This window comes from Coptis chinensis, chromosome 5 (assembly GCF_015680905.1).
Source record: "Coptis chinensis isolate HL-2020 chromosome 5, ASM1568090v1, whole genome shotgun sequence".
NCBI lineage: Eukaryota > Viridiplantae > Streptophyta > Magnoliopsida > Ranunculales > Ranunculaceae > Coptis > Coptis chinensis.
This window is the reverse complement of record NC_141460.1, coordinates 90890051-91034229: the sequence shown is the minus strand read 5'-3', so window position 1 is coordinate 91034229 and position 144179 is coordinate 90890051. Positions and strand designations below refer to the sequence as shown.

The window sequence follows — 144179 nt, the reverse complement described above, 5'->3', positions numbered from 1 at the left end:
ATCCAACTACATACATTGAACTAGCCTCAAAGAATAATTAACGTAAAATTAGAAACTTGTTGCAAATGCATTAAACTAACCTCGAAACATAGTTGTATTATATATAGGGAGAATATAATATTTCGACAAGTATAGTTTTGCATTTTAAGTAGTGCTTATTATAATTATTTTATTATGATTGAGAATGTCTTGCTATTTAAGTAGCTTCAATATCATCTTAAGCCATATTGAGCATTCTCACAAAATTTCAATCAAACTTCTATTATTAAACATAACAACCAAAATAAATCGACGGGTTTTACTAAGATTTGGTGCTTTCGCTTGATAGAGAGTGGTGCAAAAATTTAAACAAGTGATTAATATAATTTTCATATCTCATAACTATGAATAGTTGCTAATATTTTTTAGAATAATTTAATATAACGACACCCGTTCGTAGGACGGGTTCGAAAGCTAGTTAGAAATCAGAAACTAGATGCAACTGTATTAAACTAACGCTAGAGAATAACTAATAGGAAATTAAAAATTGGATGCAAATACTTGAAAAATATTTAACAGTAAATCGGAAACGGTATGCAAAAATTCATCAAACAAACCTCAAATAATAATTAACGATGAATCAGAAGCTGGATGCAAATGCATTGAACTAACCTCAAAATATAATTAACAGGAAATCAAAAACCAAATACAACTGCATTGAACTAACCTCATAGAATAATTCACGGAAAATCAGAAACTACATGAAAATGCATTAAAATAACCTCAAAGAATAGTTAACGGGAAATTAGAAACCGGATGAAATTGCATCAAACTAATTAAAACCTCAAAGCATAAATAATCATAAATCATAAACTAGATGCAGATGCATTGAACTAACCTCAAAGTGTTATTAATGAAAAATCGAAAAATGTATGCAAATGTAATGAACTAATCTAAAGACTAATTAACGAATATAGAAACATAAAAAAATGGATGCAAATGCACTGAACTAATCTCAATGAATAATTAACGGGAAATCATAAATTTGATGCAACTGCATTGAACAAACCTCAAAAAATAATTAACGGGAAATCGAAAATTTGCTACAAATGCATTAAACTAACCTCAAAAAATAATTAATGGAAAATCAGAAATTGGATGCAACTGCATTGAACTAACCTCAAAGAATAATTAACAGAAAATCGAAAACTGGATGTAACTGTATTAAATTAAAATCATATATTAACTAACAGGCCGGGAAATCAGAAATTTGATGCAATATCCTTGATGAATATTTAACAGAAAATTAGAAACTAGATGCAAATGCATTAAAATAACCTTAAAGAATAGTTAACTAAAAATCGAAAACCGGATGTAACTACATTGAACTACCCTCAAAACATAAATAACCGAAAATTGATTGGAAGCTAGATGCGAACTAACTTCGAAAAATAATTAACGGAAAATCAGAAACTAGATGCATATGTATTAAACTAACCTTAAAGAGTAATTAATGGAAAATTGGAACCTTAATGCAAATGCAATTAACTAATCTCAAAGAGTAATTAACGAAATATTGAAAACTAGATGGAACTGCACTAAATTAATTTTAATGAATAACTAACGGGAAATCGTAAATTTGGTGCAATTGCACTAAACTAACCTCAAATAATAATTAACGGGAAATCAAAAACTTGATACAACTATATTGAATTAACCTCAAAGAATAATTAATGGGAAATCGGAAACTAGATCCAACTACATACATTGAACTAGCCTCAAAGAATAATTAACGTAAAATTAGAAACTTGTTGCAAATGCATTAAACTAACCTCGAAACATAGTTGTATTATATATAGGGAGAATATAATATCTCGACAAGTATAGTTTTGCATTTTAAGTAGTGCTTATTATAATTATTTTATTATGATTGAGAATGTCTTGCTATTTAAGTAGCTTCAATATCATCTTCGCCACATTGAGCATTCTCACAAAATTTCAATCAAACTTCTATTATTAAACATAACAACCAAAATAAATCGACGGGTTTTACTAAGATTTGGTGCTTTCGTTTGATAGAGAGTGGTGCAAAAAATTTAAACAAGTGATTAATATAATTTTAATATCTCATAACTATGAATAGTTGCTAATATTTTTTAGAATAATTTAATATAACGACACCCGTTCGTAGGACGGGTTCGAAAGCTAGTTAGAAATCAGAAACTAGATGCAACTGTATTAAACTAACGCCAGAGAATAACTAATAGGAAATTAAAAATTGGATGCAAATACTTGAAAAATATTTAATAGTAAATCGGAAACGGTATGCAAAAATTCATCAAACAAACCTCAAATAATAATTAACGATGAATCAGAAGCTGGATGCAAATGCATTGAACTAACCTCAAAATATAATTAACAGGAAATCAAAAACCAAATACAACTGCATTGAACTAACCTCATAGAATAATTGACAGAAAATCAGAAACTACATGCAAATGCATTAAAATAACCTCAAAGAATAGTTAACGGGAAATTAGAAACCGGATGAAATTGCATCAAACTAATTAAAACCTCAAAGCATAAATAATCATAAATCATAAACTAGATGCATATGTATTGAACTAACCTCAAAGAGTTATTAATGAAAAACCGAAAAATGTATGCAAATGTAATGAACTAATCTAAAGACTAATTAACGAATATAGAAACATAAAAAAATGGATGCAAATGCACTGAACTAACCTCAATGAATAATTAACGGGAAATCATAAATTTGATGCAACTGCATTGAACAAACCTCAAAAAATAATTAACGGGAAATCGAAAATTTGCTACAAATGCATTAAACTAACCTCAAAAAATAATTAATGGAAAATCAGAAATTGGATGCAACTGCATTGAACTAACCTCAAAAAATAATTAACAGAAAATCAAAAACTGGATGTAACTGTATTAAACTAAAATCATATATTAACTAACAGGACGGGAAATCAGAAATTTGATGCAATATCCTTGATGAATATTTAATGTAAAAATTAGAAACTAGATGCAAATGCATTGAAATAACCTTAAAGAATAGTTAACTAGAAATCGAAAAACCGGATGTAACTACATTGAACTACCCTCAAAGCATAAATAACCGAAAATTGATTGGAAGCTAGATGCGAACTAACTTCGAAAAATAATTAACGGAAATCAAAACTAGATGCATATGTATTAAACTAACCTTAAAAGAGTAATTAACGGAAAATTGGAACCTTAATGCAAATGCAATTAACTAATCTCAAAGAGTAATTAATCTAAATATTGAAAACTAGATGGAACCTGACTGAATTAATTTTAATGAATAACTAACGGGAAATCGTAAATTTGGTGCAATTGCACTAAACTAACCTCAAATAATAATTAACTGGAAATCAAAAACTTGATACAACTATATTGAATTAACCTCAAAGAATAATTAATGGGAAATCGGAAACTAGATCCAACTACATACATTGAACTAGCCTCAAAGAATAATTAACGTAAAATTAGAAACTTGTTGCAAATGCATTAAACTAACCTCGAAACATAGTTGTATTATATATAGGGAGAATATAATATTTCGACAAGTATAGTTTTGCATTTTAAGTAGTGCTTATTATAATTATTTTATTATGATTGAGAATGTCTTGCTATTTAAGTAGCTTCAATATCATCTTCGCCACATTGAGCATTCTCACAAAATTTCAATCAAACTTCTATTATTAAACATAACAACCAAAATAAATCGACGGGTTTTACTAAGATTTGGTGCTTTCGTTTGATAGAGAGTGGTGCAAAAAATTTAAACAAGTGATTAATATAATTTTCATATCTCATAACTATGAATAGTTGCTAATATTTTTTAGAATAATTTAATATAACGACACCCGCTTAAGTAGGGCCGGGGTTCGAAGCTAGTTAGAAATCGAAACTAGATGCAACCGTATTAAACTAACGAGAATAACTAAATAGGAAATTAAAAATTGGATGCAAATACTTGAAAAATATTTAACAATAATCGAAAACGGTATGCAAAATGCATCAAACAAACCTCAAATAATAATTAACGATGAATCGTTTTTGGATGCAAATGTATTGAACTAACCTCAAAATATAATTAACAGGAAATCAAAAACCAAATACAACTGCATTGAACTAACCTCATAGAATAATTGACGGAAAATCAGAAACTACATGCAAATGCATTAAAATAACCTCAAAGAATAGTTAACGGGAAATTAGAAACCGGATGAAATTGCATCAAACTAATTAAAACCTCAAAGCATAAATAATCATAATCATAAACTAGATGCAGATGTATTGAACTAACCTCAAAGAGTTATTAATGAAAAATCGAAAAATGTATGCAAATGTAATGAACTAATCTAAAGACTAATTAACTAAATATAGAAACATAAAAAATGGATGCAAATGCAATCAACTAACCTCAATGAATAATTAACGGAAATCATAAATTTGATGCAACTGCATTGAACAAACCTCAAAAAATAATTAACGGGAAATCGAAAATTTGCTACAAATGCATTAAACTAACCTCAAAAAATAATTAATGGAAAATCAGAAATTGGATGCAACTGCATTGAACTAACCTCAAAAAATAATTAACAAAAAATCAAAAACTGGATGTAACTGTATTAAACTAAAATCATATATTAACTAACAGGCCGAGAAATCAGAAATTTGATGCAATATCCTTGATGAATATTTAACAGAAAATTAGAAACTAGATGCAAATGCATTGAAATAACCTTAAAGAATAGTTAACTAGAAATCGAAAACCGGATGTAACTACATTGAACTACCCTCAAAGCATAAATAACCGAAAATTGATTGGAAGCTAGATGCGAATTAACTTCGAAAAATAATTAACGGGAAATCAAAAACTAGATGCAGATGTATTAAACTAACCTTAAAGAGTAATTAACGGAAAATTGGAACCTTAATGCAAATGCAATTAACTAATCTCAAAGAGTAATTAACGAAATATTGAAAACTAGATGGAACTACACTGAATTAATTTTAATGAATAACTAACGGGAAATCGTAAATTTGGTGCAATTGCACTAAACTAACCTCAAATAATAATTAACGGAAAATCAAAAATTTGATACAACTATATTGAATTAACCTCAAAGAATAATTAATGGGAAATCGGAAACTAGATCCAACTACATACATTGAACTAGCCTCAAAGAATAATTAACGTAAAATTAGAAACTTGTTGCAAATGTATTAAACTAACCTCGAAACATAGTTGTATTATATATAGGGAGAATATAATATCTCGACAAGTATAGTTTTGCATTTTAAGTAGTGCTTATTATAATTATTTTATTATGATTGGAAATATCTTGCTATTTAAGTAGTTTCAATATCATTTTCGCCACATTGATCATTCTCACAAAATTTCAATCAAATTTCAATTATTAAACATAACAACCAAAATAAATCGATGAGTTTTATCAAGATTTGGTGCTTTCGTTTGATAGAGAGTGGTGCAAGAAATTTAAACAAGTGATTAATATAATTTTCATATCTCATAGCTATGAATAGTTGTTAATATTTTTTAGAATAATTTAATATAACGACACCCGTTCGTAGGATGGGTTCGAAAGCTAGTAATATATTAATATATTTACTATCTACTATCTATATACTAAAGCAGAGACCTCTCATGGAGGATTTTCTCTCTCCTATATGGCACTATAATATGAGAGTTAGTTTTTTCTCTCAGCTATATGGCACTATAAGAAACCTCTTTGGAGAGAACCTCTTTGGAGAGTTTGAGTGTATTTTCAATTCTTACTAGCCATTTGGCCCGGCCTATGGCCGGACTTGCTACATAGATAGCTAATGACTCAAAAGCCTAAAGTCTACTTGAATAAATAATATATGTATATTAATAGCTAATGATTCATTGCTTATAATATATGTATACTTTGTTTGAAGGGTTATGTTTTTCTAATTTTTTTAAGGGGTTTTATTTCTAGTTTTGGGTTATTATTGTTCATGTTGCAATAAGTTGTCAGGTTGCCGATGAAAGAGTATGGGACCTAGTAGCACCTTTTAACGAATGCTTGCGTCACGGGTTTTCTCTAGACCTAAAGATTGGGAGTTGCACTGATCCCATCAATTATTGTTCAAATATTGCTAGTTCTAGCAACATGACATTCTGAATAAAGCCTATTCCAGAGGATTCAACGATAGATACATTTACCAAGTCCACAGATTCACCAAGTTTTAAAGCATTAAGCTCAAAATCAGATGACGATCAAACAATATGCAACATTGGATAAAAGGTTGAGCTTCAACAACCAAGTAAAGCAAGCTACTCAGTAATCAGTAAATCATACTGAAAGAAAGCCTGTAGTAGAATATGAGACAATGAGCTGAACACAATTAATTCAAAGAATATAGGTACAACAATACCACTGTAAGAATGTTTCTATAACCACCATGGAAATATAGCCAACATAGAATATGATATGTTCGTTGAACAGCCGACTAAAAGACTCCAGTGAAATTGACTACTAACATATGTTGCATATTGGAAAGACAATTGACAAAGTATGTTTGTTGCAGTAAGCTTTATCACAAATAGTTTAAATGAACGACAATGACCGAAGGGTGAGTTTAATGTAGGTATATTATCCCTTGGAATAACAAAAATATCTAATAAAAATAACTTTCAACATATAACTTGAGCATTTTTCTGTCTGCAACGTAAATTTTTTGGCGCACTTCGTTGTATATGTTAGGAGTCCATTAATGAGTCAATCGCAATCTGTCCTGCAATAAGAATAATTTTAAACATCAGTTATTTATTATTTCAATATTTTATTTATGACTATTATTGAATGAGTAAATTACCTGAAATCCTAGACATTATTTCTTGGCATTTGGTTCTTCATCCTCTTGTTTGATTTTAATGCGTTGTTTTTCAAGATAGTATCTGAAATTCTTAATGTGATGACGTTCTTTTGCATAATGGAGTTATGATGGTTAAAACAAAAGCACATTCTTGTGTGACTGCTGAAGCACTTCCCATGAGATATCTTTTGGTGAGAACCATGCATGTTCTTTTCCATTGTACGGTGTCGCTTGCGTTATTAGGGAAAAAAGAACATGCATTGAGCTATTTTGAGCTATTTTGACCATCAAACAAATAAACGTATTCAGATAGACCTGAGGACACAAGACCATCGAAACAAAGAAACGTATTCAGATAGACCTTCGCAGAAAAGGTGTCAATCCACAAAAGTTCTTCATTATATATATAAAGTCACTTGGTAGAGTGAGTAAATAGAAGTTTAACAATAAAAAAAATAATAGAAAAGGAATAAGCAGTTTATAGAATCCCCCGTGAACCAATTTGCAATATAATCACTCAAAAAGTTTAGCTAACATACCCTCATCACCAAAACAGATAGGAACTTTGGATGTTAAATGTGCCAAAATATAGGTAGAGAGGAACACCTTGTCAGCTACATTCAATGACTTGTATCATAAATACCCCAGAGAGTTTTTTCCACTATACATTCAGTGGAGGGGCAAAGTTCAAAATAGCATCATCAACCACACTCAAAAACATTGTTAGCAAGTCTAGCTACTGCTTGATTCGTTACCCCCTAACCCATGATGAATCATGTAACTGCTACCTTCCTACTTATATATTTTACCATATTAAGACAATACCAAGGTGCATGTCATCTACCATCAACTATGTCATGCCCCAAATTTTATAATATATGACTGATTACCAAAGACACATGACATCTATAGTCATTATGAAACTCGGGATGTGATCAAACCAACTAAGCAAAACCCAAACTAAACAAAGACATAATAATCTTACAAAAATTTCGGCAGAGTCTCCTCTATATTTTCAACATTTCATAAACTTAAAACCTGTCATAACCTGAAAATCATAACAATATAGATATCTCATTGTTTAATCCAGTTACTTAACCGTCTCGACGAATACCAAAACAGTTAAATAACCCTTACGCCTCGAGACAATTTAGTTCCTTCCCTAAGAAGGCATTAGTTTGTCTAGCGCGTCTAAAATGTACTAAAAACATTGTATAATTTACATCATGACTGTTAGTTCCTCTATACATTGTGAGGCGTCCTTTTATCAAAGTTATTCAACAAATAAAATAGATTTACCTTGTCCAAAAATCTTTATATGGTAATCCATCCCAACAAAAAGCAGGTTAGTATACTTACCATCATGCAAAGCATATTTATATTGAGTCTGAGCTAACCTCCACATTAGTGCAAATTACCTTCAAACAACCATTAGTGCCTGCTTCCCTTGCTTATAGTTTTCCAAGTGAAAGCATGAATTTCATGAATCCTTGTCAATCTAAAGAAGCCTATATACTTAAGGTCATAAGATCAAAATCACAGCCATCTACATGTATGCAATTTCAAATTGGAACCAAAATAAATGTAAATGATCGAAATAGCAAATGAAAATAGTGAAGGAAAATTATCACAGAAAAATATTTAGAAAGGTAACATTCAAGCGAAGAGCAAAGTACTTAAACATTTAAGTTAAAGAAATTAAAGTTGGTGTGAAGAATTCAACCCCAATGACAATTAAACAGAACTCAAAGTCTATAAAAGTTCCGAGTATCCAAAATTCTTAACTTAACCAAGTATCAAAAGCTTTGTAGACAGTGTACGAATGTAAGTGTCCAAATTTTTAAACCATGTATAGACAGTGCAAAGAAAACAAACTTGAAAGGAAATTCACAATAAAAGCCAATGCCCATTCAACTTGTACTGGTCAAGCAACAATATCGTGTAGGCCACCCAGACCCTCTTTGATTTTGCTTAAGATTGTTTGATTTCATAAAATACCAAGTCTGAATTCTTTTGCGCTAGGCCTCCAAGCTCCCAATTAAAAGGTAATTAATACTACTAACAACGTCTTTGCTTTAGTTGGAATGCCATGCTCGTGGTACCTATACATCAAGCTTTGTGATGGGCTACCAAAGTAACTTTCCCATGCCCTCTCAAGAATAAATGGTCAGGAAGAATTCATCACATATTGAGATTTCTCTGTATACTGGGCGGCTTTCATCTGATATCAACTCCTTGATCGGTCCAAAAGGCTTTGTTGGCATCTGAAAACGCGGAGTCAGAAAGCATGCAATCGATAGCCTAAATGGTCTACCAGTTAATTTCGCATATTCGGTCAACGCAACATCCTCAGCTCCACTGCATTAATTAAAAGCCAACACCATATCAACAATACCAACTCATGATTGAAATGCAAATACACATATAATTCAAATAAATCAAATTGGACTAATACCTAAAAGCAATGGCAATATCTTCCATTTTTCATGCAGACGGATTTTGTCTCAACTCTCCACATGGACCGTGAATCATATGTCTCATGACAATGTTGTACAAATTAGGCTCACTATCTGGATTAGGAATTTCAGCTCTAACAAACTTTGTCATAATCATCTGGGTTGCTAAGCTTGTCATTTTCATCCAAGATTAAGAGCATATGAACGTGTGGCAAACCACATTTTTGAAACTCGATCACATGTACGTGGGCAATAACTTTTCCAAGGACACCCTTATTGAACAAATCTTTCTTTAACTCCTCACATTTTTCATGAAAGACTCTTGTAGTAAGATCGGGCCTGTCTTGTGAGGTTTGACCTTCCTTTAACCTTTTTGTAATTTCTGACCAATTTGGATTGCATGTCATGGTGAGGAATACATCCAGTTTTCCAAATTTTTGGACCAAAGCCATTGTGTCGTGATATCTTTCATGCATATCTCGTGGGCTTCCTATATAGGATGGCGGAAAGATAGTTCGTCTCCCGCGCCGACATTAGCTGTACACATACATACAACATGAGATATTGAATTATTTAATCAATGAATAAGCGAATAAATTTTCTTTCATTTTCTTAAGAAAAAAAAAAAAAAAAAAAAAATGTCTACTGTTGTACCAATTGATATTACATCACAGTTTTGTATCATGTTATTTCACAATAAATGTTGGTGACCTAAAATCATAGCAAAAGTTGGAATGTCTTCTAGCTTCAATAACATATTGTGTTTGTGTTCACGAATAATAGAGGAGATAAATCTCAATAAAGAGAAACTTAAAAGTCCAAAGTTCTCAAATAATTATCAGAGATACATAGATTGAAAACCCAAAAGCAAATGTTTCATCAAATGAGGACAGGAATATTATCCTCGATAAGAAAATGAATTGAACAAATCACAGTAAAATAGTTTTAAAATCTTAACTATGTAAAGAAAACTCTAAATGCATAAAACATGATAGTTCCATAGAGGCTGGATACTGTCCAGCATTACTTTTAGGTCACTTCCATAATATTGGTCTCAATTTCCAACATAAAATCAATAAATAATGGACAATACTATTTTTTTTTAATCTCCTTTTCAAAAGAAAAAGAATAATTATAATTAAAAAAAAAATCAAAATCAAAATAAAACAATAAATAAAAATAAAAAGTCACGGGCATCTAAACAATGTATAATGCAAATCGGACATGTGTAAACGCGTCTATTATGTCTTACCTGATTTGTTTCACCCATCTGTCGAGTCATGCAACCCTTGGTATAACTCGGCTCTTAAAGTATCTTGGTTGTCACGGATAAATCTCAATTGTTGAGTCGAAATCTTGACATACATATCGACTACATATTGTTGTAGAAGCCAACCGCCACGAAGCAATATTGAGTCGTGGTTATCCCGGATCTAGTGAAAAGTAATATGTATTTTTGTCAAACAGAAAGATAAATGAATTAACTACATGTAATACAAATAAACAATTAATTAACATCGGAATGTATAATTTACCTGGAGCAGGTAACAATAAAACTCATGACAACTGATTCTTTGAGCATCATCACTGAATATATGCAAATCCCATCCAAAGTTTCCATAAAGGTGAAGTAGTGGATATTGAAGGGGGGTCATAGAAGCCAGCAGTGTTGGGCACATTTAATAAATCACCAGCCATACTTTCTACGATTATATCCCTTTCTTTACGTTCAGCAGGATTCTCACCCCCAACTAAAATGGCAACTACTTGGGAAGATATTGGCAGAGTATAATGATGTTTGTCAGATGGCACTTCCTTGATATGTAATCGAACATCCATTAAATTTTCAGATCTAGCAACGCGGCGAAGAGCAAGCACGAAAGAACTTTCTGCAAAATTGATAGAACTTGAGGATTCAGCAACTTATTTTCAGATAGTCTATTCATCATTTCATGATCGGTGTCATATACATACATTTGTAGAAATCACGGTCGTTGGCCATGTGAAGGTATAAGACCACCAATTTTATGGTAGATGGATCCCTGAGCTCGATAAGTGTATACTCAGTCTTTACCGCTAGCTAGTTTTTCATCGAAGTGCACTCCTATTGAGGTGAAGGCAAAGACATGGTTGTAAGCACGGATGTTTGTCCTGAAATGCGCACCTTGTTCTGACTGTGCTTTGTATAAATACATCAATTCTGGAGGAGGATCTAAAAGGGGTAGTTTAATTTTACCTCTAAGACAACAAAATTGATGGGATTCAGATGGAAATAACTTTGCATGACAGTGAGTGCAGACACGCATGTTGCTTATTTCATGTCGCTGAAATTCTGGAGTGTCAACGAAGCCTCTTGCACAGTTGTGATAAGATTTATATAATGAGGGAACTTTTATAGAGCGAAGAGTGCTGAACCCTTTGCCTTTAATCTCATCCTCTTTCCCTAGCAATAGTATACATAGTTATTGAACATTATAAAATATATGTTACAAACCAATACATATGGTAATATCGGAAAAAACATTCATAATAAAAAAATCAAACCTTGAATGTCATTTATGAAGTTAATATTATCTACATCAATGTCATTATGATAGCCATCAATGTCGTCTCTGATTGGTGCACTTAAAATGGTACTCGGGTTATTTGATAGCAATGTAAAGATTGAGTAAAAAGAATAACAAATAATAATAGTTAAAAAAAATAAAAAAAAAAAAATAATTAAACAACGTACCAATGACAAAATCTAGATTCATTCGATCTAGGAACAATGTCGTAGACAAAAGGTAGTTACTCAACCTGTTAACTTCTGATTGTACGTGAGTCTGGATGATATTAAAGACTTGATTTGAATCAACAATAGGATTAGAATGTGGCGGTATACTTTTGTCGTGCAACTATTCACTATCTAAATGTGGAGGTACATTAAATTCGTGCAAATGTTCAGTGTGTTGGACTGTATGGCTTGCAGATTTAGTCTGTGCCACATTTGGTTGAGAAAGCAGTCTCTCTCTTCGGAGTCTATAGCTTAGGTATTTTTGTTCTCGCAGTTGGGACCTCTGTTCATCAGTCATCTCGGTCATTCGCTGTCTATAATGGATACGACGACGTTCTCTATCAGAAGCCAATTATTCCTCACTCTTATTAAGAACCTGTCTTCATTCATAAAGACGTCTTCGTTATCACATTGCTCATTAGTTGATACAATCCTATTAGATCGAGGACATTGGCTTCGTTCATAAAGACGTCTTCGTTCACGTTGCTTATTAGTTAATACAATCCTATTAGACCGAGGACATTGGTTTTGGTAATTTGCAACATCGGTTGTCATGATGACACATGCTTGAGAACGTAGACATAAATACATCAATGAAATATTAAACAACACTGACAATAAATACTTTATATATCACAGCATTTAGCACGTACATTCTTTAAACCAATGAAATATTAAACAGACACGATGATTTTCAGAAAAAAGAGGAAGAAAATAACCAAAATGCAAAGAGCTGTTTTATGAACCTTATTTAAACCAAAAGAAAACACATTGAATTCAAATATTCAACAGCCTGGATTCTTCCAAATATATAAAATGAATTGAGAAGCTTACCATAAAAAATCTCACATCAATACCAAGATAATCACCAATCAAGATCCGAACATATTTGATTGGTTGAATGTAGTGATTCCTCAGATTAGTCGTATTCGTTCTGATACAAAAAGTTCAGTAATTGATTGCAAGTCATCAAGCGAAATGAGAGGTGGGAAGATGGAGCAGGAAGAGTCTAGAAAAGTGGGTATCCATTAGAGACGGGAAAATTGGAGAAGGAAGAGTCTGGAATAGTGGGAGGGATGGATTGATTGGACTGGGGTTTTGACGGAAGAGTTTTGGTTATAAGGTTTGGTGAGAAGAAGTCTGGGTTTTGTTTATTTTTCATTTTTTTTGGAATTGGTTTTGGTAAAGGTCGGGGTGGGCGGGTGGGGTTTTGAGTTTTGAGGAAAGGTTTTTTTATCCTCTTTTTTCTCATGTTCTTACGCGAATAGTTTCCAAAACTGGACGTGAGTTTGGTTTTTTTGGTGCCGAATTATTATAAAAGCTGAGGTGTCCATCTCAGAGAAAAAAGAGGCCTGAGGTGGCTTCCTGGGAGCATTCAACTATTCAGTATTTATGGTCTTTGATATATTTGATCAAATAAAAAAAATTGCTAAAAAAATAGGTGATTTGTAAAAGGTAATTTCCTATTACGAATCAAACACTTTTAGAGTTCCAATTCTTATATGTTTGACCAAATAAAAAAAATTACTAAAAAATAGGTTATTTGTAGAAACTAATTCCCTATTACAAATCATACAATTTTAGTATCTATGATAAAGCACCAACTTATTTCGAATATATCCTTAACACGGCCTCAAAACATAGTTAGAAACAATTATACAAAAAATAACATCACAAAATATATAATAGAAAATGAAAAAATAATAATAACGGCAAAACAATAATGACAAATATTTAAAAAAATATATAATACTGAATGAAACTAACGTCAAAAAACAATTAATGGGGAATCGAAAACTGGATGCAAATGCATCGAACTAACTTCAAATAATATTTAACGGGAAATCAGAAACTGGATGCAAATGCAAGCATTAAACTAATCTTAAAAAGTAATTAATAGAAAATTGGAATATAGATACAACTGCATTAAACTAACCTCAAAGAATAATTAACGGAAAATCAAAACTTGGATGCAAATAAATACATCAAACTAACATAAAAAAAATAATTGTCAGAAAATCAGAAACTGGATGCAAATGCATTGAGCTAACCCTCAACGATTAAATTAACGAGAAATCGGAAACTGGATGCAATTGCATTGAACTAACCTCAAAGAAAAATTAATTATAAATTGGAAACATGATGCAAATGCGTGGAACTAATCTTAAAAAATAATTAATGGGAAATCAGAAACCGGATGCAACTGCACTAAACTAATCTCAAAAAATAAACTGGATGCAAATGCATTGGACTAACCTCAAGAAATAATTAACGAGAAATCAGAAACTGGATGCAAATTCATTGAACTAGTCTCAAATAATAATTAACGGGAAATCAGAAACTAGATGCAAATGCAACTTTATCAAATAATAAATGAGAAATTGGAAACTGGATGCAAATGCATAAAACTAATCTCACAGAATAATTAATGGGATATCAAAAACTGGATGCAAATACATTGAACTGACCTCAAAAAACAATTAACAGAAAATTGAAAATTTGATGCAAATGTATTGAACTAACTGAAAAGAATAATTAACGAGAAATAATAAACTGGATGCAACTGCATTGAATTGATCTCAAAAAATAAATAACGGGAATTGGAAATCTGATGCAATTGCATTGAACTAACCTTAAAATATAACGGAAAATCATAAACTGGATGCAAATGCATTGAACTAATCTCAAAACATAATTGGGTTATATGTTGTGGGAATGTCTCGATAAGTATAGTTTTGCATTTAAAATGGTGTTTATCTTATCTCTTTCCGTATGATTGGGAACTCCTTGCTATTCAAGTAGCTTCAATATATATGAAATTCACCTTATTAGACAATCTCACAAAACTTCAATTAAACTTTTTTTATTAAACAACAAAATGAAGTTGAAGGGTTTTATCAAAGGTGAATTCTTTTTTTTAATGGAAAGTGAGGTTTTCACATTATAAGAAATTTGGTTGAGTGATCAATATAATATTAATATATAATAGTTATGCATATTTGCAAATATTTTTCAGAATAATTAATATAACAGCACTCGTTCGTAGATAATCTTTGAAGATTTCACATAGTGAGTCATGCATAATTTAAAGAATAATTAATGGGAAATCGAACTGGATAATCTTCGATGATCCCACATAGTAAATCAAGCATAATTTACTTTTTATGTCATATTTGCAAGGACACTATAGATAGATCAGTAGAAATTAGTATTACACACCACATTGGATAATTAAAAGGAAGTCGGAAACTGGATTCAAATACATAATTGAGCTCAAAGAGTAATTAACGGGAAATTGGAAACTTTATGCAAATGCAATAAACTAAACTCAAAAAGTAATTAACTAGAAATTGGAAACTAGATGTGATTGCATTAAACTAACACCTGATAATAGCTAATGGGAAATTAGAAATTGGATGCAAACCCTTGAAAAATATCTAACGGGAAATCGGAAATAGTATGCAAATACATCAAACAAACCTCATATAATCATTAATGGAAAACCGGAAACTGGATGCAAATGCATTGAACTAAACTTAAAAAATAATTAACAAAAAATCAAAAACCGAATGCAACTGCATTAAACAAACCTTATAGAATAATTGGTGGGAAATCGGAAACTAAATGCAAATGCATTGAAATAATCTCAAATAATAATTAATGGGAAATCAGAAACCGGATATAATTGCATCGAACTAACCTCAAAGCATAAATAATCAGAAATTATATGCATATGTATTGAACTAACCTTAAAGAGTTATTCACGGGAAATCGGAAACTGGATCCAAATGCAATGAACTAATCTCAAAGACTAATTAACGAAACATTGAAAAATGGATGAAACTGCACTGAACTAACCTAAATGAATAATTAATAGAAAATTATAAATTTGATGTAACTGTATTGAACTAACCTAAAAAAATAATTAATGGGAAATCGAAAACTTGATGCAAATGCATTAAACTAACCTCAAAGAACAATTAACATAAAATTGGAAATTGGATGCCACTGCATTGAACAAACCTCAAAGAATAATTAACGGAAAACCAAAAACTGGATGCAACTACATTAAACTAAAATCAGAGATTAACTAACGAGAAATCAGAAATTGGATGCAAATGCATTATAAGTCGGATGTAACTGCATCGCACTGATCTCAAAGCATAAATGTCCGCTTTTTTAGCCTTCTCATATGAGTAATTACGAGTAATTAGGAATCCAAAATGAAAGTGAGTTTATAAAAATGGACTCTTACATGTATGCAAACTGTATAGAAATTTTATACTATCAAACTAACCTAGAAAAACAATTAACGGGAAATCAGAAACTGGATGCAGATGTATTGAACTAACTTCAAAGAGTAATTAACAAGAGATTAGAACCTGAATACAAATGCAATGAACTAATCTCAAATACTAATTAACGAAACATCGAAAACTGGCCGGATGCAACTGTACTGAATTAACCTTAATAAATAACTAACAGAAAAATCATAAAGTAGATGCAATTGCACTGAACTAACCTCAAATAATAATTAACAGGAAATCGGAAACTTGATGCAACTGTATTGAACTAACCTCAAAGAATAATTAATGAGAAATTGGAAACTAGATGCAATGTACTACATTAAACTAACCTAAAAAATAATTAATAGAAAATTAGAAACTTGATGTAAATGCATTGAACTAATAACCCTAAAATATATTTGTATTATATATAAAGGGAATAAATGTCTCGATAAATATAGTTTTGCATTTTAAGTAGTGCTAGTCATAATTCATTTATTGTTGATTGGGAATGTTTTGCTATTCAAGTAGCTTCAATATTATCTTCGCCACATTGGGCATTCTCACAAAACTTCAATCAAACTTTTATTGTTAAACCTAATAATAAAAAGAAGTCGATGAGTTTTATCAAGATTTGATGCTTCCTTTTTATAGAGAGTGGTGAAAGAAATTTAAATGAGTAATTAATATAATTTTTATATCTCATAGCTATGCATAGTTGCTAATATTTTTTAGAATAATTTAATATAACGGCACCCGTTCGTAGGACACGTTCATGTGATAAATATTTTCAAGTGGGAGTAGTTTATTATTTGAGGATATGGAAACAATCAATCTGTTTTAGTGATTTATACACATTAGTACGTAAGCCGAACGGTGATGATTTACCGCTAAATCACCATAAATCTAATAAAACTATTATACAAACTAGATCGAGTTTAAGATAATTCCATTTGAAAATTACGGATTAATATCCAAAACCACAAAGTGAATAGGCTATCTCAATTTGATCCCTTAGTTTCCAAGTACTTATGCACCATAATCGCTGCTCGTTAACGTATTTCGGTTTATTTTCAATAAAAATATATTCTGATTCGAAAATTTACCGCTAAATCACCATAAATATAAGAAAACTATTATACAAGCTAGATCGAGTTTAAGATAATTCTATTTGAAAATTACAAATTAATATCATAAACCACAAAGTGAATAGGCTATCTTAATTTGATTTCTTAGTTTCCAAGTACTTATGCACCATAATCGCTGCTCATTAACATATTTCGGTTTATTTTCAATAAAAATATATTCTGATTCGAAAATTTACAGCTAAATCACTATAAATCTAAGAAAACTATTATACAAGCTAGATCGAGTTTAAAATAATTCTATTTGAAAATTATAGATTAATATCCTAAACCACAAAGTGAAGAGGCTATATCAATTTGATCCCTTATTAGTTCCCAAGTACTTATGCACCATAATCATTGCTCATTAACGTACTTCGGTTTATTTTCAATAAAAATATATTATGATTCAAAAATTTGTGTGAGACATTTTATAAAGCCTTTTTAGCACACAAAATATTTAATAGATCCCGGGTGTATGCCCAGGTTCAAAATCTAGTATATACTAATAATAAACGGTATCTATGATTTTGTTTTGGAGATAACAAGGATACTGAGTCACAACCCAGCCAAAACATGCCACGCAACATTGGTTACAAAGAAAACATGAAAAACAAAATCTAGTATCATATCAGTACATCCAGGCATGCGGCAACCCCTTCCCAAGTTCTGAAAACTGTCATCAAACTTCAAACCCCTAGTTACAACACTCGACTCTCCTTAATTGGTTATGATTAAAAATATAAAATAAAATCCGAGTTTTCGTTCTAGATCCAAGCACATACATGTGTTTTATCATTGGATTAGAGAAGTACTCGAAGACAAGCATTTGTGTATCGAGAAGATCCATACCGACAATAACGGGTCAGATATATATGATGACCAACGTCTTATCGAAAGGTAAGTTTGATGTTTGTTGTGCTACCGCCGGAATGATAGCAGACTCCTCCTGTTGATTTGGAAATTGCATGGAGGTATCCCCCCTCACTATTTGGGAGGGGGAGATTGTTAGAGTTATCCCTCACATGAGGAGAAAAAGGAATTCAGCTTGCATGGAGAAGCCTAAGCGTGCATGCGCTCATATTAGTCTTGCTCAAGGCGCGCACGCGCCCATGCCATGGACAACTTACAGTGTTTTTAGGGCGCGCGCCCTCGACATTGGCATTGCCCAAGGCGCGCCCGCGCCATGCCTATTTTCGGTAGGATTCTATTTTTTGTGAAACCCCGAGTTTGCAATATAAGTTGGGGTTTTTGGCAAAACCTAACACACAGAACACAGAGAGAAAACCCAATCTTGAAAGTTATCAAGATTGAGAGATAACATTTACAGAGAGACAAGCCTGTAAAGAGAGAGGAGTGATCTAGTAAGGTGAGAGACTGAAAGGAGAGATTGTAATCTTCCTTCCCACTTTATAAATGACTAGCTCTTGTGGAAGTAGGCACTATTATTGGCCGAACCACGGTATATCTTTGTGTTGTGGTATGCTTGTTCTTCTCTTTACATTATTATATATTGTTAATAGTTGTTTAAAGAGTTGGGCACGTTTGTTAGGTTGGAGTTGATATTTAGAATTTGTCTGGAGTTGAAGTGAGTTCATATTACAAGTTATCTGTGTAGTGGGGATCAATTGATATTGTTATTAACCCAACAACAGTCACAAATGATTTTGAAAATGGGGGGTTTTCACAAAAGTGGGTACAAACTTTGGGGGATTAAGTAAATAAAACCCAACAAACAAACAAATTTCCTAATTCTGCCAAGTAATATTTTTCCAATTTACAACATAAAGAAACAAAAATGAAATCAATCAATGAAAAAATAAACAAAAATGAAAAACTATAACTTGAACCCAAAACCAAATGTGAAAATTTGAAACTTATTTCTCGTAATTTACCATTTGTCAATTGATTATCTTTCATAGCATGACAAAATTAAATGAAGATGAGTGAGTCTATGGTACAAAACGATAAAATATAAATTAAAAGAATTTGAAATTAATACAAGGATGAATGGTTCATCTTCTTCAAAATTCGAAAGTTAAATTTGAAATTTTGATATTTGCCCAAAGTTCAAACTTGAGCATTTAGAATTGATGTTGAACTCATAAGTTTGTGTTCATATCTCCCAAATTCCTACAAAAGTTAAAAGAAATATAAACAAAATACAAAAATAATGGAGATAGAGTCTGGAAACGGTGCGGGTCAACGACTTTTGGAACAGTGTGGGTCGGGTAGCTTGACGGGTCGGATTTGAGCATAGAACCTACACCCATAGCCCGACCGCATAGAAACGATGGTGGGGCGGGTCTGTTTTCGGGTCGGTGCGGGTTTGGGTGGCGGGTGAAGACCGAGTGCCCTATCGAATGATGGGTCAACGGTTTTTTTTTACGCTAGCTCCTAGTGCCCCTTCAAGCCCAATGGATAGAACTATCATTCCATGCTTCAATTTTCGGAATAGGCCTAACTTATTTTTCTTTTCTGTTAGCCACCATTGCACCAAACCCATTTATATCCTTCGTCTAAACTGTTACAGCACAGTGATTAGTGAAGCACAAGCTAGATTCTAGAAGCAATCCCGTTTATGGGCCTTGGCGATGGTAAAGTTTCTACTGGGTCGGGCCTTGCACCCACTAGTGTTTTGAAAGACGTGACTTACGCACTAATGTACAAGGTTTTCATTTTGCCGCACGTTGCATACACTAGCAGTAGCAATGAAATGCTTGTAAATTATAATGCATGTTAATTGAATGCTAAACTCAATTAACATGCAGAGATACTTTAAGAAACTGGATAGCAGTTAGGGCCGTTAGGGATGTATTTGTACTCTGCTTAGAATCCAAAATAACCCATGCCAAATGTGACAGTGTAATGGCTATGCACCACGATACCAATATAATTGTCACACCCCAAACTTTAAATAAATCCACATTTCCAACTAATATCTAATCACTCAAGACATAGGGTGTGAACAGGGAACGACACATATGTGTCCACGTCTGAATAAACAGAATTAAATAAAGCATTTTAAACTACAAATGTAATCTCATAACCAACTCAAACATGTAAACTTCAAATAAATAAACAACCAACTTCCAATAAATATCCATTAAAACTCCACCTCCATTATCCAAATAGTCTATTACATAATTTTGACCAACGTAAACTAGTATTCTAAATTACAATCCTTCCAAAGGTAATAATAAAGAAAAACTAAAAACAAATATGACTCAAAGCCTTAGTGAATCCAAGTCCAATGTCTCACTTCATTGCTCTCCACTAACTACGCTCCCAAGAACACATCCACGTTGTAAAACAAAAGTAAATATGGGGTCAGCAAATTGAATCTGTTGGTGTGAGTGTCCTAAATGCAATGTTGGTTTGAGTGTCCTAAATGCAATGCTCGTGATAGTTTATAACAATATAACACACATTATCACCATGAATATACGTATACCATGTCTATAGCATTCAGCTACGTTAGAGACATCGATCCCTTGTCACCAACCGACAAGAGAAATTTAGTTTCTTTTAACGTGCAATCTTTGTAATACATAACAATATATTACAAAAATTAATATAACATTGTAACCAATTATCTAAATAATAAATAAAATAAATATATACAATACCTTAGTATTTCGCTGCCTAGAGTGAGTTTCATCCCTGTAATAAGAATTAGATAACCCACCCTCCTACAAAAACATGGTTAATTCAATTATAACAATAAACATACCAATATCACATGAATCCATATAACCAAGGTTTACGTCACATCTCTTAGTGGCAAAAGACATTTAGTTCCTCCCCTAAAAGATGGAGCCTAGCTGTAAATTCTAGCTAATCCCAAATTTACATCACATCTCTTAGAGATGAAATACGTTATCGTCATGAGTATATGAAATGTCCATCTTAGTCTAGTAAAGTCATAGTTATTCTAATGATTTCACATCCATATAATATATTAATTACAACAAACAAAATAAATTTCCAAGATCAAAAGTCTTCATGTGCAATATTTCTTATTTCACTCCAAAGAGCTACATTTTTCGCAAACTAACTCAATTGTCATGCCAACATACCAATATTATCACAATCACACTTGAGATAGATACATAACAAATTCCAGGTTGTATAAAATCATACACAATAACTAAAAACAAAAATAAACTCATAAAATAAACCATTTTCCATTTACTACTTAACCAATACCAAGAGGCTCGTCTTTCCATGCCTCAACTTACATCCCACCGTAGGATAGACCTGAAATTGTACTGGGTATGACTACTATATGTGGTGAATATAAAGATCAAATTTGAGCAAAATCCATTATTGGATCATCCTTCATCTATGCCTAAACCTATAACTGCGTAGTGCAGTTTTTTGGCGTAGTTTATACTACGACCACTCACGTTTATGCGTGCCTTAATAGAAATCCAACCGTTGGATCTACCTATACTTTTAGTATGTCATCCTATAGTGTTTTGGAAAGCTATAAATCAAATTGGAGATAATTACAAGTTTGGGAAGGTCTTCATCCAAACAGTACTAAAAGACTGCATTGTGCAAATTTTAAGTGTACTATCACTGTTCATCTTCCTCATATAAACTCCTACATTCTAATATGGCTTCCTACTTCTACATTCATATAAACAATAAATATAAGAGCAACATATCATGTTTCTATGAAAAACCAAAAACCTAACTCATATTGTTGAAGAAATACGAAATAAAGACAATAAAAATAATTTTTTTTATCTTCCTTCTTTCTTCTTGGAGGCTAGGGTTTCAACTTTTTGAAACAAAAATAATAAAATCTATTTCCAAATTTAATTAAAACCTAAATATTAAAACATATTTTCTTGTCATTATGGACCTCCAAATGGTCCAAAAATGGCCCACGGTCCATATACCAACATTGTTTGGGTTTTCTTAGGGCTATCAATGGGCCGGACCTGAACAGGGCTCACCTAGGTTTTGGCCCGACCCAAATCATATTTGATATTTTGAGTCCAAGCCCGGCCTAGGTTCTATTGGGCAAGTTCGGATTCGGGTCAGGCCTAGGTTCGTTAACAATACATGGAAATTGTTATTTTTGTCTAAAATTTAATCAAATTTGTAAGTGGCAAGAATCAAACCCAAATCTCCTGTGTGGCAGACACAATACTAACCAATATTACTTTCAATTTTCTATGTGAACTTTCAATAAATATAATAGATATATTAATAATATTAAATATAAAACACATAAAACTATTATAGATTTGTCATTATCGGATCGGACATAGGTATGTCCAGACCTAGCCCAATAATCTTATCGGTTCGGATTCAATTGGGTTTTGGGCTTGTCTCGACCCATTGATAGCCCTAGGTTTTCTCACTAATGTGGGCTAAAAATACTGATTTTTAAACATATTACAACAATATATATTTTATTTAAATAATTATATCAATATGAAAAATGTGGGTGTTACAATATAATTTACAGAGGAAGTTGAATTTATATGTTTGGGAACCTTCTCCAATTATGCCCATTGATCATATTTTGTATAATGTTAAGCCTCTTTAGAGCATCTCTAGGTGGTGGTAGTATACTCTTCAAATTTGAAGACGAAATTTGGAGAATCTAGATGCAAATTTTGACCAACTCTAAGTGGTCGCAAATATTGACCGCAAAATTGATTGTAGACCCCACCACGACGCGCTAGTAATGTCGCGTGCTATTGGTACTGTCGCACGCCATTACTAATGTCGAGTGCTACCGAGTAGAAAGTTGGAAATTTCACAAATTGCTTCATTCTCACCCAACACTCCAAAACTATCTCCACAACCATTTCATTTTACCATGGCTTCTTCTTCATCATTGCAAAAAACTAGCCAACACACCGACGTTGGCGAATCAACTCAACAATCATGTTATTTTGATACACTCGATCAAGAGAGGTGCCAAATTTGCACCTCAAGAAAACACCTTGCGTTATCATGCAAGTATCTGAATGCAAGGTGTCCTAAAGCACCACATTGTCAAGGTTATATGCTCATACATAAAAGTTGTAATGAAGATGGTGAAGAAGTAAGATTTTTGAAATGCATGTATGATATATATTATGGTATGGAATATATATATAATAAAAAAAAATAGAAATTGATTAACATTGTTTATTGATGATTAAAAATAAATATGCATCTACGAAATTAAATTAAATTAAATTACAACAATCAACGTCGGTCACTCCTAATACTCCATAAATGAGGTCATTTTTAAGTTTACCATGCATAGTTTTTAATTGAACTCATAGAGTCCCCTCAATGTAGTGTTCCCGAGTAGGTGGGATCTGTGGTTGCTCTTCTGGATCAGGAATGTACCTCCTCATTTCATAATTTTTATTCTTAGGTCCGATTATCATATTGTGCAATATGATACATGCTCTCATAACAGTACTCATTGTCTCCACATGCCATAATTTGCAAGGTTTTGCCAAAACCCCAAAAGCTCTTTCAATATCTTTCATTGTAGCTTCTTGTATCGTTGCGAACCACTTCGTCTTTAGAGTATTAGGGTTTGAAATTGTTTGTATAAATGCCGCATAGTCAGGATAGATACCATCAGCTAAATAATAACCCATATTATAGCTATGCTGATTTACATCAACATAAACAGGTGGAGAAGTACCATTGATCATGTGCTCAAATACCGGCGAGTTGTCCAACACATTGATGTCGTTGTGTGACCTTGGCATCCCAAAGAAAGAATGTCATATCCACAGGTCTTCGGTTGCAACACCTTCGAGAATAACAGATGGTTTCCAAAATGACCACTGTAAGTACCTTGCCATCCAGTTGGACAATTATGCCATTCCCAATGCATACAATCAATGCTTCCCAACATACCCGACCATCCACGTATGGCAGAATGTGCAAGCAAGCATTCTGTATCTGCAATATTTAGCCATCGCAAGTAGACTGAACTGTACAATTTGATAATTGCATCACAGAAATGCCTCAACGCCTAGTTTCCACTTTGCTCGAAAATGTATAATTGATCGTCAATTTGATCAACCACCGTACCATAACCAAAAATACGCAAAGCTGCTATAACACCCCGTCTTTTATTTTGCTTTTCCTGTAATAATAGTAGTATTATTAATAATAATAATAATAATAATAATAATAGGTTAAACTAAATATAGATAACTATCAGATAAGGATAAAAGCCCCGTAGGTAAATAGATAAGTGTTGTCCTTATTTTTCGGTGGGTTTTCTCACATAAAGTTTTTGGCGAAAAACACAACGAGAGTTTTTATACTGAAAAAAGCGGGATTTTTCTTGAAAAGAAAGGGGAAGGTTTTCTTGTAGGCGATAATCGAGAGCTTCTGGTGAGTAGATTTTATGTCTCACGGACTACTATAACGATGTTTTTTTTTTATCAATTTCAAATCTACGGATTTATTATCAAAATATATCGGTTTATGTTTATTCTTCCTCGCTCATTCTATTATTCTGCGTAATTTTTGAATTTGGCCATTGAAACTCTTTAGTCGCGATCTTTGTCCCTCCATACTATATTATGGAAGCGCGAGCCCCAAACACCGTCACCTCCTTAATACTTTTGATCTTTGTGATCTTGTGGTTGTGTAGATTTTGTTTTTTTTTATCTGTTAATTTGTGTATTTGTTGGATGATGTTGGAAATCGAATTTGTTGGTATAGTATAGTGTTGGTTTGAATTGAGGGTGATTGTTGGTGTCATGAGAGGCGGTTTGTCCGAAGCTTTGAAGAAACCGCTTAATGGAGTCGCCCGGTCTTGTTTGGGTTGGTTTAACTCTTGTTGTTTTAAATGTGTTGATTGTTGGTTGGTTATGGGTTAGGAGGATTGATGGAGGTTGGAATGAAATTGATTGGGTGGAGTGGGTATTTAAAGCTTGAAGCTTTGAACAAGCTTTAATGGAGGCGAACCCATCTATTTGGAGGAGGATAATTGATCTAATGATTTGAAGTTTTTGCTTGCATTAAATGTTGTTGGTTTTGATGGGGAGTATTTTTGGTTAGGTTTGGAGGATGGTGGTGGTCGGAAACCGAACTGGTGTGGTGGAAGGGATGACCGAGATTTGGATCCGGTGCTCCCAGTCTCACCAGTCCTAACTCTGTTTCGGTTGGGTTTGGGCTTGGGCCTTAGACTGTTTGTTTGGGCCAGCTCATTTCTTTAGTTCTTTGGGCCGATTTTTGATTGTGTGGGTTGGTTTCATAAATCCAAGTGGGTCAGGTTATAATTTATGAACAGTAAGTTTAGATTGGGCTTGGGCCGAATCAGGATTTTTTTTATATTCACTCATGGGCTTAAGTTTAGACTTTGGGCTTTTGGGTTAGAGGAGTTTGAGGTTGGTTGACTGCTGTTCCATTGGCAGGTCGACTTTGACTTTGACCAGAGTTGACTTTGACCAGAGTTGACTTTTGACCAGGGTTGACTTTGACCAGTTGACCCAATTTGACTTTTTAACTCGGATTATGATTTGGGTTATTAGGATAGGTCTAGAGCTATTAGCATGCTTGGCTTTAGGCTAAGACCGTTATATATACGTGTGTATGTGTATTAACTACTATGTGATATTTTCGTATTTTATGATATGCAACGTTATGACACTTAGACATTAATCAAATTAATAACGCGTAAACCAAAAACTACATGAATCAAGATACTCCTCCGTTCTCTAAATAATATATGCAATAAAATCCAATAATGCGTAAATAATTTACCGCACTCTTTTAGAACTCTCCACGCCTCAAGTTTTGGAATTTGAGTTTTATGACTGTTGATGTCATATGTTAGGTGGGCATTTATTTAATGTGCCATAAATGGCCCGTTAGCATTATATATGGGTATTTATTGAATGTGCCATGAATGACCCGGGTATTCATTGAATGTGCCATGAATGACCAGATTCTTTGGACTGCCCTAGAGGAACTAAGGTATTAAGCCTTAATGTTAGTTGTATTCTTTGATTATCGCGAGTGTTTGGGTTTAATGTCACACCGAATTTCTAAATGATTTAGAAAAACATTATTTGTCCCCGACTCTTTTGATCTCAGAGGTGTGGCCACTCTCCACCTCCAAAACCCATAAACAGCTTTAAAATATCTCTGGATAATTAAAAACCAATAAAAATTTCAATTATACATAAGTCATCTTCATTACAAAATTCCCAATTAAGATTAGGTTACAAATCTCTTTTCAATAACTCTTTAATTAAAATATATAAATGAGAATACAAAACATTGTCTAGACTGAAAAACTATATCACCTCAAGGGAAAAACAAAAGCGTGTCCCAGGAGATGTAACGCTAATGCAAACCACAAGCAAAGAACCACTCTTCTTCAACACTAAACTGTCAAAAAACTTATCAACTATGTTCATTTAATGAACACCCGATAAACAAACATGCAAATCGGTTGACATTATAAACAATGCTGGTGTGAGTAGTCCTAAAATACAACATATAATATACATATACATACACAATCCATACGGGCGTTAGTTCCTCCATCGAGGCCTTTAACTTTTAACGACTAATACAACATCCTTAAGTTCAATAATCTAGGCGGTGTAGTTCCTCCATTGAGGCGCCTTAACTTCCCACCCAACCACCACAACAAACTATACACATCATAAATAAGGCATGTAGTTCCTCCATCGAGGTAGGTTTAACTAAACAAATAACCAACCAAACATATTACCATAATTAGATTATTTTTGGGCTTTCTTTGTGTGTCCTAAAATCCGCGTCATTATCTATGTCTTACCTAGTTTCCACTGGCTACCACAATCACAACCCAACTTAACATGTACATCCACATGCCTCCCTTACATAATGAGCCACTCCATGCGTAACCACCACCGAAGCGGGATGCCTAGACCGGGTAAATCCTCACCGCGGAGGTTCGCAAATCTATGTAAGATTTTTTATTCGGCATAAAAATATTAAGCATCATCGTTCTATTTTTTGAATGAATAATCAAGCCACTATTTCGAAGGGCCATTCAACTTAAAACGAAAACGCCGGAGGGCCGCCCGAAGGCCATTCAAATTTAAGCGAAGCGCCCGGAAGGGCGAATCACATGAGTTGTGGTAGTCGGTTCTAGGATTTTCGTTCGTAATTTATTCGGTGTCATACATTAATGACTTCATAAACATTTCTACTATATCACGTGGGTCAATTACCTTATTGCACTAAGCCATAATATTTAGAAACATCTCAATTATATCTCATAACCACTTTCATTCTTTTTCACGCCAATATATATTATTACACTACACCACACTCCCGTAGATAAATATTCACCAATACTATATTAGCATCTCACATATAAAATAATAGAGTGTATATACATTTCTCCAAGATATTGCATTAATATAAATATCCCAAAGATATTATCTCATGTCACAATGCTTCAACGTATCACATACATTTTTATTATAACGTATTAGGAATATAATATCTCCTAATATCTCAATATCGTCGCGTCAAAAATACACAACATCAAGGTCAAATCTTTCTTAGATAATGACCACCAAATTATACAAGCTTCCACAAAGACATTTTATTACTATATGTGTCCATATAATATACACATAAAACGTAAAGCACAAATAAAGCGGTCCACGATCAAATCAAAGCCCAATATATATATGTTTTTTTACCCAATTACTCACGCCAAATCTAAATTAGATAATGACCGACCAAGTTATACAATCTCAACAATATTTTATTACTATATTTATCCATATAATCAAATAGGTGAAAAAGCGGAAAAGTCAACACTCCAATCCATTCAGCGGTCAAAGCCAACGGTCAAAGGTCAACCCATCATAGTCAAGGTCAAACTCAACATGTCATGGTCAAAGTCAAAGTCAACTTGTCCTGGTCAAAGTCAAACTGTCTGGTCAAAGTCAAACCGTCGTTTCCGTTTCGACGGTTCAGGTCATAGCCATGGTTCATGGCTAAGGTCAAAGGTCAACACGTTCGGCTCATGGGCTCATGACCCAGGGTAATGGTTCGGACCCAATCATATCCAAGCCCAAACCTTAGAACCCTAAGTCTAAACATTGAAAGACCCAAATTGATCTATTTTAAGTCGATGGGTTTAAAGCAATATTAAACGGCCCAAAATAGTTAAGTGATCGGCCCCAAAGAAACTAATTAAAGGACCACACAAATGGTTCGCCCATCAATTTAACCGCCGGCGGTCCACAAATTAAAACCAAACCGGGCCAATCAAAACTTAATTAAACCGATCCAAAAAATAACTTAAAATCGGGCCCAACCAAATCAATAGAACCGCCCACATAAAATTAGAGCTTTTGGCCCAACCAAACGGCTAAAGGCCCAAGCCCAAGAAAAAGTTTTGTTCATCATCTCCTCCACCAACAAGACCACCAAAATCCGCCACCACTCCTCCACACACCACCCAATCCAACTAGCGATTTTTATGTGGGTGAAAAACCCACGACTTTAACTTCACTGAAGCAACCCCGATTTCCGAAAACAAATCACTTCCAAATTCTTAGATCTAAAATCGCACCGCCATTAATGGCTTCTCTCCGAGCTCGATCAGACCCCACCATCCCCACTACCACCATACATCAAACACCAACCCACAATACCACAAAACAGTTCAAACACGTAAAATAAATACACAAAAATCAAAGTCCTCGGTTTCCGCGATGAACGCCATGGTTGAACCGGTTTCACAAACACCCCCAAGCTCTCCACACACACCACGACCCCATCATCAAACCCAAACCAAATAAAGCCAAACCCAAGAAACAACCCAACCACCTGTTCGGCCACATTTCTCGGCGTCGCGAAGTTTCAAACAACGCAAACTCCCACTACCACCACCGACAGTTCAACATACATCCACAACCCATTAAACTCTAACATCACGGTATATAACAAAAAGCGAGTTTAAACAAGACCATCGGGGCGATTTGTCCTTTTGGCGGCGCCGATTGGCGTCTGTCGAGGTTCAACAGTTCCAAATACAAACTCTAAACATATCGACATAACTAAAAATTATATAAACACCGGTCGGAAACACTCAACGGTAAAAAATACCTAAAATACTAAACCGACGAAAATCATAGTTTTAGTAGGTGAGAGATAAAATCTACTCACGGTATGAGCGAATCTCCTACAATTTCTCGAAGTCCGTCATTCGCTTACACCCTCTCGGAAATTTTCATCTACGCCTCCATTTTCATTCTTTTATTATTTCTTTGAACCCTATTTTCTAGAAAAATGTGTTTATATACTTGGGTCCAAACCCAAAGCCCAACCACTGAACTTCGGGCCCAAAACCGGGCCCACGTTATCCCGAGTCCAATCCGGCCATTTTGAAAATAAATAATTTAATAATTTAATTAATAAATAGAAAAATAATTGTTTAAAAATCTGAACATTTAATATCTACATATGTTATATAGAAGTTATAACTTTCTTTTGCAGGAGGGTAGGACTTAATAACATTTTGTGCAGGGACGCGGTCCTACCCTTATACAGCAGTGGATATCGATAAGTTTTAATTCAATGATTTAGATATTAAAACGAGTTATTATAATGAGTTATACAATGGAAGTCTTGCTTGGGAAGAAATTATGCCGATTAAAATGACGGAACTACCTGTCTTCCAAGCTGCGAATGATTAAGTTATGGGATAATATAAAGTGAGTGTTTGAATAATTAAAGTATGATAATGGTTTTATGTGGTTAGTCTACTCATACCAGCAAATTCCATTTTGCTGACCCATGTTTGCTTTGTTTTGGCAACGTGGGTGTGTTCTTGGGAACATAGGTGGAATGCAATGGAACCGCGGCGTTTGATTTGGATTTGATCTGGAGCAGTCCGTTAGTTTTATTAGGTCTGATCTTTTTGGAAGAAGGTAATAACGTAGTTTCATATTCATCATGGAATGAGAATACAATGTTGATGACCTATTATTCTTAGTATGTTATATTGATGATTTTTTATGGAAGATAGACTTGCATAAAGTAATAAAGAGAATTTTTGGAGATTATTTTTGTTGTTAAGATTATTTATGATGTGGGTTTTAGGTTTTGACATGTGTTGTATCCACCCCGTCATAGCCTGGGTTTTTAGACAATTGAACCAAGTGATGTTTGAGATATTTATATTTCAAATATTCATTTTTTTTAATTGTTTAGAAATTCGGGCTGTGACAGCTGCAGTCACCTTGATCAAAGGATCTATACCAAGTTTACCAGTATTGTTAAATTTAGGCTGAAAGTACTTAAAATGAGTCTGAATATCGTTGAAGATGTGAATGAATAAAGATTTTTTCATACGAAAGTGCCGTTTGAAATCCTCTTTCGGAAAAACAGGATAATCGACGAAGTAGTTGGCCTTTAAGATTTCCAAAGTCAAAGCATAGTTTCTATGTTTCATTTTCCGACCCTTCTTTGAAGCACCATGTGGTACCTTCGGAGCATGTACTTGTGTTTGTGCAAGTATAGTCAAATTGTGCTTCATAAAGGGAATGACGTTAACAAATTTTTCATCAAAACTATCTGCCGAGTCTTCTGCTGGAGAAGATGAAGAAGAAGACGACGATGAAGATTGAAGGGAAAAAATCTCATTCACTTCATGATCCATTTTTTGGCAATGTGTGTGTGTGTGTTATTTGTTAAGGATTGATGTGAAATGGTTGAGTTTTTTTATAAGAATGTTTGAGTTGAGTGTATGTAAAATGAAGAAGGAGATTAGTATAGGTATATGGATGTAGAATTCCGCCCGTTTTTTTCCCGTTGGAGCACTCGACATTAGGAGTGGCCCGTGACAGTACCACTGGTGCGTGGTGTTGGTCAAGTCAAAAAAAAAAATCGATGATATTTGCAATGGCGCGCGACATTACCATACCACACCCCTTATGAAAGAGGTGCCAATCCCATAAGGTGGGGGTACCAATACCATACCGCACCCCTTATAAAGTGTAGGGCTGGTTTATTGTTGGTCAACTATTGCGGCTGAAATAAAAGGAATCAAAAGATGTGCATATGAAACATGCACGAGGAATCTTTCTAGTGTTTGTAATGCATAGGTAATTAAGCATTGAGAATTAGTCAAGTGATTTTGACTTTTAAACTCAATAAACATTTAGAGATACTTTATGATAATGAATAGCTATTAGGTGTAGTGGCGCTACCACATTACCGTTAGGGATGTATTATGTATCATTACTCTTAAAATCCAAAATAACCTAGGCCAAATAACAAGAAATCTATATAGTTTCCAGAGGAAGCTGAATTTTTACTTGAATATCGAAAAAATAACAAATGTTACATTTAGACGACGTATGAGGTATTGGGTCAAGGAAATTGACCGGCATCATTTTCAATCCTGTAAAAGGAGAGACAGGTAACTTTTAGACGGTGAAGAACGAAGTAAAAGTTACAATTTGTAATCGAATTATGCTACGTTCTTCAGTGCACCTTTCGAAGTTCAGAATTTGAGAGATTCCACAGAGTTGGATGCAATGTCTTCCAGACCAACTCCCCTCCACATGTCTTGTCCACTTTATACCATGGTAATTGGCTCCTAATAATCAGGCAACACAGCTGAGGGTTTGTAGCTTGTAACAATGCCACCATCTTTAGTCATGTCCTCTCTCTCTCTCTCTCTCCCCCCCCAACCCAAAAAAAAAGAGAGCAAATTCATCATTCCCTATTGAAATTCTCTAGTCATCCTAGTTTGTGTTCATGTACTGTAACTACTTGGGTCTTCAAGCTTCCTCCTGAAGATGGGAATGTCAAGCTTGATGCAGATGCTTCTTTCTTGTACTAGTGGATAGTTTGTCTCGTAACTTGCAGCCCAGTATTGAGAGTCAGTACTCAAATACAAGCTTCAAGTAATCCTCACAGAGATTTAAGCTTTAACAACAAATGAATTTTAAGAGAGTAGTCTAGTGGATTTTCTAAAAGCTGTAGACATCATCCCGAGAAAGGAGCAAGTCCAGTCGAGGCATGTAACAGTTACTGCTAAAGAATTAAACTAATAATTTTGTCATTTGAAACCAATCAGTATTACATATCACATATGGGATGGTAAGAATATAATTCTCGGCAGCTGGAATGTTTGGCTGTTGCTTTATGTTAAATTGCATGTTAGTGGTGATGCTAGGACATGATATATTGAGAGTTGTGACATTGATATATTGAGAAATCAAGAAGAAGTTTAATGGAGAAGACTAGAGATTGATTAGGGTTAGAGTTATTGTGGTTATTGTTCTCTACCCAGAGTTACATATTTATACTAACCTAAAACATGATAATATAAACTACTAGATATGGATGTCTACACTTATAAAAACATAGGACTTTCCATATTCAAATATTGACATATTCAAATATTGACATATTCTAATACTCCCCCTCAAGCTGGAATGCCGCATACTTGCAAATAACAGCTTGAATGGCAGAAAGAAAATATAAGAATACAGCTCTCCCTTTTGCATAGAACTGTTTTTAATTGAAGAACTCAAACAACTGTTGAGATGAGACGTTTTGGAAAGTGAAACTGTCGGTGTAGACAATGGCCTAACCTGAAAACTGAATTTGAATAGTGCAGTGATGATGTGACTGCAACCTAAGATATGAATCTGAATAGGGCAGTAATAATATTACTGCAATCTGAAAGATGAATAGAAAGCTCGTGCTTTTTAACCAAAGAGCTCAATAATAGATAGTGAGAGTCAATGAAACACCTGAGTATCGGGCACCATTGCGGCATAAAAGAAATCAAAACCTGAAAAGTTGAACTATCAACGACAGCAGCATATGAGAAGCTCCTCAAATAAGAAGGCGAAAATAGAAAGCGGTGAAACACCATAGAACTTCGAACCATCACTACACCATAACAGGCTATTTGCAACGGCAAAAAACCGTTGCTAATAATTTTTTGCAACGCTTTTTAAACGTTGCAAATATGGTGTGTTGGAAATATTTGCAACGGTTAATAAGCGTTGCAAACAGAAATTTGCAACGGTTATTAACCATTGCAATAATTATTTGTAACGTTTTTTATAACTATTTTGTATACAAATTTAAAACCTTTGCAACGCTTTTTAAGCGTTAGTAATTTGTTAAAAATATTACCAATGTTTCTTAACCATTGCAAATTTGTTAGTTAATTTTTTTTTAAATTAATTTAAAATTCGTTTGTAACAGTTATAAACCGTTGGTAATGTGTTGCTGATGATAAAAAAAAAATCTCATTTTGTAGCGAGACCCACTAAACCTACAAAAAATGAATGGCATCCACAATTTTGTGTCACTGAATACCCATAAAAATGAAAAATTAAATAACCTACAAAGAATTGAATTTCAATAACATTTGAAATAACAAGAAAGAACATAAATCAAGGTGAGGTTTGACCAGTCTTTCACTCTAGTAAAATAGGGTAGATTTACATGCCATGACAGTCTAATGGTCAAGACAAAAATATGTATTCTCCTGCTTATACTTCCTTTAAGAAGAGCAGCAACTAGTCTCTTCTGTCCAACAGGTTGTCCTGGGATCTGAATAGTAGGAGGCCTAGCATTGTTCAACCCTGGTTAAACATCCACAAAAGCATCGTATCTAGTAGTGCAACCCAAAACTCTGAGAATGAGTAATGTAGATTAGCCCTTCAGTTAAACATTCATCCTCAAATATAAAATTGCAAAGGAAAATAAGTACCTGTTCTTGATCAAAGCAATGAATACGGCTACATGAGTCTTCAAACTCAGATTTCTTCTTTTCTAGATCATCAAATACTTTGTCATAGTCAGCCTTGAGCATTCTCACCTCATCTTTCAAAGTACCATTCACCTCTTCAATGGAGCAAACCTCCAAAGACTTTATCTTCTTTTCTCTCGTCCAACTCATGCGAAGTTTGCAGATTGAAGCTTTTAGAGAAATTTCCTTCGTAACTTTATCTTCGATATCATGTTCAAGGGCATTTTTCTCCTGCTCCACCTCTAATAGTCTCACAGTACATTGCTTTAATTTCTCTGATAGGTCATTCCTACGAGTATCTGTTTCTTGAACCGCTTTCTTCAAAAGAGAAACCTCGATGAAAATGTGTCGCATTAGAATAAATATTATTTAGTACCACAAACTTGTATGGCTAGTTCAGCAAACATATAAGTCTCAATCCTCAAAGACATTGTAATAGCAAGTCTGATTTCTAAAATGCAAGTAGTTATGATAGAACCTATTTTAAGCTATTGGAAGCAACATGTAAGCACACACCCAAAATTCAATACGTAATATGTGACTTTAGCAAGAATATAATGCATGCGAGTACCCGAAATCTTATATTAAAAGAAAATGGAACAAACCTGGGCACTAACCTAGAAACCATTTACCTAAACTGAAGCCACTAACCTTTTAAACTCCCATCTCAAACTTGAAGTAATTGGGCATGAAAGAAATCAGGAAAGTAAAGCCAGTAACAGTGATGCTCCACACGACCTCCACAAATCCAACTTAAATATATAGTCCAACCAAAAGCTTTACTTGCAAATATTTAGCAAATAAGAAATTAATTGGAAAACTAAACAAGTGATGAAGGTGTATCAAGGAAATGATTTGAGGAGCAATTGTGGAGAAGTGAAGTCTTGGTTGCTGCCATGGACGCCTCTAGCCAAAAGGGTGGGAGATATTGATTAGGAGTTTTGTGGCACATGTCCCATACTTGTCACCAATTTCAAAACTTCACATGGGAACCAAATAAATGGCTTAGGCAAATAGAAGTTATTCAACAAAGTAAATCTGACTTCACTTTCTTCTATTTAATGAATCATTCAACTCATCGCACTCTCAGATCAGTAAATTGTTAGAGGGTACTTATTAGTGCTAGTGCTAATGTATAGGATTGCATTCTTATTAAACTCATAAAGATAACTGACAATCTTCTATTAAAAGGCTTGAGAACTAAACCCCAAAACAACCTATAGCTAAAAAAAATTTGCCCAAACATAGGACATAAATGACTATCCTAAACCTATATCTCTAACAATTAGAACCTCCATAAGGGCATCTCCAATGGAGGGTGTAAAATTACACCTCCACATAGGCGCCACCTAGGTGCCATTAGGATTTTACACCTCTAATTGTATACTATTGTAGAGTTCATAAATATCCACTCTCTATACTCCCCAATGGAGAAGTGTAAAAAAAAATAGATTTTAAAAAGTGACGTCCGAGTTAAAAAATTACTTTAGAATTAGAAAGGGACGTTACTCTAAATGACGTCCGAAAATTATTTCACTCAGATATCAGTTCGAGTGTCACCCGGGCTTTTTTATTAACTAATAGCGAGAGGGGAAATTCCCCACCCTCTCTATTAGCTAATACACTATTACCTACGGTATAACACCTCTATTGGAGAGAGTTTTTTTATATTTTGGGTGTAAAATTTTCACTCTATACGGTTTACACCCCCCATTGGAGATGCCCTAAGGCCATATATTCATAGATTATTACACATGTCAAGGTAATTATATGTTCAAACAGCAAGTGTAGCTTTCTTCGCATATCAACATATGGCGAAATCACACTAAATTATTTAATTATACAATTTGATTATATAAGGTTTATTCCATTGTGACTTGGTTTCTGTCAGATGAGTTTCAACATGGACTTTTTTAGGCCAAATATGTATTAAAATTCAAGTTCAACTTTCTTCCATAAACATGTAATTAAATGTGTAATTTTGGAAGTAGGCTTACCCCCAAAAGGTAACACGCTCCCCAATTTTGGCCCCTTCCGGAGGAAGCAAAGGTTCCATAACATGCATCTCCAATTTGAAGCACGAGCACCACAAAATTAAAGTTGGTCAGTATGACATGTACAAGCTTAACCGTGTTTGTTCATCATGTTGGTATTACTTTATATAAAATAGTACACTCAATTAGAAAGGATCAACTAATCATTTTTGGTTGAGAATATAGATGTGCCGAAAATCTATGAAAGGGTTATTAAGGATTTAGAAAGAACTTATACAGGAGTATCTACGGCTTAAGAAGGGAAAAGTTTTGCTCTATCATATCACACATACAAAAGGCTCCTCACATTGCAAATTTGAGACAGGCTGTGATAAAAAGACATACCAATTCGGAAGATGCCACATCACGTAGCTTTCCAGGCTTCACGTTTCTAACCAAGCAACTTGACGGTTCTGCAAGATAGATCATTCTTAAATGAACTTTGGAATGTAACTTGATCAATTAACAAACCAAAAGCCGAAAGTCTAGTGAAGTTTCTAAATCAACTAAAAGTCTGATAGAGCCAAACAAATGATTTAATGGCTAACTACAGCAGGATTATTTATATTCTTACCATCAATGCATCTGGACTGCAATGCTTTGCAAGACCACTGACCACTTGACAAATGCCACCGTCTCCCAAGTCTATCTCCTCAACAAGTAAACCGTGTAATATTCAGGTGGTTACAAGATAATACTATGAACGCTTACTTGATATGTAGTTATGTACACAAATTGCCATAATGACATGACTTCATGCCTCCATTGTAATATCAAAATGTAAAACAAGTTTTAAATCAAGAAAAACAAGAGGAAAGCTATTGGGTATACCTGCTGCCTGATGGATGCTTCCGGGCTTTGCGAATAAGGCCAACTTGTATATTAAGCAAACTAACGCTAACTTCAACATCCTTCGCGAGTTGATTCTTTTTACGGTGCCTTTTTCTTCTCCTTGGTAACTTTACCATCCTCGACCCACCATTTTTCGGAAGACCCAAACAAACACAAAGAAGATCGATGTCATAGTGTGGACATTACAACGACCATACCAAAGAGCTTAACACAGCTACAATTGACATCATGCATCTAAAGGATGGAACGTAAAGAACTGCAACAACACAACATAACAAGCAGGCTACCTTAGGAGCACTCTTCTTTGAACTTGTGTCTGTTTCTAGCTTATCATTCGTCTCTTCATTTGAGATGCAAGATATCCCCAACTAGCTAGCTGCTTGGCTTTGCTAGCTACTGTTATGGGTTGATGTAATTGGTGCTAGTTGATTATATAAATAAAATTAATCGTTTCCTAAAACAGAAAAAAGAAGATATTAATTTGATCATCGCCAAAACAAAAGGAGATTAAAATGATTAGTTTGTGGGAAAAGGGGTGTGGGTTAGTATTTGCTCTCTTGAAGACATTATAATAAGCAATATTGCTTGTATCCAGCATAGCCACAAGTATAAAACATGTAAATCCCTAGGCTCAATGAAATGGACCGGGAAGTGCAGCTCTATAAGCAATAGAGGGAGTGTTAAAGTAGTTACTTAAAACAAAGTTGAGCAGAGGGATGAGCTCAACTCTAGCAGAGGGATCAAACCAGACCAGACCAGACATTATTAACTTCTTATTCTTCACCATTAGCTAAGGGTTTAAAATTCCATTAAGATAACAGTTACTTACAGAAAGCAATAAAACTATGAGTACAGAGTAGAAGTTATTATGACTATATGCAGTTCGCAACGTGAAGCTCAAACACACAGTAGCATATTACAGAAAAAAATATATGCTTCTTAAGTTAGAGAGATCAAGAAACCTAACACAAATAGCTGCAAAAACAAGAAGATGGGTCTCAAACTGTAACAAACTAACATCTCAAACACCTCCGATGTGCTTAAATGCTACAATATAGTAAGTAATGATCATCCATTATTTATATATTGCTGAAAGAACTTATCCACTCAGAATGAGTAAGCTCCTAGTCCTAAATAATTCATTTTTAATGCCTTTTATAAATAGCCATCCAAATGATGAGTTGGAGTCCAGTACTATGAGTTGCACATTTATAAGCTTAGGACAAAGATATGCAAATCCTATCGGTTATATTGTTGATTTAGTATCCACATGAGACAATTTGGAGTTAAACATATTAATTTGGTGACTGAATAGCAAAGTGATCATCCTTTTTTCTCTTCAAATTTCAAACACATTTTAATGTCAACAGAGAATCTCTAACTCTAATTGTGAATCGAGACAGAGCATTGCAAAAGTTATAAATAGCTCTTACAGATAAAGTCTAAAGCACATTCAAATTATAAATAACAAACAAAATGTTTTTCCAATGCTGGCTATGTGCATTCAGGTCTTTCTCAGGGTGTAAATTCACAAATAGCCAAAGCAAGACAAAGTACAATACATGCACTATATAAGTAGTTAACAATCCAAGTAACAAACACTTATAGTAGTTGGCAATGTGCTATCAAAAATCCTAGATATAGCTTTAGGAGTAGACAAATCAACACCTCCCCAAACCAGTGAACCAATTCCTTCTTCATTAACTAATTGTTCTCCTAGCAAGTACACCATATTAGGCTTTAATGATTCCATAACTTGCCTGAACTCATCAATTGTCGGATTAATCAATGTCTGAACCTGTAACCACACATTACAATACTTAATCAAAAATAAGAAACTAAAACTAAAACAAAAGCAAAATTAGTACCTCTAAATGACCTGAAGAAGTCAGCTCGGGAAAAGGGTATCTCTTTACATCCTCTTGTTTGTCTTTAAGTTTTCCAGAGTACTGCAAGGAGACTACATGCATACTTTGAAGGTGGTCCTTGTACACTAGACATGCTTAATGCATTGAACCACTCGTATATATATTATAAATAAACAATCAACACAACCAAATCTGAAACAGTAACAAGGCCAAGAACAAAGAGGATGAAATCAGCGAAAAGTAGATAAAGCATGGAGCTTGAAATGCAAAGAAGGAATTAGTAAAGTAGAGAAGGGAAAAAAGTTAACCCTAGAATTTAGAAATCCACGAAAGAAAAAAAGAACTGTCTTTGATTCTATTCACTAATAATATATCTTTGGCATGCCCCCTTTAAATTAATTTATATTAATTAATTAGTGTAAAAACGAGTTTTTTCTTCAGAAATGAGGATAAACAAACAAACTCGCCAAGTCAAAAACCGTTTCTTTATTTAAAATTGCTTACCGGAACATTGAGTTTGATTTCTAGAATGGAACCAAACTCATTCTTTATAGAAGGACCATCAGAACAAGTTTTCAAGTCGTGTTCTTAAGAAGAAACAGAAGAATACCCTTCTTCTTCTTCGTCATCATCTTCAACAACAAAGTCTTTCTCTTTCTCTTGAACATCTTCATTTGAAAAGTTTAGAAGACTTGCTGGGTCGTTGTTGTTTTCAAAGCAGACATCTCAAGCCAAAAACTGGTTTTCAAAGCTTTGGTTTCAACACAATCCATTTGTTGGGAATTAGAAAAGGAAAAATAATGTAGGAAGTGATTGTTTTGGGGAAGAGGAGGAGGGGTTGAGGGAGAGAAAGAGGAACAAGGGTCACCAGCGCAAAGATAAGAAAACCCTAACCTAGCGGCTATGAGAGAGAAAGAGATCGAGGTTTTCTAGTTTGACATACCGAGCGCGATTTCTTTTTTGTTTCCTCTTTTCGAAATTTCGATGTTGTTTTGGTTTTTTGGATTTGTAGCATTTTTCAAACGATTTTCAAGCGTTAGTAATTAATTTCGGAAATTCACTGAAATAAAGTAACGCTTATTTACAACATTGCTAACGCTTATATAGCGTTGACAACTTACTAACGCTTATATAGCGTTGACAACCGTTGCAAAGCAAAAAAGGTGTGTGTTGCAAACATCCTATTATGGTGTAGTGCATGACATGAAGGTGTCACGCCCCGAGACCCAACACACATCCCGAGGACGTGGAATGAATCTCGAGGTCGACACCTATCCCGATTTCTACCGAAATTTCGGCAGAGTTTCCTTTGTTTGATCGACATTAAGTAAACCCTAAAACCTGTCATAAACCTGTCATAACCTGTCATAAACCTGGAAATCCTAACTACAACCTTCCAACAACATCAAATCCCATCCACCAACTATGTAAGTGTAACTGCTACTTAAATACATCAAATATTACATCAAAATGGCCTAGCTCACCATATATACAACCAAATGAACTAGCCTCTTACTATACAACCAAAAGAAAAGAGCTATGCTCATTATATACAAAGAAAAAGAATAACCTAGCTTATCTCTATACACGACCCAAAATATAAACTTGACTCTCCTCTCGTTAAGCGTGGGGAATCCTCCCAAATCCCCATAACCCTCATCGCTAGGGTTAGGAAAAAGCCTCCTCTGCAACTGGCTCGTCTGAAATGTTAAGTAGGATGAGCAAACAACTATGCCCAGTAGAAACGCACATAGCCAATAAATAGTCTACTTATAGAAAACATTTAAAACATGCAGGGTTTCTATAATAGTATTCAAATATTGTGACTATGTATATATACATCACTAACTAGCAGAAATCATCTCGACATGCTTCATTGATATTCAAAATAGAGTTTTCACAATCATCATACAACTATTGTGACCGGCCGTGCATCCTATTAGAATGGTGAGGGTATGCGGTACTTTCACCCGATCCGCATGCAATCTCGGTTCAGTACTTCCCAGTGTGAACCATGCACCGTTGTTTTCCTGATTTTACCGGCAGGGAGCTGAAATGTCGTTGTTGTGTTCGTACACACAAAATCCCCAAAGCTTTTAGGGCTCAGGTGGGCCCTGTGACCACGACCCCCATACGGGCTGTCACCTAACTTACGGTGGTCAACCGTTCGACGACTGCAGACTGCTTAGGATCCTGACACACATCCAGGAGTGGACTAAACTCTCACTCCTCGCGTCTAAACCTCATCGAGGTAGCATGTAACCCCACTCAAGCTAATCACCATACAGCGTGACACGTACAAGCATGGTTATCTAGAAAAGTAGAAAAGGAATTCCCGGACTACATCCAGTGATGCATCCTTTTAAAGGTGGCCCACCACCTCGAAAGGTGTACACCACAGTTGGAATCCTAGAGCGAACTGCCGTCTCCGGAAATGCGACAACAGTTCCTTCTTTATAGAAATTCACAATTCCTTTTCTAAATCCCCTCGTGATAAACATAGTAATATCTATATATATACTCATATTCCCGATTATTTTCAAATACTCTAGTTACCTATGTAGTTTTTTCTTTTAAAACTGTTGATTATGTAGGTGTGAGTTCCTGGATTTCCCATCCTCGAGTAGAACAACCTATGACTCCCAAATGGGCCAGTCATAGTAAATAACAACCGATGATTCCCAAACGGCGAATCATCGTAAATAACACGACCATCCCGGGAACAATCCAGAACCTCGCACCTAGTTACAAACAACCGGGTAATCCTTACCCGCATTACAAAATCCATCTCTCTGTCTCCTTACTGAGACAAGAGACGCGAACCTTTCCCAAAACCAGTTTTTCACTTTTAACAAAGAAACAATCCCTCGCTACCCCCGATTTTACAGAAAACCCATTTCACGCGAAAGCTATCTATATATATATAGTTTATAGCGAGAAAATACAATGCAAAACGTGAATATCATATATACATGCATGGTTGATACACAACTATCTATTTCCTATTTAAACGATTCAAATCATGCATGAAAATAAGCAGGCTATATACTGGTATGTAGGTTCCTACCTTAGCAAGCTCCTTCTCCTCAAGCCCACTTAACCAAATCGAACCAGCTTAACCGAATCCAACTCCTATAAATCATATAAGCCCAATCGTAAATCTATTAGAACCCGAAGAAGACAATTAATATTTCCTTTCAACATAAGTCGAGAGAAATAATTACTCGTTGATCATATTAACCACTAAAGTAATTATTAACGTACTACCCTTCTAGTTACCAAAAGTTTTGTTCTAGACTGCTATAGGCCACCACAAACCGTTCTGAGAATCACCGACAGTCACCGTCCGAGGCGGTCGACTACAACCATTTCCAGTTCTTACATATATTTTCTCAGTAACTTAACCCCTTTAGATGCTTCGTATTCACTCTCCTCCCATCCCACACAATTTCCATTTGTAATAAGATCCCAATCCAATTCCAAATTTCCACTACAACCCATTCCACCCTCTTCGGTTCATATCAAATCTAATTACAATTACTGTCGTGTTTCTTATCAATCGTGCATTACTGAATCAAATCCTAACCAAGTTTAGACTAACATAACTTCTTTAAATTAAAGTGAATATAGCAATTCTTACCGAGTCAGCAAGCGAAAATCGCTCCTAGCTTGCTGCTCCACCAAAATCGCCCACTTTGTCTCCTTCCACAGCTGCTGTCGACCTAACAACCACCCAATTTCAATCATCCTTCATCAATACAACCCAATAGAACGAAATCGAGTTCAAATTATTTGATTGAGGCGAAACTAACTCACCTTCCGCTGTGTTACGGCAAAATCCGAATTTTTTGCGAGTCTCCACATTTGAATTCACTGTTGTTAGTGATTGGTTGTTCGAATTCGTGGGTTTGAATTGATTGGAGAGGAATTCACTCACTGTCGCCGCGATTCCACTTCGGTTTCGCTTGGGTACGCTCGAATTTCCAGTAGATTACTTTAGTGTAGTGTTTCTAGGTTGGAGTGTGAAGGATTGTGGTAGAATCGATGGGAATTGAGAGGATTAGGTCTCTCTCTCTCCTAGGGTTTTGAAAAGTAGCGAAATTGGAGAAGAAGATGAAGTTGGGTGCGATTTTTTTTTGTTTGGGCCGATTTTTTTTTCATGTTTCGCGATTTTCGTTTTTTTCTATTTGGGCCGCGATATATTTAGGCCCAAGCCCAATATATCCTAATTAGACTTTACGTCCTACTTAGACTCCTAACCACTAACGAATTTGACGTCGCGTCGTAATTATTTCTCCGGCTCATCCCGCTAAATTTAATCTTCCATATTCTATCTCTCCAGCTAGGGCTATAATAATAGCTCACTCCAGCGTAAGTTGTTAACTCGTTAACTTTCGCGCGGAAAAAAACCGCTAATCGGCCTTTTGTCAAATTTTCATATATGGATCGCTTACCTAACGTGACTTATGAGTCGGAGTTAAGTTTCAGTAAGTTACGTACGGTTGAAAAATAAACCCGACGACCAATTTACAGAACGGCCCTAGAGTTGATATGAAATTTACAAAAATACCCTTAATAATAATTCAGGACTTTACAGAAGGAGAGTCAAACTCTTATAAAGGAAAGAACTTATCAACCAACCAATAATCAGGAATTCTACCAAATCATATTAGTTGAGACGAGAAGAAACTTCTGAAGAATTCGAAAAATTGGACCTGATATGTTTAGGCAAGGGCGCGGGCGTGCCTTGAGCAAGACTAAATTGAGCGCGTGCATGTGCCCCATGCACCAAAACTGAACAGCTAATGCAAGATACATAGAGGAGGGCGCGGGCGCGCCTTGACAAAGGCTCATCTTGAGCGCGAGCGCGCTTTGATTTCGAAACAAAAAGATTACGAAGTTAGAGAGATTGCAGAACTTGAATACTAACTTCGAACCATAGAGAATAATGAGATGAGAGATTGTGGAACCTTGAAAATTGCATTGAACAGTACCGGTGAACAGTATCCATGAACAGTGCTCGTGAACAATACCCGTGAATAGTGCCGGTGAACAGTAAATCCATCCAGAGAAAGATTGAACTTGAATCGAGATTGAAAAACTTCTTCTTGTGAGAAAGAATGAAACTTGAGTTGAATTGAATATTGAAAATTGAAAAAAAAAATTGATTTTTTTTTTATAGATATTGATTTTGAGATATTCCTCTCCTAACATTTCACTAAACTTTGATTTGGTTTGAACCCCGACGCCTCGATACCGCAGTTAAATTGCATGTTAGTGGTGATGCTAGAAGAGTTGTGACATTGATATATTGAGAAACCAAGAAGAAGAACAATGGAGAAGACTAGAGATTGATTAGGGTTAGAGTGATTGTGGTTATTGTTCTCTACCCAGAGTTACATATTTATACTAACCTAAAATATGATAATATAAACTACTAGATATAGATGTCCACACTTATAGAAAACATGAAACTTTCCATATAAGACATATTCTAATACTTTCTTATAGTGCCATTTTATTTCTGTATTGGTAAGAATTGTACTATAGAATGTGCAATTGTAAATACCTTTCCAATTTACTTAATGCCTCAGCGTGTTGCTTGCCTATTCCCTATGGAGGTCTTAAGCATTAGTGCATAACTTCGGGTTAAGCCTATTCTTTTGGTGCAACCGAGTTGTGTGGTCTTTTCATATATGAACTATTTAGAATCGATCTCGAAAGAAATTGCCTTGCCATTATGCAAAACGTCCTTTGGGATCAAATAAATAAAAAAGTTTAAAAGTTCTAGAGAGTTTGAGACTATAGAGATACAGAATATAGCTAGACAAATATCAAAAGTAATTAGCGGAAACAAAAATGAAAGAAATAAACAAATATACCTCTAAGGCACAATGAATTTATGGAGGTTCACAACATCAAGAAGGGAATGAAAAAAAAAACTAAAAAGTTCAATACAATCGACATTGAATACACAACGACATTAAATACACATAAAGAAACTCCTCTAAAAACTATTGCAAGGATTAAAACGCATCCACTGAAAGAGTGCATCAGGCTTTCTCATGTCTATTTAAGAGAAAGCCTGAAGAGTGCACGGACATATGTGATCCTCACTCTATAGCGACTAGACTCTCTGTGTAGATAGTTGCTTCAAAACAAAAACTTTTGAATCCATCTTTTGTTGAGACGTCCTGCCATCTCTTCAAAAAATTTCTTTCCAATTCAAACAATCTTAGATCGTATATGTTGTCTAGCACTAGACTTGCACCGTCTTTTATAAAACACAATGGTACTAGACCGAGGGACGTGTTCTGCAACTCAAGGTCAAGTCTTATAATAAACTTCTTGGTCCATGACTCTCTTGCACCATACTCTTCCATCACCCACAATTCATAAGGGCCTTTATCACACCACATCATACAAAGATTACCATCCAATATTGCGGCGTTAATCTTGCCTGAATAGCTAATCAGATGGTCCGAATATGGCACCACACGGAAACGGTCATCCCCAATGTCGTATGAAATTATGACTTCGTTCAAAGACCTTAATGTATGCACTGCTGACTGTTGATGTTGTATTTCCTTTATCATTTATCTGAAATTATGGAGAACAAGGTGTACTGTTGAACCATCAACAAATCCAAGAAGGCCATGGCTTTTAAGAATTGGAATAAAGAGAGATTTCCATAGTATATAGTTGTTTCTGTTTAGCTTTATTCAAATAAAATTTGTAATTGAAAGGTATTCGAAGGTGAAGAAGATGAATTTGAGGTTGTGGAAATCATATTTGATGCTTGTTCCATTAATTGTTGTTGAAGATAAGTTGTGCTTAAAGATCAAATTGAGAAAAAGAGTAATTTAAACAGAGAAAGTGATGAATTTCATGAAAACGTGATGATTAACGAAGTTTTGAGTATGAAAATGATGAAAGTGAGAGAGAAAATGAAGTTTTGAGTCTCAAGTAGAGGCTTCAAATGTTTAGCAATGGTGGATTAGTTGTCGCTAGACATTTTTCTGCTCTGATACCATGAACAAATATTGAAAATGAGGAATAATCGGAAAGATTGATTTCATTGAGTTGAATTTGACTACAACACTTGTATCTATTTATATACTATGTATTCACTCTCAGTTATGATGTACGTATTGAAAATTAAATCATAATTGATGTTGTGCCCTAATTTTTCTAAGATATGAACCCTGTTATTTTATTAAGTAAATCTTTATGCCCACTTTAATCTTGAAAGTTGTGACCAGACTGAAAGAATTAACTTTTTGTTCTATGAAAAACCAAGAAAAGGGTACAATTTTGTATCCTGTCAGTCTTCACATTTCAAGTAGGACACTCTAGTGATCCGTTCTTGTCATATGTCCCAGGTAGATTATCGAGGTTATGAGGTCACGGTTGAAAATTTCTTGCAGGTTTTAACGGGGCGCCATGAGAATGTTGTGCCAAGATCCAAGCGTCTTTTAAGCGACGAAAGAAGCCACATACTCCTGTACATGACAGGGCATGGTGGAGATGAATTTTTGAAATTCCAGGACTCTAAAGAGCTTCAGAGTCATGATTTAGCTGATGCAGTGAAACAAATGAAAGAAAAGTATAGGTCAGCAATTATAGATTCTCTTTTTTTTTTTTTTTTTTTTCTATACACTCGTATATTTTAAACAAAGGTTCCAAAAATTCTCGTGTGATGTCTATTTTAATTTGTGTCTTTTCTTGGAACTATGCAATGACTTCATGATTTATTTGCTTGTGTTTTCAAACTAATCAGGTAGGCATGATTTATTTAATTTCTGTGACATAAAAGTAATGTTATCTTTTCGTTCACACACATCATCATTTTGATATACGGAGCTAATTTTTCACAGCACTCTTTCGTTCAGATTTAAGGAACTGCTGATAATGGTAGATACTTGCCAGGCTGCTACATTGCTGTAGATTAATCTGGATCCTTCTTATTAAAGTAAAACAATAATAATATCGTAAAAGAAAAAGCCTAAACTGTGGGTGCGGAAAGATGAAATGAGGATTGGAGGCCATAGGAGTTGAGGGTGCTTGACACACCAGATTGCTAACTCACTCAAATGTCATACCGGCATGTGCACCAATCAATTTGGTAGGGAAAAACAATCACATGGTGTGTCAGGTTCCTTACATCTCTAACACACTCTAATCAACGTCTATTGCGGCAGGTATCCAAACCACCTCAATCAGACAAGTACAGTAAATAGTGACCCAACCAAGTAAATAAATAATAAAGAGAGCATGCATATCACACCCCTAAGCTTATATGAATAATGCACATTGAGTTTGTCGTTGCAAGATAACTGGAAGCTGATGTCCCTATCAACTCTTGTTATGACATCCTATACTTAAAATTGAAGCTAGATGGGATGGCCTGTGTTCTGTATTTAACTTGTTGTTGGCATTTGTCACAAAGAAACATGTCATTTCGTACACTTTAGTTATTATATATTTTGTGTATTTCCAGCTCTTTTTATTTTTCTTTGGAAATGTCATTAGAGTGGACATTGGGAATCTCCTAATTACATTGACACGGATAGGTGTGTCTGTATCTGACACTGATTCAAAATGTCTGACACGGTGAAATATAAAAAATTGAGGTAAATCACATACAATATATGTCCGATATGGACACGTGGATACGTATCCGACACGGAATTTTTTTCAAAATATGGCGTGTCCATGTAACATAGGAAAATCTCAAAAGAAACATACCATTTGGTACACTTTAGTCATTATTCTATATGTCAGTGAAGCAAAATCAATATTTGCATTCCCTCATAATTCCGTAGAAAGCAAATGCTAGTGCTTTTGTTATATCCAGAGTTTCTATTATGTTAACTTTTAGTGTCACGTTGCTATACGGCTATACCTAATGTAAAACGCTGTGGGTCGAAAATATGTAAAACTGTTTCTTGTTATTTAATTATCTCTTAACTTATACATGAGGTTTTAAAAAGTGCATAACAGGTTCGAGGCGCTAAGCCTCCCAAGGAGGCGTGCCTCAAAGGCTGATTGAGGCCTCGATGCCAAAAAATACTTTATTTTTATTTTTATCTTTGAAATTCAACAATTGTCCATATGTTCAGTCATATATTAGGGCCATGGATTATTCTGCTAGCGAGGCTATATATATCCTCATAGCTATTTTCTGCCTGGAGGCACACCTCAAGGCAAATGCCTTTAGTGCTTTTTTCAAAACACTGCTTATACAGATCGCTTTATCTCCAGTACTTTTATTTTCTCAATTAGGCACATGTTCTTCACTTCATGTGCTGCAGGCTCAATTGTAGTAAAACATGTAAAACGATTTCTATAATTAGTGTAAAAGAGTTCCATCAATCTACTGAAGTTGAGAACTGAATATGTTGTGTGCTCAAATGTTTTAACTTTAATTGTAAAATTTCCTGTAGCTTCATTCACCTGGTGTTTTGGCTATTGGGAGCAGCATGAAAGGAGAAAATTCTTATTCACATCACCTGTACTCTGATGTAAGTGAAAGTTGCTGGCAATTTATACCTTAAACTGATATGTTTGATAGATTGCAAAAACCATTTATTCTCTCTATATTAATCCTCGCTATCAAAATGTTTATTTCTTGTATTTGCATTTCTGCCCTGGGATGTTGTTAGGCACTACCCATGTTAGATCCACATCCCCTCTGATGTAAATGTTGTAGTTTTTTACTAAATTGGTAGCTAATATGATATCAGAGTACCAGGTCTCGAGTCAAGTCCTGTCTCACCAGAGAAGAGCACCCCACTCCACCGCATCAAAGCAAAACAAAAAGAAAATACAATACAATACAAGAATTACAGAGACCCAAAAACACCCAAGTTAACAGCACCAGTACCCTATTACCGCACCAACATCCTAATCGTACAATTGTGCAAATCATCGAAGTCTTCCTCAGACTCTTGGTAGTCCACCACCCTCATGTTCTCTAGCTCCACTTCCTCTCTCCTGTTGTAATTAGTTTTTGAATCTTTCCTCTCCTTTCGGTAACTCCCACACCACAGTGAATAAAAAAAAAACACCGCACCTTCTGCCTCAGTCTAAAAATTGCTCATCCTCTTCATTAGCATCCACTGTTTTCATACCTTCCTTGGTGCCTCCTTTCTTCCCAGTCTTTCATTTTCGAGGTCGCTTCAGACCTTCTAGTTGTTGTTCCTCCTCTTTCCTGTACGCTGATAGGTCTTGATGTATGGGTCAAAGCAAGAATACCCTGCCTTCTCAAATCTCGACCTTAATGTATTGGTGGCCCTTAGATTTTTATTTTTACTACTTTGTCAATAAGCTGTGGATTTTGCAGTGGAGTGGTCGTTAACACTATTTGGGTTTTTTTTTGGTGATGCAGGTTGGTGTATCTGTTGTGGATCGATTTACTTTCTATACCCTTGCATTCTTTGAGAGGCTAAATACGTACATTAATGCCTCGTTAAGCAGGTATGTGTTACATTTAAGTGGAAGTATGTCTTTTAACTAGTAGTCGGTATTATGGTTAAATAGGTGATGGATGTTGATCACAGCTTGCTCATTCTGATGCCATTTTTCTTAAATGGAAATATGTCATGGCTGTGCAAAGCGACTTTGTTTCTCATTTGAAATTTTCGTTTGATACTCGCAAACGATATTTGGTTCTATGGAGTTCTATCAACCTCTTATTTCTTGTATTTTATACACATTTTCCTGAAATTTCTCTAATTGTGTGTGCATTTATCTGGAGTACAAGAATGTAACTGCGTACTCCAGTCTAAAGTATGGATGCTGTGTCCATCTATTTGTACAAAGATATTGACTTTTCAAATTAGCAAACGGATCATGCAACTGTAATACGACAATGTATGTAGAGACGGCTAAATTACTTTCTAGTAGTTTTGCCTAGTGCCTACTGAGTAGTGAAAATTGGTGTAGCTTCTCTTGTATTGTTAGACTATATAACTTAGTAGAGGAAGATAGTTCTGGACTCTGGAATAGTGTGCCATAAACAACATAAGGGAGTTGTGCATACTAAAAGTGGTATTTAGGGTGCGAACCTAGATGGGATGTTATCTAAGTATCTAACAAAGCGATGCAGTGTTCACCCCCCCTGTTTTGGTCTGTGGGCTGTGGGTTTGGCCTTAAGTGTGTAAACTTACGCAAACATTAAGAAATTTGATCACTTGGCTTGTGTAAAAAGTAAGGCAGAAAATCCTCATCCTACAGGCAACTTTTCCATCATGTGAGGGGAAGCTTGAATAAGCTGCTGGGTTGTTTTGTGTTTTTTCTTTTTTGGGTGAATTTGGATACTTAATTATAGAACCCTTTATTAGCAGCTTATGTGTACAAGGACTAACTATTTTCTAACAACCTATATTCTTTGGCAGCAGTTATTTGAACTTTATGGTTTTACCTTGTGCTGTTGTTCTGGTTCTTCTTCTGCCATTTTTGGTTAATGCAAATGAATCATATTTTCCCCTAAGCTTGAAATTTGGTTTGTAACTTATATGTCTTTTTGCTAATCTGCAGTTTATTCAATTCTTACCATCCAAGTGCTTTGATGTCAACGACATATTACCGAACAAATCTCTATCAAAGACCTTTGGATGCGGTAGGTATGACTTATGGGATTTGGCTATATGGATGCATTTGGGATAAGGGTTTGTGGTATTCTGAATAGAACTGCGCACTCCTGTTTACACTTTTGTGATTCTCCACGTTTGATGTAGCTGCACCTTTTTTTTTTCTGGTACAAGGCATCATAAATTAATACATGAGATCAGAATCTCATCAGTTTGCTCCTTCATTGTTAGGTACCCGTAACAAATTTCTTTGGTTCAGTCATGGAAACAATTCATACAGATTCAGGTTACAGAGGTTTATCAAACAAAGTAACTCGTCAAGGAAAAATCAAAACGCCAGTGGATCAAGAAATTAGCCAGAATGAAAGAAGAAGATTGACAAGTACGATTGTTCAGGACCATGTTAATGACTGTAGCCCAAAGGTGAGTGTTTGTTTTCCTTCTATCCTCGTCTGTCTGAAATGTTGCTTCTTTTCGATTCTGACTTTTAATCCTTCTGCTTTCTATAGGATGAATATGGTATTCTCTCGTCTGTATGGAATAGTTTGCATGAAAGGCTGGAGAAAACGGGAGATACGGACACATTAGTCAACTACGGCTTGATGATCATGCTTCCTTTGGTGACAATTACTACCTGGCTATCATGAAGATGTGTGGACTCAGAGAGTTGGTGTCATCTTTTGCTTTACCTTGTACCAGTATTTTCCATGTTGGTTGATACAGTTTGAGTCTTAATACGTTGTCTCAATGTATGAAGATAAAATTTTCGATTATAGGGTAAGTTTGTATGTGCTATTGGACGAGGTGGATATTTGTTTGCTTTTGAGCGACACTGTAACTCTGTAATATACAAACACAAATTACATTCTTATGCTCGAACAATACAGAAGCTGACCTCTTTTCGCAGTACAATTTGCTGAGCCTTAATACAGACAATACGTAAGCCATTTAAGACAATACAGACGATGCAAATGAAATTGACGTTCTCACTGACGCAACAATTTAAAAGCCGAAAAGGTTGACATTTCATTCAACCATAAAATCCACTGATGTTAACAGTTCTTGGTGTGACCCATTAAACTACTATATTAGAGCATTGTAGGTGGATGCCAAACAAATTCTTTTGGTAGCAATTTGCCACAAAAATAACTCCAAATGTTAATAAATTTGATAGCGAACACTTGTTGGCTACGTCCACATTGTGCGCGCAGCACTCAACATGGCGTGCGCTACTTTAACTGGTGTGAGTGTAGGGCTCCCAGTTCATATGCAATTCTTATTTGCTACCATAATTTGGCAAACTTGTTCACAAAATTTGCTAAATTACTGCCACCACCTAAAGATGCTCTTAGGTGCCAGTTTATTGGCGAGCTTAAAGACCGCAGTCCCATCATAAGCTTTTATTTCTTGTCGTGGAATCTATTAGCTCAGGGCCGGGTATTTGCTGCAGGATCCCGCCCCTTAAAAGTATGTTGCAGATTTGCGTAACATCTTTTGATCGCACGCACTTTCATGAAATTGTTAAATCAGACATTGTGTGTTGCTGGACTGCTGGTAAGCTCAAATACTAGCAGCGCTGTTGTGTTAACCCGATCCCATAATCTCCGGAGCGTTCCATTCAAAGCTTTCCATAGTACAAAATATCAGGATATGGTAAAATATTGATATCTGATTTATGGATATATATCGTGGATATATTCTCTTCTTTGGGGATATTTGATATTATTTCATATGCAAATATTGTGGATATATCCAAAATATCGACAAATATTCTAGATATTCTGGATATTTCTTGATATATTATGATATATAATTTATATTTATTTGAAATATAATAGTAAATATTAAATAAAATTGTTACATATATAAAATATCGCCAATATCCATAAATATCGCAATTTATCATACAATATCGATAATATTGTCGACATATCACCAATATTTACAGTCGTAAATATCTCTAAGCATATCGCGATATTTACTTATCCTTTGCTGAAATCTCAATATATATCGCAATATATCGCGATATTTTATACTATGAAGCTTTCTACTATCTTCTCCTTACCACCTAACCTACGAGCTTGAATATATTTTAGGACTCGCTTAGAAACCGAGGAGTTTTGAGTAATACTGAATCCCAACCAATGGCGGAGCCAGGAATTTGTTTCAAGGTGAGCTGGTGCATTGTAAGCACTACAAATTCAGTAATGCTACTCCGACCCACTTATTTTAACCCACTAATATGTCAAAAGTCATTATCATTGATTTACATGGAGATACATGTCCGTGTGTATTGCAATGCAAACCAATGTTATCCAAATAGTAAGTCGCAACACTAGGTCTAAAAAATAAGTCCGTGTAGCACTACTCCTACAAATTTGCCACGCCAATTTAAACTGTTTGTTTATGCGCTGATTTGCATGTTTCTTTTTAGATTTTTTCTATGACAAAAAGTTTTATTTATATTGACTATCAAATAATCATTGTTTACGTAAAACAAGCAATTATTAATTTATTCACTCATCGATTAAGTTAATTTACATAATAATAGAGTGTCTAATTTTAAAAGTGTAGGAATGTATGATCACAACTACTAGTTAGGTTACTTAGTTTATTGGGCTAAATATTATAATTATTTGGATAGGATCATAGGATAGTTAGTTTTTGTTTTATTAATTTATATAGTAATTTTGGAAAAGTTGTCTATATTTATTTTTCGTTTCTCCTTTTTTCCACTTCGAATAAAAAACACACACACACACATGTTCTACATATGTTTTTTAATAATTGGAGGAGCATGCAAGGAATAATGGGATAGGCCCCGACCCTGAGTTTCTGGTGGCCTGAAGCCAACGATTAAAATGTGCAAGAAATAAGCCAAAATGCCCAATTTCCAACTTTAATCATAGTCTAAGACAACTGGGTTTTGAAACCATGCATTGATAAGGACATTTTTTGGCTTATAATTATTAGAAAAACCAAATTTCACATTTTAATTATTAATAAAGACACACTTGATTTTATTTTTTTTACTCTTTCCAATTTTACCCTTCTATGTTTGGTATGCAATGACGTATGTGCATACTTCACATACTAAGAGGTGGTATGCAATGACACTTATACATACCATTTTTTTCGTGATATTTGGTATGCACAGACGTCTGTGCATACCTCGCATACCAAGAGGTGGTATGCAATGATGTATGCATAGCTAGTAATTCGCCGAATTATTCACGAATTATTCGCGAATTATAAGGTTTGGCGAATAAAACGAATAATTCGGCGAATTTTTGAATGATACGGTTTAATTCGCGAATTGGTTGGGTCGGGCTTATAATTGCGAATTATTCGCGAATTATTCACTTAATTATAAGATTTGGCTTAATAAAATGACATTTGTATTATTTTTCATGAATAAAATTGTAAAAATAAAAATAAAAACGTTATATACTTATATATCAAAATTTTAAATGTAAAATATATATCCGAATTTTAAAGAAATATATTCGTATTATACCCGTTTAAAACACGTATATCGTATTTTTACCGTTAGCGTTTTATTGGACCGAATATTTAAAAGTATTATTATTGAAAATTTCGAATCTTAGGCGAATAATTGACGTACCGAACTTTTGCCGTCCACGAATTTACTAGCTATGGATGTATGTGCACATCTTGCATACCAAGAGGTGGTATGCACTGACACTAGTGCATATATACCATTTTCTTTGTGATGTTTGATATGCACTGATGTCTGTGCATACTTTGCATACCAAGAGGTGGTATGTCACTGACACTTATGCATACCATTTTATTTGTGATATTTAATATGCATAGATGTTTGTGCATACCAAGAGGTAGTATGCACTGACACTTGTGCATACCATTTTATTTGTGATTAGGGGTGGAACTTGGGTCAGGTTAGCCCAAGTCCGATGGGCTAAAACCAGACTTTTGTTGGTCCTGGGCCGGGTAGGGATGGCAATGGGTCGTGTTGGGTCGAGTTCGTGTAGTATCATATTCAGGTCACGTGTTAAGAGAGCAAATCCAAACCCGACCTAATTACTAATCGCGTCGAGTTTGTCAAACCCAAACCCAACCCGCCTATATAACGAGTTACACAACTGGTGACCCGCTAAGCCAACGGATCAATTTCAGATTAGTTTCGGGTCGGATTTACATTTTACAGACAATATGTATGCAAAATATTTAGTATTTCATGATTTTATTTATCAAAAATATATATATAAAAAAATATGTATTAATTTTCAAAAACCATCCATAATTTAATTACATATTAATGAAAATTGAATAATTAAACATATCTTTATCGAATGAATCAATATGACAGCTAATCCTTCTCCTTTTAGTCGTTTATTTTAGATAGTTGGGATGATATATGAGATTTTAGATCAGTTTCGGATCGGATTCACAGACAACCTGTATGCAAAATATTTAGTATTTCACAATCGATTTTATTTATCAAAAAATATATATATATATATATATATATAGCCACAGGTTGTGTGCACAGCGAATCCTAGCCTTTTATCTAAAGCAATCCAACGGATGTAACCAAATTCCAACCGAAGCAATCGAGAGTTCTGATTTACTAAATATGGGAGAGGTAGTTTAGGAAATAAAATTTGTCCGAACCCAAAAATAGAATTTGCGCTCCAAATATAATCGCGACTTCTCTCTCCTCTCTTTATCTCTTCCGAAAATCAAAACGCGTTTGTGTGCAATCTATAAAGGTAAATGCTTAATTTTGAGAGTAATTTGTTTAATTTTTCTCGCAATTTACGTGTTAACTTTGTGTGTGTAAATCTCTGTTTGATGTAATCTCTGTAAATCTCTGTAAATCTCTGTAATTTGTCAACAGAGAGGTTGAGAGTTGGGGACGAAGTTAAGGGATTTGGGTTTTGAGGGGAGAGCTTGATGAAATTGAAAGTCACTAATCACTCCTGTTGTTTAGCTGGTCTTAAATACCGATCAAGCAACATTCCATGCCTTATTAGTCGATTACATATCACTGTTCAGTTGGCCTAACCAGCTCTGTAAATCTCTGTAATGGGCTTGTGCGTGCATGCTTTACAGTAGTAGACGAGGACGAGGACGAGGATGAGGACGAGGGCGAGGACGAAGACGAAGACGACGCAAAGATGATTGAAATTGTTTGAAGCTTGTATGTTTTTTTATTATAGTGTTGAGTGTTGGAGCTTGTGTTTGTAGTTCACTTGTTTTTTATGGCAATGAAATCTTGTGTTTGTTATTGGTTTATGTGGAACAGGTTGAAGCTCACAAGGGAGAAGTTAAGCTTGCTAACATGGGGAAAATGACATGTGGTGTGCAGAGAATTTACAGTTATTTGCCTATTACTCCTTCCTTGCAGTTGAGTTGTTAAGGGTACTGAAGTGGTCATGGTTCACTCTCCGTGCAAGTTCTCACTCTATGGCGGGAAACTTGGTGAGGAAGACCGTTGGTTGTCAGAAACACATAGCCTAGTATAGACCGATTTGAGCTGTTGCAGATATATGGTTATAACGAACTTGTTTCATCTGGGGGAAATTGAGTGGTCTATATTTGTTGAATTATGGATCCCTGTTTGAGATCATTAGATGTTTCATAGAATGTCTGCAGTAAATTGAGTGGTCTATATTTGCTAGAAATAGCTTGAAAATAAATTATTTGTATGCTAATATTGCTTGCAAGTTTTGCTATAATAGATGTGCCAAATTTCATTTTTTTTTTAATGTTGTTCTAAATTCTAACCATTGTTAAGTCAGTATTGGATGTGCCGCTTGCTGGCAGCAGTGACAATTCTTTCACATAACCTGTCAGAGCAAACCAGTATACTGAAATTCTTTCACATAACCTGTCAGAGCAAACCAGTATAATGTCATGACTGTAGCGTGTTTCTAACTTCCTTTTAAACTTCTGATTTGTCCTTAGTACACCATATGTCTTCTATTGTAATTATGTACGTCCTTTGGTTAAAGGTTAAAGATCAATGTGGTACAATTGATTTCCTTATACGACCAGGAGTTGGAGCAGTAAGGCCAGGTGTGTCTATTATGGTAAGGTTTGGACAATATTTATAGTCCACTCTAACGATTATCTCCTTAGCAGAAAACTGACATGGTTCATTCTCCAACCTCATATTCTCAGCTTCAATATAAGCCTGCACAAGATTGCGAGTAAACATCTTTCTCAGTGCAATACATTGTTCTTAACAACCACTAAAAGTATCAGAATATATCTTCTCAGTGCAATACATTTTTTCTCAGTGCAAAAAAATGGACTTGCTTGAATTTCCTGAAGAGATTTTTCTTCAGCAACAAAGGGGTCATTATCAGAAACAAGACGACAAATGGGCACTTCAGAATCAGGATCATATTTCATATGAAGAGTAATGGGTCGTCTAGTTTTAGTACCACCACCAACATGATTGAACTGAAAACCCATTAAAGCTTCAACCAGTGCACTTTTTCCATCAGTTTGATGGCCAACTACTAAAACAGCTGGTGCATCAAATGGTGTATCGAACTCCTGTGCTAGTCCATGTAGTTCATTGTGCTATTGTTATTACAAAAAAAAAAGTCAAGAAAAAAAGACTTTGAACGTACAGCAGTTCCACAACAAGAAGCAAAAAAATAAATCATCAATGTGTCTTGAGTATCTGACAGGGAATCCCCTCTGAGGCAAGATAGTTCTATATGTCTTCTCTGGTGAAAAGAAGACATCTTCAATCCATCTATATGCTGGTCTTGTATGTTGTCATATGACATTATATTGCTGCCCTCATAGCTCCTCTTGTTGCATCCCGTCTCATCTCTGCAGCTTTACCACTACCTCTGAAATACATGTGTACTTACTGTACTTGAACATGTCCTACTCCTTAACAAGCTCACTTGTTTCACCTGAGAAACTGTAAGAGGATAATCTAACATCAGATACATAATTCACAACATCAAAACAGGAAAATATAGTATCTTTTAAGACGCAAAGAATTCTTTATTATAAGAAGTAGAATTCATTGCCAAAAGGTGTAACACACGTCAAATTTGAAAACGGACAGCAGGAAGAGAGCAAACATAGAATTATAAAACCTCAACAGCTATACCTCCCATTAAGAATCACAGTTTGTCATCAATTGACAATACTGACTTGGAATCACATTCCATCCTAAGAATATCATATCGGGTCCGTTCTTCATCTTCCTTTTGTTACAATACAAGATTCTTGATTTTAAAGATATGCATTGGAGCTAATTTTCTTGTGCCCAAAATAAGAAAATGAGTTTAGTGGTTATATAATGGTAATCCTGTGCGATTGAGTAGTTGAATTAGTTTATCGAATATTCAAACAAGTTTATACTTGTCATCCGAAGGGACCTAATCTTCTTTTCAACAAGGACTCACTAACATCATTTCAGTCTTAAGAAACAGTTCTAAAGAAAAGCACATCTTATGAACATATTCAGGTGCAAAAGCTTATGCATATAAAATTATAAATAACTCATATAAGTTAACGACAAAAAAGTAACATATGAAATTGATCAATATATCAATACCAGGGTACTGTTTCCCATAGACTCATGCAACATTGGCTTGAAGATTTACAGAGATTTACAGAGATTACATCAAACAGAGATTTACACACACAAAGTTAACACAGAAATTGCAGAAAAATTAAACAAATTACTCTCAAAATTAAGCATTTACCTTTATAGATTGCACACAAAACGTTTTTGATTTCTCGGAAGAGATAAAGAGAGGAGAGAGAAGTCGCGATTATATTTGGAGCGCAAATTCTATTTTTGGGTTCGGACAAATTTTATTTCCTAAACTACCCTCCCATATTTAGTAAATCAGAACTCGCGATTGCTTCGGTTGGAATTTGGTTACATCCGTTGGATTGCTTTAGATAAAAGGCTAGGATTCGCTGTGCACAACCTGTGGCTGTATCCCCATATATATATATATATATATATATATATATATATATATATATATATATATATATATATATATATATATTAATTCTAAAAATCCATCCATAATTCAATTACATATCAATGAAAATTGAATAACGAAACATATATTTATTAAATGAATCAATATAACGGCTAATCCTTTTCCTTTTAGTAATTTATTTTAGGTTGCTAGGATAACGAGATTTTAAAAAATAATGAAACTTATCTTAAAATAGGTTATATGTATAGGTCACGGGTTGATGACCCAACATTAGACCTGAGAACTAATCGAGTCTAGTAACGGGTTAACATATGTGATCTTAACCCAACCCATTTATTTGACGAGTTCGGCGGGTCTACCCTTAAATGACCCAAAAGCCTTTTTTTCCCAACCCAAACCTGCTAATTTCGTATCAAATTCGTGTCGGGTTAGCAGGTCGTGTACAAAACTGCCACCCCTAGTCCTGGGCTAACATTTCAAAACCGTGGTCTGGGATTGGTCTTGTAAAATCAAAACCTGACTCAGTTTCGGGTTATAATATCAAATAACCGAAAAACCCGAGTCTGCCTGCATATATGTATGTATATATTTCATTCCTTATATTATGTTATATTGTTTCCTTATAAGGATTTTTTCTTGTAAAAAATAAAGTTGAGAATATCAATTTTAGAGAGAATAATTGAATCAATCAGGTTAGTTTTCCTTTCAAATAATCAAATCCCTTTGATTTAGTTAGAATATTGAATTTTAGTGTTATTTACCTATTAATTTATTTATTTAACAGTGAAAAGGTGTTGAGTTCTTCACTGATTAACATTGAAATCCGAGTTCTATTATGTTATATTGTTTCTTTATAAGGATTTTTTCTTGTAAAAAGTAAAGTTGAGAATATCAATTTTAGAGAGAATAATTGAATTAATCAGATTAGTTTCCCTTTTAAATAATCAAATCCCTTTGATTTAATTAGAATATTGAATTTCGGTGTTATTTACATATTAATTAATTTATTTAACAATAAAAAGGTGTTGAGTTCTTTACTGTTTAACATTGAAACCCGATAAACTTGACTACCCTGACCCAACCCGAGTTGGGCTTGGGCTGAAAATTTAAGAACTAACTAGGGCTTGGTCCTGGGCTCGGGTTGAAATATTTGAAACTCAAGTTGGGCTCGGGTTAAGCCTCAACCCGACCCAATCCGCCCGAGTTCCACCCCTATTTGTGATGCTTGGTATGTACTGACACTTGTGCATACCATTTTCTTTGTGATGCTTGGTATGTGCCGACACTTGTGCATACCATGATACTATTGTCTTTTTCGGACAAAAGTCAACTATTGTCCTTGAGAGTGTTTTTGAAATGAGGGCGGGTTTTTTGGTTCGTTATTTTGAAATTTTGTCCTTATCAGTTTTGTCCTCTAAAATGTGGCTCTAATCTCTATATGTGTCCATTCACAAGTCAAAAACAAAAATTAACACATTTTTTGCCAAGCGTTATTATTTGTTTTCTCCTCTTTTTAGTCGAATTCGTATTTATTTTATGTAACAAATAAGATTTTATGCATATTTTGATGTGGTAATCTGTGAAGTAAAAAGTGAATTTAATACTTTCATTAGCCATAAGTTTCAATTAAGCCTATAATTATATTGTTCTTAATAGTGAGTGTATATTTCAAATTGTGTTAAACTGTTTTGTGGACTCTAGTGGTGACCTTTTAGGTTGCCAAAATAATGGGCCCCAAAGTATTTGCTAGTGCCTCAGGTCTGCATTTAGGGCAGGGATTGGGTCGGGTTTGGGTATATCCGAATCCGAATAATTTCACAGTATCCGAATCGAATCCAACCCGACTAACCCGATCGGATAACACTAAAAATTAAAAAAAAAAACTCAAAAATTATATTCGAATCCGAACCCGAACCCAACATACCCGATTTCGAATCCGACCCGAATACATAAACGGATATGAAAATCAACCCAAACCCAATGTATTCGGTAATTGGGTCGGGTCAGATTCGGGTCTACCCGACCCGATTCCCTGCCCTATCTGCATTGGTAACATTTTATTTCTTTGCCCAAACAAAATTTTAGGGGGGTTGTGGACTCATTTGTTCCCCAACAAATTGAAGTCAAATTAAAAGGAAATTAGAAATTACATCCTCCACCGACACCACCAAGTATGAACAAATGAATGGCTGTAATTATTCTAAGGGCAAAAGAGACCATTTATAGGGGAGTTGTTGGTCAATGGTTTGCCAAGAGCTAGCACTAGTACGGCAGGGTGTACTATCGGACCCCTGGCTCCGCCACTGAGCCCAACTAGCTTGATGTGAGTACCAGACTTTAATAATGATTCAATCAATTTATCCTACGCGTATGACGCCATGACATTGACGTTCCACTTATAGGTCGCTGTGATTCACCAGACTCTTGGCAAAAAAGAGAGGCTAATGCTATGACAATCAATAATAATAATATTGTCTATTGATTCCAAATGCATCCAGTCGATTTCCCACTTTATTCTTCATTTCGATTCACTTTGCTTCTTTTGTGGGAAATCAAAAAGTTGTAATAATTTTAAGAAATGTTTACAGGTTTTAAACGTGGTTTTCCAATTTACTGTTGCTATAATTGATATCTGCAGAAATCATGCTAGATAGAGAATTGCTAGCGTCCTGTCTCTTAAAAGGGGTAGAAACATCCTAACCCACTAACTGACAAAAAATAGTAAGAGAATTGCTAGCGTCATGCCCCTTAAAGGGGTAGGACCATCCTAACCCACATACACACAACATAAATGACCTATACACTTATTGAACAAGTTACACTCTTAAACCATATCAGAAACAATAAATCAGTGAGTTAACTCGTCTTTTTCTCCAAAGTTCAAACTGCCCCACTTGTGATGACCTTCCACCACCGGCATCAGCCAAATCAGTTTACATCTTATTACGCTGGAACATCGTCGGAATCTTAAACAATGATACCTCATAAACAATTTATAGATGAGAATTGAGAAGTTAATTGGTATAATGGGGTTAGTGCACTTTGGATTTATACTTGGGTTATTTTAGCCATTGCCAATAACGACCCATATTATCTTTCTGTGAGAACATCAACCCCCACTGATTGATGGTTAATTCAGTTCAAGCAAACTCTATTTCCATGAATAAATTTGTTAAACTTAATGAGTTTAAACTGGTAGTGTGTTGGTATTTTGTTCAATTTCGTTTATTTTCCAGTTTACTATTTTTGGGTGCTTGTTCAATTTCGTTTTGTTGTTCAGGTGACCATTCTCTTTTGCTAATTGTGCTAATTTGTTTTGACGGTGGATGAGAAGTGAGAAGGGAAAAGTCGAAAAGAGAGAACAAAGAAAGATCTTGACTTCTTTCTAATTTTTTATTAATTCCTTTGAAAACACTACACAAGGTCGAAACATTACCAAATTACTATTTTTCGTCAGTTAGTGGGTTAGGATGGTCCTACCCCCCTTTAAGAGACAGGACGCTAGCAATCCTCTGTTTCGACCTTGTGTAGTGTTTTCAAAAGAATTAATAAAAAATTAGAAAGAAGTCAGCATCTTTCTTTGTTCTCTCTTTCCGACTTTTCCCTTCTCACTTCTCATCCACCGTCAAAACAAATCAGCACAATTAGCAAAAGAGAATGGTCACCTGAGCAACAAAACGAAATTGAACAAGCACCCAAAAATGGTAAATTGGAAAATAAACAAAATTGAACAAAATACCAACATACTACCAGTTTAAACTCATTAAGTTTAACAAATTTATTCATGGAAATAGAGTTTGCTTGAACTGAATTAACCATCAATCAGTGGGGGTTGATGTTCTCACAGAAAGATAATCTGGGTCGTTATTGGCAATGGCTAAATAACCCAAGTATAAATCCAAAGTGCACTAACCCCATTATACCAATTAACTTCTCAATTCTCATCTATAAATTGTTTATGAGGTATCATTGTTTAAGATTCCGACGATGTTCCAACGTAATCGGATGTAAACCGATTTGGCCGATGCCGGTGGTGGAGGGTCATCACAAGTGGGGCAGTTTGAACTTTGGAGAAGAAGACGAGTTAACTCACTGATTTATTGTTTCTGATATGGTTTGAGAGTGTAACTTGTTCAATAAGTGTATAGGTCATTTATGTTGTCTGTATGTGGGTTAGGATGGTCCTACCCCTTTAAGAGGTAGGACGCTACCAATTCTCGTCGAAACATTACCAAATTACTATTTTTCGTCAGTTAGTATGGTCCTACCCCCCACCCTAACCCACTAACCCATCTAAAAATAGTAATTTGGTAATGTTTCGACCTTATGTAGTGTTTTCAAAAGAATTAATAAAAAATTAGAAAGAAGTCAGCATCTTTCTTTGTTCTCTCTTTCCGACTTTTCCCTTCTCACTTGTCATCCACCGTCAAAACAAATCAGCACAATTAGCAAAAGAGAATGGTCACCTGAGCAACAAAACGAAATTGAACAAGCACCCAAAAATGGTAAATTGGAAAATAAACAAAATTGAACAAAATACCAACATACTACCAGTTTAAACTCATTAAGTTTAACAAATTTATTCATGGAAATAGAGTTTGCTTGAACTGAATTAACCATCAATCAGTGGGGGTTGATGTTCTCACAGAAAGATAATATGGGTCGTTATTGGCAATGGCTAAAATAACCCAAGTGCACTAACCCCATTATACCAATTAACTTCTCAATTCTCATCTATAAATTGTTTATGAGGTATCATTGTTTAAGATTCCGACGATGTTCCAACGTAATCGGATGTAAACGGATTTGGCTGATGCCGGTGGTGGAGGGTCATCACAAGTGGGGCAGTTTGAACTTTGGAGAAGAAGACAAGTTAACTCACTAATTTATTGTTTCTGATATGGTTTGAGAGTGTAACTTGTTCAATAAGTGTATAGGTCATTTATGTTGTCTGTATGTGGGTTAGGATGGTCCTACCCCTTTAAGAGGTAGGACGCTAGCAATTCTCGTCGAAACATTACCAAATTACTATTTTTCGTCAATTAGTATGGTCCTCCCTAACCCACTAACTGACGAAAAATAGTAATTTGGTAATGTTTCGACCTTATGTAGTGTTTTCAAAAGAATTAATAAAAAATTAGAAAGAAGTCAGCATCTTTCTTTGTTCTCTCTTTCCGACTTTTCCCTTCTCACTTCTCATCCACCGTCAAAACAAATCAGCACAATTAGCAAAAGAGAATGGTCACCTGAGCAACAAAACGAAATTGAACAAGCACCCAAAAATGGTAAATTGGAAAATAAACAAAATTGAACAAAATACCAACATACTACCAGTTTAAACTCATTAAGTTTAACAAATTTATTCATAGAAATAGAGTTTGCTTGAACTGAATTAACCATCAATCAGTGGGGGTTGATGTTCTCACAGAAAGATAATATGGGTCGTTATTGGCAATGGCTAAAATAACCCAAGTATAAATCCAAAGTGCACTAACCCCATTATACCAATTAACTTCTCAATTCTCATCTATAAATTGTTTATGAGGTATCATTGTTTAAGATTCCGACGATGTTCCAACGTAATCGGATGTAAACCGATTTGGCTGATGCCGGTGGTGGAGGGTCATCACAAGTGGGGCAGTTTGAACTTTGGAGAAGAAGACGAGTTAACTCACTGATTTATTGTTTCTGATATGGTTTGAGAGTGTAACTTGTTCAATAAGTGTATAGGTCATTTATGTTGTCTATATGTGGGTTAGGATGGTCCTACCCCTTTAAGAGGTAGGACGGTAGCAATTCTCGTCGAAACATTACCAAATTACTATTTTTCGTCAGTTAGTATGGTCTTACCCCCCTTTAAGAGACAGGACGCTAGCAATCTTCTGTTTCGACCTTGTGTAGTGTTTTCAAAAGAATTAATAAAAAATTAGAAAGAAGTCAGCATCTTTCTTTGTTCTCTTTTTCCGACTTTTCCCTTCTCACTTCTCATCCACCATCAAAACAAATCAGCACAATTAGCAAAAGAGAATGGTCACCTGAACAACAAAACGAAATTGAACAAGCACCCAAAAATGGTAAACTAGAAAATAAACAAAATTGAACAAAATACCAACACACTACCAGTTTAAACTCATTAAGTTTAACAAATTTATTCATGGAAATAGAGTTTGCTTGAACTGAATTAACCATCAATCATTGGGGGTTGATGTTCTCATAGAAAGATAATCTAGGTCGTTATTGGCAATGGCTAAAATAACTCAAGTATAAATCCAAAGTGCACTAACCCCATTATACCAATTAACTTCTCAATTCTCATCTATAAATTGTTTATGAGGTATCATTGTTTAAGATTCCGACGATGTTCCAGCGTAATCGGATGTAAACCGATTTGGCTGATGCCGGTGGTGGAGGGTCATTACAAGTGGGGCAGTTTGAACTTTGGAGAAGAAGACGAAGTTAACTCACTGATTTATTGTTTCTGATATGGTTTGAGAGTGTAACTTGTTCAATAAGTGTATAGGTCATTTATGTTGTGTGTATGTGGGTTAGGATGGTCCTACCCCTTTAAGAGGTAGGACGCTAGCAATTCTCAGCTAGATAAACCTTTCTTTTTACCCCTAAATATTTTTTCCAGGGTTTTACTAGCTTCATTGAGCCAACTCCCAAGCATTCTCCGCATCTTGGCAATAGTATCAAAACACACGAGTTTTTAACTAATTAATTACAACTTACAATTAGTACTATCGATGTAAGAATTACTTTTGATGCATTGCCATTATTTGTCAAAATTGATACTTTCAATAGAAATTTGGTTTGCTGATACAACGTAAATGTAATATTAAGAAACTAAATATTTTGGAAGTGTTAGTTGTTACAAGAAGGCAGAGCAAGAGCAAGAGGTCCATCTCATCATTATAATTTGTTCTTGTTGGTCAAGTTTCATTTTTTCTTATTTACATCGTACTCTAAAATACTATTAAACCAGTTACCCCCACGGCCCCACCCCCCAAATCTACATTTACTTTTAGAACAAACGTCTCAACCATCATTAGTTTAGGTGTCATCTTTCGTCATTTTTTTTCGAGATAATAGTAATAATAATAATATAATAATAATAATAATAGTAGTCATATAGCTGCTTATAAATCTTACCTCCACCGGCTCCACGTCCCACATATTTTTGTGACTCCACCACAAGCTTTGAGCAATTTGCTTGGAAAGCAGCATTGTTAGGACTTCGGACAATGGGGTGCAGCTCATTTGACATGCCCGAGACCAAACTCAAGAAAGGTTTGTGGTCACCTCAAGAAGATGAAACACTTAGGAATTACATGTTCCAGAACGGTCATGGCTGCTGCTGGAACTGCCTCCCCGTCAAGGCTGGTGAGTGAAAATATTCTTGTCGTCGAACATCGTTATTATTCATGCGTGACATGTGAAGTTCAAGTGAATAGTACACTGCTGGAACACCTTGCCGTCTGCCCAAAACGTCCTTAATTAGAATACCAAATATCAACTGGTCAAGTGGACACGCCGAAACACTACATTTCAGTAGTTTTCTTTCTCGAACGCCCTTCATTTAAAGCTATGGTCAAGTGAACACACAACATACCTTGTCTTCCTTTCTTACATACTCTGACGTCTTTGGATGATATGTCTTGTTTTGGCTTTTCATATTAATCATTGTTTTATATATGTATACCCGAAAGAATCATGGTGACAAAACTGATTTGTATTTTACTCGTGTCGTCAGGGCCGGTTCAACCCATAGTAAAATAGGCAACTGCTTAGCCCCCGCAGCTTAAGAGCTCCAATATAATTAAGCCCAATGATTTATTTTCAGCCCACTATCGTTTTTCAAGCTCTTATTTAAATGTTAGATAATATATATTGGAAACTAGGAAATAACGTTGGATAACTATTTGTTTCTCTCGCCTTCTGCCAACGTTTCTCTCGCATTCTCCAACTTAAAAAAATTCCTGGGGTCCATTGGCATTTGAACTTTGCCTAGGCCCTGATTGTCTTGAGCCGCCCCTGCGTGTCGTATAGGTAACAAGAGCATTCACAACTTTAATCTCAGTCATCAGACAACATAAAAGCCACTGATAAATGAAATCACCCCTTTGCTATTTTGTCATATCAAGCAGCTAATTAATCAGGCCATGCACTGATGGAATATAATTTTCTGTTTTTCGTTAGACATATACGGCCGTAGTGATTCTCTTCACCCTGGCTTTTGCAGTATAGTCTCCTTCGGCTCTTTCGGTTTAATTTGGATACTCAAATGCCTATTATAAGTAGTCACCTCTCATTTGTGGAACATGCATCCATGCTAGCTTTTCAAGTTGTATGTATAACAGGTTATTACTGTGAATCACGATCAGGTTTGCATCGAAATGGAAAGAGCTGTAGGTTACGATGGGTTAACTACTTGAGACCAGGTCTGAAGCGAGGTCGGTTAACAATTGAAGAGGAGGAAATGGTCGTAAGCCTTCATCACTCATTAGGAAACAAGTAAGCAAAACTCTGCATTTTGAAATAGTGAGAATGGTACCTCAAGATAAATAATATTGTGATCAGAACTATATATATCCCATGTTATGATGTATATATGTTGTTTAAAGTGCCTTTCTGATCACATACCGCTCATACCTCAAGAATATGATATATAATGTGTAATAAGGACAAAATTGTTAGTTCAAGGATGTATCATGATCGTTCCAAGTTTTGAACGATTGATCAGGTGGGCTAAGATAGCACGACAGTTGCCTGGAAGGACTGATAATGAGATAAAGAACTACTGGAATTCATATTTGAAGAAGAAAGTAATGATTCTTGAAGGATTATTGCAAGCTCAATATCTGAATAATACATTATTAAATTCCAAAGAAACAAATGCTCCTGAAGTTTCAAGTCTTGAACCAATCCCACCGGTACTACACCAAGATATGGGAACATCTTCAGAGACTCAATCAGCTTATTCAATTTGTTTCAATCAGGGGCCAAACCAATGCTTCCCCGAATGGCCATCTTCGGATAATTTCCAACTCCAGAATTTCGTTCAACATGATTCTGGCAATTCTATGCTGCTTTGGGAGAACTCAACAGAATCGGCCATTGCCAATGCATTCAACCAAGGTTATTCACACGATGAGGAACAGTATGCTGGTGCACGTGAGAACAATAGCACCATATTTTCAAATATCGAAATGGATGAAATTGCTTTAATGAATGAGATGCATTGCAATTGGCCTCTTAACATGAATTTTAATGGGGTTTACCAATAAAACATTGCAAGTTTTAGGCGGTAATAATGTACGTGAATGCAAAATTGCTGTACTAAGTTTCTGTTCGTTGCTTCAAATCTGTGCAAGAGATTTAAAAGTTGGTATTATTTTACTTTATTACTTCAGTGTACTAGATCGATCTTAAGGAAAATGGGCCACTTTCCATGAACAAGCAAGAGCATTCTTGTCACAAGGATAAATCACTAAACTAGTTAGTAGTTATGTATGGTATGCTATATTATTATTGAATTTTATTTAATTTATATTAAGAATTTAGAATGAACTCAACGATTTTTGTGCTCAAGTCTTACATTATGACAATTCTATCTATCTCACATAGATATCCAAATTCTAAATTTCTGAAATCGGCTTTAATTTTTTTGCTAAACAAGATGGAATTTTATTACTGTAAAAGATGTGTTTATATGGGTAGAGAAGCTCAGTGCACATGTAGTCTACAAGCTTCTACTTTTCCTTTCAATCAAACCTATAGTAGGTCATGTCGGGTCCCTTTCATTTATAGAGCCATGGTGGTTTTCCTTGGTACAAAATTGGGTTAGTAGTAGTCTGTCAAACTTCTACGTTTGCTGCTGTATCTGCAGCAAGCCAGCAAGGTTCACCGGCCTCCCTCCAGGTGCTGGTGACTTTGCTGCTCCAGTAGCTTTGTCCGCTTCGTTTTCATATGCCATGGTATGCAATTCACCAGCGTTGAAAGCTGTAGCTTCCGCCTTAGAGTCTGTCTCCACCCACAATTCACAGATGTCTCCATCCTCTACTGACTGCTTCTAGAATCGATTGACTTGATCGACATCATTTGATTTCTGGTCTGCACTGGAGTGCAATATGCATGCATGCATGTATGTGTAACATTAATTTACTTTATACTAGTATATGATTTCACATCCTCCCACCATTACTAGTATTACATGCAAGTCCCTAACTAAGAGTGACAAGGGACTTAATGCGAGGTGGAAACTTTAGTTCAGTTGCTGAGCAAACAGTTCTCCACAACTTTGGCATCACTTGTCACTCTGGGATTATTTATAGAATCAGAGTGCTAGCTTGGATCCCTCTGAGGCATAACGAAATCAAAATTAACTGCAATGGCTCTAGCATGGGCAACCCTGGAAATGGAGGAACCGTCTGGTCTGCAGGGGCTTTGAAGCAAAAGTGATGGGCGTAATGGTGCAAGGTCTAGGTCAAGTCACTAATTATGAGGCAGAATGCCATGCGGTTACACAAGCCATGGAAGTAGCAAGGAACAACAACTGGAGCACAGTTTGGATTGAATCTGATTCGAAAGCAGTAGTGTACAAGCCTTTAACAAGACGGATGTGCCTTGGCAATACAGAGGAAGATGGTATAGAGGTAGCTCTCATGGTATAGAATGGAGGCTCACTCACACATGGAGAGAAGCCAACTTTGCAGCAGATCGACCCGGCATGGCCACAAAGCTAGCATACGGCAAGTTTGGTGGAAGGAGCATTAGAGTGGACATCTTACAGACCACACTTTATAACCTCCATGGAATGATGGCCATATAGAACCTATTATAGATTTGACTAGAACACTACAATGTCAGTCGAATCTGTGATGTACGGAACTGTGCTCCAAACCTTTATGTTTCTGTTTTTTTCCTTATATTTTTTACTTCTAACTTTTGTACTATATTTCAAATTCTTTATACAATGCAAACCTTTCCGGCAAAAAAAAAGTAAGTCCGATCCCTAACTAACTACATCAGAAGTAGGATTAGTTCGAGATCGTGTTAAGGTTTTCGAGTTACTAGTTCCTCTAATGGAAACCCTTCGACAACCAATTCCTCTTCTTAATGAAAATGGAGCAAGTGTAACCCAAACCACTCCAGTACTCCACCTTATTTATCTTTTCAACGGTCTTTATTCATTGGATTACTTGATTGGTTAGAGAAAAGAATTTGAAGGATCTAGATTCCATTTATTTCATAGCATTCAAAAAACACGTTTAAAACATAGCCTTCATTATTTATATGTCTTAGTCTTTACGATTGCACTCTATTACTATGCTGAAAAGAAAAAAACCCTTGGCTTCAAGTCTTCAACATGCTATAATTTTGGATACTGATGTTGCTCTAAGAATTATCTTGTATAGTCACACCACCTCATGATGATGTATAACAATCATTTTATGTAAGACCTTGACAAATTATTTTTGACGAGATCATTATCGCCTTTTCGATCTGTCTTTGTTCGTGTTGTGCAATATGTTTAATGTAGGGGGCCATTGGAGAAAAAGGCTGACAAGTCAGCGGACCTCCTGGAGGAGTCAGTGAAAGGAGATAGGACGGGAGCATTGGAATGGAACCTAGGGAAAGACCAGGTCAGCGGGACATCAGGTGGAGGAGTACCCTTGGGAGAGACCATCGAATGGCAGGGGATCATAGCCGGGAAACCCTAGAGCGCGGACGTGGCAGAGGTACGGCAGAAAGAGGGATGGTCGGATGAGGGACAGATGGACGGATAAGATGGGAGAGGAAGGGATATAAAAAGGGGAGGATAGGGAAAAGAGAAGAGGAGAGAAAAAAGAAAGAGAAAAGAAGGAGAAAAGTGGAGAAAGAGGGAGGAGAGAGGTCCTACCATATTTTGTGTAACTACATTTGGCGCCGTCTGTGGGAATCCGAAGCAGAATAGAGATGGCTCCGAAGAAACGAGTAGGTAGACCAAAGAAAGTGCCAATGCGGGAAATGACGCCAGAGGCGGGAGTAGAGGAAGAAGGAGTCGGAAGAGCAGATCTGGGGGCGGAGGAGATGAGGCTTATGAGGGAGGAGATCGGAAGACTAAGGGAAGAGAACGATGGTTTGAGGAGAGAGAGGGAACGAGAAGAGGAAGGACTGGACGAAGAGGAGGATGATAGCTTGGGGGAGGAAGGAGAGGAACCCAATTTGGTGGAGAATCCGGTGACCGGCCTGACCATGGAGCAGGTGCAGGAAATGATAGATAGGGATAGGGAAGCGAACCAGCAGAAGGAGAAAAGTCGTGGAGGAGCGGCCAATCAGGTGGTGGCAGGGCTAAACCGCAATCCGTTGGCGGACGACATTTGGGCGTCGGAGGTCCCAAAGCGTTTTAACCAGCCTCGGTTCGAGAGGTACGACGGGAAAGGGGACCCGGCGGACCATATCCATCACTTCAGACAACAGATGCCGCTATGGCGAGAAGCACGCAGATTTATGGATTGCGATGCATGATGTTCCCCGCCGATTTGAAAAGGAGGGCGTCGGATTGGTACTATCGTCTGCCGGCGGGAAGCATTAAGAATTTCCAAGAATTGGAGCAAGCCTTCGTGAGTCATTTCATACATCAGAAGAAAAGGGCGGTGGACATCGCGGCCCTGTTCAATGTGAGACAGAAGTCACTAGAGACAGTAAGGGAGTACTTATGTCGGTTCAAGGCTGAGACACTGAAGGTAGAGAATTTGGACGAGAGAACTGCGGTTATTGCCTTTGAGCGAGGATTGCGTCCGGGGACGGGAGTACACCAGTCTGTCGCAAAGAATGAAATTGCGACGCTGCATGAGTTATATCCGCGGGTAGAGAAGTACATCAGGTACGAGGATACTCTACCAAGGGAGTCTAAGAAATCAGGGAGAGCTGTGTTGTCTTTGGATAGGGATAGGGAGTATCACAGAGAGAAGGCGTCGGACAAGGGAAGCTGGGGGAACCGCGGTTACACACCGAGGGTCGAGAGGGTACGGGAGGGAGCTCGGCGGGAGAATAGGGAGAGGAAGCCGTACCGAGATATAGAGGTGACGCCACCAACGTAATCACCGAGTGAAATATTGCCTCGATTAAAAAAGCCCGGGGGTATGAGGTCCGCTGAATAAACCCATAGAGCTGCCGGATAAACCGTCGCTCTAAGATACCATCGATCACGAAACCATGAGACAGATGACTGCTATGCTTTGAGGTGGATGGTGCAGAGATTAGTGGAGAAAGGCAAGATGAAGGAGTTTGTGAAGGAAGCACAAAATGAGGAGCGAGTGGCGCGACAGGACCAATTGTTGGGTACCATACATGTGATTTTTAGCGGGGAGGTGATAAGTCGAATGCGATAGAGATAAGGTGAGAAGGACGGCGAAAGCATCCAAAGAGTCGAGGAAAGAGTAGAAGCACCGCCACCAAGAGGGGGATCACCATGACGTAAACATGATCGCCTTCAAATGGCGGATTTTATGGGAGTAGACTCTCCGCATGAGGACGCGCTGGTGATCACGGTGACAATGGGCAATTACCGGGTAAAGAGAGTGTTGGTGGATTGTGGAAGTGCTGTAGATCTGTTGTTCAAGGGAGCTTTGGAGGAAATGGGAATGGAGCCAAGGCAGTTGAGGCCTCCCCACACCAATTTGTACGGATTCAATGGAAGCAGGACAGAGCCAATGGGGGAACTCTTGCTGCCGGTAACCACGGGCCCAGTGACGGTGATTGCACGTTTTATGGTGGTGGACTCCGCATCCCAATACAACGCCATCTTAGGGAGGAGGTGGATTCATGAGATGAAGGCAGTCCCGTCCACCTACTATCAAGTGATAAGGTTCCCAACTCCGACGGGCACATATGAGAGGTCCGCGGTGATCGTGACCGCCAAAACAAATCCGCAGAGGGACAAAGAAAGCGATTGATGCATGAAATGGAAGAGGGAAGCTCCCATACCGGGAAAGAGGCGGTGCATAGCAATTACGGATCGCCTCGCATATAGTAAGGAGAAGCTGGCGGAGGGTTCGAAGACGATAGATGAAATCGAAGTGGTAAATATAGGGGATGGAGAGGAAGAAAGATTCACATCGGTGGGGGCCAGTCTATCGGATGATTGGAAGAATAAAATGGTGCAGTTCTTGTCGGAAAATAGGGATGTGTTCGCTTGGGATATCGAGGACGTTACGGGATTAGACCCGGAGTTTGCGTGCCATAGGTTGCACATGAAGGAAGAAGCCAAGCCGGTGAGGCAGAAGATGCGGAGTATTAGGCCCAAATATGCGGAGAGTATCCGCGAAGAGGTATCACGGTTGAAGGGAGCTGGCATAATACGGGAGACCGAGTTCACCGAGTGGTTGTCTAACGTAATCGCCGTACCTAAAAAGAATGGCAAAGTGCGGATGTGCGTCGACTTCACAGACGTGAACAAGGAATGTCCGAAAGATAGTTACCCCATGCCGCGGGTAGATGAACTGGTGGATAGGACCGCGGGGTACAAGGTGTTCTCGTTCATGGACGCGTCTATGGGATATAATCAGGTAGCGATGTATGGGCCTGATCAGGACAAGACAGCATTTGTGGTGGAAGGCGGCACCTATTGCTATACAAGGATGCCTTTTGGACTGAAGAACGCGGGAGCCACCTTCCAAAGGTTGGGGGAGAAGATGTTTGAAAGCAAGATTCGGAAGGGGATCGAAATATATATAGACGACATGGTGGAGAAGAGTATGTCGGAGGAAGAACACCTGGAGGGATTGCGGGAGACCTTCAGTATACTGCGGAGGCACAACTTAAAATTGAATCCGGATAAGTGTACCTTTGAGTGACCACGGGCAAGTTCCCCGATACATCGTGACACATCGAGGTATAGAGGCCAACCCCGAAAGCAGATAAGGGCCTTGGTAGAGATGCCATCGCCGCTTGAGAATGTGAAGGAGGGTACAAATGTTAGCGGGAGAGTGGCGGCATTAAACAGGTTTATTTCCAAGTCATCCGACAAATGCCGACCACCAGATAGATCGTTGAGAAGTAATCCAGATTTCTTGTGGACTACCGAATGCGAAGAGGCATTTCAAGAATTGAAAGGGTATTTGGGCAAAGCGCCTTTATTGTCACGACCGGAAGAAGGGGAGAAGTTGTACTTGTACCTGGGGGCATCCGATTATGCGGTGAGTTCAGTTTTGGTCCGCTTGGTGGGCAGGGTGGAGAAGCCGGTATATTTTCAGAGTAAAACGTTACTGGAGGCAGAGACTAGATATAGCAGAATCGAGAGGTATGCCCTGGCCCTAATCTTCTCGACTCTGAAGCTGAGGCCCTACTTCGAGTCTCATCCCGTGGTAGTGGTCACCAATCTACCACTCAAGCAAAGCTAAAGACGTAAAAGTTCCGGAGGATGTTGAAGTGGGCGGTGATGCTTAGTGCTTATGAGATACAATATCAGAGTAGGACCGCGGAGAAAGCACAAGCCGTAGCAGAGTTTCTAGTGGAGTTCCCGGCCGAAGATCCCAATTGGGGAGAAGAGATGGTTATGGAACCAGAAAGAAACGGGGAGCCCAATGTACTGAATCCGTGGGATGAAAGAAATGGGTGGAGGATATTCATGGACGGATCGCCCAATCGACGAAAGCAAATGCATAGAGTAGTGTTAGTTACACCCGATAACAACCGCATAGAGTTGACTGCGAGATTGGGGTTCGCAGCATCTAGCAATGAAGCGGAGTATGAGGCAGTGATAGCGGGACTAAGGATGGCCGAGGATGCGGGGGTCAGAGAGCTGACGGTGTACTCGGATTCGAATCTTGTGATTTGCCAAGTTAATGGGGAATTTGCAGCGCGGTGCCCGAGAATGGCAAAGTATCTGAAAGTGGTGCAAGAGAGGGCCCGCAGATTCGCAGATATTCGATTCGTGCACCTGGGTCGCGGAGAGAACAGACACGCAGATGCATTAGCATATGTGGCAGCAGCGATGCCGGGGTCAGAGGATAGGGTGATACGGGTAGGCAGAGTGGACCGACCCAGCACAGAAGAAGGGGCACAGACTTGTCAAGTGATGGAGGAGGAAGAATGCTGGATGAATCCCATCGTCGATTTCTTAGGAGGAAAAGAGGTGACCGACAAGAAAGAAAAGAGAAGACTGGAACAGACCTCCCGAAGGTACATCATAGTGGAGGGGGAGTTGTACCGGAAAAATTTCAACGGGCCCTTGCTGAAATGTTTAAGCCCGCGGTCTGCTAACGAGGTGTTGAGGGAGCTGCATGAGGGCTTAATCGCGGGGAGCCATTCTGCAGGGGAGGACCACACGCCAAGACCGGCTGTTGACGCAGGGTTACTTTTGGCCACACATGAGGAGAGATGCGGCGGACTTCGCCAAGAAGTGTGACAAATGTCAGAGGTTTGCACAGCGGATATTCGCTCCCACCGAACCCCTGCATAATGTGTCAAGTCCGTGGCCGTTTTCCATGTGGGCGATGGATGTCGTGGGGCCACTGCCTATGGCCAGCGGCAAGAGGCGATACATGTTGGCGGCCACCGATTATTTCACAAAATGGATAGAGGCCGTCCCTTTGCAGCAAGTCAAAGAGACACAGGTGATTAAGTTTTTGTGGGAAAACATCATATGTAGATTCGGATTGCCGTATGCAGTCATCGCAGATAACGGGACACAATTCACGGGAGCTAAAGTAGCGGCGTTTCTACGATCATATCGGGTGAAACAGGGATTCTCAGCCCCTTACAACCCCGAGGGGAACGGGCAGGCTGAATCTTCTAACAAGACGATAATGAACAACCTGAAGAGGAAGTTAGAGGACAAAAAAGGCGCCTGGGCCGATGAATTGAACCATGTTCTATGGGCCTACCGGACCACACCGATAGAACTAGCACCAAAGAGACTCCATTTGCCATGGCATACGGGGTTGAAGCCGTGATTCCCTCAGAGATGATCGAGAGTACAATGAGAACCAAAGTGGTGAAGGATGGGTCGAACTGGCGCATTTTGGCGGGGGACTTAAACCTAGTAGAAGAGAAAAGAGACGCGGCACGCATCCGACTGGAAGAATACCACCGAAGATTGCAGAGACAGTACAATCAAAGGGTTAAGCCGCGACATTTCCAGATTGGGGAGATGGTGCTGCGGCGAGTGACTCCGACCACAAAGGAAGAGAAGGATGGGAAACTGGGGCCAACATGGGAGGGGCCGCATTAATCGCGGGTGGAGAGACAGAGGGGTCGTGGGACCTACAAGTTGCAAACCGTGGAGGGCAAATTGATAGAAAACCGTGGAATGTAAGAATGTTGAAGAAGTTTCATAGTTGAAAGTAGAAAAAGCTTAAACGATGTAAGGAGGTCCAACATAGAGACCGACAGCTGAATGTAAATATATAAAACCACAGCACTTTTGGGAATGAAATGACGTTGGTTATAGGCAATGTCATAGAGAATAGCACTATCCAGGAATCAGTGTACAGGGACAAATAGAAGGCACCCCTTGAGTATGAGAGTAGGGCTGAGCCACGGGGGGAATGAGCCCCCGAGGACCCTAAAATTCAACGCCAGGGACAATAGAGCCGCCCCAAAGAAAGGTAAGAGATCGGGCGAGCCGCTGGGGATGAACCTCGCGACCCGCAATTCAAAGAACACGGGGGCAATATAGAGCGGGCCAGCAAGGGTAAGAGACCGGGCGAGCCGCTGGGGATGAGCCCTCGCGGACCCGAAATCCAAAGAACACGGAGGCAATGGAGAAGCCCGGGCAAGCAGAAGATCGGGCGACACGGGCGGGAGAGCCGGTGGCCGGAGATGCCGCATGGGGGCAATGAGAGAGCCCTAACGGCGACAACCCGGTGAGCCCGTGGAGGGGATGAGCCCTCCAGGAGCGAGATGACACATGGGGCAATGAGAGAGCCCTAACCGGCGACAACCCGTCCGAGCCAGCGGGGGGGGATGAGCCCGAGCGCTAAGATGCTAGAGATACATGGGGCAATGAGAGCCCTAACCGGCGACAAACCCTGGCGAGCCCGCTGGTGGGATGAGCCCGGAGCGAGATGCTAGAGATACATGGGGCAATGAGAGAGCCCTAACCGGCGACAACCCGGTCGAGCCTGGCGAGGTGGGATGAGCCTCCGCTGGTCGAGATGTTAGAGATACATGGGCAATGAGAGAGAGCCCTAATCGGCGACAACCCGGTCGAGCCCGGGGGGGATGAGCCCGCGGGGCAGATGCTAGAGATACATGGGGCAATGAGAGAGCCCTAACCGGGCGACAACCCGTCGAGCCCGCTGGGTGGGATGAGCCCGGAGCGAGAGATGTTAGAGATACATGGGGCAATGAGAGAGCCCTAACCGGGACAACCCGGTCGAGCCCGGGGGGGGATGAGCCCGCCGAGCGTAGATGTTAGAGATACATGGGGCAATGAGAGAGCCCTAACCGGGCGACAACCCGCCGAGCCAGCGAGGGTGGGATGAGCCTCGCGGAGCGTAGATGTTAGAGATACATGGGGCAATGAGAGAGCCCTAACCGGGCGATAACCCGTCGAGCCCGCTGGCGGGATGAGCCCTCCGGAGCGAGATGTTAGAGATACATGGGGCAATGAGAGAGCCCTAACCGGGCGATAACCCGGTCGAGCCCGGGGGGATGAGCCCTCCGCGCATGAGAGATGTTAGAGATACATGGGCAATGAGTGAGCCCCCATAGCGAGAAGTTCGAAAGGCCGCCGGGCAATGGAGTGTTCCCGGCTAGTGTGGGAGTTGGAACGATCCGCGGGGTGGGGTGAGCCCATCGCGGATCACATATGTCAACCACGTGGGTGTGAAGTTAGGGGTCCCGACTTGTTCGAGCCCCTTGGGTGATGCAGGAGCGGATGATAGCGCTAAGAGGAGTTGGAATAACAAAGAAGAGTTAAAGGAAAACATGCATGAGACAATAATAAAACATATAAAATCCAAACATCTTGTTACATGGAAGGCATAGCCAACTGCGGGGCCATGAAAGTAAAAACATCTTATAACAAAACAAAAGTCCCTAGTTAACATTAGGGGCGGGCTCCTCGGCGGGCACCCCAAATATCTTTTCTTGCAATCTGTCCCGGAGGGCCGTGGATCGATCGACTACGTGGTCCGACCGGAAAGGCCAACAAAGAACGTCGGGGAGTGCCGCCGTGGGAGCGAATCGCCCTTCCGAGGAGGCGGCCCTCGTGGAGGAGTCTGTCCATAGTTTCTTGAACTTTTTTGGCCACCCTCTTCTCAGCCAGAAGCTTGAAGCGGTCGCGGAGTATGTTCATGTCCGCCAGGTTTTTTTGGGACTTCGCGGCCCGGCCTCTTCGTAGAATTTCGCTTAAGGGCCTCTAGCTCCTCTTGATGCCTTTGGGCCGCGGAGTCCAAGGCGAGCTGATGGTGCTGGAGAAGGGAGTCCCTTTGCTGGCTTAGGCGACCATTGACTTGATCCATATACTTTTGGTGAGCGCCCGCCAGATCGAGCTCATCCCCGGCCCGCAGCTTTGCGCGGTTAAGCGGCCGCCAATTCGGATTGCAGGCTAGCATGGGACGCTCTCAGCCCTTGGGGTCCTTCCAGCTCCTTCTCCAAAGTAGACCGGCTTTGTTTGAGCCGGTAATCGAAGGCCGCGGATCATGTAGGAGATATCCAGACTGACCTCAGACACAAGGGAGAGGGTGAAAAAAAAAAAAAGAGAGAGAGAGAGAGAAAAGTGAGAGAACGCACTCTCCCCCAATTGGTGTACAATGACGCGGCGGTCGCGAATCGAACGCATTACCACCACCGTCGGCATACGCCGATATCGCGAGGCAAATGGGAGTTATAAAATAAAGAAGAGGCAACCGCGGCATTGTCCGAGCCGAAGTCGAGGTATTCACTTCGGTTCTGCGCGACCTTGAAGACGGGCGAACTCTTCTTCGGGCGACGGGGAAGGTGCCGTGACATCGGGCAGGCATGGGCACCGGCCGTTTCTTTGCCAGGCCGTGGGGCGGGAGTGGTGGCGCCGGCAAAGGGATGGGTAGCAACGAGGGGTGGGGTCCCTAGGATCGAATCGAGTCACGGGGTATGGGGAGCTCGAGCCCGCCGAAACTTCGATGTCCGCGGTTTCTTGGAAGGCGGTTGTTCTTCAGAGGTGCGGGTCTCGGCAGAGGGAACCTCTACAACCCCCTCGTCGTCAGAATCGCTGTCAAACAGCTTCTGTGTATGAACATCCATGTTGTCAGTGGGGGAGTTGTGGTACTGGTCAGCCCAGTCAGAGATGGAGCGATAGGAGTGGGTGCCTTCGCCCGGCGCGGCGAGGGGTATGTTCGCGGGTTCATGGTGGGAGGCGGGAGCCGGACCTTTCTTGGGGAGGCTCGGGGTTTGCGTTCTTTGGGAGGGGGAGGGCGATAAAAAGGGGCAGAAAACTCACCGAAGTGTTGGAGTGCGTGAACGCGCGTAGTGGAGTCGCGCAGAGTAGTAGGTGAATACCAAGATGGGCAAAATTTTGGTTAGGTCCCGTGTCACGAGTCGTTGGAAGATAGGATGAAATGCCGGAGTATATCTGAGACTTGGAATCCGGTCGCCACCCTGTACACGGAAGAAAAACCATGGTTAGGAAAGAATGAAAGAGTACGTTGGAAGAGGAAGGGAGAGCCGAGATACTCACCACGGGATTTGAAGGCGAGGTGGTTAAGAGTCAGATCATCGGGGAGATCCGCGGATAGGAAGGGACCCGACACGTACAGGGGGTAGTGGTGCCATACTTTATCTGATGAGGTGATGTGAAGCAAGAAATTCTTCTTTTGAGGACGCACGCAGAATGACTGGTACCCGACCCCGACATCTTTGGTGCTCTTTTTAAGGTAGTATTGGGAGAAGATGTCGCGGCTCGTGATTTTGGGGTCCCCGGTCTGATTGTAGGAGTTCGCGGCATACAAAATCCTCCAAAAATTGCCTATGCCTTGGCAGGGGGGAATATTGAAATGGTTACATACCTCGACATCTAACAAGGTGAGAGGTAGTCGCAAGCCGGCCACAATTTGGCCTACCGTGACGACCAGGCACCCCGGACGTCGAGGAACCAGGTGGGGGTAATGGGTGGTGGTAGGCACGTGTTCTAAAATTATGTCGGCCGGGATACCATAGGCCGCCCTAATTGCGGCCAAATTAGGTCTACGATATCGGGAAGGGGGTGGCAGTAAAGAGGCTGGACGGCCTGAGGTGGAAGGGACCGCGGCTGAAACAACGGGGGACGGAGATGCCACCCCGTCAGATTGGGATGAGGAGGAGTCGGAAGACTCAGGGACCGACATCGAAGAACTACGACTAGATCTAGAAGAGGAAAATTTCAAACAAAAACAGAAAGTAAAAATTCGAGCGCAAAGAGACTTACCAAGGGAGTGAGCAGCCTGAGGGGAATGCGCGAGAAAGAAGAGGTTCTCTGGAGGAGGAGGGAAAAGGGGACCAGTGGCAGAGGCTTGGATAGAGTGGACGAAGAGAACAGCAAGAAGAAAGGGAAGGAGCAGTTCGGAGAGACAGGAAGAAAGTGAAATGAGGGAAGAAGAGGAAGTGAAGAGGCTTATATAGAGGAGGGGCAAAGATGTCATTTGAGAGAGTAAGGAAGTCGAAACGCTGGGGGCAGGAAGGTAATTGCAGGGAGGGTGGAAACCGAGGCGACCAGACAGTCAGCCGGTCTAAAGGAGACACGTGGTAACACGGAGCCCGAAAGTCGGCGAAAAACGCGCGTGATGAAGACAATCATCCTAACACGAAAACCGAGGGGCACGCGCAAAGATGCATGAGGAACAAGGAGAGAGGGGGTTCTTGACTCACGGCCCATAAGGAGGACCGCGAAGTCAAGAAGGGGCATTTGTAGGGGCCATTGAGAAAAAGGTCGACAAGTCACGGACCTCCGAGGAGGAGTCAAAAAGGAGATAGGGCCATCGAGCATGGAATGGAACCTAGGGAAAGACCAGTCACGGGACATCGTGGAGGAGGAGTACCCTTGGGAGAGACCATCGAATGGCAGGGGATCATAGCCGGGAAACCCTAGAGCGCGGACGTGGCAGAGGTACGGCAGAAAGAGGGATGGTCGGATGAGGGACAGATGGACGGATAAGATGGGAGAGGAAGGGATATAAAAAGGGGAGGATAGGGAAAAGAGAAGAGGAGAGAAAAAGATAGAGAAAAAGAAGGAGAAAAGTGGAGAAAGAGGGAGGAGAGAGGTCCTACCATATTTTGTGTAACTACATTTAACACACAGAATGAACCGAGTCACCTCTTATTTTATTTTTGGGTTAACTAGTATTACCCCCACTAGATGAGCCAATTAGGATTTTCCCCTAGATGAGAAATTAGGGTCTTTCCCTAAATACACAAAAAACAAAAAGTCAAAGTGGGTTGACCGAAATTTTTTTGTGTGTATTTAGAGAGAGACCCTAATTTCCCATCTAGTGGGAGGGAGAAATCCTAATTGGCTCATCTAGTAGGGGGTAATACTAGGTCGGGTATTAATTAAAATTTTGATTCGTGTACGCAGACCCAGTGATGGATCTAGGGGTTGCAAGGGTGAAGTAGGCACCCAAAATTTTGGAAAAACAATTATTATATATTAGAATTAGTTTAAATGTTGTAAGAAATTTTTGAATCTATAAGAGTCTGGCCACCCCAAAAAATTTTCAAGTTTGAACTACTGCCCCCTACAAGATGAGTTGACCCCCCAAACTCAGATTCCTGACTCCGTCCCTAAATTTACTTATTTACCATATCCCATTGAAACTTCATAAAGATGTTCCGAAGTATATATGTTGCTTATTTGATTTAAATTTGATCTAGCATTTAGGTACGTTTTCACATGATCTTCAAAATTTATTTTTCCCAAGTACGTGCGAAGACTATGCATGTTTGGTATGTAAAAAACTGAGGCGTTGTTGTCAATTAAAATTGATTGGAATCATCTCAAGACCATAGAGTGAAAAAACTACAAATCTTTAGTGTGGTGGTCGCGTTGTATAGTTGAAATAAATATTTTAGTGGCGATGATCCACGACAATGTGTTGTTGACGTGATAACTAACTAGCTAGATGGAGCATGCATTTCTTAAAGAAGGCGAATTTCCATTTTAGTTAGGTTACACCATATTTTCAGTTGCAATGAAAGTAGTACAATAGTTATCGTACCGAAAAAGCTTGCAAGGTAGAATATGACTATAACAAAATCAGCATGATCTTACATACTAACATTTTTTTTGCAGGAGTGTCAAGAAGTATTGGTGAAACAACTAACTCTGTGACAGAATTGTGGAAAGGATGATAAATGGGATGCAAAAAAACTAAACACCAATGTACTTGAACCTGATGAGAACTTTGAATTGAACTCAAACAAGCAAGTTGTGTTTGTATGATTGGTTACCACAATATTAGTTATCAGGTTATAGATTTTGTTATTCAGTGACCGATACTTGTCAAAACAAAAAAAAAAAACAATTCCATGTCCTATTTGAATATAGTTCAGTTTTGTTACAAATACGAAACACAAAACATAACAACATACTATTCTCTTCAATGAAAAAATCCAACGTGAACTCTAATTTAATATACAATTTATGTGGATTTAATTTAGTGTTGTGAAAGATATTGTTCGTGCTTAACAATGCAGCAATTACAATAATAGCTTTGTGGCATTATATTATTTACAACCAATCTATCATATATTTTAGCTTTATGCATATCTCTACACTATTATACTGTATGATAGCCGGATTAAGGTTTTTAGGAACCCACTCTCCACTGTCGAGCAAATTGAAATCTCCCTATTTGCTCAATTTATAAACACCTCCCTCACAAAAATTAGAAACCCCCTATTAATAATTTAGAAAAAACCCCATAATATCAGTTAAATTATTTCATTATTCTCCATTTTCCTTCCTGAATTTAGAACAAGCCCTCTTTTATTAAGAATTTAGAAAAAAAAAACTCCCTAATGTCACTTAGGAAAAAAAATACCTCAGTGCGTAGCACGGTTTGCATACTTGTATATATATGATAGCTGGGTCTTCCGGAATACCATTCCCAGTATCGAGTAGGCAATTTAAGATTTTCCTATTTACTTAATTTAGAAACACCTCCATCACTAAATTTAGAATAAGCTCCACTTTTATTAATATAATTTGAACGAGGTCTTTTTTTTTATTAATAATTTAGAAACACCTCTATAATGTCACTTAAATTAAATAATTACTCTTATTTATTATTAATAATTAAAAAAAAAACTTCCCTAATATTATTTAAATAACATAATTATCTCCCATTTTGTTTAAAATAAATAAATAGATGAGTCTCTTCTATATAATTACAATTACCATTTACAATTAAAATCCAAGTAAATCAATGCGTAGCACGGTTTGCATACTTGTATGGTACTATGGTAGTCAAGTTCAATTCCTCTCAAAACATGGTGATCAACCTTTCCGTTTTGTTCTTTACTAGGGTTACCTGTGCCTACAACCTGCAATGAGCATCCACCCAATTAATTTTTCCTCAGAGGCCCAGGCCCAAGCCCAGGCCTAACAGCCTTTGTTGACTTGCATTGTAAGTTTGATCTTGTGTCACCTAGTAGTCTTTAGCTAATCATCACATGATTGAGCTCACTTAAAAGTGACATGTCACAATTTGTTGAAATGATATATGAGCTCTTGGATCTATTATTAGATAGATGCTATAATTAGGCATTTCACTTTGCTTTAGTTCAGTTCGCTAAGTAAATTAAGTTAACCGGTAGATATGAGAACAAGGTTTCAAATTAAAAGAAGTGCTACAACATGTGCAACTCCCTCTTTGTAATATTCTTGAATTTAGAAAGTTTCACTGAACTATATATATTTTGATCCCTATTTTGATAGGAAATTCAATGAGGTATTCATATCTTGAATTTGTAGTGATGGATGTGCTTAGTAAGAACTGGGCATTCATACTGTGGATTTTAACATCTTACTATATAGAAAAATATGGGGTATGATAAATAGTATTTTCACCCAATTTGATAAATTTATATTTAAAAAAAAATATTTTGCATAAGCAAAATTATAATTTTGGTGTACGTCCCCATTTTAGTCATTTTACAGTTTTTTATTATTTTTTTTTACTTTTTGAAGAGTAAAATAGTAATTTAATGTTTATCAGTTAAAAAAAAAAAAAATGTGGATCCTACATGAATACCACGTGCACAGTAGCTAGTCTAATAAAGGAAAGGACAGGATCTAGTCATCTAAGAACATAATATAAATTATAAAGGACATAATTAAAGATGCTTCTACCTGACATATCTATGTAGAAGCTCTATTATACCTACCAGTGGTTACCTACCAGTGGCGGAGCAATGTGGCATAGCCCCTGAACTCATGACAAAAAATAATAATAATAAATTAATTAATTAATTAATACTACGTACTACTAAGTACTAACGAATTGTTGCACTTTCGCTTTCATGTCATGCTTTCCCCATAAAATAGGAGACTTCATCTGTGTTTACGGAATGAAGTGCATGCCCTTTAAAGATTCCACAACTTTAAAACACAAGAAAATTAAACAGGACACTTCATCTCGGTTTACGGAATGAAGTACCTCTAGCTAGAATTAGAAAGTGACTAAAAGTCTAAAATCCACGTTATAAGTAGAGGTTTCAAGCTTATATCTAGGATATGAGGTCCTTTGAAGTCAAAAAACCAATACATACTTTAAATAGCATTAGTGAATTGAAAACATAGATTATCTGAGTTCTGAGAAAGAAATATTTGCCGAAAAATATAGAGAACTAGAGATGTATGTTTCCTTGTAAACAAAGCAAAACAAAACAAACCAACAATTGCAACTAGAGTATTGCTATTTAGAAGACTTGAATGAAAACAAGTAAATTTGATGAGGTGCACACAACGTAAACTGTGATGTCAACAACATGACCATTTCAACACTACTACATCGTTAAGACAATATGTTAACCAAATAATCTCTTAAAAAAATAGTCAAGCCCAACTATTTCGCACCAGGCCTATTAATAAATTTCCTGGCTCTGCCACTGCCACTGCCTACTAGGGGTGGGAATTTGGCCCTAACGACCCTAACCCGGCCCTGACCGACCCGACCCTAAGCCCTATAAAGCCCTCACAGAGTTTAGAGCAGGGCCGACCCGGCCCTAATGTCTTCTAAGACAAGATCAGGGCTAAGATTCTGAAACATAGGCCCGACCCTAACCAAGCCCTAATTATAATTTCATTATAAAATACACAACTAAAACTATCCAACTCCTTGTTGCATATTTTCAATTAAAATAACACTGTCCTTTGTAATTTATCACTTACCGTATGAGTATTTCTAATAACTTGTCTTATATCATAAAAAATTGTAAATCTAATTGTTTCTATCTCACAACTCACGCACACCCTCACAACTCCCCGCCTAACCTAGTTAAGCCAAGAACAATAATAAGCACTCGGCACTAGCCTAATGAAAAATAGGTTGACGTCAAGAAAACTCATTCCATACTCTTATTTGTCTTTGTGTTCTTCAATGTTAAATGTAATTTTGGTGAGATTTGAAAGATGAGAAATAACAGATTTATGTCGGTGAAAGCTCATTCCAAAATGTGTCTTGTGCATTTTAACCGTAATTTTGAAATATAAATATGAGTCTCTATGTCTTCAGTTTATTAGATTGTGGATATGCATTTTAAATTGTTGGACTTATCGAGAATTATTACTAGATTGGTTGTTATTCAAATTTCAAAGTGGTGGGACTTTGAGTTTGCAAATCTTTGAATTTTTTGTAATATAAATGAGTTTTAAAACCGATCAAAGAAAAATAAGAAAATATATATTCGGCCCTACCGCCCTAAACCTGATAAAGAGGGCTTATGATAGGGTCAGGGCTTGAAATTTAGACTTATGACCTGGCCCAACCCGGCCCTATAGGGACTTTAGGACCGGGCTGGCCCAACCCTAATAACTGAAAGGCTTTAAATGTTTAGGGCCGAGCTAGCCCGACCCGGCCCATTGCCCACCCCTACTGCCTACTATGGAAACGCCTTGGGAGAATTATGGTTTTATGATTGGTCCACGACTCCACATTTTATGTGCTTATGATGAAAATCTAGGCAGGTAAGCTAGGTCAATTGCAGAAAAAGTTATATAAAAGATCTGGGCTACCACGAGGATATCCCTATAGGGATGAGTGTTTCGAAATCCAAAGGTCCGAAAATCAAAAACAAAAAGGAAGAGAGAGAATATAGATTTGTTTTTTATTTTCGGACCGTTCCCGAGATCCAACGGTCTCGGCTGGCGTCCTAATCTATATAAAATGAGGCATCCTACCGAAACTAAAAATAACTAGCCATGCAGCCCGACCTGTGGTCGGGCCTACTATTTCAAAACCTATTATGTCTGGCCGGTTAATTTTCAGAGTTTTAATTTTGGTTGATATGCTTAATGTGTAAGCCCGTTTGTATGTTTTGGGTTTTACTTGTGATTTGGGCTTTATTTGTCTTTTGGGCTTGAATTTTGTAAAATTATTAAACTCAACTACTCAACTGGTCTATTTTAAAAGTCTGCTGTTTTTTGGTTTTACACGTGACCTTTATTTTGTAACGTGTTATCATCTTGAAACGTTCGAATAGTTTCTCTGAAGCCCTTTGTCCCCGAACCAAACGGGATTGCTACATAAAATTGCCTTTTAATTATAATTACATCCAATGTCGTCGAGTCTTTTGCAAATAGTATATTTGATACTATATTGCCATCTCGATATCAAATGATTATGCAATTGCTAAGTAATGATACATCCATCCAATGATCAAGTAATTTGACAGAGCTAAAACAATTATTACAAACACCACGCTTTGGCTTTCAAAATATTTTTGACATGTTGAACTCTTTATCAGCCATAATACTCGTAATGTTGACGGGCTTGCTAAATGAAATTGTGTGTTTTTTTTTACCAATTACAATTCCAATAAAAGGTCATAGAATCAGTTCTAAAATTTGCCTCAAACAGTACACTCCATTGCCACAACATACATTCAGTCGGTAAACATGTAACTCCAAAACCATAAGCAAGTTCTCCAAATTGTCTTCCATGTTCCATACAATGCTACTATGTTTGCACTAATCACTTACCGTGTATGATGGTCGCACTATGGAAGAATATATATATATATTAAAAACACACCCATTCATAAACAGCATGAAAAAAAAAACTTCATTGGGACTCTCCATAATTGAACAGACATTTTCTCTAGTACCTGAGAACGATTCATTGAACAAAATTTAAATATTATAATACCTTTATGCACTTTGAATTGGGTAGTGGGAACTAAAAGTAAAGAAAGTTGATAGTAAGACATTATCAAGCATAGAGAGCGCACATACATACATACTCGTAATATTTCTAATTCAATGGTCACTGGCCATACCTCATTGCCAAAAGGAAGTGTGCACTTCTACATACTAAAAATATAGGTAAACACTCTAAATGCAATGAACGAAATACAACTCCCTAGCATGAGCTAAAAATACAACTCCCCTATTTCTCCATTCAACTCAAATGCGATAAGAGAGTACTTGACATTAAGTGCCTTGAATTATGAATAACATGAATCATAAATAATTTCTTCTAATTATTCAACATGTCATAAAGTACACATTAGTCTTAATAAAATAAGAAAACCCACATAGTGCATAAGCTTGAATCCAATCACATTGATATAAATAAAGAACATATATTTATATACATAATTTTTAACAACAAATACCTCTGATGATTGGTGAATTTGTGACAGAAACTCGTTGTTTTACTATACTTTGCTACCTATTCTTGGCCTTGGTTTGAGAGGTTATACCCTTATTATCAAACGCAACGTTGTTCTTCTTGCTAATATCGTAAGTTTTTTCACCCTCTTCATCGGAGAATTTCGTACATATTTAGTGGAGCCCCTTCTTCACCTTACATTCAATTATGTGCCACCAAGCCTATGCCACCTCCAGTTTACAACAACTATACTCTCTTTTTGAATAGCAAAAGACATTGCATTGATGAACACTATCGTGAATCCAGTGAATTGAATAACCAAATTATGTTGGTTGAAATACCTATTTATTTCTTTCCAATATTTAACTGCTTCAAATTTTCCATACCTGTTTATCAATATATATATACAACAATGCTTCATTCGAACCTGTTAGTTATCTAGAAGGTAGGATTAACTTTAAAATCCCTTTGTATTCCTCTATTCCAAAACATATTCACTTGTAAGGTCCATTCAATGTAGAAGCCTCTTTAACTGTGTCAACAGTTATGTTAATTTCTTTATGCAACCCATTTCAACCCTCTAACTGATTTATAGGCCCTCTCAAGTGCTAGAATCAAGCATATATAACATCACAATGGTATAATGAGAGAATATAGTTTAAAGGTTAGACGCCCATTTCAAAACCTCATAAAAGGGACAAAAGTCAATCAGATTTATTGCATATCTTACTAACATGTGATATATATATTAACATGAATGATACACGCACAAAAAAAGATAAAGCAAGCAAGCAACAATATTTACTGGAAGCCTGGTGAAGTCTATCAAAGAGCGAGTGAGCTCAGAGTATGTTTGTCTGCACCGAGATTATAATTATTGTGACAATTTTCATAGCAAATCCTAATTCAACCAAGTAAACTTCAAAATCTAACAGGAATTCCACCTACAAGACATTGACACGTCAAGTATCTCTTAATCAACTTCCAATCGAAATCTGTACATGTATTCCTTTAATAGGGATAAGTGGATAACTAATCAAATTTCTTGCATGACGATATTAAAATCAAGACCTTTCATATAAAATTATAACAAAATTGCCTAACCTTAAAAAACATACATTGTTTTTACCAAATTATTTAGGAAACATTGCCTAAACAATAAGCTTACAGACAACTCGTGGCAGAAGTTTGCATATATTGCCTCATAAGTAGCATACACCTCAGTATTGAAACCAATCTCCTCTCCTTTTTCATTTGTACTAAAACCTCTTAAATGCCCAAAATAAATTCCTGTCATCATTAAAAAAGAACTGCACTGATCAACAAACTACTTTTTCAAAATATAAACTAACTGATTTTAGGTAATCGTTTAAGATAAGTTGAGATGCGCTATGATAACCTTCAGTAAGCTCTCTAACAATCATGAGATCAACCCCCTTGACAACTTCTTTCTTCAATGTTGAAGAGTCCATTAACTATTGAGAAAGGTCAATAGTTACACTTCTATTAATTAAAATAATAAATATAATTAAAATACAATAGTAACAGTAGCTAAGCATATTACTTGTGGCAAAATAGTTGCGGGACGCAGATTCGAGAATACACCAAGACCCGCTCGAAGTTGAAGTAACCCAGTTTCTGGCTTCAAATGTTTCTCATTACTATCCCACTTATACCCTCCAATGGCACCAAGAAAAACAGCATGAGATTGCTTAACAACGGAAAGAGTTTAATTTGGCAAAGGAACACCAACTAAATCCAATGCAGCTCCACCAACTGGCATTTCCTTAAACTCAAACTCAATACCTAGTTGCAACTTATTTGTGTTTTATTTTATTGAAGGTGATGGACATCAAATGAAACTGGATCCACCCCTTAAGGTTTCCCACAATGGTAGTCTTGATGTTAATATGATAGATGAAGAAGGAAACATTGCGTCTTCTTTGAGAATGCTCTTCGCAGTCGAGGAGGAAGAGGTGCGTGGTATAATGTCAGAATCACTTGCAAAGAATGATGTAGAAAATGATATCATGGATGAAAGCAATAGTCAATTTGCAGACTTATTATTAGCTGGTCGCTTGGGAAGTTTTGTCAAGGGTTCTTGGCTCAGTTCCAAAGGAAGTTCTTCCATCATACATTAATTTAGTCCATGATGCTATATCTACGTCTAGAGATAAGGAGCGTAAGGAAAAAAAGGTTAGTCTTTTTTGTCCTTTAGTTTAACTGTCAGGTATAACTTTCTGTTGTCAAAGTTTAACTTTGCAGGGAGGACCAGTACTTATACCTGGATTCTACCTTCCTAAATGTCTTCAGCCATTACTTCCTGTTTTCCTTCAGGTTTGAGGATATTCTCATTTCAGACTTAATAACTTGTAGATTAACCTTTATCGTATACTTAATAAAAATGTGGAAGCAGCTATCAATAAAGTTAAATTGCTTTGAAAATATTTTAGCAAGTTATCAAGTTGCTATTAACAAAATACAGAGTATGTGGATGTGAAGAAACTACTGAGCATCACCAAGTAATGACTCCGCTTCCAAAACAGACATCCGAGCCTCTTGAAGAACTTCTTCAAGTTTCTCAGATATAGAGCACGACTCGTTTTCCTCATTAGCAACCTTATAATTAAGAAAAAACTGTCGATAGTAAGCAGTGTTTAAAAAAACGCATCAGCCCCTAGAGTCTCACTAAAAATATTAAAAAAACTAAAAACTAAAAAAAAAAATTCAAGAAAAAATAGCTATAAATTCAGAAAAACTGAGAAAAAGTATGCCATATTAATGAATTACTATAGCATAAATAAAATGGAGAGGGGCTTAAGGTTGCTAATGGAGGTTGATGATTTCTAATTGAATAAGGTGTTTGGATGCTCAAAACATGACCTAATTGGGGCATTTAGCCCTTAAAAAACTTATAGGGTTGATGTCAAAACCGTGGGAAAAAAATGGACAAAAAAAAGTCAATATAAAAATGGTCCGGCTGGGGTAAAACCCAACTTCACGCACGCCTCACACCATTGAGGTTGTAGCTTTACAGTAAGCATGTATACATCTGTGAGTCTTAAGCCTTGAGGCGCAAAATCCCTAAAAGGCTTAAACCTCAATGCATTTTGAAAACCTTGATAGCAAGTATTTTTACATTCTAATCGTATGTTCGTTCTTGTTATTTCTTGATTTATTGCAAGTGCAGACAGCCTGGCGGTGATCGGATTTATGGAGTTTTTGACAACCAGCTCCCTGTTGCTTTGAAAAAGCTTCCTTTTGATCGGCATCTTTCCATAAATAATGTAAAGAAAGTGGTTTCCGAGGCAGATGGTTACCAACCCCACTTGATTGCTCCAAAGCAAGGTTACCGGCGTCTCATTGAAGGAGCTCTAAATTATTTCAGAGGTCCAGCTGAAGCTTCAGTGGATGCTGTAAGTTATATTGCTGCAAATGTTTTACTTATCTTTGAATATCAGGTTAACTTACGACCATGCTCTAGTCGACTGTCTTATGGTGTGCCTGTGTGCAACTGCGGCAGAGAATTTCTGCTGGAGGTGCTAAGGTCTTTAATTACTTAAGTAGACATCTTTCTTTAACTAATGAAGTGTTCTTTCAGGTTCATTTTGTACTGAAGGAACTTGTCAGGAAGTCTCTTAATGAGACGCAGGTGAGGTTTGGTTTACCCTTCCCTAATTCTTTAATAATTAGCGTGATGGAATAACTGACACTTTAAATAAAACAGGAGTTAAAGAGGTTCCCCACACTTATAGCTGAATTGGCTACAATAAAGAAGCCCAAATGGCATGAACTTAATTATTATTATTAATAATAATTACCTTGTTGAGAAGCAGCAAGAGTGAGAACTTTTTTAACAACAGAAATAACTTCAGGACCAATGCCATCACCCAAACTCGAAGAAGAAGAAGAAGTACCACCCAAAACACCATCAGTAGTCTCATCTTTCTCAGAAGCAGTTTCAAAACCATCTTCACCACTCAAAAACCCTTCTTCCTTCTCATTACCATCATCATCTTCAAAACTTTTAACACTAATACTACTACTACGACAACGACTATGTGTTTGTTTAACAGTTTCAAATTCATAATCAGATGAAAGTGGTGCTCTTATTAAAATGGAAGGAGAAGAAGTATTATTATTACCTGATGAGCCCATGCTGTTAAAAAAAAAGGTGTTGGAAAATGAAATGATGAGGTGGGGGTTTGAAAAGGTTTATCTTTTTTAGGAATGGATTAGATATGATAAGGTGAGGGAGAGGGGGTTTGGAAGAATGAAAGAGGCAGATGTTGCCGCCATCGTTGTTTTTTTTTTTTTGGGTGAGAGTTTGGGGTGTTTAACAAAACGGTTGGGCTTAGTTTTGTTTTTGGTTGTTAATTACTTAATTACCCACTTGCGAACAATTCATATTAGGCGTGTATTTGGTTTTTTTAATTCCTAGTATGGCGAAAAGACCAAAACATTTTTTTATAAATTGCTAAACACAACAATAATAAGGTTAAGTAAGTAATCAACCAATTAATTATTTTTTAAGTAGGAACTTTTTAAAAAAATCAGCTGACGTGGCTCACTATGAGCATCCTGGGAGAATGGATATTAATGTAGGTAGGATGTTTACAGGACTTTTTGGGTGTCCACACTCCACACTCCACACCTTGACGCGAATGTCATGTCAAATAAACTTTCTTCAAAACGCTATGGGGACCGCTGATCAAGAAAAATTCTAAAATGGTATCATTTTATCAAAGATTCAAAGTGGGCTAAGCTACTTCATGGACGTGTCTACCGCACCAGCACCCAGGTAAAATTGCTCTCAGCTCCGTACCCATTACAATTGATGCACTCGAATTCCCTGTCCTCATTTTCAGCCAAGTAGCCAACCACAATAAACCAATGCCAAATATTTCAATGTCAGTCGATATATGGAACCCCAAAAACCAATATATAGGATATTTTGATATATAGGTGGATATATATTCTTTTGTTGACTGGTCAAAATTTTGTTTTGTATGTTGATATATCATAAATATCGCCTAATATATTAAAAATATCACCGATATATTGATAAAAATTAGTCAAAGATTGGTCAAAGGCAATGATATATATCGATATATCGAAAAATCTGATATATATCGGATACAAAATGTTTTAATTTATTCATCCGATATATCGCAATATATCCATATCAGATACCTCAAAAACTGATATATATCATAAATATCGGTGATATTTTCTTCCTTGCAATAAACAAGTTCAATCATCAAAGTGTTACAATGTTTCTTTAAGTGAATGACCACCAAACAAGTCGTACTATATGTTCATCGTCTAGAGTTGTCAACTTGTCATACAAGTAAGTACATTAATCAAAATATAAATAAATAAATAAATAGTAGAGCAAATAAATTGAACTTCAACATGTTCTAGCTTCACTATTTAAATGAATATATAGTTTAGGCTCATAATCCTCATCTCTACACTATTAGATTGCCGACCTTCTTGGAATTCCTTTCACCAACCCCTTCTAATATTCTTATTTCCATTTTTAAGTAACACCTCCCTACATACATATTTGTAAGCACATCATTTTATTTAATTATTTAGTAATACCTCCCTACATATTTGTAAGCACATCTTTTTAATTAATTATTTAATAATATCTCCTGCACTATTGGAAGCTACCTCCTTCCTATTTCACCTCCTCGAGGATTAGGATTTTTCAAGTCTTTCATGGTTTTTTCAAGAAATTTCGCACTATTAGCACTTTTTTTTGCAAAATCTTACTAGAATCGGTGAGTAGCATGGGCCGCATACTATTATTGCAATAAGAAAGAGCTTGGCAAATCCAAAAACGAGCCGAGGGCAAAGCCTAACCAAGCACTATTGCAAAAAAGTCAATAGATAGTGTTGGTAAAATGTTATTAAAAGCTTTGATAGTGTTTTCCCAAACGCTATCTATCGCTATGCTATGCTTTTTTTAGTAGTGTTTTTCGTAAAAGCGCAATTAATACAATAACGTTTGGAGTCAAACGCAATAAAATAAAGATAGCGTTTTTTTCGTGAAATGCAATTAATAACGATGGCATTTACAATCAAATGCTATCAGCTTTAATAGTGTTTTGTTTGCGCGCAATAAATTAGGATAGCATTAAAAAAATGTTATCTTTTTCAGTACTAAAAATGTTTGTCATATTTAATTTTCAGTTTTGTAAAATCTAAAAAATATTATATTAGACCCAGATGGATTCAAGCCATCAACCTCTCAACTAGTGAGCACTCTTTCCATTTTGAGCTTATGGATCCACTAGATAGCAAACACAATGATACAAACATTTAATTTCATTAAGTATGTAAAAACCATCCAAAGTTGTGCAAATTTTAACTGACACAATATATAGCTACCATTTCACTATCACGTCCACTCATGAAAATACGACTACAACAAAACAAGAACGAATAGAGTGAGATATATGTGGACACATGGTATTGTACTAACAGTGTTATTAAAAAAAATGTTAGGTATTGTCCTTTGCTGCAATCATTTCTAGTTTATATGATCGACATCCGAAAACTTACTAATTTAAAAGCACAACACAAAGACAGGTAAAAAAAACACACACCCTATTTGAACTAATTCAAAGAGATTGATACATGCTGCCTCAATTAGCTTCGCAAAAATAACCTTTAGGACCCATGCACAAATAAGAACTATATATGAACCTGCTGAGGAAAGTAGAATGAAAACATCTTATAAGTCACCTCTTGCCCATTTGAAGAACAGAAAAAGTTCGCAAGGAAAAATATATGTCTGATTTAATATAAAAACTTCCGAAGCATGCATATATACTTACCATTTGGAACTCTTAATACAAAAGGGAAGTGAATGGGGAAATGCTACACAGGGTATGAATAGTCGTACCGTCAGGCAACGTCACTTCATGCTCAAGTTCCATTTCTGATGCTTTTGAACCTAGCCTTTTAGATTGACCTAGCTTTGTTCGGGATGCTCTTTCGAGTTTCCAATGCCTTTGTTTGCTGATTCCTTTGTCTACTGATTGCTTCTAGTACTTACTTCTATTCCAAAAATATTTTCGGTGCCTATTCTCTTTCTTACAAAGCATTATAGATTGCTTTAAACCTAAATGCATGGAGCTACATATATGCCTAAGATAATCACTGGAGATTTTTTTTTTTTTTTTAAATGTACTAGAGAAATGTATATGTGACTCCCTGCACGTGATGCAGATGCATAGAGTAAAACCTACAAATTGGTGATACATAAAATAGTGTTAGTACTTATTTTTTGTTCTTAAAATACTAGACATACTAAAGCAATAAGACCCCTAACTAATGCATGGGTATATATGTCACCTGATCAGATCTCCATTGATAAAGAGGCAAGTAATTGATTTGTGCTTGTAAGCTTCCATTACTTCCACTTTTGGCTAGCTCACTAGCTTTCTGATTTCACTTAAACAGATTCATCAATCACTCTTAACATAGACCTGCTAAAAAAAACTCGTTAAAATCTCCTTCTCTAATCATATCATAGTCTAAATAAGTATTCATTGTAGTTACCCAAGTACAAGTATAGCAATACCTACTCTTATCTCATTCAATGGACTTACCTTAGCTATACCTTGCTGGTAAAGCTGCCTCCAACAAAATTTTAGAAACCTAATAGCAATGAGACTATGATAGAAGCCAATTCAGAGTCAAGAAAATAACTGAAGCTCCTAACAACCACCTAAAGTTTCACTCATTAAACTTTGTACAAATTTATAATATGACAAAAAGTTTAGAATGGTCAAATATCTATACCAGTATCTACGATAAAAGAAACAACTACAATGCTAGCATGAGAAACATAAGGTTCTACTTCTCAACAGATTGAATGTGCTGATACAAAGAAGTTTCAACAAGTGAAAGGATAAGTCCAACAGAATGTTCGAATTACTTAATGAGATTCACATTCTTAAAAGATCTACCACATGGTCATGTAATGCAAAGATTCAATGGTTGGTCCTGGTAAAGTAGCAAGAATTTAGATTACTAATGTGAACAACAAGAATGCCCAATCAGTCCAACCATATGTATTTGGCAACCATATCAAATAATCCTAAGTCAACAAATATAGGTGATGATAAACAAGCATATACATTATTACAAAGTCTGAGACCTATTTTTAAGACTAATATATCTTTATGTCACTGTTATTGTATTTGTCGAGACCACCAAATAATCTGATCTCCACAGCGGCACACAAATGCTATTTGCAACCGTGTTGACTAATGCCATCTAAACTCCTACAACTAACCTTCATTAAATAAAGAACAAACAAGAGCAAAATAGTTAACCTAGTAAGTTCAAAGAGATAAAATTATTAAATGAATATTTTCAATATATATCAGTTTCCTAGATGACAGTAAACTACAAACTTGCATTGTATGTAATGAATATGTGCATTGATCTGTTTGTGCCATTGTTATGATGTCGAAACCTAATTCCTCATCCAATCTAACAATTTAAAATAGTGCATAAGTAAAACATTAACATCAAGATGACACAATTAAAAAGTAAGTTAACAAGTAAAATTCAGAATTCCTAACATAATTAAAAAGTAAGTTAACAAGTACAATCCTGGGTAACCCATATTGCTTAAAGTAAGTTAACTAGTATCTCACAAAAACCCAAAATATTTAGTTTAGAAATTCTCAACCAAATAACAGAGCACACTTGGGTTTCTCCATTCAAAGTATGGGATGGACAGTGTGAGCAAGCTAGATCCTAGATCATCTACCTTGTTCAAAGATATTGCTTGGTTTTTATAACACCCCGTCTTTTTATTTTATTTCCCTATAATAATAATAATAATGATAATAGGTTAAACTAAATATATGATAACTATCAGTTAAGGATAAAAGCCCCGTAGGTAAATAGATAAGTTTCAACTCTTGTTTTTCGGTAAGGTTTCAAAACTTAAAAAAGGGGATTCTCATGTAGAGTTTTTGGGAGAAAAACACAGAAAAACTTTTGTACAGAAAAGAAGGGGTTTTACTGAAAGAAGAAAAGGAAGATTTTTCTGAGAGATAGCTGATAGTCGGAGCGTACTACGGGTGAGTAGAGAATACCTTACTTCATTGAACATGAAAGTTCTTACTCTTATTACTCTTACAACATGTTTTGGGTTTACCGACAAAGTTATAATAATATCAGTTTTCTGCTTTACTGCTCATGTTAAGTTTTTGTGTTTATTCACTCTGTATGTATGCGGAGGAATTGGAGAATACCTATTGTGTTCACATGATAAATTTTACATTTAAAATTATATGGTTTAACTACTGTTTTCACTGGTTCGAAAGTGTCTCTAGAAAATCTGGTTATGATTACATAAATTGATTATGATTATGATTACTGTAAATGTCGTAGTCAAACTAGATAAGTATCTATGCGTTTTAGTGATTTGAATTGACGGCGATTGTTGGTGTCATGAGATGTGGGCTATGTCGAAGCTTTGAGGGAGCATTAATGGCGTTGCCTGTCTTGTTTGTTTAGTTTGAACTCTTGTTGTTGGGTTTTTTTGATGTGTTGATTTGAGGTAGTATTTGGTGTTTGAATGGGTGCTGGAGAGGGGCGAGTGATGCTTTAACAGAACATTAATGGCGTCGATTTGAGATTTTCGCAGTATAAGGGAATTGAGATTTTTGGGTATAGGTAGATTTGGTTTTTGAAGGGGAGTGGAACCATGGGGTTCATAGTGGAGATAGGTTGGTGGGTTGTGGTGGTCAATTGGTGGAAGTGGCGAGCTGGTGAAGGAGGAGGAAGATGAACAGTGAGGGTTTTGTTGTTGGGTTTGGTCCGAAATTCGTGGGTGGGCTTGAGTGTTTTAAATTTTGAAATTTCATTTTGGACTTAAGTGTTAGACTTTGGGCCTTAGTCTTTGGGCTTTTGGGTTAGAGGAGTTTAGGTCTGGTTGACTGCTGTTGACCTGGCTGGTTGACTGTTGTTGACATAGCTGGTTGACTTTGATTATTGATTAGGGTTGACTTTGACAAGTTGACCCAGTTTGACTTTTAACTCGGATTATGATTCGGTCATAGTATCTGAAATTCTTAATGTGATGACGTTCTTTTGCATAATGGAGTTATGATGGTTAAAACAAAAGCACATTCTTGTGTGACTGCTGAAGCACTTCCCATGAGATATCTTTTGGTGAGAACCATGCATGTTCTTTTCCATTGTACGGTGTCGCTTGCGTTATTAGGGAAAAAATAACATGCATTGAGCTATTTTGAGCAGACCTGAGAACACAGGACCATCGAAACAAAGAAACGTATTCAGATATACCTTCGCAGAAAAGGTGTCAATCCACAAAAGTTCTTCATTATATATATAAAGTCACTTGGTAGAGTGAGTAAATAGAAGTTTAACAATAAAAAAAATAGTAGAAAAGGAATAAGCAGTTTATAGAATCCCCCCAGTATAATCACTCAAAAAGTTTAGCTAACATACCCTCATCACCAAAACAGATAGGAACTTTGGATGTTAAATGTGCCAAAATATAGGTAGAGAGGAACACCTTGTCAGCTACATTCAATGACTTGTATCATAAATACCCCTGAGAGTTTTTTTTTCCACCATACATTCAGTGGAGGGGCAAAGTTCAAAATAGCATCATCAACCACACTCAAAAACATTGTTAGCAAGTCTAGCTACTGCTTGATTCGTTACCCCCTAACCCATGATGAATCATGTAACTGCTACCTTCCTACTTATATATTTTACCATATTAAGACAATACCAAGGTGCATGTCATCTACCATCAACTATGTCACGCCCCAAATTTTATAATATATGACTGATTACCAAAGACACATGGCATCTATAGTCATTATGAAACTCGGGATGTGATCGAACCAACTAAGCAAAACCCAAACTAAACAAAGACAGAATAATCTTACAAAAATTTCGGCAGAGTCTCCTCTATATTTTCAACATTTCATAAACTTAAAACCTGTCATAACCTGAAAATCATAACAATATAGATATCTCATTGTTTAATCCAGTTACTTAACCGTCTCGACGAATACCAGAACAGTTAAATAACCCTTACGCCTCGAGACAATTTAGTTCCTTCCCTAAGAAGGCATTAGTTTCTCTAGCGCGTCTAAAATGTACTAAAAACAATGTATAATTTACATCATGACTGTTAGTTCCTCTATACATTGTGAGGCGTCCTTTTATCAAAGTTATTCAACAAATAAAATAGATTTACCTTGTCCAAAAATCTTTATATGGTAATCCACCCCTACAAAAAGGTTAGTATACTTACCATCATGCAAAGCATATTTATATTGAGTCTGAGCTAACCTCCACATTAGTGCAAATTACCTTCAAACAACCATTAGTGCCTGCTTCCCTTGCTTATAGTTTTCCAAGTGAAAGCATGAATTTCATGAATCCTTGTCAATCTAAAAAAGCCTATATACTTAAGGTCATAAGATCAAAATCACAGCCATCTACATGTATGCAATTTCAAATTGGAACCAAAATAAATGTAAATGATCGAAATAGCAAATGAAAATGGTGAAGGAAAATTATCACAGAAAAATATTTAGAAAGGTAACTTCCAAGCGAAGAGCAAAGTACTTAAACATTTAAGTTAGAGAAATTAAAGTTGGTGTGAAGAATTCAACCCCAATGACAATTAAACAGAACTCAAAGTCTATAAAAGTTCCGAGTATCCAAAATTCTTAACTTAACCAAGTATCAAAAGCTTTGTAGACAGTGTACGAATGTAAGTGTCCAAATTTTTAAACCATGTATAGACAGTGCAAAGAAAACAAACTTGAAAGGAAATTCACAATAAAAGCCAATGCCCATTCAACTTGTACTGGTCAAGCAACAATATCGTGTAGGCCACCCAGACCCTCTTTGATTTTGCTTAAGATTGTTTGATTTCATAAAATACCAAGTCTGAATTCTTTTTAAGCTAGGCCCTCCAAGCTCCCAATTAAAAGGTAATTAATACTACTAACAACGTCTTTGCTTTAGTTGGAATGCCATGCTCGTGGTACCTATACATCAAGCTTTGTGATGGGCTACCAAAGTAACTTACCCATGCCCTCTCAAGAATAAATGGTCGAAGAATTCATCACATATTGAGATTTCTCTCAGATATCTTTGGCTGCTTTCATCTGATATCAACTCCTTGATCGGTCCAAAAGGCTTTGTTGGCATCTGAAAACGCGGAGTCAGAAAGCATGCAATCGATAGCCTAAATGGTCTACCGTTAATTTCGCATATTCGGTCAACGCAACATCCTCACTCCATCGCATTTATTAAAAGCCAACACCATATCAACAATACCAACTCATGATTGAAATGCAAATACACATATAATTCAAATAAATCAAATTGGACTAATACCTAAAAGCAATGGCAATATCTTCCATTTTTCATGCAGACGGATTTTGTCTCAACTCTCCACATGGACCGTGAATCATATGTCTCATGACAATGTTGTACAAATTAGGCTCACTGTCTGGATTAGGAATTTCAGCTCTAACAACTTTGTCATAATCATCTGGGTTGCTAAGCTTGTCATTTTCATCCAAGATTAAGAGCATATGAACGTGTGGCAAACCACATTTTTGGAACTCGATCACATGTACGTGGGCAATAACTTTTCCAAGGACACCCTTATTGAACAAATCTTTCTTTAACTCCTCACATTTTTCATGAAAGACTCTTGTAGTAAGATCGGGCCTGTCTTGTGAGGTTTGACCTTCCTTTAACCTTTTTGTAATTTCTGACCAATTTGGATTGCATGTCATGGTGAGGAATACATCCAGTTTTCCAAATATTTGGACCAAAGCCATTGTGTTGTGATATCTTTCATGCATATCTCGTTCGTGGGCTTCCTATATAGGATGGCGGCAAGATAGTTCGTCTCCCGCGCCGACATTAGCTGTACACATACATACAACATGAGATATTGAATTATTTAATCAATGAATAAGCGAATAAATTTTCTTTCATTTTCTTAAGAAAAAAAAAAAGAAAAAAAAAATGTCTACTGTTGTACCAATTGATATTACATCACAGTTTTGTATCATGTTATTTCACAATAAATGTTGGTGACCTAAAATCATAGCAAAAGTTGGAATGTCTTCTAGCTTCAATAACATATTGTGTTTGTGTTCACGAATAATAGAGGAGATAAATCTCAATAAAGAGAAACTTAAAAGTCCAAAGTTCTCAAATAATTATCAGAGATACATAGATTGAAAACCCAAAAGCAAATGTTTCATCAAATGAGGACAGGAATATTATCCTCGATAAGAAAATGAACTGAACAAATCACAGTAAAATAGTTTTAAAATCTTAACTATGTAAAGAAAACTCTAAATGCATAAAACATGATAGTTCCATAGAGGCTGGATACTGTCCAACTTTACTTTTAGGTCACTTCCATAATATTGGTCTCAATTTCCAACATAAAATCAATAAATAATGGACAATACTATTTTTTTTTATAATCTCCTTTTCAAAAGAAAAAGAATAATTATAATTAAAAAAAAATCAAAATCAAAATAAAACAATAAATAAAAATAAAAAAGTCACGGGCATCTAAACAATGTATAATGCAAATCAGACATGTGTAAACGTCTATTATGTCTTACCTGCATTTGTTTCACCCATCTGTACGGAGTCATGCAACCCTTGGTATAACTCGGCTCTTAAAGTATCTTGGTTGTCACGGATAAATCTCAATTGTTGAGTCGAAATCTTGACATACATATCGACTACATATTGTTGTAGAAGCCAACCGCCACGAAGCAATATTGAGTCGTGGTTATCCCAGATCTAGTGAAAAGTAATATGTATTTTTGTCAAACAGAAAGATAAATTAATTAACTACATGTAATACAAATAAACAATTAATTAACATCGGAATGTATAATTTACCTGGAGCAGGTAACAATAAAACTCATGACAACTGATTCTTTGAGCATCATCACTGAATATATGCAAATCCCATCCAAAGTTTCCATAAAGGTGAAGTAGTGGATATTGAAGGGGGATTATAGAAGCTAGCAGTGTTGGGCACATTTAATAAATCACCAGTCATAGTTTCTACGATTATATCCCTTTCTTTACGTTCAGCAGGATTCTCACCCCCAACTAAAATGGCAGCTACTTGGGAAGATATTGGCAGAGTATGATGATGTTTGTCAGATGTCACTTCCTTGATATGTAATCGAACATCCATTAAATTTTCAGATCTAGCAACGCGGCGAAGAGCAAGCACGAAAGGGTTATTACGGTCAAGAACTTTCTGCAAAATTGATAGAACTTGAGGATTCAGCAACTTATTTTCAGATAGTCTATTCATCATTTCATGATCGGTGTCATATACATACATTTATAGAAATCACGGTCGTTGGCCATGTGAAGGTATAAGACAACCAATTTTATGGTAGATGGATCCCTGAGCTCGATAAGTGTATACTCAGTCTTTACCGCTAACTAGTTTTTCATCGAAGTGCACTCCTATTGAGGTGAAGGCAAAGACATGGTTGTAAGCACGGATGTTTGTCCTGAAATGCGCACCTTGTTCTGACTGTGCTTTGTATAAATACATCAATTCTGGAGGAGGATCTAAAAGGGGTAGTTTAATTTTACCTCTAAGACAACAAAATTGATGGGATTCAGATGGAAATAACTCTGCATGACAGTGAGTGCAGACACGCATGTTGCTTATTTCATGTCGCTGAAATTCTGGAGTGTCAACGAAGCCTCTTGCACAGTTGTGATAAGATTTATATAATGAGGGAACTTTTATAGAGCGAAGAGTGCTGAACACCCTTTGCCTTTAATCTCATCCTCTTTCCCTAGCAATAGTATACGTAGTTATTGAACATTATAAAATATATGTTACAAACCAATACATATGGTAATATCGGAAAAAACATTCATAATAAAAAATCAAACCTTGAATGTCATTTATGAAGTTGATATTATCTACATCAATGTCATTACGATAGCCATCAATGTCGTCTCTGATTGGTGCACTTAAAATGGTACTCGGGTTATTTGATAACAATGTAAAGATTGAGTAAAAAGAATAACAAATAATAATAGTTAAAAAAAATAAAAAAAAAAAATAATTAAACAACGTACCAATGACAAAATCTAGATTCATTCGATCTAGGAACAATGTTGTAGACAAAAGGTAGTTACTCAACCTGTTAACTTCTGATTGTACGTGAGTCTGGATGATATTAAAGACTTGATTTGAATCAACAATAGGATTAGAATGTGGCGGTATACTTTTGTCGTGCAACTATTCACTATCTAAATGTGGAGGTACATTAAAGTCGTGTAAATGTTCAGTGTGTTGGACTGTATGGCTTGCAGATTCAGTCTGTGCCACATTTGGTTGAGAAAGCAGTCTCTCTCTTCGGAGTCTATAGCTTAGGCATTTTTGTTCTCGCAGTTGGGACCTCTGTTCATCAGTCATCTCGGTCATTCGCTGTCTATAATGGATACGACGACGTTCTCTATCAGAAGCCAATTATTCCTCACTCTTATTAAGAACCTGTCTTCATTCATAAAGACGTCTTCGTTCACATTGCTCATTAGTTGATACAATCCTATTAGATCGAGGACATTGGCTTCGTTCATAAAGACGTCTTCGTTCACGTTGCTCATTAGTTAATACAATCCTATTAGACCGAGGACATTGGTTTTGGTAATTTGCAACATCGGTTGTCATGATGACACATGCTTGAGAACGTAGACATAAATACATCAATGAAATATTAAACAACACTGACAATAAATACTTTATATATCACAGCATTTAGCACGTACATTCTTTAAACCAATGAAATATTAAACAGACATGATGATTTTCAGAAAAAAGAGGAAGAAAATAACCAAAATGCAAAGAGTTGTTTTATGAACCTTATTTAAACCAAAAGAAAACACATTGAATTCAAATATTCAACAACCTGGATTCTTTCAAATATATAAAATGAATTGAGAAGCTTACCATAAAAAATCTCACATCAATACCAAGATAATCACCAATCAAGATCCGAACATATTTGATTGGTTGAATGTAGTGATTCCTCAGATTAGTCGTATTCGTTCTGATACAAAAAGTTCAGTAATTGATTGCAAGTCATCAAGCGAAATGAGAGGTCGGAAGATGGAGCAGGAAGAGTCTAGAAAAGTGGGTATCCATTAGAGACGGGAAAATTGGAGAAGGAAGAGTCTGGAATAGTGGGAGGGATGGATTGATTGGACTGGGGTTTTGACGGAAGAGTTTTGGTTATAAGGTTTGGTGAGAAGAAGTCTGGGTTTTGTTTGTTTTTCATTTTTTTTGGAATTGGTTTTGGTAAAGGTCGGGGTGGGCGGGTGGGGTTTTGAGTTTTGAGGAAAGGTTTTTTTATCCTCTTTTTTCTCATGTTCTTACGCGAATAGTTTCCAAAACTGGGTGTGAGTTTGGTTTTTTTGGTGCCGAATTATTATAAAAGCTGAGGTGTCCATCTCAGAGAAAAAAGAGGGCTGAGGTGGCTGATAAGAGCCCAAAACTGTAGTTTTAACCCCTTAACAATCATACTTTTAGACCAATTATGTGGGTAATAATTAAGAGTTAATACTGATTACGTGTTTTTATGTATTTCAGGCTTCAAAGTCTATTATGTGCAGAAATGTACCACTTTAGCGAGATAAATGAGCAAAGGTCGGTTGCTAAGGAGTTCTGTGAATAAAGGCCAAGATTCAAGGAGACAAAGCCTTTGTAAAGCTCGGTCAAGTCAACATGGGCAGAAATAGTGCACAAGTCAGCAGAACTTCCGAAGGTCGTATCTTTGGATTCAGACCTCGGAATTGGGAGTATCTTATGTCAAAATGACCGGCTCGGAAAGAGCTTTCCAATGGTCCAAGCCTTAGCCCAATCAGAGGAGTAGAAGTGGACGAAACATCTGTCGAAGCCAACTGCAACTGAAGAGCCCATTTTGGACTAAAGAAATTGGGTTTTGGGCCCGATTTTCTGGCCCAAAACATGGCTCCAAGCCCATGCACGATTTTTGGATCTGAAAGTATAAAACCAAAAGTTTGACTCTTTGTTAATGGTAGTTAGGTTAGGAAGCTAATGTTAATGGAGTTTAGGGTTAGAAAAAGATAGATCTAGACCTAGTCTTTTTATATTCATTCAATTAGTTAGTTTAGAATCATATTTAGTTTTTAGAATAAAGTATTAGTTATTCATTTCAATTTAGATTATTGTTTAAATTCTTATTTAGATTTAGTTGTCTTAAATTCATAATTAGTTATTCACAATCTTAGTTCTAAATTAGTTTTAATTTTAGTTTAATTTAATTATGTCTTATTGTTATTATTGTTCTTGTGTTGGGAATGGTAGTATAGAAATTTCACATCAAATCATTACTCTCACCATTGTTCCTTTTGGGTTTGATTAGTTGAATTCGATTTAAGTCTAGAGAGTTAAGAGTGGACGAATCCTTACTCATTATATTGCATGATTATGTTTTGAGAGTAAGAAGAATTGATTTAAACGTAAGAATGGTAGGATTACGTATTAGTGTTGTTAACATTAATATTTAGGATTCTACTATTTTTACGGGTTATCAAATGGTGCCGCTTCCATCTTAATCTCGTTCTAAACAAGAATTCAATTGCTTGAATCCAAGGGGCAATCCCTAGGGGTGTAAAAACGGCCCTCAAGCCCTCGGCCCGCCCGACCCGACCCGGCCCATGAACAAAAAAAGCCCTCAAATTTAAGCCCGCATGCAATTTGAGGGCAGGGCCGGCCCGACCCTCATGTTTTGAGGGGAGGGTAAGGGCCTAGATATGGAAACATGAGGGCGGCCCTCGGCCCGACCCTCTAAGGCCCTCACAAAGCCCGTATTAAGGCCCTCATTGATATTTAGATTTTCTAAACAAAATTACATATAATACCCTTAGGGTTTTAAGGCCCTCCTTCATCACTTGCGTTGCTGCCATAACCACCATGCAGGCAAGATTTCATTACTACTTGCATTGCTTTTATGTATTATGTAATTTATAAGGGAAAAAAGAGTGGCCTATTCCGATACAACTGTATTATATTGATATATCTCTATCCTATAGAATATATTCATATATTCTATATATTCTATTACATATGTTAATGAAGTTTGATAAGTTGTTTTCAAGAATTTTTGTAATGAATATGTTAATCAGTTAATGATAAAAACCAAATATGTTAATGAAGTCCAAACAAGTTGTATTTAAGAGTTTCGAATAATAGACAAGTTGTACAACCCGGCCCATAGACCCGCCCTCGGGCCCGCCCATGATTTTTCTAAAGGGCTGAGGTGAGAGGGGAAAGGGATGTATATTTAAGTGTTGGCCCTCACAGTCCGACCATAAGCATAAAGGGTTTGGGCCAGCCCGCCCTCAAATCATATGGGCTTTATGATTTGAGGGCCGGGCTGGCCCGGCCCGGCCCATTTTACACCTCTAGCAATCACCCATTCTCTACCCACCCACCCTTTTAATTTTTCATTCTTATTTCTTGAATTTTCGGAACTGTTCATTGTTTTAGGCATAGGGGTTGCGGATTTACAAAGAAAAACACTGCGGTGAAGGTATTTCTAAAATTTTGAAAATTCTAAAAATTTTCATACATAATATTTAATGTATTGTTGATTTACTGGAATATTTTCAGATTTTTCAAAGTTGGTTTACCTTGTGAAAAAAATACGATCTTTACAGTGCCGCATTTCAGTTTTCACACTATATGTTCTTGAAAAACAGACGAATAAGGTTTCTTAGGGAGTTCTAAAAATTCTATAATTTTAACAGGAGTATCTATCCTAAGTCAGGAGTTTGTAGTAAAAATTTAACGAGTTTTTTATTTATTCTGACCTCCTAAATAGTAGAGTGTTTCCAGTGTGTTTCTGTAGTGTTGCAAACACTTAATATCTGGAACACTAGCCGATAAGGAGAGGTTGTAGAACTCCAACTGCTCTAAATTTTTTACAGGAACAAGTAGGGTCTGTCAAGAGTCTCCAGTAAAATTTGGAAATTTTTGGCTTTGTTTTGATGGGTTAACCATTCGGTTGTTTGTATTGTGTCCGAAAACTGTTTTGCAAACTTTGCAGGGCATTAGAGGGACTTTAATAGCTCCGATTGATCTGAAATTTTACAGGCTACTTGATAGATGTCTTAGCAAATTACTGTAAAAATTTCAAATTTTGTGGAGTACGATAAAAGGTCTAAAACTTGAAAACCCTGAAGCGCGACCCGCGCTAAAACACTGGACATTTGAAAACCTTGAGCGCGACCCGCGCCCTAAGCAAGCGCACCTGCGCTCAAAACACTAGAAGTTAAGCGCGACCCGCGCTCATACACTGGAACTCGAATTTGCACTGAGCGCACCTGCGCCCAAGTGAAGCGCACCCGCGTCCTGAGCTGATTTTTGCCGGATTTCCACATTTTTGTTTCGAACTTCGATTTTTTCAAGTTTTTCAGTGTTCTAACTTGTTATATATACTGAACACGCATGAACAAGACGCTATTTATAAGCGAAGCAAGGACGCAATCAGGTATTCCTTTCTTCCACACCTTGCATCTCCAATTAGAGGTTTCTACTAGTATATCAGAATTGTTTGGAGTGTTGCATGTTTAGTTAAGTTCGACTTAGTCTTGCATGAGATTAAAGTCTGGTCGAAGAAAAATAACTAACGTAATTACACGGCAATGTCGACAAACACATCTATCTAGTATACCACCCATTACACCTCTAACTACTATTCCACACACACCACCTGATATAATGGCTGAAGAAAGAGAGACTCTCTCTCGACTTCTAAAAAGCCTGAGCGATAGCCCCAAATCTTGCATCGTTCTAGCGGACCGATTGGGGATTTCGAATCCCCCAAATATTTTAATTTGTTACCCGTTTTTCATGGTTTAGACCATGAAAACCTTATCGGCATATCGCGTGGGATTGAACAAGTCCTAACAACATTCCACCATCCTACGGTTGGTGCGTAACAAATTAAACCGAGGGTATTCCCTTTCACCTTAGCCGATAAAGGCGTCTTGGTTAACGCCCAAACGCCAAACTCGTGGACTCATGGGCTCAACTTGTTCAATTGTTCATGGAACAATTTTACCCACCACTAAAGACAGATGAAATGCTTCAAAAGATTCATTTCTTCCGCCGGAATCCTCATGAATCCTTTTCGGAGGCACGGAATCGTTTCATCGATCTTCTCATTGAATGCCCGCATCATAATCTTCGCGAAAGACACGCTTTGTTCGTGCCTTCTTCAAAGGGGCTTTTACATCGTCATAAGGAGGTTCTAGATGTCATGATCGGGGTAGTTTTTCTTAGTAAAGGAGCCTTGGAGGCTTATAAATTCTTAGAAGATCAATCTAAGAAGAACAACAATTGGGGAGGTAACGATTCCTCCCGAACTTCTCTCCTTCTTCTCTTGAGGTTAAACATGATCCCAAGCTTAAAACTCTTATCGATGCCCTCACTAAAAAGGTAGATGCCATCTCGCTCAACAACAACCCACTCCACCTCATGAACATTAACTCTACTCGTTGTATATGTCTGTTTGTAGTATTGAGCATTCCGACTTCTATTGTCCTCTTGTCTATGCACAAACACCACCACAACCATCACACTTCAACCAGCTTAACTCAACATCAAGGACAAGGGAACTTAGGTGACCAGAATAGAGGTTTAGTACCCATAACCCGGAACTATCAACATCAAGACATGAACGCCAACAAGCTTTAATTCCAATACAACCATCTACGGACAAAGTAGTAGTGACCTTGTTAGAGAAACAAAATCAAATTATGCAACAAAACTCCAACTTGATGAAAGATCGGCATGATCAAAACTCTAATATGATGAAAAACAAACGATGCAAATGATGCGGTCTTTGTGCCAAAAGGTTATTGACATGTCTTCTAACCAAAATAATAACCAAACTGGCGTGTTTCGTGTCAAGCGATTTCTAATCCTAAGTCAACAAACACCGCCCGACATAAAAGTATTCATTAATAATGGTAATATAAACCAAGGGGACCTCTGGACCGGTTACTACCCTTCGTTCGAACGAGTAGTTGATAACCAAGTGACTATGCCTAAAGATTACCCGCCAAACTAAAAATGATGCCATACCAAATACTATAATAGAAACCGAAGACCCTACAACCGTAGAAGTACCGGTTAAACCACAACCAAAAGGGGCAAACATTACAAGACCCAATAATAGAAAGTGAAGACCCTACACCTGTAAAGGTTCCAATATGGATACCTAGATGGAAAAAGGATAGAGATAAAGCAAAGACTAATAATACTTTTATCCCTTCTGTTAAAAATAGCGATAAAGCACCATATCCCCAAAGACTAGTTGTGTTTAAAAAGGACGAGAATTTTGATGAGATTAGGGAAGTGTTTAAAAATTTGACTATAAACCTACCTTTTCTAGAAGCTATAAAAAGTTTACCTGGACACGCTAAGTTTCTAAAAGAGTTGTGCACCAAGAAGAGGAAAACCAACATACCCCATGAAGCATTCTTAACTGAACAATATCCCTTTTTATCTTAACATAATGGAATTGTTAAGTACAAGGACCCTGGTCGTCCTATCAGTATAATGCACCTTAAGTGATACCTTCATAACAACAACTGCTTTATTAGACACGGGCGAGTGTTAACTTACTCCTTTTTATTTATATAAACAACTAGGTCTAACAAAACTTCAACCAACCAAAATGACTTTGCAGTTAGCCCGATCGTTCTATTAAGTATCCCAAGGGGTGTAGTTGAAAATATTCTCGTTAAAGTTCGTGGATTTTTACTATCCAAATTTACTTTGTTATTCTTGACACGAAGTTGCTCATGATTCCATTCCCATCATCTTAGGGCGCCCTTTCTTGGCAACCCTTGATGCCCAAATCAATTGTCGGGATGGCTCAATGACTCTTTCTTTTGGAAATCTTTCTGTAGAAGTTAACATGTTTAGACAAAAACAGGGACAACTAGGTTTGCCTGTAGAAGGGGAAGTGAAGTCTATTGAGAATTTTGTACCTCACATTAGTGCGGCTGACATTTTAGTTCCCACACTAGTAGATACCTCTCTTATGGAAGAAGACAAGGATCACAATTTCTACTCCCTAGACGTAGATAATATCAAGGAGGATTTCCTTCGACTCTTTTGCAACCCTTTCTTTGCCACCCATGAAGTTCTCTCCTATTGACATCCATTCATCTCTTGGACGCCATGACGGAAGAAGAATTTTTTAAGCCCTCTATCCCAAAGATTCTTCTTACCCACCTATTGAGGAATGTCTTGCATATCTCAAGGCCTCGATGATATAGACCTAAAGAAAACTAGTTGAATACCATTCACCCACCTCACATCCTCATGTCACTCATTCACCTTCCATCACGAATGTTCCTCGCCCTCTACCTTTTCAAAGAACCATTGAGTTTGTACTTGACCTTGGCGTTTCTCCTATGCTTCATAACTATCTAAAACCAACTGGTGAAGAAGTAACACCCAAGGACAAGCCACCTGACACATTTTTATTTTTTCCATTTTTTCCATTTTTTCCTTCTCAAAACTATCCACATCCTACGTATTTTCCACAACCATCAATTTTCTCACGTTCATTTACTTGGCATCCCCTTCGTAAGAGGACAAAGAAGAAACTGTATGCTCAATTAGGTTTTAGATCTATAAGGCTTTGCTCTCATTCCACTAAGCTACGCCATAGGAAATCTTGGTGCTTAATTCTGTTTGATGGTGCATTCCATGTTAATTATTTGTGGAAAGACCCACAACTTTTTCGATTGTTGATATATGGTAAACTGTATTTTAATACATATATATTAGTAAGTCTAGGGAATCTGACTTTAAAAGACCCAAGTTTTCGTACAATACCAACTTTCTGGAGTATAGGCCAAACAAAATTTTCAAACTTAAAAAGAGTTTTCCAATTTTGTTTTGGGGTGGCGATTTTGGTATTCATTTTAAATCATGTTGCCACCCTAAGCCCTGTCATGTTTACTCCAAGTAGAGTTTGTGTTAGTTAAGACGCGATACCGGTTTAATTGTGCTTCATATTATCATATCATCTTTACAATATTTCTATTACAGGTACTGTCAATTTTTGCCACGTTTCTATGGTAAATTCTTTCCTTATCTCTTTACACTTTGAGGACAAAGCGTTCAATTGTTTGGGGGTGGGATAGAAACATTTGCAAAAATTAGACACTTTTAGGATGTAAATTATGCACTTTTATTTATAAAATGTTAAAAATTATAAAAATTAGTTAGTTACATAATTTAATTGTGCTATTGAATTGTTTCATGAACCCCCTTCTCCCAAATTGTTTGGGGGTGGTGGTATAGAAACACGATGTAAATGTGAAGCACATATTAGGTTGTATATTACGTATTATTTGTCTTAAAAATAATAAAAATAAAAAGTTTATGCTATACACTTAGGAATATTGGTATTGTTTCTTTCTCTATGCTCTTAATAATCTAGAAGTCTCAATGTAGCTTTTGCATTAGAATAGTTTTAGAAACTTAGGTTAATATGTAGGTAATAATCTTTGCATCTATCTATAAATATATTACATGAGTATCTATGATTGTTTGGCAAGAATTAAGTTTCAAATCTAGACTAGAGTACTTATTCTACAAATCCTCGTGAGAATATAGCCTAAAGCCTTATATGAGTGAAACATTTGAGAAATGACACAAGGGAGAAGTATATTCCGAATAGAGAAATCACACGTCCACTTGCTTGACCACTATACCATGTCCTAAGAGAGAATTTAGGCCCTCTTTGGATCAATATAGCCAGAAATTCAAACCTATGAATTATCATTCCGCTAGTCGCCCCACTGAGCCTTTCATTAGCCCTTCCATAAACCACAATTCCTTTACCCTGTTACAAAGCAAAATAAAATATTAAAAAAAAAAGAAAAAGAAAAAAAATCAACCTACCCATTTTAGAATAAGTCTGAGAATAGGATGAGTGAAGAAAAGGGAAGAGAAAAACCTGTGTAAACAGAAATTAGTTAGTTGCTTCATCCAAAGAAAAAGAAAAGAAGTTTCCATCCAAAGAAAAGAAAAGAAAAAGAAAAATAGATGAAATAAAATAAAAACTCCAAAAATAGAATAAAAGGAGTCGAAAAGCCAAAAGAAAAAAAGGCTAAGGATGGACTAAGGATGGAAACAAAGTGTAGAAGCAAAAGAACAAGGTTTTCTCTAGTTACGAAATATGAAGACCCTATTATCTCAGACTTGTCTTTTTGAATATCCGTTTCCTTCATTCTTAAACCATCTCCTAATCCCCGCAACACCTAATAAAGACCTCTAGCTCAATTAGGAATAGGTTAGTGGGATAGTAAGTGGCAGATGTGTTTGATTAACTTTGGCTTCCTTGTGTGTTATTGAGATTGTAAGGTAAAGTATGCCCACTGCACACTGGAGTAGCAAAACTTGAGTGGAAAAATCAGAGTGATTTTTGTCTTGACCTTTATGTGAGAACCTACTTAAGGACGCTGTTCCAAAGTTTCAGAAACGAACCTGCTAGGCATTTCATAGTATTACTCATAGTATATATATTTGTATCATAGATGATTGATTATTATGCATATATTAGTTTAGGTTTTTGACTTGGTTATTCTTATTCAATTGCTAGTGAGATGTATAGATAGTTGAGACATGAATGAGGAAACAATAGTTTTATTTCTTAGTTGTTGTAGTATAGATGAAGTTTGTGAGTATCTTCATCGAAAAACTCTCACGAGGCTATAACTTCGTCCACTAGGGAATTCCTAGTGGTTTAAGGCGCCTTGTTGCATATGGTCAATGCAATCGCGACTGTGCTTGATATAGTAGATAGAACTCCATTTTGGTCACTTATTCAAATTTCTCATCTTTGCTTGAGGACAAGCAAAATGCTGTTTGGGGGTGGTTTGATAAGAGCCCAAAACTGTAGTTTTAACCCCTTAACAATCATACTTTTATACCAATTATGTGAGTAATAATTAAGAGTTAATACTGATTACGTGTATTTATGTATTTCAGGTTTCAAAATCTATTATGTGCAGAAATGTACCACTTTAGTGAGATAAAGGAGCAAAGGTCGGTTGCTAAGGAGTTCTGTGAATAAAGGCCAAGATTCAAAGAGACAAAGCCTTTGTAAAGCCCGGTCAAGTCAACACAGGCAGAAATAGTGCACAAGTCAGCAGAACTTCCGAAGGCCGTATCTTTGGACTCAGACCTCGGAATTGGGAGTATCTTATGTCAAAACGACCGGCTCGGAAAGAGCTTTCCAATTGTCCAAGCCTTGGCCCAATCAGAGGAGCAAAAGTGGACGAAACATCTATCGAAGCCAACTGCAGTTGAAGAGCCCATTTTGGACAAAAGAAATTGTTGGGCCCGATTTTCTGGCCCAAAACATGGCTCCAAGCCCATGCACGATTTTTGGATCTGAAAGTATAAAACCAAAAGTTTGACTCTTTGTTAATGGTAGTTAGGTTAGGAAGCTAATGTTAATGGAGTTTAGGGCTAGAAAAAGATAAATCTAGATCTAGTCTTTTTACATTCATTCAATTAGTTAGTTTAGAATCATATTTAGTTTTTAGAATAAAGTATTAGTTCTTCATTTCAATTTAGATTATTGTTTAAATTCTTATTTAGATTTAGTTGTCTTAAATTCATAATTAGTTATTCACAATCTTAGTTCTAAATTAGTTTTAATTTCAGTTTAATTTAATTATGTCTTATTGTTATTATTGTTCTTGTGTTGGGAATGGTAGTATAGAAATTTCACATCAAATCATTACTCTCACCATTGTTCCTTTTGGGTTTAATTAGTTGAATTCGATTTAAGTCTAAAGAGTTAAGAGTGGACGAATCCTTACTTATTATATTGCATGATTATGTTTTGAGAGTAAGAAGAATTGATTTAAACGTAAGAATGGTAGGATTACGTATTAGTGTTGTTAACATTAATATTTAGGATACTATTATTTTTATGGTTATCAGTGGCTTCCTGGGAGCATTCAACTATTCAGTATTTATGGTCTTTGATATATTTGATCAAATAAAAAAAAATTGCTAAAAAAATAGGTGATTTGTAAAAGGTAATTTCCTATTACGAATCAAACACTTTTAGAGTTCCAATTCTTATATGTTTGACCAAATAAAAAAAATTACTAAAAAATAGGTTATTTGTAGAAACTAATTCCCTATTACAAATCATACAATTTTAGTATCTATGATAAAACACCAACTTATTTCGAATATATCCATAACACGGCCTCAAAACATAGTTAGAAATAATTATACAAAAAATAACATCACAAAATATATAATAGAAAATGAAAAAATAATAATAATGGCAAAACAATAATGACAAATATTTAAAAAAATATATAATACTGAATGAAACTAACGTCAAAAAACAATTAATGGGGAATCGAAAACTGGATGCAAATGCATCGAACTAACTTTAAATAATATTTAATGGGAATTCAGAAACTGGATGCAAATGCAAGCATTAAACTAATCTTAAAAAGTAATTAATAGAAAATTGGAATATAGATACAACTGCATTAAACTAACCTCAAAGAATAATTAACGGAAAATCAAAACTTGGATGCAAATAAATACATCAAACTAACATAAAAAAAAAAAATTGTCAGAAAATCAGAAACTGGATGAAAATGCATTGAGCTAACCCTCAACGATTAAATTAACGAGAAATCGGAAACTGGATGCAATTGCATTGAACTAACCTCAAAGAAAAATTAATTATAAATTGGAAACATGATGCAAATGTGTGGAACTAATCTTAAAAAATAATTAATGGGAAATCAGAAACCGGATGCAACTGCACTAAACTAATCTCAAAAAATAAACTGGATGCAAATGCATTGGACTAACCTCAAGAAATAATTAACTGGAAATCAGAAACTGGATGCAAATTCATTGAACTAGTCTCAAATAATAATTAACGGGAAATCAGAAACTAGATGCAAATGCAACTTTATCAAATAATAAATGAGAAATTAGAAACTGGATGCAAATGCATAAAACTAATCTCACAGAATAATTAATGGGATATCAGAAACTAGATGCAAATACATTGAACTGACCTCAAAAAACAATTAACAGAAAATTGGAAATTTGATGCAAATGTATTGAACTAATTGAAAAGAATAATTAACGAGAAATCATAAACTGGATGCAACTGCATTGAATTGATCTCAAAAAATAAATAACGGGAATTGGAAATCTGATGCAATTGCATTGAACTAACCTCAAAATATAACGGAAAATCATAAACTGGATGCAAATGCATTGAACTAATCTCAAAACATAGTTGGGTTATATGTTGTAGGAATGTCTCGATAAGTATAGTTTTGCATTTAAAATGGTGTTTATCTTATATCTTTCCGTATGATTGGGAACTCCTTGCTATTCAAGTAGCTTCAATATATATGAAATTCACCTTATTAGACAATCTCACAAAACTTCAATTAAACTTTTTTTATTAAACAACAAAATGAAGTTGAAGGGTTTTATCAAAGGTGAGTTCTTTTTTTTAATGGAAAGTGAGGTTTTCACATTATAAGAAATTTGGTTGAGTGATCAATATAATATTAATATATAATAGTTATGCATATTTGCAAATATTTTTCAGAATAATTAATATAACAGCACTCGTTCGTAGATAATCTTTGAAGATTTCACATAGTGAGTCATGCATAATTTAAAGAATAATTAATGGGAAATCGGGAACTGGATAATCTTCGATGATCCCACATAGTAAATCAAGCATAATTTACTTTTTATGTCATATTTGCAAGGACACTATAGATAGATCAGTAGAAATTAGTATTACACACCACATTGGATAATTAAAAGGAAGTCGGAAACTGGATTCAAATACATAATTGAGCTCAAAGAGTAATTAACGGAAAATCGGAAACTTTATGCAAATGCAATAAACTAAACTCAAAAAGTAATTAACTAGAAATTGGAAACTAGATGCGATTGCATTAAACTAACACCTGATAATAGCTAATGGGAAATTAGAAATTGGATGCAAACCCTTGAAAAATATCTAACGGGAAATCGGAAATAGTATGCAAATACATCAAACAAACCTCAGATAATCATTAATGGAAAACCGGAAACTGGATGCAAATGCATTGAACTAAACTCAAAAAATAATTAACTAAAAATCAAAAACCGAATGCAACTGCATTAAACAAACCTTATAGAATAATTGGTGAGAAATCGGAAACTAAATGCAAATGCATTGAAATAATCTCAAAGAATAATTAATGGGAAATCAGAAATCGGATATAATTACATCGAACTAATCTCAAAGCATAAATAATCAGAAATTATATGCATATGTATTGAACTAACCTTAAAGAGTTATTCACGGAAAATCGAAAACTGGATCCAAATGCAATGAACTAATCTTAAAGACTAATTAACGAAACATTGAAAAATGGATGAAACTGCACTGAACTAACCTAAATGAATAATTAACAGAAAATTATAAATTTGATGTAACTGTATTGAACTAACCTAAAAAAATAATTAATGGGAAATCGAAAACTTGATGCAAATGCATTGAACTAACCTCAAAGAACAATTAACATAAAATTGGAAATTGGATGCCACTGCATTGAACTAACCTCAAACTGCATTGAACTAACCTCAAAGAATAATTAACGGAAAACCAAAAACTGGATGCAACTACATTAAACTAAAATCAGAGATTAACTAACGAGAAATCAGAAATTGGATGCAAATGCATTATAAGTCGGATGTAACTGCATCGCACTGATCTCAAAGCATAAATGTCTGCTTTTTTAGCCTTCTCATATGAGTAATTACGAGTAATTAGGAATCCAAAATGAAAGTGAGTTTATAAAAATGGACTCTTACATGTATGCAAACTGTATAGAAATTTTATACTATCAAACTAACCTAGAAAAAAATTAACGGGAAATCAGAAACTGGATGCAGATGTATTGAACTAACTTCAAAGAGTAATTAACGATAGATTAGAACTTGGATACAAATGCAATGAACTAATCTCAAATACTAATTAACGAAACATCGAAAACTGGCCGGATGCAACTGTACTGAATTAACCTTAATAAATAACTAACAGAAAAATCATAAAGTAGATACAATTGTACTGAACTAACCTCAAATAATAATTAACAGGAAATCGGAAACTTGATGCAACTGCATTGAACTAACCTCAAAGAATAATTAATGAGAAATTGGAAACTAGATGCAACGTACTACATTAAACTAACCTAAAAAAATAATTAATGGAAAATTAGAAACTTGATGTAAATGTATTGAACTAATAACCCTAAAATATATTTGTATTATATATAAAGGGAATAAGTGTCTCGACAAATATAGTTTTGCATTTTAAGTAGTGCTAGTCATAATTCATTTATTGTGATTGAGAATGTCTTGCTATTCAAGTAGCTTCAATATTATCTTCGCCACATTGGGCATTCTCACACAACTTTAATCAAACTTTTATTGTTAAACCTAACAATAAAAAGAAGTCGATGAGTTTTATCAAGATTTGATGCTTCCTTTTTATAGAGAGTGGTGAAAGAAATTTAAATGAGTAATTAATATAATTTTTATATCTCATAGCTATGCATAGTTGCTAATATTTTTTAGAATAATTTAATATAATGGCACCCGTTCGTAGGACACGTTCATGTGATAAATCTTTTCAAGTGGGAGTAGTTTATTCTTTGAGGATATGTAAACAATCAATCTGTTTTAGTGATTTATACACATTAGTACGTAAGCCAAACGGTGATGATTTACCGCTAAATCACCATAAATCTAATAAAACTATTATACAAACTAGATCGAGTTTAAGATAATTCCATTTAAAAATTACGGATTAATATCCAAAACCACAAAGTGAATAGGCTATCTCAATTTGATCCCTTAGTTTCCAAGTACTTATGCACCATAATCGCTGCTCGTTAACGTATTTTGGTTTATTTTCAATAAAAATATATTCTGATTCGAAAATTTACCGCTAAATCACCATAAATATAAGAAAACTATTATACAAGCTAGATCGAGTTTAAGATAATTCTATTTGAAAATTACAGATTAATATCATAAACCACAAAGTGAATAGGCTATCTCAATTTGATTTCTTAGTTTCCAAGTACTAGCCTTATGCACCATAATCGCTGCTCATTAACATATTTCGGTTTATTTTCAATAAAATTATATTCTGATTCGAAAATTTACAGCTAAATCACCATAAATCTAAGAAAACTATTATACAAGCTAGATCGAGTTTAAAATAATTCTATTTGAAAATTATAGATTAATATCCTAAACCACAAAGTGAAGAGGCTATATCAATTTGATCCCTTATTAGTTCCCAAGTACTTATGCACCATAATCATTGCTCATTAACGTACTTCGGTTTATTTTCAATAAAAATATATTATGATTCAAAAATTTGTGTGAGACATTTTATAAAGCCTTTTTAGCACACAAAATATTTAATAGATCCCGGGTGTATGCCCAGGTTCAAAATCTAGTATATACTAATAATAGACAGTATCTATGATTTTGTTTTGGAGATAACAAGGATACTGAGTCACGACCCAGCCAAAACATGCCACGCAGCATTGGTTACAAAGAAAACATGAAAAACAAAATCTAGTCTCATATCAGTACATCCGGGCATGCGGCAACCCCTTCCCAAGTTCTGAAAACTGTCATCAAACTTCAAACCCCTAGTTACAACACTCGACTCTCCTTAATTGGTTATGATTAAAAATATAAAATAAAATCTGAGTTTTCGTTCTAGATCCAAGCACATACATGTGTTTTATCATTGGATTAGAGAAGTACTCGAAGACAAGCATTTGTGTATCGAGAAGATCCATACCGACAATAACGGGTCAGATATATATGATGACCAAAGTCTTATCGAAAGGTAAGTTTGATGTTTGTTGTGCTACCGCAGGAATGATAGCAGACTCCTCCTGTTGATTTGGAAATTGCATGGAGGTATCCCCCCTCACTATTTTGGAGGGGGAGATTGTTAGAGTTATCCCTCACATGAGGAGAAAAAGGAATTCAGCTTGCATGGAGAAGCCTGCATGCATGCTCATATTAGTCTTGCTCAAGGCGCGCACGCGCCCATGCCATGGACAACTTACAGTGTTTTTAGGGCGCGCGCCCTCGACATTGGCCTTGCCCAAGGCGCGCCCGCGCCATGCCTATTTTCGGTAGGATTCTATTTTTTGTGAAACCCCGAGTTTGCAATATAAGTTAGGGTTTTTGGCAAAATCTAACACACATAACACAGAGAGAAAACCCAATCTTGAAAGCTATCAAGATTGAGAGATAACATTTACAGAGAGACAAGCCTGTAAAGAGATAGGAGTGATCTAGTAAGGTGAGAGACTGAAAGGAGAGATTGTAATCTTCCTTCCCACTTTATAAATGACTAGCTCTTGTGGAAGTAGGCACTATTGGCTGAACCACGGTATATCTTTGTGTTGTGGTATGCTTGTTCTTCTCTTTACATTATTATATATTGTTAATAGTTGTTTAAAGAGTTGGGCATGTTAGTTAGGTTGTAGTTGATATTTAGAATTTGTCTGGAGTTGAAGTGAGTTCATATTACAAGTTATCTGTGTAGTGGGGATCAATTGATATCATTATTAACCCCAACAACAATCACTAATGATTTTGAAAATGGGGGGTTTTAACAAAAGTGGGTACAAACTTTGGGGGATTAAGTAAATAAAACCCAACAAACAAACAAATTTCCTAATTCTGCCAAGTAATATTTTTCCAATTTACAACATAAAGAAACAAAAATGAAATCAATCAATGAAAAAATAAACAAAAATGAAAAACTATAACTTGAACCCAAAACCAAATGTGAAAATTTGAAACTTATTTCTCGTAATTTACCATTTGTCAATTGATTATCTTTCATAGCATGATAAAATTAAATGAAGATGAGTGGGTCTATGGTACAAAACGATAAAATATAAATTAAAAGAATTTGAAATTAATACAAGGATGAATGGTTCATCTTCTTCAAAATTCGAAAGTTAAATTTGAAATTTTGATATTTGCCCAAAGTTCAAACTTGAGCATTTAGAATTGATGTTGAACTCATAAGTTTGCGTTCATATCTCCCAAATTCCTACAAAAGTTAAAAGAAATATAAACAAAATACAAAAATATTGAAGATAGAGTCTGGAAACGGTGCGGGTCAACGACTTTTGGAACAGTGTGGGTTGGGTAGCTTGACGGGTCGGATTTGAGCATAGAACCTACACCCATAGCCCGACCGCATAGAAACGATGGTAGGGTGGGTCTGTTTTCGGGTCGGTGCGGGTTTGGGTGGCGGGTGAAGACCGAGTGCCCTATCGAATGATGGGTCAACGTTTTTTTTTTACGCTAGCTCCTAGTGCCCCTTCAAGCCCAATGGATAGAACTATCATTCCATGCTTCAATTTTCGGAATAGGCCTAACTTATTTTTCTTTTTTTCATTAGCCACCGCTGCACCAAACCCATTTATATCCTTCATCTAAACCGCTACAAAGACGTGATTAGTGAAGCACAAGCTAGATTCTAGAAGCAATCCCGTTTATGGGCCTTGGCGATGGTAAAGTTTCTCTTGGGTCGGGCCTTGCACCCACTAGTGTTTTGAAAGACGTGACTTACGCACTAATGTACAAGGTTTCCATTTTGCCGCACGTTGCATACACTAGCAGTAGCAATGAAATGCTTGTAAATTATAATGCATGTTAATTGAATGCTAAACTCAATTAACATGCAGATACTTTATGAAACCGATAGCGATTAGGGCCGTTAGGGATGTATTTGTACTCTGCTTAGAATCCAAAATAACCCATGCCAAATGTGACAGATTGTAATGGCTATGCACCACGATACCAATATAATTGTCACACCCCAAACTTTAAATAAATCCACATTTCCAACTAATATCTAATCACTCAAGACAGGGGCGGATCTAGGATTTTAGATAAGGGGGGGCTGCCATGGAGTTAATCTTTAAAGATTTTTTTAGGAACCAATAAGCTAGCATTGATAAACAAAAGAATTATCGCTTTTATTACCTTACCCAAAATGGACAAAATAGTGTTTTCACTATAGACCTAGACAAATATAATAAAGAAATGTGCAAGAATAACATAGCACATTAGCATCACACTAGTGAAGTTTTGACCTGCGTGGATTCTTATCAAATACATCTATTATTCCATCCAAATCAACTTCTTTAGCAAAATCCCGTTCAATGTAAATAGTCATGCAATCTGCAAGAAATTCATCCCCCATCTTGTTACGAAGTCGTTTTTGAGCAATTTCATAGCCGAAATGCTGGCTCAGTCAGTTGCCGTGGAAACAGAAGTGTCAAGACAAGACGAATCAATCTATCAATCAAATAATAGATATTGATCTTTCTTGTTTCAACTAGTCTTTGACATAATTCGAAATGGTAGACAACTTCTGAAAAAGAGGATGCTTGAGCACATCAAGTTTGTAATGTTGCGATTGACTTCTCAAATGATGTATCTCTTGTTTAAAGTCTCCACAATAAAACTTTTCTTGAAGTTTGCAAATGTCATCAATGCTTTGAAGGACTTAAAAGCATCTTTCGGATCCAAAGCGTAAACTAAGATAAAGAAGCTCTATTGTTTCTTCGAAATCTGTTATTTAATTCCACCAACCGGTAATCTATTACAAAGATTAAATAACTCGACGCCGTAGTGGTGCTCAACCGTAATGTAATCTTTCTGGCGGCAAGAACGACTGCATTACCGCCATGTGTCGAAAAGCACCCATATCAGGCATATCAATGTCATGTTTTTGCAAAACAAAATCACATCACTAAGGAAAGCGTCCCAAGAAGATCCTCTTAATTCTTGAAGAAGTGCTTTCATCTTGAGACTAAACCGATAGCATTTAAAATGTCTTGGGACTTTTCTTGCAGGGGGCTTTACACAAGACATTAGTAATTCCCATAGTCTTATGCAATAAATGAAAAAGAAAGACAAACTCAAAACTTTTCATTGCAAGAATAGCACCTTTAGCTTCTCCACGATAGAGTTGCTTGACCCGCTCTTCATGACGCTTTCAAGAACTATACAAATTGAATCAAACATCTCTTTTAGGCTACAAACCCGAAGCAAAATGAGAACTCCATCTAGTATCTCCCTTTCGTTGCAAAAGTAGAAACTTGATTAGCTCATTTTTTCCAAGAATAAGTTCACCACTAGCTACCAAAGATATCAATTTCATTTTTCCGAAAATCTTCCAACTCCTCGCTTTTTCTTTGGGCAAAATATGAAGATTAACAATAGAAGCCAACTTGGAAAAAACAACCAAACATCGAAACATCTTTAAGCAGCGCTAAACTAGAGCAAGTTGTAGACGATGTGCAAAGCAATGCACATAATATGCATATGGACACTCCTTCAGAAACAATGCCTGTAATCCATTCCATTGACCACACATATTGCTAGCACCATCATAACCTTGACCTCTCATATTTATAATATGCAAATTATGGCGAGCAAGGATATTGCATATAGCTTCTTTCAAAGTTAAAGCACAAGTGTCTTTAACACCAACAATACCAAGAAAATACTCTCTAACAAAACCACCTCTATCAACAAATCTCAGGACAATCGCCATTTGCTCCTTGTTTGAATTATCTTGTGCTTCATCAACAAGGACACAAAATTTTGCATCACCAATTTCCTCACGAATCTCTCACTTTATTTATCGGCATAGATATGCAAAAGTGTCTTTTGAATTGAATGTGAGGTATATGTGGTATTTCTGAGCATCTTTTAATAATTCTGCAACCTTGTCATTCAACATCGCTTTTGCAAATCCCAACACTCCCTTGAAATTTCCACCATTTTTTGACTTTTTGGACTCAATGGCCTCTAAAAGAAATCCCTTGTAGTGCAAGAAATTGAATACACTGAAGAATAGCTTTGACTAGCAAACGGTTCTTAACAACCTCTTCTTTAGATAATGTATTTAACACATTATCTATATGTCGAGAAGGATTCATGAAATTTTCACAAGCTATCATCGCCCTACCTATGAGGTGAGCATGGACCTCCTTCATGTTGCAAAAAGGAACACTTCTTTCCATTATTAATCTTCTTCCAACATTTAAAACCTTCAACAGTGAATGCAGGACGCTTCGGCGGATTTGTTTCAAATATAAAACATGGAAAACAATAAGCTCTATCCGTATGGAGTGAGTACTCTAGCCAAGGAAATAGTGTGAACCAAGAGGAGTTGAACCGGCGAGTTTGCTTTCCGAATATAGTGGATGGATACTCTTTCTCACTGAGTTCAAGTAACCAACACCTCTTTCCAAGAAAAGCTCGTCGAACATCATCTTGTTGATTAACCAGGTAATTATATATTGGAGTACGTTTACCCGGATCACGTTCAAATAAAGATGTGGAGTCAACTTCTCCAACACTAACTCTTTGGGCTTGAGGAGAAGGTTCAACTTGCTCAATTTCAACAACTTGAACTTGTGAAGGAGGTTGGCCATCTCTATCAAGTCTTGAAATATCAAGACTAGATGATGTAGAAGTTACATCATTTTCCGGGGTGACATCTTTGGGTTTAAAGAAGGAAAACATGGTTTTCATTTTCTTCGAGCTTGATGTTTAGACATTCTTACCTAAGATAGATCATAATAATTTAAGAATCAATAGTTTGCTCTATACTAAAACAAAAAAAAAAAAATCACAATAATAACTACAATAATATTCAACTAATTAAATAAGACAAAAAATTAAATGACAATCTAATACTCCAATATAAACTATAAGTTAACAAGACAATAAGTCAAGTAGAGAATACATTAGAATTTGAAAATTAAAAACAAAAAAAAACGAAATAAAAAATATAGGCATAATACAAAACAATTTACCTTAGTCCTTAGCTAATGAATAGCCTAATATGAAATAAAATGATAAATAGGTTAGGCTGAATTGGAACTGCCGGAAGAAGAAGATAATAATAGAGAACAAAATTTTTCTCTTGTAAACAAGATCACCGAGATCGAGGTGGTAATGCGACCAGAGTACCTTTATGTTTTTTTTTTTTCGTGTTACTGTTTTTGAGAATCTTAAAGTGTGAGTTGTGAGAAATTGTGATAGAGAGATAGTGACTTGTGGGCCCTTATTGTGAGTTGTGATTCCTTTTTTTTTTTTTTTTTTTTTTTCCGGCTAACAGAGTAATAGGAAGTTAGAAAGCAAACGTGACAAGACCAAATTATAAGTGATTGTGACTTGTGGGCCTATCATCTATGGGCTAGTGTAGTAGTGTGCATACTACTAATTTTTTTTTTTGGGAAAGTTTGGGGGCTGTAGCCCCGTCACCAACCTTTACATCCATACGACTCAAGACATAGAGTGTGAACAGGGAACGACACATATGTGTCCACGTCTGAATAAACAGAATTAAATAAAGCATTTTAAACTACAAATGTAATCTCATAACCAACTCAAACATGTAAACTTCAAATAATTAAACAACCAACTTCCAATAAATATCCATTAAAACTCCACCTCCATTATCCAAATAGTCTATTACATAATTTTGACCAACGTAAACTAGTATTCCAAATTACAATCCTTCCAAAGGTAATAATAAAGAAAAACTAAAAACAAATATGACTCAAAGCCTTAGTGAATCCAAGTCCAATGTCTCACTTCATTGCTCTCCACTAACTACGCTCCCAAGAACACATCCACGTTGTAAAACAAAAGTAAATATGGGGTCAGCAAATTGAATTTGTTGGTGTGAGTGTCCTAAATGCAATGTTGGTTTGAGTGTCCTAAATGCAATGCTCGTGATAGTTTATAACAATATAACACACATTATCACCATGAATATACGTATACCATGTCTATAGCATTCAGCTACGTTAGAGACATCGATCCCTTGTCACCAACCGACAAGAGAAATTTAGTTTCTTTTAACGTGCAATCTTTGTAATACATAACAATATATTACAAAAATTAATATAACATTGTAACCAATTATCTAAATAATAAATAAAATAAATATATACAATACCTTAGTATTTCGCTGCCTAGAGTGAGTTTCATCCCCAGAATAAGAATTAGATAACCCACCCTCCTACAAAAACATGGTTAATTCAATTATAACAATAAACATACCAATATCACATGAATCCATATAACCAAGGTTTACGTCACATCTCTTAGTGGCAAAAGACATTTAGTTCCTCCCCTAAAAGATGGAGCCTAGCTGTAAATTCTAGCTAATCCCAAATTTACATCACATCTCTTAGAGATGAAATACGTTATCGTTATGAGTATATGAAATGTCCATCTTAGTCTAGTAAAGTCATAGTTATTCTAATGATTTCACATCCATATAATATATTAATTACAACAAACAAAATAAATTTCCAAGATCAAAAGTCTTCATGTGCAATATTTCTCATTTCACTCCAAAGAGCTACATTTTTCGCAAACTAACTCAATTGTCATGCCAACATACCAATATTATCACAATCACACTTGAGATAGATACATAACAAATTCCAGGTTGTATAAAATCATACACAATAACTAAAAACAAAAATAAACTCATAAAATAAACCATTTTCCATTTACTACTTAACCAATATCAAGAGGCTCGTCTTTCCATGCCTCAACTTACATCCCACCGTAGGATAGACCTGAAATCGTACTGGGTATGACTACTATGTGTGGTGAATATAAAGATCAAATTTGAGAAAAATCCATTACTAGATCATCCTTCATCTATGCCTAAACCTATAACTGCGTAGTGCAGTTTTTTGGCATAGTTTATACTACGACCACTCACGTTTATGCGTGCCTTAATAGAAATCCAACCGTTGGATCTACCTATACTTTTAGTATGTCATCCTATAGTGTTTTGGAAAGCTATAAATCAAATTGGAGATAATTACAAGTTTGGGAAGGTCTTCATCCAAACAGTACTAAAAGACTGCATTGTGCAAATTTTAAGTGTACTATCACTGTTCATCTTCCTCATATAAACTCCTACATTCTAATATGGCTTCCTACTTCTACATTCATATAAACAATAAATATAAGAGCAACATATCATGTTTCTATGAAAAACCAAAAACCTAACTCATATTGTTGAAGAAATACGAAATAAAGACAATAAAAATAATTTTTTTTATCTTCCTTCTTTCTTCTTGGAGGCTAGGGTTTCAACTTTTTGAAACAAAAATAATAAAATCTATTTCCGAATTTAATTAAAACCTAAATATTAAAACACATTTTCTTGTCATTATGGACCTCCAAATGGTCCAAAAATGGCCCAAGGTCCATATACCAACATTGTTTGGGTTTTCTTAGGGCTATCAATGGGCCGGACCTGAACAGGGCTCACCTAGGTCTTGGCCCGACCCAAATCATATTTGATATTTTGAGTCCAAGCCCGCCCTAGGTTCTATTGGGCAAGTTCGGATTCGGGTCAGGCCTAGGTTCGTTAACAATACATGGAAATTGTTATTTTTGTCTAAAATTTAATTAAATTTGTAAGTGGCAAAAATCGAACCCACATCTCCTGTGTGGCAGACACAATACTAACCAATATTACTTTCAATTTTCTATGTGAACTTTCAATAAATATAATAGATATATTAATAATATTAAATATAAAACACATAAAACTATTATAGATTTGTCATTATCGGATCGGACATAGGTATGTCCAGACCTAGCCCAATAATCTTATCGGTTCGGATTCAATCGGGTTTTGGGCTTGTCTCGACCCATTGACAGCCCTAGGTTTTCTCACTAATGTGGGCTAAAAATACTGGTTTTTAAACATATTACAACAATATATATTTTATTTAAATAATTATATCAATATGAAAAATGTGGGTGTTACAATATAATTTACAGAGGAAGTTGAATTTATATGTTTGGGAACCTTCTCCAATTATGCCCATTGATCATATTTTGTATAATGTTAAGCCTCTTTAGAGCATCTCTAGGTGGTGGTAGTATTCTCTTCAAATTTGAAGATGAAATTTGGAGAATCTAGATGCAAATTTTGACCAACTCTAAGTGGTCGCAAATATTGACCGCAAAATTGATTGTAGACCCCACCACGCGCGCCATTAGTAATGTCGCGCGCTATTGGTACTGTCGCACGCCATTACTAATGTCGAGTGCTACCGAGTAGAAAGTCGGGAATTTCACAAATTGCTTCATTCTCACCCAACACTCCAAAACTATCTCCACAACCATTTCATTTTACCATGGTTTCTTCTTCATCATTGCAAAAAACTAGCTAACACACCGGCGTTGCTTAATCAACTCAACAATCATGTTATTTTGATACACTTTCGATCAAGAGAGGTGCCAAATTTGCACCTCAAGAAAACACCTTTATGTTATCATGCAAGTATCTGAATGCAAGGTGTCCTAAAGCACCACATTGTCAAAGGTTATATGCTCATACATAGAAGTTGTAATGAAGATGGTGAAGAAGTAAGATTTTGAAATGCATGTATGATATATATATATATAATATATATATATATATATATATATATATATATATATATATATATATATATATATATAATAAAATAGAAATTGATTAACATTGTTTATTGATGATTAAAAATAAATATGCATCTACGAAATTAAATTAAATTACAACAATCAACGTCAGTCACCCCTAATACTCCATAAATGAGGTCGTTTTTAAGTTTACCATGCATAGTTTTTAATTGAACTCATAGAGTCCCCTTAATGTAGTGTTCCCGAGTAGGTGGGATCTAGGGGTGGGCAATGGGCCGGGTCGGGCTAGCCCGGCCCTAAACATTTAAAGCCCTTCAAATATTAGGGTCGGGTTAGCCCGGCCCTAAAGTCAGCATAGGGCCGGGTCGGGCCGGGTTACAAGTCTAAACCTCAAGCCCTTACCCTACCCTAAGCCCTCTTTAAAGGCTTTAGGGCTGGGCCTATATATATATATATATATATATATATATATTATATATATACATATATATATTTTAAAACTCATTTATATTTACAAAATGTACAATAATCTACAAACTCAAAGTCCAACCAATCTAGTAATAATCTTGTATAAGTCCAAAAATTTAAAATGCACATCCACAATCTAATGAACTGAAGTACATCGAGAGTTCGGAATTTGTTCTTCCTTGTACTCAAACCTCACTAAAATTACATTTTAAATTGAAATACATAGACAAATAATTATATTATCATTTTAAAGGAAGAAGTAATAGATATAAAGAAGAAACATAATAGTTTTGGTTAAGGGTCATGGAAGTTGTTAAACTATTTGTAATATCATAAATTATTTCTATAATAGATTCAAACAAATATAATATTACATTTCTTCTAATTTAAAAGTGATTCAAGCTTTGTATATGGAAATGAAAATATTGGCTTTTGAACAAGTGATGGAGAAAGGTTTGAGATTACAAATGTCATTTTTCTGACAAAGGTTGTTTTTTGGTTTCTATGTTACAAATGTCTGCTCTGTATTTTGCTTTAATGGTGTGGAAGGAAAACTTTAGTTTTAGACTTGGCTTGGATGTGAATAAAAATATAATTTATAAGAAATAAGTGAGAAAAGAAATTGAGATCGAATAATAAGTTATGGACTTTGACTTGATGATCAAAGGAATAAAGTCTTATTTTTTATTAGGCTAGTGCTCATTGTTCTTCATGGCTGTTAAGTTGACAAGTTTTTGTTATATAAGACAAGTTATTAGAAGTACCCTTGGGTGTAAGTGATAAATTACAAAGAACAATGTTATTTTAATTGAAAATATTTAACAAATAGTTGGACAATTATGGTATGTGTATTTATAGTGAAAGTGTGAAACATGGCCGGTTAGGGCTTGGTTAGGGTCGGGCCTATGTTTTAGAATCTTAGCCCTAGCCCTGCCCTAGAAGGCATTAGGGTCGGGCCGGCCCGGCCCTAAACTCTGTGAGGGCTTTAGTTGTGAGGGCTTTATAGGGCTTAGGGTCGGGTCGGTCAGGGCCGGGTTAGGGTCGTTAGGGCCAAATTCCCACCCCTAGTGGGATCTGTGGTTGCTCTTGGATCAGGAATGTACCTCCTCATTTCATAATTTTTATTCTTAGGTCCATTATTATATTGTGCAATATAATACATGCTCTCATAACAGTACTCATTGTCTCCACATGCCATAATTTGCAGGGTTTGCCAAAACCCCAAAAGCTCTTTCAATATCTTTCATTGTAGCTTCTTGCATTGTTGCGAACCACTTCGTCTTTAGAGTATTAGGGTTTGAAATTGTTTGTATAAATGCCGCATAGTCAGGATAGATACCATCAGCTAAATAATAACCCATATTATAGCTATGCTGATTTACATCAAAATAAACAGGTGGAGAAGTACCATTGATCATGTGCTCAAATACCGGCGAGTTGTCCAACACATTGATGTTGTTGTGTGACCTTGGCATCCCAAAGAAAGAATGTCATATCCACAAGTCTTCGGTTGCAACACCTTCGAGAATAACAAATGGTTTCCAAAACGACCACTGTAAGCACCTTGCCATCCAGTTGGACAATTATGCCATTCCCAATGCATGTAATCAATGCTTCCCAACATACCCGACCATCCACGTATGGCAGAATGTGCAAGCAAGCATTCTGTATCTGCAATATTTGGCCTTCGCAAGTAGATTGAACTGTACAATTTGATAATTGCATCATAGAAATGCCTCAACGCCTAGTTTCCACTTTGCTCGAAAATGTATAATTAATCGTCAATTTGATCAACCACCGTACCATAACCAAGAATACGCAAAGTTGCTATAACACCCCGTCTTTTATTTTTCTTTTCCTGTAATAATAATAATAATAATAATAATAATAATAATAATAATAATAATAGGTTAAACTAAATATAGATAACTATCAGATAAGGATAAAAGCCCCGTAGGTAAATAGATAAGTGTTGTCCTTATTTTTCGGTGGGTTTTCTCACATAGAGTTTTTGGGGAAAAACACAACGATAGTTTTTATACAGAAAAACGGGATTTTACTGAAAGAAGAAAGGGAAGGTTTTCTTGTAGCTGGCTGATAATCGGAGAGCGCTACAAGTGAGTAGATTTTATCTCTCACGGACTACTATAATGATGTTTTTTTTTTTTTTTTATCAATTTCAAATCTACGGATTTATTATCAAAATATATCAGTTTTATGTTTATTCTTCTATTCATTCTATTAAATATGCGTAATTTTTGAATTTCTTTGAAACTCTTTTAGTGCGATACTGTCACCTCCATACTATATTATGGAGGCGTGAGCCCCAAACACCGTCACCTCCTTAATACTTTTGATACTGTGATACTGTGGTTGTGTAGATTTTGTTTTTTTTTATCTGTTAATTTGTGTATTTGTTGGATGATGTTGGAAATCGAATTTGTTGGTATAGTATAGTGTTGGTTTGAATTGAGGGTGATTGTTAGTGTCGTGAGAGGCGGCTGTCGAAGCTTTGAAGAAACTGTTAATGGAGTCGCCGGTCTTGTTTGGGTTGGTTTAACTCTTGTTGTTTTAAATGTGTTGATTGTTGGTTGGTTATGGGTTAGGAGGATTGATGGAGGTTGGAATGAGGGCTGTCGATTGGGTGGAGCTGTTAAAGCTTGAAGCTTTGAACAAGCTTTAATGGAGGGCGAGCCCAGATCTAGTTTGGAGGAGGATAATTGATCTAATGATTTGAAGTTTTTGCTTTCATTAAATGTTGTTGGTTTTTGATGGGGAGTATTTTTGGTTAGGTTTGGAGGATGGTGGTGGTCGGAAAACGAACTGGTGTGGTGGAGGGGATGACCGAGATTTGGATCCGGTGCTCCCAGTCTCACCAGTCCTAACTCTATTTCGGTTGGGTTTGGGCTTGGGCCTTAGAATTGTTTGTTTGGGCCCAGCTCATTTCTTTAGTTCTTTGGGCCGATTTTTGATTGTGTGGGCTGGTTTCATAAATCCAAGTGGGTCAGGTTATAATTTATGAACAGTAAGTTTAGATTGGGCTTGGGCCGAATCAGGCAAGTGGGCTTGAGTGATTTTTTGGATATTCACTCATGGGCTTAAGTTTAGACTTTGGGCTTTTGGGTTAGAGGAGTTTGGGGTTGGTTGACTGCTGTTGACCCTTGGCAGGTCGACTTTGACTTTGACCAGAGTTGACTTTTGACCGAGGTTGACTTTTGACCGGGTTGACTTTGACCCAATTTGACTTTTTGAACTTTTTAACTTCGATTATGATTTGGGTTATTAGGATAGGTCTAGGGCTATTAGCATGCTTGGCTTTAGGCTAAGACCATTATATATACGTGTGTATGTGTATTAACTACTATGTGATATTTTCGTATTTTATGATATGCAACGTTATGACACTTAGACATTAATCTAATTAATAACGCGCAAACCAAAAACTACATGAATCAAGATACTCCTCCGTTCTCTAAATAATATATGCAATAAAATCCAATAATGCGTAAATAATTTACCGCACTCTTTTAGAACTCTCCACGCCTCAAGTTTTGGAATTTGAGTTTTATGACTGTTGATGTCATATGTTAGGTGGGCATTTATTGAATGTGCCATAAATGACCCGTTAGCATTATATATGAGTATTTATTGAATGTGCCATGAATGACCCGGTATTCATTGAATGTGCCATGAATGACCGATTTTTTGGACCCCCTAGAGGAACTAAGGTATTAAGCCTTGCGGGTTAGTTGTATTTTTTGATTATCGAAAGTGTTTGGGTTTACTTTTGAATACCTAATATAATATCTACATATGTTATATAGAAGTTATAACTTTCTTTTGCGGGAGGGTAGGACTTAATAACATTTTGTCTTGAGGGCGTCCTACCCTTATTATGGCAAAGATGGATATCGGTAAGTTTTAATTTAATGGTTTAGATATTAAAAGCGAGTTATTATAATGAGTTATATAATGGAAGTCTTGCTTGGGAAGAAATTATGCGGTTAAAATGATGGCCGGAACTACCTGTCTTCCAAGCTGCGAATGATTAAGTTATGGGATAATATAAAGTGAGTGTTTGAATAATTAAAGTATGATAATGGTTTTATGTGGTTAGTCTACTCATACCAGAAAATTCCATTTTGCTGACCCATGTTTGCTTTGTTTTGGCAACGTGGGTGTGTTCTTGGGAACATAGGTGGAATGCAGTGGAACCGCGGCGTTTGATTTGGATTTGATCTGGAGCAGTTCGTTAGTTTTATTAGGTCTGATCTTTTTGGAAGAAGGTAATAACGTAGTTTCATATTCATCATGGAATGAGAATACGATGTTGATGACCTATTATTCTTAGTATGTTATATTGATGATTTTTTATGGAAGATAGACTTGCATAAAGTAATAAAGAGAATTTTTGGAGATTATTTTTGTTGTTAAGATTCTTTATGATGTGGGTTTTAGGTTTTGACATGTGTTGTATCCACCCCGTCATAGCTTGGGTTTTTAGACAATTGAACCAAGTGATGTTTGAGATATTTATATTTCAAATATTCATTTTTTTTAATTGTTTAGAAATTCGGGCTATGACAGCTGCAGTCACCTTGATCAGAGGATCTATACCAGGTTTACTAGCATTGTTAAATTTAGGCTGAAAGTACTTAAAATGAGTCTGAATATCGTTGAAGATGTGAATAAATAAAGATTTTTTCATACGAAAGTGCCGTTTGAAATCCTCTTTCGGAAAAACAGGATAATCGACGAAGTAGTTGGCCTTTAAGATTTCCAAAGTCAAAGCATAGTTTCTATGTTTCATTTTCCGACCCTTTTTTGAAGCACCATGTGGTACCTTCGGAGCATGTACTTGTGTTTGTGCAAGTATAGTCCAATTGTGCTTCATAAAGGGAATGACGTTAACAAATTTTTCATCAAAACTATCTGCCGAGTCTTCCGCTAGAGAAGATGAAGAAGAAGACGACGATGAAGATTGAAGGGGAAAAATCTCATTCACTTCATGATCCATTTTTTTGGCAATGTGTGTGTGTGTTATTTGTTAAGGATTGATGTGAAATGGTTGAGTTTTTTTATAAGAATGTTTGAGTTGAGTGTATGTAAAATGAAGAAGGAGATGAGTATAGGTATATGGATATAGAATTCCGCCCGTTTTTTTCCCGTTGGAACACTCGACATTAGGAGTGGCGCGCGACAATACCACCGGTGCGTGGTGTTGGTCAAGTCAAAAAAAAAAAAATCGGTGATATTTGCAATGGCGCGCGACATTACCATACCGCACCCCTTATGAAAGAGGTGCCAATCCCATAAGGTGGGGGTACCAATACCATACCGCACCCCCTTATAAAGTGTAGGGCTGGTTTATTGTTGGTCAACTATTGCGGCTGAAATAAAAGGAATCAAAAGATGTGCATATGAAACATGCACGAGGAATCTTTCTAGTGTTTGTAATGCATAGGTAATTAAGCATTGAGAATTAGTCAAGTGATTTTGACTTTTAAACTCAATAAACATTTAGAGATACTTTATGATAATGAATAGCTATTAGGTGTAGTGGCGCTACCACATTACCGTTAGGGATGTATTATGTATCACTAGGGTATGCCCGTGCCTACGGCCCGCGAGGCGTGGATGTGCCTACAGCGCTACCTCGACGCTCCACGTTCCTGACGGTTAGTCTACAATCTGGGTTCCTGACGGTCAATCTACAATCTGGGTTCTTTCGAAGCATGCTCTTGATCATATGTTTCCTACAAAGTGAGCGTGATTCCCTCTTAATTGTAATTTTTCTAAAAAATACATTTAAGATACAAAGTCTGAAGACATGTTTCTGACAACGACTGTCAATTACCCTCATTTTATTCTGACGTTCATTTTCCGAAGCATCCACAGCAAACATTCCCGATCTATATATGGCAACATATCCCTATAATCTGTAGAAACTCTAGGGGAAAGATTCAATTGCATCTATGAGCCCAGTGGTGACTGGTGAGAGAATAAGTTGCATTCTGCTATACATGGCTTCGGTAAAACATGAGCAATAAAAGAAAAAAGTTGCTCCATGAGAAAGCACATACTTTAATGACACTGAGAAATAAAATACCAAATGAGTATACACTAAATATTAAAGCTAAAGACTTACGTTTTAAACTCAAGTTGAGCCCATAAAGAAAGATTTTTCTGGATCTAGCCCCTCTAAAGACCATAAATTACTGTCTTCTTTCGTTAAATCCTTGCAGAAACCCAGAAACAAGTCTAACAGCTCAACTACCTGATCATAGTAGTGGGACATAGATCTAATGAAGCAAAAAGACAAAGTAATTATTCCACATAGTTACTCCACCAGGTAGGCACATAGGCTGCTGCTGAATAGAAATTAGTTTGTAGGGCCAATGTCTTTGAGAGTTGAGATCTGCTCTTCTGCCATCGAAGACATGACAGTCACCACAAGATCTTTTCCTTCAAAGATGCGTTTAAAAAACAACTCAAAAGTTGCACCCTCTCCGGCCGACTTCTTTTGTTAAGCGAGTTACGTCATTAGTTACAAGCAAATGACGGGGACTTCGCCCTATTACTCGAGAATAAACCATTTCTCATCGAACCAATACCAATTAACAAAAAGAACGGATCTAAACATTTATATTTACGGTAGATTCGGATATATAAAATTTAATTCTCGGTACCTCTTCTAGATTGAAGTAGACTGAAGCTGGCCTCAAATCAATCAAGGTTGCTAGAAGATCAACCTTCATAGCAGGTAACGCAAACCGGTAGTTGAAGCTCCACTTTTTCAAATCAGCAAAAGAAATTAGAAGGAACCTTGAAAGTAAAGAACTATCTTCCACAACTCTACCAGAACGGATGTCCTCCCAAATCTGAAAATCAGTGAATGTTGGTAAGACTTAAGAAGACTATAGACGTAAGAATTTCTAAACATGTGGCTCGCCAAACAATCACCGTTATTTTGATTACAAGGAAACTTGAAAAATACCTTATTTGCTTCTGAATTCAACAAACTCTATTTATCAAGGGCGCGGAAGCTCTCCAATGTATTTGGATTGTAAAGGACACCTGGGACATGACATCGATTTCTGTTGTCGTGGACTATTGGTGCTTCTAATGATGATTGTTCACCTAACTCAGGCAATAAATTTAAGTTTAAACTTCAAACCGATCAACATCAGCAAATGTATCAACTTCAAAGTATCTCAAAAACTCTGAATGCGTCCATTTTAATTAGATTGATTGATAGTATGAGATCTTACTTAATTCCAGAAAGAAATGAACATTGAAGAACCTTTAGCAACACTGGTTTGAAAGGCGATAAAGCTAGATCGATGATCGACTTCTTGCTGCAAGTTGCATATCAAAATTTAACAGTGTTGACAATTGAAGTCATAGGATTTTATAATGTATAAAGAAAATAACTACATCTAAAAGGAAAACGAAAAAGCTTCTACAGAACTTCATTAGACCAGGGCCACGACATTGAGAATTTGGGAAAGACAACACATACCATCTTGAAACGATAGCACACATGCGATGACGATATTATATATTAAACTCAAGACTGTTGAAACTCCAAGATAGATTCTCATAGCTGACAAATGGGGAATCCCAAATGCAAACAGAGCGCAAACAAATCCAGCCATCGCAATGAAATACGGGAGCTTTAAGGCATGATCATCTGAGTACAGTACATACACAGCCTGCATTTCACAAGAATAAGGAAACCCTACTGTCATCCACAAACAACCATATGCGTATTCATTGATTTGCTTAGATAGGTTTTATGTGGAAATTAAAATACGACAGAGATAGAAACTATGAAAACACAAATTTACTGAGACAAATCCACCAAAAAAAATGACCACCAGCCTTTACAGACAGTGTAGAAAGAATGCTCACAAAGTTATCGAGTGTAGGTTATTCAAGGTGTCTACTGAGAAAGAGCAACATACTTGCAGTGTGTATGTAAGTTGAATTTTCAAGGGACTGATGAATTTTCTGTAACAACCAATTTTCATTTTCATGTATTACATGTAAGAACACAGAAGATTATTACCAATAATTGTTGGCATACTTTTCTGATGCATTTACTGACAATATTTGAGCATGACAATATTAAGCTCCATAAATGAATTAGCATGAAATGAAGTTCCATCAGATGACGAAAAGAACGACTTCGCATCTACTATTTCTTTCACTTCCGGTTTCAACATTAAAAAATCGGAAAAGAACTAAGAAAATCAAAAGGAATAAACAAAAACAGCTAGATTGATAGCATTGATGATAAATTGAACTTACCTTAAAATGCAAATTACAATGACTCCTGGCTGCTTCGAAAAGGCATTCCTACACAACTCTCAAGTTTTTCAAATCACAACAAAATGCGTCCTTTACTTGGTCAAGCCAACACAATCCCTTAGCAGGGCATTAACTCTCAAGCATTAACGACTGGAGTACCAGGGGGAACCTACATCACAAAAGCATATCAAAATCATTCAACTTTGCTTAGCAAGTGAAGCATGCACCTTCAACTTGCTACTTAACTCACCCCAAAAAAAAACACTTACCATGCGTGTATATAGTCGAGAGATGATGTGGGAGTGATAACATTGATGATGTGGGAGAGATGAGAAGTCGAGCAGTAGAAAAGAGTGAGTGGGAGAGATGAGAAGTCGAGCAGTAAAAAAAGAGTGATCATATGGACCCATATGTTGCGGATAGAAGCAGCATATCAGGTGAGATTCTTTTTTTCTGCCAGGTCATAAGTTGGTGAAAAAGAATTAGAGCGGTCGGATTGGGCCCTTCAGGCCCCACACAGTTGTGTTTTATTAGATAGATTACTCTTAAAATCCAAAATAACCTAGGCCAAATAACAAGAAATCTATATAGTTTCCAGAGGAAGCTGAATTTTTACTTGAATATCGAAAAAATAACAAATGTTACATTTAGACGACGTATGAGGTATTGGGTCAAGGAAATTGACCGGCATCATTTTCAATCCTGTAAAAGGAGAGACAGGTAACTTTTAGACGGTGAAGAACGAAGTAAAAGTTACAATTTGTAATCGAATTATGCTACGTTCTTCAGTGCACCTTTCGAAGTTCAGAATTTGAGAGATTCCACGAGTTGGATGCAATGTCTTCGGACCAACTCCCCTCCACATGTCTTGTCCACTTTATACCATGGTAATTGGCTCCTAATAATCAGGCAACACAGATGAGGGTTTGTAGCTTTGTAACAATGCCACCATCTTTAGTCATGTCCTCTCTTTCTCTCTCTCCCCAACCCAAAAAAAAAAAAAGCAAATTCATCATTCCCTATTGAAATTCTCTAGTCATCCTAGTTTGTGTTCATGTCATGCTTGCTCGGGGTCTTCAAGCTTCCTCCGAAGATGGGAATGTCAAGCTTGATGCAGATGCTTCTTTCTTGTACTAGTGGATAGTTTGTCTCGTAACTTGCAGCCCCGATATTGAGAGTCGATTACTCAAATACAAGCTTCAAGTAATCCTCACAGAGATTTAAGCTTTAACAACAAATGAATTTTAAGAGAGTAGTCTAGTGGATTTTCTAAAAGTGTAGACATCATCCCGAGAAAGGAGCAAGTCCAAATCGAGGCATGTAACGATTCTTGCTAAAGAATTAAACTAATAATTTTGTCATTTGAAACCAATCAGTATTACATATCACATATGGGATGGTAAGAATATAATTCTCGGCAGCTGGAAATGTTTGGCTGTTGCTTTCTATTAAATTGCATGTTAGTGGTGATGCTAGGACATGATATATTGAGAGTTGTGACATTGATATATTGAGAAATCAAGAAGAAGTTTAATGGAGAAGACTAGAGATTGATTAGGGTTAGAGTGATTGTGGTTATTGTTATCTACCCAGAGTTACATATTTATACTAACCTAAAACATGATAATATAAACTACTAGATATGGATGTCCACACTTATAGAAACGTAAGACTTTCCATATAAGACATATTCAAATATTGACATATTCTAATACTCCCCCTCAAGCTGGAATGCCGCATACTTGCAAATAACAGCTTGAATGGCAGAAAGAAAATATAAGAATACAGCTCTCCCTTTCGCATAGAATTGTTTTTAGTTGAAGAACTCAAACAATTGTTGAGATGAGACGTTTTGGAAAGTGAAACTGTCGGTGTAGACAATGGCCTAACCTGAAAACTAAATTTGAATAGTGCAGTGATGATGTGACTGCAACCTAAGATATGAATCTGAATAGGGCAGTAATAATATGACTGCAATCTGAAAGATGAATAGAAAGCTCGTGCTTTTTAACCAAAGAGCTCAATAATAGATAGTGAGAGTCAATGAAACACCTGAGTATCGGGCACCATTGCGGCATAAAAGAAATCAAAACCTGAAAAGTTGAACTATCAACGACAGCAGCATATGAGAAGCTCCTCAAATAAGAAGGCGAAAATAGAAAGCCGGTGAAACACCATAGAACTCAGAACCATCACTACACCATAACAGGCTATTTGCAACGGCAAAAAACCGTTGCTAATAATTTTTTGCAACGCTTTTTAAGCGTTGCAAATATGACGTGGATAAAGTGTTGGAAATATTTGCAACGGTTAATAAGCATTGCAAACAGAAATTTCCAACGGTTATTAACCGTTGCAATAATTATTTGTAACATTGTTTATAACTATTTTGTATACAAATTTAAAACCTTTGCAACGCTTTTTAAGCGTTAGTAATTTGTTAAAAATATTACCAACGTTTCTTAACCGTTGCAAATTTGTTAGTTAATTTTTAAAAAAAATTTAATTTAAAAGTCGTTTCTAACAGTTATAAACCGTTGCTAATGTGTTGCTAATGATAAAAAAAAAATCTCATTTTGTAGCGAGACCCGCTAAACCTACAAAAAATGAATGGCATCCACAATTTTGTGTCACTGAATACCCATAAAAATGAAAAATTAAATAACCTACAAAGAATTGAATTTCAATAACATTTGAAATAACAAGAAAGAACATAAATCAAGGTGAGGTTTGACCAGTCTTTCACTCTAGTAAAATAGGGTAGATTTACATGCCATGACAGTCTAATGGTCAAGACAAAAATATGTATTCTCCTGCTTATACTTCCTTTAAGAAGAGAAGCAGCTAGTCTCTTATGTCCAACAGGTTGTCCTGGGATCTGAATAGTAGGAGGCCTAGCATTGTTCAACTAACCCTGGTTAAACATCCACAAAAGCATCGTATCTAGTAGTGCAACCCAAAACTCTGAGAATGAGTAATGTAGATTAGCCCTTCAGTTAAACATTCATCCTCAAATATAAAATTGCAAAGGAAAATAAGTACCTGTTCTTGATCAAAGCAATGAATACGGCTACATGAGTCTTCAAACTCAGATTTCTTCTTTTCTAGATCATCAAATACTTTGTCATAGTCAGCCTTGAGCATTCTCACATCATCTTTCAAAGTACCATTCACCTCTTCAATGGAGCAAACCTCCAATACTTTATCTTCTTTCTGGTCCAACTCTGTCTGAAGTTTGCAGATTGAAGCTTTTAGAGAAATTTCCTTCGTAACTTTATCTTCGATATCATGTTCAAGGGCATTTTTCTCCTGCTCCACCTCTAATAGTCTCACAGTACATTGCTTTAATTTCTCTGATAGGTCATTCCTGCGAGTATCTGTTTCTTGAACCGCTTTCTTCAAAAGAGAAACCTCGATGAAAATGTGTCGCATTAGAATAAATATTATTTAGTACCACAAACTTGTATGGCTAGTTCAGCAAACATATAAGTCTCAATCCTCAAAGACATTGTAATAGCAAGTCTGATTTCTAAAATGCAAGTAGTTATGATAGAACCTATTTTAAGCTATTGGAAGCAACATGTAAGCACACACCCAAAAATTCAATACATAATATGTGACTTTAGCAAGAATATAATGCATGCGAGTACCCGAAATCTTATATTAAAAGAAAATGGAACAAACACGGGCACTAACCTAGAAACGGGCACTAACCTAGAAACCATTTACCTAAACTGAAGCCACTAACCTTTTAAACTCCCATCTCAAACTTGAAGTAATTGGGCATGAAAGAAATCAGGAAAGTAAAGCCAGTAATAGTGATGCTCCACACGACCTCCACAAATCCAACTTAAATATATAGTCCAACCAAAAGCTTTACTTGCAAATATTTAGCAAATAAGAAATTAATTGGAAAACTAAACAAGTGATGAAGGTGTATCAATGAAATGATTTGAGGAGCAATTGTGGAGAAGTGAAGTCTTGGTTGCTGCCATGGACGCCTCTAGCCAAAAGGGTGGGAGATATTGATTAGGAGTTTTGTGGCACATGTCCCACACTTGTCACCAATTTCAAAACTTCACATGGGAACCAAATAAATGGCTTAGGCAAATAGAAGTTATTCAACAAAGTAAATCTGACTTCACTTTCTTCTATTTAATGAATCATTCAACTCATCGCACTCTCAGATCAGTAAATTGTTAGAGGGTACTTATTAGTGCTAGTGCTAATGTATAGGAAAATTAAACTGATAAAGATAACTGACAATCTTCTATTAAAAGGCTTGAGAACTAAACCCCAAAACAACCTATAGCTAAAAAAAATTTGCCCAAACATAGGACATAAATGACTATCCTAAACCTATATCTCTAACAATTAGAACCTCCATAAGGGCATCTCCAATGGAGGGTGTAAAATTACACCTCCACATAGGCGCCACCTAGGTGCCATTAGGATTTTACACCTCTAATTGTATACTATTGTAGAGTTCATAAATATCCACTCTCTATACTCCCCAATGGAGAAGTGTAAAAAAAAAAAATAGATTTTAAAAAGTGACGTCCGAGTTAAAAAATTACTTTAGAATTAGAAAGGGACGTTACTCTAAGTGATGTCCGAAAATTATTTCACTCAGACATCAGTTCGAGTGTCGCCCGGGCTTTTTTATTAACTAATAGCGAGAGGGGGAATTCTCCACCCTCTCTATTTGCTAATACACTATTACCTACGGTATAACACCCCCATTGGAGAGAGTTTTTTTTATATTTGGGGTGTAAAATTTTCACTCTATACGGTTTACACCCCCCATTGGAGATGCCCTAAGGCCATATATTCATAGATTATTACACATGTCAAGGTAATTATATGTTCAAACAGCAAGTGTAGCTTTCTTCGCATATCAACATATGGCGAAATCACACTAAATTATTTAATTATACAATTTGATTATAGAAGGTTTATTCCATTGTGACTTGGTTTTTGTCAAATGAGTTTCAACATGGACTTTTTTAGGCCAAATATGTATTAAAATTCAAGTTCAACTTTCTTCCATAAACATGTAATTAAATGTGTAATTTTGGAAGTAGGCTTACCCTGAAAAGGTAACACGCTCCCCAATTTTGGCCCCTTCTGGAGGAAGCAAAGGTTCCATAACAAATGCTCAAATTTGAAGCCTGAGAGCACACAAAATTAAAGTTGGTCAAGATGAAATGTACAAGCTTAACCGTGTTTGTTCATCATGTTGGCATTACTTTATATAAAATAGTACACTCAATTAGAAAGGATCAACTAATCATTTTTGGTTGAGAATATAGATGTGCCGAAAATCTATGAAATGGTTATTAAGGATTTAGAAAGAACTTGTGCAGGGTATCTACGGCTTAAGAAGGGAAAAGTTTTGCTCTATCATATCACACATACAAAAGGCTCCTCACATTGCAAATTTGAGGCAGTACGTGATAAAAGACATACCAATTCGGAAGATGCCACATCACGTAGCTTTCCAGGCTTCACGTTTCTAACCAAGCAACTTGACGGTTCTGCAAGATAGATCATTCTTAAATGAACTTTGGAATGTAACTTGATCAATTAACAAACCAAAAGCCGAAAGTCTAGTGAAGTTTCTAAATCAACTAAAAGTCTGATAGAGCCAAACAAATGATTTAATGGCTAACTACAGCAGGATTATTTATATTCTTACCATCAATGCATCTGGACTGCAATGCTTTGCAAGACCACTGACCACTTGACAAATGCCACCGTCTCCCAAGTCTATCTCCTCAACAAGTAAACTGTGTAATATTCAGGTGGTTACAAGATAATACTATGAACGCTACTGATATGTAGTTATGTACACAAATTGCCATAATGACATGACTTCATGCCTCCATGGTAATATCAAAATGTAAAAACAAGTTTTAAATCAAGAAAAACAAGAGGAAAGCTATTGGGTATACCTGCCTGCAGATGGATGCTTCCATGCTTTGCGAATAAGGCCAACTTGTATATTAAGCAAACTAACGCTAACTTCAACATCCTTCGCAGTTGATTCTTTTTCTGGTGCCTTTTTCTTCTCCTTGGTAACTTTACCATCTGACCCACCATTTTTCTGGAAGACCCAAACAAACACAGCAAGATCGATGTCATAGTGTGGACATTACAACGACCATACCAAAGAGCTTAACACAGCTACAATTGACATCATGCATCTAAAGGATGGAACGTAAAGAACTGCAACACAACATAACAAGCAGGCTACCTTAGGAGCACTCTTCTTTGAACTTGTGTCTGTTTCTAGCTTATCATTCGTCTCTTCATTTGAGATGCAAGATATCCCCAACTAGCTAGCTGCTTGGCTTTGCTAGCTACTGTTATGGGTTGATGTAATTGGTGCTAGTTGATTATATAAATAAAATTAATCGTTTCCTAAAACAGAAAAAAGAAGATATTAATTTGATCATCGCCAAAACAAAAGGAGATTAAAATGATCAGTTTCTGGGAAAAGGGGGGTTAGTATTTACTTTCTTGAAGACATTATAATAAGCAATATTGCTTGTATCCAGCATAGCCACAAGTATAAAACATGTAAATCCCTAGGCTCAATGAAATGGACCAGGAAGTGCAGCTCTATAAGCAATAGAGGGAGTGTTAAAGTAGTTACTTAAAACAAAGTTGAGCAGAGGGATGAGCTCAACTCTAGCAGAGGGACCAGACCAGACATTATTAACTTCTTATTCTTCACCATTAGCTAAGGGTTTAAAATTCCATTAAGATAACAGTTACTTACAGAAAGCAATAAAACTATGAGTACAGAGTAGAAGTTATTATGACTATATGCAATTCGCAATGTGAAGCTCAAACACACAGTAGCAGATTACAGAAAAAAATATATGCTTCTTAAGTTAGAGAGATCAAGAAACCCAACACAAATAGCTGCAAAAACAAGAAGATGGGTCTCAAACTGTAACAAACTAACATCTCAAACACCTCCGATGTGCTTAAATGCTACAATATAGTAAGTAATGATCATCCATTATTTATATATTCTTTGAAAAGAGCTTATCCACTCAGAACGAGTAAGCTCCTAGTCCTAAATAATTCATTTTTAATGCCTTTTATAAATAGCCATCCAAATGATGAGTTGGAGTCCAGTACTATGAGTTGCACATTTATAAGCTTAGGACAAAGATATGCAAATCCTATCGGTTATATTGTTGATTTAGTATCCACATGAGACAATTTGGAGTTAAACATATTAATTTGGTGACTGAATAGCAAAGTGATCATCCTTTTTTCTCTTCAAATTTCAAACACATTTTAATGTCAACAGAGAATCTCTAACTTTAATTGTGAATCGAGACAGAGCATTGCAAAAGTTATAAATAGCTCTTACAGATAAAGTCTAAAGCACATTCAAATTATAAATAACAAACAAAATGTTTTTCCAATGCTGGCTATGTGCATTCAGGTCTTTCTCAGGGTGTAAATTCACAAATAGCCAAAGCAAGACAAAGTACAATACATGCACTATATAAGTAGTTAACAATCCAAGTAACAAACACTTATAGTAGTTGGCAATGTGCTATCAAAAATCCTAGATATAGCTTCAGGAGTAGACAAATCAACACCTCCCCAAACCAGTGAACCAATTCCTTCTTCATTAACTAATTGTTCTCCTAGCAAGTACACCATATTAGGCTTTAATGATTCCATAACTTGCCTGAACTCATCAATTGTCGGATTAATCAATGTCTGAACCTGTAACCACACATTACAATACTTAATCAATAATAAGAAACTAAAACTAAAACAAAAGCAAAATTAGTACCTCTAAATGACCAAGAAGTCATTTCGGGGAAAGGGTATCTCTTTACATCCTCTTGTTTGTCTTTAAGTTTTCCAGAGTACTGCAAGGAGACTACATGCATACTTTGAAGGTGGTCCTTGTACACTAGACATGCTTAATGCATTGAACCACTCGTATATATATTATAAATAAACAATCAACACAACCAAATCTGAAACAAGAATAACAAGGCCAAGAACAAAGAGGATGAAATCAAATGAAAAGTAGATAAAGCATGGAGCTTGAAATGCGAAGAAGGAATTAGTAAAGTAGAGAAGGGAAAAAAGTTAACCCTAGAATTTAGAAATCCACGAAAGAAAAAAAGAACTGTCTTTGATTCTATTCACTAATAATATATCTTTGGCATGCCCCCTTTAAATTAATTTA

At 36.3% G+C, this 144179-nt stretch overlaps 7 protein-coding genes and 7 long non-coding RNA genes across 15 annotated transcripts; 7 read left to right on the top strand and 7 right to left on the bottom strand.

Annotated features, from left to right (window-relative positions):
* Positions 1-20629: 20629 nt before the first annotated feature.
* On the bottom strand, positions 20630-21478 carry LOC147500001 (uncharacterized). Its single transcript, XR_015194576.1, has 2 exons — positions 21169-21478; positions 20630-20819 (listed from the first exon to the last, which is right to left on the bottom strand). It is a non-coding gene; the product is annotated as an uncharacterized LOC147500001 (long non-coding RNA).
* A 19236-nt stretch (positions 21479-40714) lies between these two features.
* LOC147500000 (uncharacterized) lies at positions 40715-43202 on the bottom strand. Its single transcript, XR_015194575.1, has 3 exons — positions 42719-43202; positions 42146-42210; positions 40715-40778 (listed from the first exon to the last, which is right to left on the bottom strand). It is a non-coding gene; the product is annotated as an uncharacterized LOC147500000 (long non-coding RNA).
* A 5067-nt stretch (positions 43203-48269) lies between these two features.
* LOC147499999 (GPI-anchor transamidase-like) lies at positions 48270-51584 on the top strand. 2 transcript variants are annotated; one of them, XM_086561730.1, is made up of 6 exons: positions 48270-48412; positions 48525-48602; positions 49469-49557; positions 50620-50701; positions 50904-51095; positions 51182-51584. In XM_086561730.1, exons 1-6 carry the CDS (start codon positions 48368-48370, stop codon positions 51317-51319), a joined length of 624 nt encoding a protein of 207 aa, XP_086417856.1. In that variant the 5' UTR covers positions 48270-48367; the 3' UTR covers positions 51320-51584. The 2 variants fall into 2 exon arrangements, with proteins under 2 accessions (XP_086417856.1, XP_086417857.1); XM_086561731.1 differs by lacking the exons at positions 48270-48412; positions 48525-48602 and adding an exon at positions 48847-49362.
* A 3853-nt stretch (positions 51585-55437) lies between these two features.
* Positions 55438-56371, top strand: LOC147499998 (uncharacterized). The gene is made up of 2 exons (XR_015194574.1): positions 55438-55857; positions 55963-56371. It is a non-coding gene; the product is annotated as an uncharacterized LOC147499998 (long non-coding RNA).
* A 340-nt stretch (positions 56372-56711) lies between these two features.
* Positions 56712-58495, bottom strand: LOC147499997 (uncharacterized). Its single transcript, XR_015196145.1, has 3 exons — positions 58397-58495; positions 56979-57600; positions 56712-56853 (listed from the first exon to the last, which is right to left on the bottom strand). It is a non-coding gene; the product is annotated as an uncharacterized LOC147499997 (long non-coding RNA).
* Positions 58496-65804: 7309 nt separating this feature from the next.
* On the top strand, positions 65805-68106 carry LOC147499996 (transcription factor MYB12-like). The gene is made up of 3 exons (XM_086561729.1): positions 65805-66031; positions 67033-67162; positions 67392-68106. The coding sequence occupies exons 1-3, from the start codon at positions 65893-65895 to the stop codon at positions 67933-67935; spliced, it is 813 nt and encodes a 270-aa protein (XP_086417855.1). The 5' UTR covers positions 65805-65892; the 3' UTR covers positions 67936-68106.
* Positions 68107-72129: 4023 nt separating this feature from the next.
* LOC147499995 (uncharacterized) lies at positions 72130-72588 on the top strand. The gene has a single exon (XM_086563584.1). The coding sequence runs from the start codon at positions 72130-72132 to the stop codon at positions 72586-72588; it is 459 nt and encodes a 152-aa protein (XP_086419710.1).
* A 1466-nt stretch (positions 72589-74054) lies between these two features.
* On the top strand, positions 74055-75041 carry LOC147499994 (uncharacterized). Its single transcript, XM_086563583.1, has one exon. It carries the CDS (start codon positions 74055-74057, stop codon positions 75039-75041), a length of 987 nt encoding a protein of 328 aa, XP_086419709.1.
* Positions 75042-75563: 522 nt separating this feature from the next.
* LOC147499993 (uncharacterized) lies at positions 75564-75866 on the top strand. The gene has a single exon (XM_086563581.1). It carries the CDS (start codon positions 75564-75566, stop codon positions 75864-75866), a length of 303 nt encoding a protein of 100 aa, XP_086419707.1.
* A 12511-nt stretch (positions 75867-88377) lies between these two features.
* LOC147499991 (uncharacterized) lies at positions 88378-91763 on the bottom strand. The gene is made up of 4 exons (XM_086561728.1): positions 91245-91763; positions 88988-89100; positions 88823-88898; positions 88378-88713 (listed from the first exon to the last, which is right to left on the bottom strand). The coding sequence occupies exons 1-4, from the start codon at positions 91579-91581 to the stop codon at positions 88529-88531; spliced, it is 711 nt and encodes a 236-aa protein (XP_086417854.1). The 5' UTR covers positions 91582-91763; the 3' UTR covers positions 88378-88528.
* LOC147499992 (uncharacterized) lies at positions 89002-91191 on the top strand. The gene is made up of 3 exons (XR_015196144.1): positions 89002-90839; positions 91025-91075; positions 91151-91191. It is a non-coding gene; the product is annotated as an uncharacterized LOC147499992 (long non-coding RNA).
* Positions 91764-99878: 8115 nt separating the features above from the next.
* LOC147499990 (uncharacterized) lies at positions 99879-100301 on the bottom strand. The gene has a single exon (XM_086563580.1). It carries the CDS (start codon positions 100299-100301, stop codon positions 99879-99881), a length of 423 nt encoding a protein of 140 aa, XP_086419706.1.
* Positions 100302-134330: 34029 nt separating this feature from the next.
* On the bottom strand, positions 134331-136084 carry LOC147499989 (uncharacterized). Its single transcript, XR_015194572.1, has 5 exons — positions 135950-136084; positions 135159-135351; positions 134908-134950; positions 134634-134776; positions 134331-134517 (listed from the first exon to the last, which is right to left on the bottom strand). It is a non-coding gene; the product is annotated as an uncharacterized LOC147499989 (long non-coding RNA).
* A 5332-nt stretch (positions 136085-141416) lies between these two features.
* LOC147499988 (uncharacterized) lies at positions 141417-142416 on the bottom strand. The gene is made up of 4 exons (XR_015194571.1): positions 142206-142416; positions 141904-142055; positions 141648-141738; positions 141417-141486 (listed from the first exon to the last, which is right to left on the bottom strand). It is a non-coding gene; the product is annotated as an uncharacterized LOC147499988 (long non-coding RNA).
* Positions 142417-144179: the final 1763 nt, after the last annotated feature.

Excerpts from the sequence above, each read along its gene's own strand:
- LOC147499999 (XM_086561730.1), top strand. The coding sequence starts at position 48,368 with ATGTTCTTCACTTCATGTGCTGCAGGCTCAATTGTAGTAAAACAT. Across the intron at positions 48,603-49,468 it reads CACATCACCTGTACTCTGAT|GTTGGTGTATCTGTTGTGGA; the intron begins GTAAGTGAAAGT and ends TTGGTGATGCAG. Across the intron at positions 49,558-50,619 it reads ATTAATGCCTCGTTAAGCAG|TTTATTCAATTCTTACCATC; the intron begins GTATGTGTTACA and ends GCTAATCTGCAG.
- LOC147499996 (XM_086561729.1), top strand. The coding sequence starts at position 65,893 with ATGGGGTGCAGCTCATTTGACATGCCCGAGACCAAACTCAAGAAAGGT. Across the intron at positions 66,032-67,032 it reads CTGCCTCCCCGTCAAGGCTG|GTTTGCATCGAAATGGAAAG; the intron begins GTGAGTGAAAAT and ends AATCACGATCAG. Across the intron at positions 67,163-67,391 it reads CATCACTCATTAGGAAACAA|GTGGGCTAAGATAGCACGAC; the intron begins GTAAGCAAAACT and ends ACGATTGATCAG.
- LOC147499995 (XM_086563584.1), top strand. The coding sequence starts at position 72,130 with ATGGCGGATTTTATGGGAGTAGACTCTCCGCATGAGGACGCGCTGGTG.
- LOC147499994 (XM_086563583.1), top strand. The coding sequence starts at position 74,055 with ATGTTGAAGTGGGCGGTGATGCTTAGTGCTTATGAGATACAATATCAG.
- LOC147499993 (XM_086563581.1), top strand. The coding sequence starts at position 75,564 with ATGGCATACGGGGTTGAAGCCGTGATTCCCTCAGAGATGATCGAGAGT.
- LOC147499991 (XM_086561728.1), bottom strand. The coding sequence starts at position 91,581 with ATGGGCTCATCAGGTAATAATAATACTTCTTCTCCTTCCATTTTAATA. Across the intron at positions 88,899-88,987 it reads CCGCAACTATTTTGCCACAA|TTAATGGACTCTTCAACATT; the intron begins GTAATATGCTTA and ends CTTTCTCAATAG. Across the intron at positions 88,714-88,822 it reads TGTTAGAGAGCTTACTGAAG|GAATTTATTTTGGGCATTTA; the intron begins GTTATCATAGCG and ends TAATGATGACAG.
- LOC147499990 (XM_086563580.1), bottom strand. The coding sequence starts at position 100,301 with ATGGCTTTGGTCCAAATATTTGGAAAACTGGATGTATTCCTCACCATG.